Source organism: Saccopteryx leptura, chromosome 2, assembly GCF_036850995.1.
Source record: "Saccopteryx leptura isolate mSacLep1 chromosome 2, mSacLep1_pri_phased_curated, whole genome shotgun sequence".
Lineage (NCBI taxonomy): Eukaryota > Metazoa > Chordata > Mammalia > Chiroptera > Emballonuridae > Saccopteryx > Saccopteryx leptura.
In genome coordinates this window covers 46,449,539-46,593,717 of record NC_089504.1, presented here as the reverse complement: position 1 = coordinate 46,593,717, position 144,179 = coordinate 46,449,539, and the positions used below count along the sequence as shown (strand labels likewise).

The following is a 144,179-nucleotide window of genomic DNA, read 5'->3' as shown; positions in this document are numbered from 1 at the left end:
AATTAGCTGGTTGCATGCTTGCAGGCTCCAAAATATATTATTTGATAAAAGAGAATTCTGTCCCCAAGGACAGTGTCTCAAGGGATGCCCAAGAAGGAAACAGGAAGCAGGATAGCAGCTCAGCCTTGAATCCTACAGGCAGCTCCTGACCCTTCGCCCGAGAATTTTAAATCTGGAAGCGTTCTTAGAAAACACCCATTTTTTTCTTTGAGATAATCTGTTTTCTAGATAATAAAACTGAGGCCCTAGAAGTTTAAAAATATGTACCCAAGATTACCCAGGTAGAGCACGGAGCCATACGTACAAGAGCGCAGAAATTCTCAGGCTCAATTCAGTGCTCTCTATGTAGTTTCCAAAACTTCTTCTTCTTTTTTTTTTAATCCAATACTTTTTCTGTTGAAGCGAGAACCAAATGCAAGAAGGCAGCAGGTTTAAAGAAAACTTCTCAACTCTGGAAAAAGTGAGAGGAGTCTCATTTCACTATTTTGTAATCTGTGCAAATATAGTAATAAGGGTGGGTAGTCACACTGCAGTTCACAAAGGAAGAAAAGCTGGTGTATCAAGACCAATTTTAGGTTTAAATTATGAGTGCATAAATGCATGATGGGCAATGCTCTCTATCATGTATAAATATGGAACAACCATTGGAGTTATTTTTCCCTGGGAGGGGGGAGTTCTTCTTGTCAACATGGCTGATATCTGATCTTATTATAGCAAGGATGATCTGCATCCTACCATCTCGTTTCAGATTTGCTCCCAAGGGCATTGAAAGTGATGGAGAAGGAGGTGGGGATAGGAGCCAGTGTTTAGGATTCAAAGGCAGCGAGAGCGTCTTACTCACTGAGGAGCAGCTGAACTGCTGTGCTCCGTCTCCAGAACTACCCTGTGTAAGTGGGAGCTCAGATCCTTCCAGGTAGAAATGCAGCCCTGTAAATACCACGATAGGATCTTTATATATTTTTTGTAACATAAAGTTAATGATGCTTAAAATATGCACAAGATGTACCCCTGTCGAACACTCAATTATCTTGATGTCGAAACTTCTGGGGATGGTCTATAAAAAAATAATTCAGAGGTGAATAGAAATAGACAGAATTGTAAAACGCAATTAGGGAGGGGGGCGGGGGAAGCCCCGGAAGAATACCGCAGCCGAACAAGGGAGAGACCAAACAATCTCCAATGTGCTCGTCTTTGTTTTTTAATCTCATCTTTGAAAGATTTACTTCCTGGATTTTTGCCTGAGAGATTTGTAGCATTTCCTGGAGATAATTCACTTTATTTTTTTCCCCCATTGATTTGACAGAGAGAGGGGGAGGGAGAGAAACAGAAGCATCAATTCGTTGTTTCACTTAGTTGTTCCATCTAGCTATGTACTCATTGATCACTTCTTCTATGTGTCCTTGACAGGGGGTCGAACCCACAACCTCTGGCACACCAGGGTCAACACTTTATCTACTGAGCCACCCAGCCAGGGCTACTTCTTTTCTTTTTAACTTGAGGAGGGGAAAAACATGCTTTCAAAAATAAGCCAACCAGAACATTCACTCCCTGCAAAGCCATAACACTCAAACTCTCTGCATCTAAAACAAACAAACAAACAAACAAACAAATCTCCTAATATTTAGGCTTTCAAAAGCAGGCTGGCTGCAAGCCTGGCTGGGATAATCATTTGCACCCTCCTTCAGCCACACATAATACAGTCTTTATGCAGCAAATAGCAAAGTCGTTTCCCTGCAAGTCAAAGGTCACTTTTTGCTGTATTAATAGCTGCTCTGGGAGGGTCAGTGTTGTGCTATCCTACATTTTTTCCAGGGCCTGGAGATGCAATTTCCTCCAATCTGCAGGCAATTTCCCACCAATTTTCTTGGGGAGCTAATAGGCTGTGACAGGAGATGGAGCTAGCAAGTAGCAAGCGGCTTCAGAAAAGACAAATTACATCTCTGCCACCTAAATGGGCAATCTAGATCGACAGAGTTTATAGCTTTGTAGTGTTATTGGGCCCCATGCTAACAGCAAATCATTCACGCTGCTCGCTGAATTTCATATTCCCTTCCTTCTGAATTTGTTATTGCCACATATCATTTTGTAGCACTTTCCTTGGAAATTGCAGTAAAAAGGGGGATCACATATATATTAGTGACTTAAATGTCTCCTAAATTGCTTACCAAAAATGATTAGCATTCAGGAATTTCTGTTTACACAGTTACAGCTACGATGGTCCTTTTAAAGTGATGGGGTGGGGAGGTTGGAAAGAAGAGCGGAGAAGGAATGAAGGAGGTGCCGTGCAACAGGTGCAGCCCTTTGGCCAGCACGTGGAGTCTGTTTCTTCTGTCTGGCAGCTCCCTGTACTTGCGGACAGTCCAATGCATTTCAAAAAATAACAAACATTTGCAAAACATGCTCGCAACACTGATTTACGCTTTGCCTAGATTGTGTTTTAAAAGCTAACAGTTTAATAGAACAGTGGAAATGTTTTCATAGAATTAAACAAAACCACCCTTTTTCTCATTTAAATGTTCTTTTCTCATTACATAAGTAATATATGTTCAATTGAAAAGATTTAGTAGGGTAATTAAGAGAGGGGAGGGGAAAAAAACTTTGATTAAAGAAATACCGCAGCATTGTTCAACTCAGGCATTTTTTTAATTGCCTGGATTAAAAATGCACAAAAATGAATCAGATGAATTCCTGCTGCTGGGGATTTCCGTCACGGGGAGGAAACGGACACACAAACAGATAAAGTGTAAGACATTGTGTCCCAGTTGTCTGAAAGCCACTTTTGAAGTAAGGGGGAACGGACTGCCTGCTCAAGTAACTCGAGATGAGCAGCAGGACAGGTTAGATGGGGTTAAACAGTGAGGGTAACTAAACAGCAGAGGTCCAGAGTCAGCTTTGCTTTCCTAAAGTGATTCTAGTTGCGAGGATCAATATGGAAATAGTAACCATTTCCCTCTGTCATTATTTGCATCTAGACCATCACTTGAAAAGCATGTAAACAGTAATGTTTTGGACAACATCCTCTATGCTGTAATGACTATACTACTATTAGAGTAATACTAGGGTATAAGAGTGAGCCTTAGCATTACTGGGGCCCCCCACAGGAAAAGGAGTTCAGCAGAGAGTGTGCTAGAGAGAAATACAGAAGTCCTAGCTAATCTTAAGAGCCTCCTTCCTAGCCTGACCTGTCGTGGTGCAGTGGATAGAGCATCAGCTTGGAATGCTGAGCTCGCTGGTTTGAAACCCCAGACTTGTCTAGTCAAGGCACATAGAAGAAGCAACTACAAGTTTATGCTTCCCACTCCTCCTCCACTTTCTATCTTTCTTCTCCCTAAAAATAAGTAAAAAATAAAATCTTTAAAAAAAAAGAAAAAAGAACCTCATTCCTAAATGAAATCTATCTCCAAGAGCTTATAGAAATCGAGAACAATTTAAAAAAACAAAGTTTTTAATTTAAAAAAAGAAGCCCACAGGAAGGCTAATCACTTCCTAAAGATTAGGGAGCACATGATTGTGACAGATTAGAAAAAACTGAAGCAGAAATACCCCCTATTTATCGGGGCTAGATCAGGCAGTCATGGGAAGGACTGTGTAGTCTCTGCCTTATTTGCTGACAGCTTTGTAAAGAGCAGTGCTATGACGCTTTCTTTCTCAGCTTATTATCGTGCCAGGCATGCCTAATGGTAAGCAGGAAGGATCTCCCCAAAGGGAGAAGGAACAAGGTTTGGTGTGCGTCTTAAACCTTGGAGTTTGCCAGGCTGATTTAAGCAGATCATCCCAGCTTGCTGTTTTTGAGAGCAGGTCCATCCAAGCAAAAGAAAGCTGAAGGTTTGTAGCAAGATGTCTGTTTTAACTGATCCTTTCCACATGCTAGTCGTGAAATCTGAAACTTCATCATCCACATTTGATCCTATCCTGAAGGCCTATTTAGATGACCGTGAGCCTTAAATACAGACTGTTTTGAATCTCATGGTGTTCAGAGGCAGGCCCATAATAATCCTCCATATACATTAATTGACTGAATTCAATAGAATGAAGAGTCCCTTAATAAAAATGCAAATATCCTATAATAGACACCAGTCATTCATTATCCATGTGCCTCACTCAAGCAGGTTTCCATTAAATGGGCCTGAGCAAAGGCCTTGGCATCTGCATGATTCTCCTGCAGAGCTAGTTTTGGAAACCCTTGGCATAGAGGAATGAAATGGACCTGAAATATATACCCATAGGGAATCTCTACAGAGAGGAACGACATGTTGTGGGGAAAGCATGGGAATGGGCCCTCGATTCAAAGCTGCACTTTATATTTTAGGAGCTATAGGAACTTAGCCAAGTGACCTAATCAGAACTTTTTGTTTCCTTATCTGCTACCATGTGGGTGGTTGTGAGGATCATGGGAGGTAAGGCTCGTGAGCCTCGCCGCACTATGGCCAGCCCTGGCAGGGCACCTTGCACAGTGGAGGTTGATAAGAAGGGGCAGCTCTTGCTCCTTCTCTTCCCCCGCCCGCTCCTTCTCCCAGTTTAGCAGTGCATCTTCCCCATTGCCCAAGCCATCGCTGGCTCATGAAGTGCAAAGCTTCTCCCAGGTTTCAAAGTTCCACTGGGATTCAGCTCATGCACTGGGTCTAGTGCTCTCTCCATCCTCCCTCTTCCTCTTCTCTGTCACTGCATTTCTCTCGGGCATAATTTCCAAATGGGTGAGCCATTATAACGTATCACTGCTCTGTGACTGGGCGCCCACAGTTCCTTCTTGTCATTTCTAGACATAATGGTTTTTAATCAGATCTGCACCACTTCCTGCATGCTACATTCACTTCTCTCTTTCCTTATGTGTCAAAAAAGGGAACCCCTAAAGTTAATACCCGTGGAACCATGAGACATAAAATGGCACCTGTGGCCTGGAAGAACCAAAGGGTTTCACTGAGCGTTTCACTTGCTATCTCAAGAACTAGGTAAGGGAAAGAATGTCGCTCACTAAATTCCTTTCACAGATAAAGAGAAGTTAAGGACTTGACCAAAATCACACAGCACTTCATATATTCTTCAATTTCAAAAATAAAATAATAAAATATTATATACAAAATATGATGACCTTCATGAAGTTAGATACAAAGTGTTTAGACCCTGTGACTTTTCTGGAGGCACCCAAGAATTAGGAATGAACTAGGAAAGGTCACTGTTAAGACAAAAAAAATTCCATCTTTCATTTCTCCTTAACCTTTAATTCCAAAAGCATATCAGTCACTGAACCTAAGAATAGTTAGAAATAAATGATGTTGAATAAAATTAGTAAGTCTTGCAATTTTTCATAATATGAATAAATGAGATAGAATTAAATATGTTTCCTACTTAAATTAACATTGTCAGTGGGAAAGAAAATTAGTTTATGCTTAGTAGAAGGATACATAAAATTTTACTATAATTCAGCCCTAAGGAATTTTTTAATTACCTCAGTAATGAAAAATGTAAAATTACTGTGAGTGCATATGCTGAGATCTTTCAACACCCATTCCTCAGCTTTAAACCACTTGCCATTTTAATACCCAATTTCATAAATATTGTATTTCCAAAATGTTTGGCCCTTCAGAAGATGGGAATGAATGCAAGATAACATCTAGCAAGAACTTGCACTCAACAAGAAAGAAAATGGTAATATCCACAGATTGTACAGATCCAACTGAGTATAAATGCCAGCCAGTCATTTCTTAATCAGGAGCAGTGACAAAAATCACAAATTTTATTGCTGCTCTGTCTTCACAATTAGGTCCAAGAAATCAAAAATAATGACCTTTACTAGTTTGTGTGGTCTGGCAAAGAATTCAGCCAAAAAAATAAAATATTTTCCCAATCAGCAAATGTTCCTGTGAATGGATTGGCCAGCAACCCCAGCGCATTTCTTTGAATTATATCTTGCATGCAATCCCATTTTTCCAATGATCCATTAGTTAACCAGAAATACTGTACATATTTTAATGGGTTAGGAGACCTTAAGGGAATTGATGCATCGCAAATGAATGCCCCACGGGACTCTGGTTTATTGCAGAGAAGATAATTCTTTTCTGAAAAGGAGCAAAGCTTCATTTGAAATTAAGATTTGAAGATCATAAACGGAATCAACTGAGCCAAGAAGTCTTTTGTGATGTACAGCACGTGGGAGGGAAATGAGCATCTGCAGATAGCTTGGGGAGTGAGAGAAAGGCCTTGTGGAGTGGCAGAAACCTCTCCTTACCTGTGTCACTTCAGAGCCTAGAAACAGTATGTTTTGTGAAGGCAACTCAAAAGATTTTTTTTCCTGTCAATGTGCCACACTAAGAAGTTTGTCCTTGAGATTAGATAGATAGATAGATGATAGAGAATAAATGTTGGTTGTATTCCAGAATATCCTGATGCAGTTAACCACAAAATAAATTATTAGCTTATTGTAAGTGCAGCCAGTTTTTTCAAGCCATGGAGTAATCCGCTGTGGATTGCAGCAAGGAAGTGGAACAAAGAGTGTGAAATGAACAGATGGATTTGATTTTAAACAAATTAGACCCATGACAAGGGATGTAACAAGTCATTTTTCAGTTTTCCATGCTATGGGTGAACTTCCCTTGTGACCTTTCCAGTCTGCTAGCTCATTTTTCCCCTACCAGGAACACAGACCTTTCTGGGAGAGCAGTTTTGTGCTTTGCAATTGTACACTGCATCTCTTGCTTCTACTAAATTGATCAAACAAGGCACTGCCAGGCCTGACACAACAGAATGCTTGATTAGTTAACCTCCAAACTATTTGTTCTCCTCATCTCGGATTCGTTCCTAAACTCACTCATAAATACAAGAACAAATGTTCAGGAGATGTCACACCTTTGAAACTGTGGATTCTGAGACTATTCCACAATCTCATACTGGCTTACCCACTAGTGTGGCTAATGCCAACACCAGGCTGATTCATGACATAGATCATCATTGTACCTTCCACGATTGTTTTAATCCCACCCCTGCCTCCCTGCCCAGCTTCATGGCTTCAGCCCCTGAAAGCTGCCCGAGTGGCCGCTGTGCACTGAGGCACACCCCTCCCCCAAACCTGAACCCTCTTGCTGTTATCAGTGGCCTCTAAAAGTCCTGCTGCCTTCCCACTTCCTCAGTAAAACTCCCATCTCCTTACTTCTAAAGTCAACTAGGACTTTAGAGGGAAACAATGGGATTACATAAATTCATACTAAGAGGTGAATGACTGGCTCCTTGGACCTAAATTACAAGTCCCCTAACTGACCCTTTCCTCTAGTCCACCATCACAGAGCATCTAGGGTGATCTCTCTAAAACGAAAAGTTGACCAGGTTCTGAGGGTTCCCTATGACCTACAGAAAACATTGAAGCCCCTACCTTTAATCCAACTTCATCCCCATCCTACCCAAACAGCCATGTCTGCCCAAGACTTAAAATTGCTCCTCCTCCTTCTCGTCATTCTCCTAGAACACACTTCCTCTGTCACAAGTGTTTAGCAAAACCTGTGTTCAAAATCTTAGTCCAAGCACCACCACCTCTGGAAACTTTTCTGACTCACAACCACACAACAAAGGTCATGGCTCCGTTCTTGGTGTCAAAATCTTACCTTGTTTAAGACAGTGAGTCGCGAGAACATTCACTTGACTTCTACAAGTTCAAATGTATCCAAATTTGTCCATTAATCAAATTACAAAACATAACTGACATGACATTTTTGTATTAAGTACAGAAAAGCAAAATAATCCAGTGTATAAACAAACGTCAAAAATAAATGTGGTAGCTTGACCTGTGGTGGCATAGTGGATAAAGCGTCAACCTGGAAACACTGAGGTTGCCGGTTCAAAACCCTGGCTTGCCTGGTCAAGGCACATATGGGAGTTGATGCTTCCAGCTCCTCCCCCTTCTCTCTCTCTCTCTCTCTCTCTCTCTCTCTCTCTGCCCCTCCTCTCTAAAAAGAATTAAAAAAAAAATGTGGTAGACAGTAGTCAACACAAGGAGGAGGCTGGCAGCTTGTTCTCAGTCCCAGAATGAGGGCCACCGAGTCTCACCCCAGAGTTAGATGCAAGGGGGAAGGCCCAAAAGGGACTGAGGGGGGCGGAAGGGGTCAAGATTCTAGCAAGGGCAGGTGACAGGCTCTGATGAGTGGGTGAGGATAACCTGTCTTCCACGTCGCCCAAATATGCCCTCCAAAGCCCTCTTCACTACCGAGAAGTCTCTCTTTGCCTGGCTTTCCGTTGTGTGGGGATGCAGCATCCTGAGTACGGGTAGAGGGTATAGCATGTGAGAGGCAACACACTGCCTTGTTTCTTCTCCGGGCCTGGTGTAATGCCGGTGCTGAGTACAGGTAGAGGGTACAGCATGTGAGAGGCAACACGCTGCCTTGTTTCTTCTCCGGGCCTGGTGTAATGCCGGTGCTGAGTACGGGTAGAGGGTACAGCATGTGAGAGGCAACATGCTGCCTTGTTTCTTCTCCGGGCCTGGTGTAATGCTGGTGGCCAAGGTCAGGCAGGTCCACATTGGATTCAGACAAATGGTAGGAAAACTGTGGAGCCAGAAAGGGCTGGGCCATTCCGTTTAATGAAGTCTCACAATGGCCGACAAGCACACAAGCAGGGGAAACCACCTCTGAGGCAAACAAACAACAAAATGGTCCCTCACAGGGACAAGCGAGCAGGCAACCCACCATCCGCAATCCCACATCTCTCTGGAGCACAACCACCCATCGCCTTATATAGACCATACACATGTGGCACATCCACGCACTTGTGTGCTAATCAGGCAAAGTGCTTGCAGCTGGTAACCTGCGAGCAAGCCTCACACAGCTGCCCCACACTGGGCCTGGAGCGGAGAGCAGGCCAGAAGAGAGCTGAACAAGGAGGAGAAGCTGGCAGGTAGGGAGAGTGGTGGGGGCGGGGGTGGGGGAGACTGGAAAGGGACATGGGTTGCTCCAGGAGATTCTTCGGGTTAAGCAAGTGAGAGGCTTTAAGTGCATTCAGGGGAGAGAGAAGTTCCAGCACAGAGACTGCCTGGTAGAGAAGTGTTGCTGTGGATCATGCGAGAACATAAAGACTAATGTCAGTGGTCTTGCTTTGGGGTGTGAGTACAGTCATGCGCCATTTAAAGGAGGGGAAACATTCTGAGAAATGGTCCTTAGGTGATGTTAACTTTGTGCTAACATTGTAGAGCACGTGCTTACACAAACCTAGAAGTTAGGCTACTGCATACCTAGACTTTATGATGTAGCCCAGTGGTTTTCAACCTTTTTACACTTGGGGACCGGCAAAAATAAGTGAATTATGTCGGAGACCACTAAGGTAGAAATCAGCCTGAGCATGAGCAAATTCGACTATAATCTTCATATAACATCAGGGTGGTAAGTAAATCTTTCAAAAACCTGCAAAAAATTCTGGCAGGCCAGTCGGCGGACCAGTCTGCTGACCAGTGGTTGAAACACACTGGCTATTGCTCCTGGGGTTCAGGAGCCTGTATAGCCTGTTACTGTACAAAACGGCATGAGATTAAATCAAAGCATAACAGAAAATGATGTAATGGAGAGACAAGGTAAACACGAGATGTATGAGGCTGCTGCAGGTAACACGGTATACTGATTTAGAGCAAACTATGTTTTTATAAAGAAAACTACACTCTAAAATATTAAAAAATAAAGTATAGTAAATACCTAAACCAGTAACATAGTCATTTGTTATTATTATCTATTACTATGTACTGCACATGATTGTATGTGCTATATTTTTATACCACTGACAGTGTCTAGGTCTGTGTATACCATTTTGCTTACAAACATGGGAGTAATGGGTTGAGCTATGACATTGGCATGGCTACAGTGTTACTAGGCACTAGGTGTTTTTAGTTTCATTATAAACTTATAGGACTACCATGTATAAGTGGTCCTTCCTTGGTCAAACCATTGTTATGCATCACATGACTATACAGACTGAGAAGAGGCACAAAGGAGCCTTCTGGGGTACTGGACACATTCTTGATAGAGTGGTAGGCTTGCCAGATAAAATATAGGATAAACTAATACAAAAAAAAAGTATTTAACTAAAATTCAAATTTAACTAAATCTTGCAAACCTAGGGCAGTGGATGTATGGGTATATAGACCAGTGCTTTGAATTGAGCAATGTCTGTGAAGACATTTCTTGTTGTCATGACTTGAGTGGGCAAGCTATCAGCGCCCAGAGAGTAGAGGCCGGGGATGCTGCTAAACATCTTACATTGCCCAGGACAGTTCCACGGCAAAAAATGATCGAGCCCAAATGTCAAGTATTCATCGATGTAAACCTTCAGCAACAACTTCTTGATATGTTCTTTTTACTGTATGTATATCACAATACGTTTATGACAAAAAAATTCTAAACCAACAAAATTATTCACTCTGTAATATTACTTCGAAATGCATAAAAATCTGAATTGGGATGATGTATCTCAACAAAATCATCAGAAAAAAAAAAAGGAATGAAATCCATTTTTTACCTACTTTTAGAATGGGTTTCCCTAAATTTGAGTCCATGAGAAGAGTAGGCAATATACAGCTCCAGGAATTTGTAAGTTGCTTATTTCTCCAATGTTTACATGAGACTTTATGACCATGGTTCCCTGGGGCACCCCAGCAAATTCACAATGAACATCACGAGACGAGATATTTTACATTTCCACGGAAACACAGAGGGACTGAACAACCACCAGACATTGTACAATCTACTAGCTTGAGCTAGTTTACAGTTTTAGTACTGGCTCATAAAAACCAATATGGAACGGAAATGAGGGAAGGCAGTGTTCCATGTGTTTCCGAATTTTGAGAAGTTGTGAAGTTCCAATCTGGTGATAGATCCATGAGTAAATGTTGTCATTTCAAAAACAAAGTTGTTTTTTTCTTTCAATTTATGTGTATTTGTTTAAATGGCTACTGAGTTTATGGGACATAAATTAAATCATTAAGTAGTTTGAACCTAATTTTTTTTTTTTTTTAGGTGAGAGGAGGGGAGATAGTGATGCAGACTCGCACATGTGCCTCAACTGGGATGACCCAGCAACCCCATCTAGAGCCGATGCTTGAGCACCAAGGTATTTTTAGCACCTGAGGTTGCCTCTTAGACCAACCTGAGCTATCCTCAGCACCTCGGGCCTCGTTCAAACCAATTGAGCCACTGGCTGTTGGAGCAGAAGTGAGAGAAGGGGAAAAGGGAGGGGGAGAGAAGCAGATGGTTGTTTCTCCTGTGTGCCCTGACCAGGGATTGAACCTGGGACATCCATACTCTGGACCAAAGCTCAATCCCCTGAGCTACCAGCCAGGACTGACCTATTTTCTTTCTTTCTTTCTTTCTTTCTTTCTTTCTTTCTTTCTTTCTTTCTTTCTTTCTTTCTTTCTTTCTTTCTTTCTTTCCTTCCTTCCTTCCTTCCTTCCTTCCTTCCTTCCTTCCTTCCTTCTTTCTTTCTTTCTTTCTTTCTTTCTTTCTTTCTTTCTATTGAGAGTTGAGGAGGCAGAGACAGACTCCCTCATGCCACCTGACCAGGATCCACCTGGCAAGCCCCCAAGGCCCCTACCAGGCGATGCTCTGCCCATCTGGGACTGCTGCTCCATTGTTTAGCAAGCTAGCTATTTCAGCCCCTGAGGCTTGGCCATGGAGCCATCCTTAGGACCCAGGGACCAACTTGCTCAAACTGCTTGAGCCATAGCTGCAGGTGGGGAAGAGAGAAAGAGAGAATAGGGAGGGGTGAGGAAGCTTCTCCTGTGTGCCTTGACTGGGAATCAAACCCGGAGCTTCCACATGTGGGGCCAACACTCTATGACCTAACTATTTAATAAGCACAAATGTTTAATATTTCTTTTGGCTTGAGTGCCATGAGCAAAGAAAGTTTGGGAAACTTTGCTTAAGAGAATTGAAAGATTGTAAGTTCAGCAGTATTTATATGATACATATCACACTATTTTACAGTTTGTGAAGAATAAGTGTGTCTTCCTAAGGAAAGGGATTGTCTTATTCATCTTTGCCCAAAGACAAGGAATACTCACTACATGACTTTTGAATGAAGGGTGAAAAATGCCTCTTTTAAAAATTAAGTAAAGCCCTGGCCAGTTGGCTCAGCGGTAGAGCGTCGGCCTAGTGTGCGGAGGACCCGGGTTCGATTCCCGGCCAGGGCACATAGGAGAAGCGCCCATTTGCTTCTCCACCCCTCCGCCGCGCTTTCCTCTCTGTCTCTCTCTTCCCCTCCCGCAGCCAAGGCTCCACTGGAGCAAAGATGGCCCGGGCGCTGGGGATGGCTCTGTGGCCTCTGCCCCAGGCGCTAGAGTGGCTCTGGTCGCAACATGGCGACGCCCAGGATGGGCAGAGCATTGCCCCCTGGTGGGCAGAGCGTCGCCCCATGGTGGGCGTGCTGGGTGGATCCCAGTCGGGCGCATGCGGGAGTCTGTCTGACTGTCTCTCCCTGTTTCCAGCTTCAGAAAAACGCAAAAAAAAAAAAAAAATTAAGTAAAATTTAAAATCATTTTTATTAAGGCATTATTGTCGTACAAAAAGCTGTACATTTTTCATGTACACAGCTTGATGAGTTCAGAGATAAGTATATATCTGTGAAACTATCACCACCACAAAGAAAAATAAAACTTTTAAAAATAGGAGCTTGCTAATCCTAAAAGAATGTAGCTAATAAATGATTTCAGTCAATGGATAAAATATGAAAACTCACCAAAAAAAAAGAGAAGAAAGAAAGAAAAATTTGGGATCAGAAGGTTTGAGGGCCAGGGTTTTCTTTTCCTGAGTCTGAAAATTACAAAGCAGACACAATGCGCCCCTTTGTTATGGGAATGGCGTGGCCTTTGTGAGAGGGACAAAAAGCACAAGATAAAATTCTTTGGGCTGAACATTAGAGCAGCTGATGTCACCACATCTATCTCATAATCACCAGCGGGAAATTACCCGTTCCTCCTCGAGTTAGCATAGAATTCCTCAGTAAGGTTCAAAGCATTGCCACAGACATGCTCATTTTGTCACCTGCTTCTCAACAAACAGCACAGATATCACTTGGCCCCTAAGCCTGGCCCTGGCTCCAATTGCCTGGCTTTCCAGAAGGCATTCCAGGCCTCTCTGCTTTTGCTCAGGGCAGTATCCCCATTGACCTTTTGTAGTTTTCCACGGTTGTGCCATATCTGGTCACTTGCAAGCAAGCACAATTAGTTGTACTGCCTGGTGCCAGGGGAGAAATGCCAAGCTGGTGAGGAAATGAATCAAAATGAATTAAAATTAACCTACAGAGAACTGTTTAGGAACACTCAAGAAGCAGGGAAAAAAATAAAATCAATGAGTGAAAAAATGATCTGCCTAAGAAAAATCAATGACACCAAATGGGCTGACCATAGAGAATTCTCTCATACACACAAGCCATGCCTGACCTCAGATGTGCTCAGCCAATCCAGCACTTGCCAGCTTGCTGAGGAGAGCAGGACTTGTCTTTCCCCTGAAGCAGACCTTCTCAAACTTTACTGTGCATGCTGAGTTACCTGGGTATCTCGTTAACATGAAGATTCTGATTCAGTAGGTATGGGGTGGGACTCGGAAATCGACATTGTGAACAAGCACCCTCGAGGTGGCCGCTGTGGGGGCCACACTTTGAGCAGCAGGCGGCAGAGTGTGTGATCCCCTGACCGACAGTCACAGCACCTTCTGGGAACTTGTTAGAGATGCAAATTCTTGGCCCTGACTCCAGACCACCCGAAGCATATAGGTTAGCCCTGATTCAGAATAGGGGGCTACCTGGGGCCTGAATACCAGGAGGCAAGGGTAACTGAAGGCCATGCAGGTTCCTGGCTATCATAATGTGTATCTTTAGGTTGCTACAGATATTGAGTTTGCTTTCAAAGAGTTCTCGGTGTTAGGGAAGAAGAAAAATAGCAAACAAGTTCACAAACAAGGATTTAAGATAGAAATACGTGCATGACAATAAAATAAAGTAAAATAACAAGGGGTTAAGGTGGGGGGGGGGTTAATTTAGATAATGAGGTCAGGGACTCTCTACGATAATATTTGAACTGAAGGAGGAGAAGGAACCTCCATGTGGGAATCAGGCAGAAGGAACAGTTTGTACAAAGGCACTGGGCAGACTTGAATGAGCTGGGCATGTTTCAGAGACAGAAAGGAAGCAAGGGTGGCTGGAAGGTTCTAAAGAAAGAGGGAGGGCCATGGGGAAAGGCCAGCCTCCACAGAGGCAGGAGGCACTCTGGCAGAGCGGGCATCTCCGAAACAAAGAGGGTGTTTCTAGAATGGAGTCGTCAAGTTTCTTTCTTTCTATTTTTTTTTCTTTAAGTGAGCAAGAGACAGACAGGAACGAAGATGAGAAGCAACAACTCATTGTTGCAGCACCTTAGTTGTTCATCGATTGCTTTCTCACATGTGCAGTGATGTGGGAGGGGGGGGGCTTCAGCTGAGCCAGTGACCCCTTGCTCAAGCCACAACCTTGGGTTCAAGCCAGGAACCTTTGGACTCAAAGACAGAGACCATGGGGTCACATCTATAATACCACGCTCAAGCCAGTGATCCCACACTCAAGTTGGTGAGCCCTCGCTCAAGCCAGCAACCTCGGGGTTTTTAACCTAGGGTCCTCGGTGTCCCAGGTCAACACTCTATCCACTGTGCCGCTGCCTGGTCAGGCAGTAGTCAGCTGTTTTAAAAGCTGCTGAGAGTACAAACAAGAAGAACATAAGGGTGGATTTGGCAAGGAGAGCATTAGAGACCTTGTCAAGAGCAGTGCCATGGTGTGAATGGGATTAAAAACCTGATGACTGTGCTGAATGGGGACAGGAGGTGAAGAAGTGGAGAATGGAATGGTTCTGAAAAGAACTGATGTGATAAGGAGCAGACAAATAGAGGAGTATCTCCAGGGCATGTAGTTAAGGAAACTTTGTTGTTTTGATTTTGGGCTTTGATTTTTGGTTTTAAGATGAGAGATAGGGCAGCCTCCAGGGGCTGAAGTATGCTGAAAGGAATGAGGTAAGATACAGAAGTCTCTGGAACATAGATAGCAATCACTCAATATATGTAGTTCCCATCTTTACCCTTGTGACTGAGCTTTATTTAGATCCAACTAATTCGAGATAGCTAATTCAGCAACTTGAAACTTTTTTGTTCTGGATTTAATTGGGAATTGTAGTTCTTTTATTAGCTTTTCTCATTTAACTCCATGAGTAGATATTTAGACATTAGTGTCTAATTTGTAGAGTTTATGAAAGTAATAAAGCAATGTTGTTGTTTTTCTACCATGTATAATTTTAAACTCCCACTGATTTAGACTTGTTTCTGAGCTTTGTGACTCAAAGGGACCAGGGGCAGAGACTCACAAAGGTACTCCGCCTAGCGTGCTACCAGTGATATCAAGAGGTAATGAACATTTTCCTACAGATTATTGGAATATTCAGCTTTTATTTACTGTAATTACATACATGTGACATAATGGAAAGTGTTTGTGTGCTCCTGAAACAAATAGCCGGAACCTCCCATTGTTGCCCTGAGGGTTTGGGAGAGTCGGTACCAGCAGCCTCAGTGTTCCCCCATTGTCTCTTAGGAATATTTTCCTTTTCTCTGTGTGCCCTGACCTGAAGAAGGTGGAAAATAGTGATGTAAAAACACTGAGCAGGAGTCAAAAGTCTGACCAAGGCTTCTCGTTTAGGTTTATAGTTATGAGTATGCAAAATGCCGAGCTTATTCTTTTCTATTAGTTATTAATTTTATTATTTTCCATATGATCAACTACAAACCTGCTTTTCCCCACCCTGCCCCCTTATCCACAGGGGATACATTCCAAGACTCTCAGCGGACGCCTGAAAGTACAGATAGAACCAAACACTATATGTACTGGTATTTTTCCTATACAAACATATATACATACCTATGATAAAGTTTAATTTATAAATTAGGCGCTATAAGAGATTGACAACCATAACTAATAATAATAAAAAGTAATTATAATATATGAATTAAAAGTTATGTGAATGTGGTCTCTCTCTTAATATATCCTGTGGTCTGCACTCGCCCTTGCAAGGATGTGAGGTGGTGAGACGCCTACGCAGTGGATGAAGGGAAGCGAGTGATGGAGGCATCGTCAGGAGCCTCGAAAGTAGCACAAATTTGTTTTTCCTTCTTCACAATATTACAGATAAAAGGTTCGTTCTTACATAGATCTTAGCAACCTCAGCATATAATATTTTTCTTTCTTTATTAAGCCAAGAACTTGACCTTTTCACTTTATGGCTTCTCAATATCCAAATTGCTAATATTGCTACCCTTGGCCTTTGAGGCCATTATTAAGTAAAATAAGGGTGACTTGAACACAAGCAATGCCCTACCCCAACAGCTGATCTGATAGCCCAGAAGGCTCCTACGTGCCTGATGGACAGGGAGTGTCTGCAGCGTGGACATGCTGGACAGGGATGACTCACGGCCCAGGCCTGAGGGAGCGAAGTTTCACCACGCCACTCAGAATGGCATGCAATTTAGAACTTAAGAATTGTTTATTGCTGGAACTTTCCATGTAATATTTTCAGACCATTGTTGACTGAGGGTAACTAAAACCATGTAAAGTAAAACTTTGGATAAGGAGGAACTACTGTATGTAGGGGTAAGGTTTCTGCCTGAAGAAAGGGAAGAGGAGAGAGACTTCAGTACAACCAGGAATCCACACAACGTGAAGGTTAATGTCGATCTCCCTGGTCACTGTGAGTTAGCACATCTCTAGTCAGGCTTCCCTCCTCCAAGGGCAGTTAATTAGGAAGTAAAGAACCATAACCCAGAGTTCATATTTAAAATTCTGCAAATGCTTCTAATATCATTATCTAAATTAGCATCAAGGATCCCTTAATTAGCATTGAAATGTTAGGTGTGTGTTTTTCATTGGGAAAATAAGTGTTTTCAAGCTATTCAGTTAACTAGAATGGTAATGCACGCACCATCATCCTGCAGGAACAAAGTAATAAGCACCCTGGAGTCCTACAGCCCAACCACTTCAGAGCATTCCCAGTTCCAGAACTCCATGTGGCCCTGGATGACCTGTTGCCTGATCCAACCAGAAGTCTTGCTGACCCTTCCATGTAGGGTGCTGTTCAGAACGCTTGAGGACAGAGAACAGGGGCTACACCAAGCCTAGAGGAAAGGTTGGGTGATATTTTCTTTCAAAAGTTGATACATTCCAAGACTAGTTTCCATTTTTAACAGACCACCTGTGTCAGTTACCTATTGCTGTGTGACCAACCATGCCAAACTTAGTAGCTTGAGCAATGATTTATTATTTTTCACAATTCTGGCTCTGGCTGGTTGGCTCAGTGGTAGGACATCAGACTGGAGTGTGGAAGTCCTGGGTTTGATTCCTGGTCAGGGCACACTGGAGAAGCGCCTGTCTGCTTCTCCACCCTTCCCCTTCTCCTTTCTCTCTCTCTCTTTCTTCCCCTCCCACAGCCAAGGCTCTGTTGGAGCAAAGCTGGCCTGGGTGCTGAAGATGGCTCCATGGCCTCCACTTTAGGTGCTAGAATGGCTCCAGTTGCAATGGAGCAACGCCCTAGATGGGCCAAGCATTGCCCCCTAGTGGGCTTGCCAGGTGGATCCCAGTTGGGCACATGCAGGAGTTTGTCTCTCTGCCTTCCTGCTTCTCACTTCAGAAAAATACACACACACACACACACACACACACACACACACACACAAATTCACAACTCTGTTTGTTGGAAGTTTAGTCATTGTTCTGCTGGCCTTGTGCATGTAAGGTAGTCCAATGGTTTGACTGGGGCTGTCTTGAATCACATGTCTGGCTGTTGCTGCTGGTTTTCAGCCCCCTGCCATCCTCCACATGAGCACTCATCCCCAAAAGACTAGGCTGGATTTCACATATGACCTCAGGTTTCTCAGAGTATGAGAGTGGAAGCTAAAAGACCTCTAGAGAAACTAGCTAAAGTCACTTCCCCTACGGGTGATGGGTCAAAAGGAGTCAACACGCCACCTTCAATTCAAGGAAGAAGAAAAATATGCCCTGACTTTTTATGAGACTAGCAGTAACACCACATTGCAAAGATGGGTGACCAGAGGGAGGAATAATCCAAAGAGGCCGTTCCTTGTCTGGTAGTGAGGTGGTGGAGAGAGACAAAGAACTCTCACCAACCTCTAACCATTTAACAAAAGAATCCAACGCATTAGGTTGAAGTGCATCCTTAACCCCTTTTTTCAAATAGTCATCTTGATAATTTTTAATTTTTCTTCTGGACAAATTTCTTGTTAGATCTAAAGAGAAAACCTCATTTTCTTCTTTAACCTAATAATTTGGCTAATGATGAGTTCCCAGTATTCCAAGTAGAAAGCATCCGCACTGACATTTTTGGATGCTTATGCCTGCATTATTAGTATATATTACTTTCAACCTCCAGCTCCACTGCTGGAAAGTTTTAATACCAAAATCTACTTTACTCACCTGTACACGGAATCTGCAACACATCGTAATTTGCTATTAGGACACCACTGTCAACTCCCCTCCACTGCCCCTGCCATCCCCTGAGGCACCTGTGAACCGAATGGGACATGAGGTCCATGCGTGAAAGATGTTCTACTGGAGGCATGGGAGAAAACAGTAATAGTTTCATTTATATATATGCATGTATATACACATTAATTTGCAAACTAAAATAAGAAAATAAGGCTTACTAATATTTAAAAGCTGGTTTAAAGCAATAACCCCTACATGGTTCATATGTTATAAGGTTGAAATCATACAGTATGCAACCTTTCCTAATTGGCTTCTTTTACTTAGCAATATGCATTTATGGTTCCTCCATGTCTTTTCATGGCTTGAAAGTTCATGTCTTTTTAGTGCTGAATAATATTTCTTTGTCTAGATGTATCACAGCTTATTTATCCACTGTATTAATTTGGACTGTCCAGGGGGGAAAAACAATAGGTTAGATAGATAGTGATAGATAGATAGATAGATAGATAGATAGATAGATAGATAGATGATAGATAGATAGATAGATAGATGATAGATAGATAGATAGATAGGCAGATAATGTAATATATACACAGGATGGGCAAAAGTAGGTATATAGTTATGAGTACAGAAAACACAGTTTATTGTTATATTATTATTTATTAATTATTCTTTTCCATACAGACAACTATAAACCTACTTTTGCCAACCCCTGTATATGTTGGTATTATTCGATATATATTATATATAAATATATACAGAGAGAGAGGGGTAGATATATATTTTAAAAAATTGGACTTTGACTGGTTGGCTCAGTGGATAGAGTGTAGCCAGGCATGTGGACATCCTGGGTTCAATTCCCACTCAGTGCACACGTGAAAATCTACCATCTGCTTCTCTTCCCATCCTTCTCCCCCTTCTCTCTCTCTTCCTCTCCTGCTAACAGGGTTTGCTGGGTGGATCTCCATCGGGGCGCATGCAGGAGTCTGCCTCTCTATTTCTCCTTCTCTCACTTAAAAAAAATTAAAATAAAAAAAGATTTAAAAAAAAGAATTGGCTCATGTGGTTATGATGGCAAAGAAGTACCAAATTCAGTAGTCAGCGAGCTGGAGACCCAGGAGATCCAATGGTGTAATTTCAGTCCAAGTCCAAGTCAGAAGGAAGCAGAAGACTGCCCCAGCTGGAAGACAGGCAGAAAGAATGAATTCTCTATTACTCAGTCTTTTTGTTCTATTAGGCCTCCATGACTGAATGAGGCCCAACCTCAGTGATGGAAGGGGGCTCTGCTCTACTCAGTCTACCTATTCCAATGTTAATCTTATCACGAAACACCCACATAGACATACCCAGAATAGTGTTCAATTCAATATCTGGGGGCCCTGGGCCCCAGTCTAGTAGACACATAAAATTAACCATCATGTCCACTCACCTGCTGAAGGACATCTTGGTTGCTCCCAATTTAACAACTCTGAGTAAAGCAGCTATAAACATCTTTGTGCAGGTTTTTATGTGGACATAACTTTTTGACTCCTTTGTGTAGATACCAAGGAACATGTCTGCTGGATGGAATGGTAAGAGTATATTTTGATTAATTTTGTAAGAAGCTGCCAAGCTGCCTTTTGAAGTGGCCGTGCCATTGTGCAATTACACCAGCAATGAATAAGTTTCTGTTACTCCACGTTGTCATAGACTTTTGGGCATTATTTCAGTATTTTAAAGATTACGGTAAAACAATTACTTATCTTGGTTCCTGAGTTCTTGTCATCACCTTATAAACTTTGAGCCCAGGAGTAGTGCCTCCCTCAATTTACCCTAGTCCTGGCCCTGGACTCAGGTCCCTCAGGGCAGAAAGTGGGTTTTACTATTATTTTTAAATGAAATTTGACAAGTACAGTACTTAGTAAAACACTTACCATACAGTGCTAGTTAGATGTGAACCATAGTAATTACTTAATATACCTCTCAAAGAGAGCACCTACCAGAGTTACCTACACCTAGTAAATGTTTGTTAAGTGAAATAATAGCTTGTTAGACAACTGACGTATCCTTTTACCTCTCACCTATTTCAAAAGCATGTTATTGCTTGTTTTGTCAAACTGAATGAATTTGGTATTTGGGGCCTGCCCTTATCTCTATACTCACCTCTGACATTTCCAAGGTTGCATTTTAAAAAGTCATGTCTCGTGCTTTTGGTGGCAGATGCTCCCAATGAGTCCTGGATGGGAAAAAGATACTCGATTCGGGCTGGCAAAGAGCTGGTCTTTGCCTTGTTTCTGGAGCGTGATAAGGATATGCATGTACTCTGGGATTCTACTGAGGATTACAATAACATGATTCAATAAAAAGTGAACCAGGCAGCATTACTTATACATAACTACATGTCATTGTGGCTATTTTCTGTTTAAAGTTCAGAAAATAAAAATGTAACTTAGTACTGATTTTAGGGTTTGCTCTAATGTTTTTATCAACTCTAGGCTTGTTGTTTTTTAATTGGCATTTATTTTGTGATTTTCCTCACATTCTAAAATCATGGAAATGTTGATCCAAAAGACTCAGAAGATTTCAATGACTGGCAAATTACAGAACCATAATTCCTAAAATTGAAATAGCCCTAAAACAGAGTAACTCAGAGTACCGACAATGATGACCAGAGAATCTCATGAAATAGCCTAGGAAATGCTGGGAGGAAAAATTTCCCATTCTAACCAGGATAGTCACGGATACCGATGCGTTGTGACTGTGCCTGGAAACTATTCCAAAAGTTCTCACAATTACACAAGGCAAGCCATTTAATCACCTGCCTTTGAACAGCTGTCCTTTGCCAACATAAGGAACCACTCACTACCTACAATGAAATTTCTGTTCACAACATATCAAGGTCTTATTTAGGCACATTTCTGTAGCTACCAAATTCACTCAAAGAAATCATACTTATATGGTTTCAGTGAGGGCCAGGTGGAATGTCGGCCTCGCCCATTTCACAGTCAACTTGAGGAAAGATAGAAGGGAGAGAAGAGAAAGAGGTAGGTTCCATGTTTTTTAGCTTATGATAATATTATCTATGTGGGGATTCATCTTCATATGTTCTGCCTCCCTGAGGGGGGATAAGGGCCAGCTCCAAAATCCATTTCAGCACTTTTCTTATTGAGTCATTCAACTAACCAACTCTTTATCACCCCACCCTTAGATCATGTGTTAAGTCGTGGTTAATGGGAAGGCGTCCCTTGGCTGTGAATGCTAAGAGGAATGTGGCTGACAAGGGCAGCGTGGACCTGGGGCTGAGCTCGTCATACATGAGTATTGTTCTACAGATGGGTTTTATCAAAGAGGTAGGTTTGTGCTAATAAACTTAAGAGTCTATATATCTCATACCACCATTCATAGGTAGCAATTGGTACTTACTAGGTGCAACTATTTAATTGAGGTTTAAAACTTAAACAGTAAACACCTAAGTCTATTTAATATAAATAATTTATTGTTAATAGAGGAACCCAGGGTGGATGGCATGCTGAATTATATTTTAACAAGAGCTGACTAGAAAGGCAAAAATTCATAAAATGAGTGACTTAACATCTCTACCCAGCTACAGGGAAGGTTGAAATCCCTTTAAAGCACTCAGCTCCTTTTTAGAGTCCTTTCTGCTACTGATTCTCCCACTTTCATCCCATGTTGAAATGTTCAATTGAATTATGGCTGTGATGAGGCATTTTATAACAGTATCTCACTTACCAGTGGGGCTCTGCTCCGCAGATGCTAGGGACTACCTAGAGCTTTTCAGTTGTTTAGATGCAAATGTTAAGATTTCTAACTATTTCATTCTGAGAGTCCATGCCTTCTTGAAGGCAAAACATCTAAAATGGATATAAATTAGTAGGCACTGTGCCCAACTATTTAGGCACTACTGTAGAGGTTAAAACAATACTAAATTCACACTCTGTATGCTGAGGGTACAAAAATTCTGTGTACTCTGTCAAAACATCTGATATAATAAATAAAATAAACCAGAAGAGGTGGTAATCATATTGCTAAGTATTAGTCCAGAAATTAGAAAGATAAACATGACAAACAGGGAGGTTTGCATATTAACAAAGTGTCTATCGTGGAAAGCAGTAATAATAAACTGGACGACATTCCTGAATGGTTATTTGTTTGATAAAATGTAGGACAGACATCTTAGCTGAGTAGATTCTATTTTATCCACTCTTCAAATAAGAGAGTCTTTCCAGCCCAATGATATGTCATGGGATTGTACAAATTGGCATTTGCAGATATCAAAAGGATGCCTGCCACCTAGAGAGATGGTTAAGTTTACTGTCAGTTGCTGGCTGTCAGCGGCCTTTCTGATCCTGTTTCCATGGAAATTGACATTAGATAGGTGGAGGGAGAAGGGAGTTATGGGTTGCGTTCTTATTTCATTATTTCAAATAAGATGTTTGAACCTTTTACCTTCTTTGCACCCATCTGAAACTGGTTTCCATGGTAACAGAATCAGGGATGTCACCCCCCCCCCCAATTGCAGAGAGCAGGAGCTCTTCCTTTGCTGATGTCAGAACACAGCACTGAAGGGGAGGGTCAGCGAGGCTACTGGTCCTGGGATTAGCTGAAAGGGTATAAGAAGAAAAGAAATTGAAAGTGACCCAAAACTTCATAAGGATTAAAAAATATATATGTTTTTCTTTAATTCAGAATCTTGTCATTCAAGTAAAACAAAATGTACAGGTGGTGATAGTCTGCCACAGACCTTAAACACTGCCATCCCTCAACGACTTAACCCTGCTGGTCTGCACAGCTCCTTCCCCTGCGGCTCAGACCACCTGCACATGCATTTTCTTACACATCACACTGATTTTTCTTAGAGGGTAAAAACAGAAAAAGGAACAAGTTTCCAGACAAGGGTTCTCTGGGTCATCCCCCCCCCCAAAAAAAATCAATGTTTTCTCATCCTAAGTGATTTGCTTTCTAAGAGTCTATCATTTTTTAAAAGGATTTTCACTGCAGAGAGTTTGTTACATAGGGAATGTGGTGGCATTAAAATGGCAGTCTGCTTAAAAATATAATAATTTACAAGAAACCATAGGGGGCAGAAAAGAGTGGCCATTAAACTAAACTATTAAGAATGCTCGCGCTTTACATTCCGAATGTGAAGTTATGTATCGGGGCTGTTACGGTCGCGGAGTCCTGGGCGCTGGATGCAGGAGAATGGCCATGTAAATTGAAAAGCAAACTAATGTCTCTTCAAGCTCTGGAAATCACAGAAGAAATTTGCTCCCAAGAGGAAAATGTTAAGGCAATCAACCAATGAATCACTCACCCGAAGAATGAGAGCTTTGTCTCTCCCATCAACTGTCTTTCATGCAGAAGTAGGATACGGGTCACTTCATACAGTATCAGAAAGAAAACCAGAGAGGCGTAGGTTTCAGCACATAGACCTCACTGGAGTCACTGGAGCTCTGGGGCTTTGTATTACAGAAAGGGAAATAATGGTGTAGTAGTGCCTTTCTTTATTTTTGCTGGATAAAAACACACCCAAGAAATATTATACCCAAAATGCTTGATGAAAATAAAACTCTTGATTGAGATACTGGTGTTGGGTAGAAGTAAAAGATTTTACTCTTATGCACAAAAGAAAGCCAACTACGGAAATGAAAAACAGACTTATAATACATTCACACCCTAAGATCTAGCAATCCCATTCTGGAGGCTATTCTGAGGAAATAGTTCTAAAGAAGAAAAATGTTCTGTATTTGAAGATTCTTAATGCAGTATTAGTTATCGAAGTTAAAATGTAATAAAAGTAACCACATGACATTGCAGAAGGAGTCGAATAAATGGCGGTGTATCATTTGATGGAGCCAATAAAAAGAACATAGGACTGTGCAGAAATATGGGGGAAAGGACTTGTGAGAGCTTAATGTGAAGAGCAGAATGCAAAATGAAATCAGTGCTGCACTCACATATTAATGCATGCAGGAAGGGAAATGCATCAAACAATGAGAAATAGATTAAAAAAATATGTATACTCGGATAAAGTTTGGGTTGTGGTTGTTTTTTTTTTTCTTATGCTTTGTAGCATCTTCCTTTAGTGATACATAATTTGATTTTTTGGACCTTCCTGCCTCACTGTTGCAACTGCCTTTGCACATTGGCTGTCACTTACTACATCAGTTTTGTAACATAAAGCTGGGTCATCACACAGGTTACTTCTGTAACTAGATGTAGAGGGAGAAAATAAATAGGAGCATGCCCTACTCCCAGCAAGGGCAATGGCCACATGCATCAAAAAAAATGCTGACAGCTGACAACTAATGGGACAGGTAGAAATTGTGTAAGCCTTATAGCTCACTGCTTTTGAGTGAAATGCACAGTATAGTCTTTAAAATAGCAAGAGATATATGCCACCCAAACTCTAAGGGATATTGAAACACACATTTCCCTCCTAGAGAGTAGTCTGACTGATCAGTGTTCTAGAAAAATGAAGGGTTCCTTTCCCCACCTAACCTATTAAGTGAAACCTCAATCATTGACACCGCTAGTATCTTCTTCCAGGGTTGAGAGATGCTGTTCAGAGCAGAAAAACACCCATTGTCAGCAGACGGCATCAGGGTGGAAACGAGTCTGCAGCGTTTCTACAGTCTGGGCACGCTGCAAAGTGAGTCCAACTTTCTTTAGAAATGGCCTCTTTGGCCCTCGCCGGTTGGCTCAGCGGTAGAGCGTCGGCCTGGCGTGCAGGAGTCCCGGGTTCGATTCCCGGCCAGGGCACACAGGAGAGGCGCCCATTTGCTTCTCCATCCCTCCCCCTCTCCTTCCTCTCTGTCTCTCTCTCCCCCTCCCGCAGCGAGGCTCCATTGGAGCAAAAGATGGCCCGGGCGCTGGGGATGGCTCCTTGGCCTCTGCCCCAGGCGCTGGAGTGGCTCTGGTTGCAACAGAGCGACGCCCCGGAGGGGCAGAGCATCGCCCCCTGGTGGGCGTGCCGGGTGGATCCCGGTCGGGCGCATGCAGGAGTCTGTCTGACTGCCTCCCCGTTTCCAGCTTTGGAAAAATACCAAAAAAAAGAAATGGCCTCTTTGGAAGGTGACATTTCAGGTTGGTTATTTCTAGGGAAGGATGACAGTTTGGAGGGCCCTGCATGCAAAGGCCCAGCTTCTTAAGATCCGCAAATGAACTCGAACAAACTGAACTGGAGTTGCTGGCAATGCCAGCAACTGCTGTCCGAGCTTTGGTTCAAGTCCACCCTGGACCATCTACTCATTGTCCTAGGCACTCACAAGTTAACAGTGGTCAGCCAAACTGGCCTAAAGGGACAATGAAAAGTGTGACCAGCATGCGGTTAAATTTGCAAAAACGGTTAAAGTCTCAAAAAAATTGATTAATGTTTAAAAGTGTATCAAATTTAATTGTTGAATTCTCAATAAAAAGGTAAAAGTATCTCAGTTAATTCCTTTACCACCCTGTGACGCAGGCATTTGTATTCCAATCTTCCACTCGAAGAGATCCTGAGCCCTAAGGAACTTGCCCAAGGTCATGTACAAGTGCTCACTAAGAATCACACCTGAGGGCCTGACCTGTGGTGGCGCAGTGGATAAAGCATCAACCTGGAAATGCTGAGGTTGCCAGTTCAAAACCCTGGGCTTGCCTGGTCAAGGCACTTATAAGAGTTGATGCTACTGGCTCTTCCCCCCTTCTCTCTTTCTCTCTCCCCTCTCTATAATGGTCTTTTAAAAAAAAAAAAAATCACACCTGAGGTCTGTACCTGACTGCAGTTGATTCCAAATGCACTGTTCTTCCAACACACCACAGCACCCAGTTTGCATTCTCATTACAAGTGGGATATTACTCATGCAAATGCAGAAGAACCTCTCATTTTAAACAAAAAAAAATGATGTAGTTTCCTACTTTTAACTCATTACTAAGGTTTACCATAACTGGGGGTTCTAAATGACCTCCTCAGGCAAGCAAAGGGTAATGATGGAAAAGAACACAATTACTGAACTACAAATACTTAATATTAAAAATAAAATACAAGTTTATACAACAGAAACCTATCTTGAAAACACAAACAAACAAACAAAAAAATCACAAGACATCCAATTTAAGTGCCTAAAAGAAGCTATCAAATTCTGTGAAAGGTTTTCTAGGAACTGTTAACAGGACAGACACCTTAAGTACGGAGATAAAGATGGTCAATGAGCTGACTTCTCTAGGATCCTTTCAAAGAATGAATCTAAGCTAGAGTAAAATTAAATGATACAATAAGATATCACTTATTGCCTATCATTCAGCAATGTTTTCTAGAGTAAGAACCATGTGGTCAATCCATAGCATTGTTGTGCTTTGCTAGGGGTAGTATAAATGGGCCTAGTATTTCTGGACAGCAAACTTGGCAGTGTATAATATCAAAGGTTCAAAATAACATCCTATCGTTTGATGCAGTAATTTCATTTCTCGAGGTTCATTCTAAGGAAAGGAGCGGAAATCAGGAGAATGATATATGCATATTTTCTTTACAAGAATGATAACATCTCTATATTGAAATTGCCTGTATTCCTTACAAATGAGAAATGGGGAAAGTACAGTGCACCCAACATTGTAAGTTGTTCAGAATAAATTTTTTTTATTCATTTTAGGGAGCAGGGAGAGAGAGAATGGGGAGAAGGAGGAAGCATCAACTCCTATATGTGCCTTGACCAGGCAACCTGAGGGTTTGAACCGGTGACCTCAGCATTCCAGGTCAACACTTCATCCACTGTGCCACCACAGGTCAGGCTGAATAAATTCTAATAATAAAGAAAATTAAAGTTAACTCAATAACAAGAAAAAGCCAAATAACACAACTTAAAAATGGGCAAAGGATCTGAATACACATTTTTCCGTAGAACATATAAATGACCAACAGGTACATGAAAAGTGGTGTTCAACATCACTAACCATCAGGTAATACAAATTAAAACCTCGAGGAGATACCACTTCAATACCTGTTAGAATATCTATTACCAAAAACACAAGAGGTAAATACTGGTGAGTATGTGGAGAAAAGGAAACTCTTATACACTGCTGGTAGAAATGTAAATTGCTGCTGCAACTATGAAAAACAGGATGGAGGTTTCTCAAGAAATTCAAAATAGAACCCGTATGTGACCTAGCAACACCATTTCAGGGTAGAAATATCCGCACTCCCATATTGGTTGCAACATTATTCACAATAGCCATGGTATGGAAACAACCCATGTGTCCCTCAACAGATGGATAAAGAAATGTCACACATCTATATACACAAATACAAGATTTTTTTAATAAGTATCAACTCATAGTTGTAGCACTTTAGTTGTTCATTGGTTGCTTCTCATACGTGCCTTGACCAGGGGGCTCCAGCCAAGCCAGTGACCATAAGATCATGTCAATGATCCCCCGCTCAAGCTGGATGAGCCCACACTCAAGCGGGCGACCTCAGGATTTCGAACCTGGATCTTCAGCATCCCAGGTTGATGCTCTATCCACTGTGCCACCACCTGGTCAGACAGGAATATTATTTGGCCTTTAAAAAGAAGGAAATCCTGCTATTTGGGACATGGAAAAAATTGGGAGGGTATTATGCTGTGATATAAGCCAACAGGGAAAGACTACCACACAATATCAGTTATTTGTGGAATTAAAAAAAAAAAATCTAACTCACGAAGTAGAAACAGTAGAATGACGATTGCCTGGGGCTGGGGACATAGGGTGACATTGGAAAAGAGCACAAACGTGCAGTTATAAGATTAATAAGGTCTAAGGATAATAATGTATTATTTAACTGAAATTTGCTAAGAGTAGAACTTTTTCGATGGCAACACCAAAACTGTAAATATGTGAGGGGGTGGGTATATTAATTCTACGGAGGGAATCCTTTCACAACGTGTATCAAATCATCATATTGTATTCACTTCAAATAGCTTAGAATTGTGTCAGTTACACCTCGGGCTGAAGAAAAAGGCAGAAAACATGAGGAACAAGATTCTAAAACCATGTGGACAAGGAGATAGAACAGGAGAATTAAGACAATGGATTTTAGAGTGTGACCACTGGGTTAAACTGGACTCTACCAACAACTAGCTGTGTGGTCTCAGGCTGGTTCCTGAACCTCTGTGTGCCTCAGTTTCTTCATCTGTTAAGTGAGTATAAAACCAGTAACCACCTCATTGGGCTCTTGTGAAGATTCAGTGAGATAATAAAGAGTTCAACTGTCCTTGGCACATGGAATCACCCAACCAATGCTTGCTTTTATTAATCCCTGTGTTATAGTTTACAATTGGCATACAAATTCTATTTTTTCACTAGGTGGTACAATCGTTTTTATTTTTTTCTTTGTAACCTTGCCATATTTTCTAAACTGAGAATCAGAGGTTTATGATACTTTTATGGGAAAAAAAAAATCTATCAGGAGAACATCTGGAAGCTCTTGGCCCAGTGCCTGGCACACAACAGTTCTTTCAGCCACTTGTTGGGATAGCATCACTAGTTGTCCTAGCCAGCTAATGTCAAATTAGTAACTCCCATCCAACACTGCTGGAGCTGCCTGCCCAGCCCTTACTGTTGGTATCCTTAGGGCAGGGCCTCACCCACGTCCTTCCATTGCCATCAGCAGATTCTTCCCCAGTGCTGCCTCACTGGAATCATTTCATCTTAATCACCTGCGCCATGGCCACCTTGCCATGTGCTGAGGTCACATCTTCCATAAATGCTGATCTTGGAGCGGTGAATGAAAACATCCTCTAAGAAGTCATCAGCTTATTGTTCTACACACAGTAAATATTCCAACTTTTCAAAAGACAATTTCTACCTTTTAATTATGCATCTTCACTCCAATTAAACACTGTACATTCTCGAGGCTTCCACTACATGAAGTCATCACGGTAGGTTTTCCAAACTGTAGACTTCGTATAACTCATGTGGAGTTATGGCAAAGTTAAAAAGCAACATTTTTAAGCACTCGATTTTGGTTTAGATTTAATTTTTAGCTTCAAAAGTTAGTTTTGGGAACAAGAACCTATGATTTCACTCGTATTTGGGATATAAAACAAAAATCAATGGACAAAGAAAACAAACTCATAGACACAGACAACAGAATAGTGGTTACTCGAGGGGAAGGGCGTGGGGGAGGGTGAAGAGGGTAAAGGGGTCAAATATATGGTGACAGGAGGCTAGCTATTTGTTGGGTGATAAGCACAAAGTGCAATGTACAGATGATGTGTAATAAAAATTATAGACCTGGAACAGGAATATAAAAAAATTGTATAATGTTAACTAACGGTACCCCCAAAAATAAAAAAATTTTAAAAAGTTAATTTGGGAACAGAGACAAGAATAGCAACTTCAAAACAGTATCCTTGAGTTTTATTGTCATTTTACTTTTAATCCTCAGTCCTCAGGGTTCCAGTCTTAGGAAAGTAAGAATATACTCAAGTACTTTCTGAATGTCCCAATAGCTCTACTGTCCAAGATCAGCCTTCTCACAGATGCCCAGTCCAGCAGCCTCAGGATCCCCTGGGATCTGGTATGACAAATGCAAGTTCTCAGCTCCCACCCTGACCTGCTGAATCAAAGCTCTGAGACTGGAGCCCACAAATCTGAATGCTAACTAGTCCTTCTGGTGATCTGCATGCCGATGAAAAGTTTATGAAAAACTTCTCTAGAAACATGAACCCAATTAAAATCACTGAATTGCTTCAGTGCTAGAAGTCTGGGGAGCAAGAGCCCCAGGCAGAAAATGACCCTTAAATACAAGCTTCATCTTGATGAGGGAAGCCGGAAACTGAGGTGATTGGACGACTTCATCGTTGAGCTAAGAGTGAAGAGAAGATACTTTTGAAAAGCAAACAATCCAGGAACCAACAGCAGAGGGGAGGGTTTGAAATGTCACCACTCAGCTGAAGTTGATGACAGACACAGCAGTCTCTTGATGAAATTAAACAGTATGCTAAAATTAAGTCTGATCCCGAGCTCTGATTTGCAGGACTTTTGGTAAAAGTCACAATCTCGGTGCGCCATTAGCAGAAGTGCAATTTTTAAAATCCCTGTGTGAACGCTCCACAGCTTTGGAGCCAGCTGCTACCTCCCAGTTACAAAATCTTAAAATAACCCATCAAAAATCCCATCCCAGCCATTGTGAGGATTATTATAATTTGTGAAACACTTCTCTATCACCTGATAAATTACAGAAACTTAATAAATGTTAATGGTCACATTGATGAAATATTTTTTCCGTTATTATAAGTGGTAGAAACATCTAGTTATAAAAAAGGCATTACAAAACCTATCACACTAGAACTTGGCAATTTTTACCCAATGAACTTAAATTCCATTGTAGAAACCTACATTCAAGGTAAAAGTAAAGAGTGAGCAACAAAATATATATATGATAAATCTATTACAAAGACTGGAGAAAATAATTATTTGCATAAGTTAAATTATAAATTAATGAACAAAAACCTATCTACACTTATAATATCACATGAGACTGGTACCTAAGGGAATTGTATAAATTGCAATGTTTGAAATGAAGTGAAGAGGAACTTTGGATAGCTAGGGGAAAATCACACCTACTCTGAGATTTAAAAAGAACACAGACAGGACTCACGGCCAACCTGAATTTGGTTCCACCTCCCATGAGGCATAGGAACACAGTTTTCCTTAGCTTTGTTTCCTTAATTAGGGATAATGACAATCATTTCTTCACATTTTTTATGTGAAACTGCCTAGCATGGCTCTTGGCACATATTGGAGATCCATGTCTAGTTGAATCTGAATTTACTGAACACTCATTTGTAATCCGTATTCGAGGCAAGATGTATACAAAAATTTGGCTTAGCTGGGGTTCAATAATCATGAGTCCCAACTTTTGGGGGAGAGGAGTGGTAACTCAGTTACTTCCTAAATTCACAGCTTATGAGGAAATCTTCCACTCTTGCCTCCTCCATTCACAATCCTGTTTCACATACTTCTGATCCTCAAGACCCTGAAAGGCGGGCACAACATTCTGTCATTCTTATTTTGAGTGGGAAAACAATTGTCCAGGCAGTTCTCCAAGAGTCCAAATGCCCTGAGCAGAGGGGCTAGCTCTAGAATGCCTCCTCCAGGACCAAACATCTACAAAAGCAAAGGAAAGTGGCTTCATCAGACTCAAGACAGTCTTTTCGTTGGTAAGGTCCTAGACCCTCAGAAAATTCCATTAGAGAAAGCATATGGGAAGTTCGGGAAACTATGAAGCAGTTTTTCAACCACTGGTCCACGGGCTGGCCAGCCAGAAATTTTGTGCTGGTGCACAAAGTTACGTTGTAGGAAGATTACAAACCCAATAATCTTAGTTAAATTCGCTTATGCTGAGGGTGATTTCTGCCTTAGCCTAACGTCCCCAAAATAATTCTCCTATTTTCACCAGTCCCCAAGTGTAAAAATGTTGAAAACTACTGCTATAAAGCATAAAGGAAGAAAATGTATAACAAAAAACAGGACTATTTCTCTAACTCAGAATGCTTTCAAATGTGTCCTCCCCCTTCTTCATGGACATATGGCTGCCCAGCTAGAGACCACATTTTCCAGTCTGGGAGGCGTCTAAGTCCCTGCCAGTCAACTGGGAATGGGAGGGATGAACAAATCCCAGCTACCTGTCCGAAAGCACATCCGTGCCCCTGGAATTACACTTTTCCCCCACTGTTGGCTGGAAGTGGAGACAATGGAGCAAATTGGGAGCACAGAGCTGCTGCTGGCCCGGGTCTCGGGCTTTACACAGTCAACACAACCACTGTAGTCTCTAAGCCATTGTATAAGTGACTTAACCTCCATCCTGCAATTACAGAAAATAGGGAAGTAAGGCAGGGAAGGAGAGAGAACAGAGAAGGTAAACATTAACTTAATAAGCCATCACAGTCTGTAGTATAGAAACCCGCTTCATGATATAAGGAAAGGATGAGATAAATCAGCTTTAGTAATTAGGGCTTTGCCATTCACTTAATCAGAAAAGAAAATATTTAACAAACTTTGTACATAAACACGAATTATTTTGGCAAAAAGCAAATCAAGTAACGAATGAATAAAAATAAGGTCTAGATAACAAATGAAAAAATATTAAGACAAACTGCCAACAACTCGCTGGATCGTAAGAAAACAAGAACATTAAAAATTCCTTAGATGCTATTTTTAAACAGCCAGGAAAGTTGGCTTAAAATTATTTACTCATCATTTTCTAAAATACAGTGGTAAACAATAGGTATATAAAAAGAATGAGCCATGTCGTTTTTCTGTCTTTCCAGGAGGAAACATGCACGGCAAGTTATTAAAAGCCCAGGGTTAGGTTTCATCTAATCAAATGAGCAAAAGCTTGTCCACAAAGCCCAGAGCAGACTAATGACAGAGAGCAGGGGCTGGCGCTGCAGGGGAAGCCTGAACGAGGGGAATGAGCCTAAGTGCGGGGTGTGGCTGGCGTAAGTACAGTCAGTTAACATAATGGACCAAATAAGTATTAATGAAGACAAGCCAGCTGACAGCCCACCTTTCCTGCACAGGTTAATAAACTGCAGCTTTGTGAACATCGTCAATCTCGACACCAAACCTAAGTCACCTTCATTTCTTAAAACCTGAAGCTTGTGAAGGGAGAGAATATAAATTTGAAAAGGCTGAGCTTTCCTAGAGACAAGAATATTGTTTCCCCATGAATCACCAAGGAAAAGCAAAGCCTTAACCTGTGACCCCGAACTACAAGAGTATCCTAGTGAATGAATTGTGACCAAGTTATTTCAGCTTCCCAAATAAAACTGTTATTCATGTACCCTCAACTTACTCACGATTCCTACTCTTGAGTTTCAGTAACTTGAAAGTGTTAAGTTCCAGTGCAGCGGAAGCCTATGACCAAATATATTTACAAAATCAAAAGTGTATTTTAAAATTTCCTCTACACATGTTTGGACTTGCTTATAAAACCACATCAATGATCCCAAAGCGTTGAGAAAAACAATAAAGAAGAAAAAAAGAAAACCACGTATTGGTACTAAAGCCTTTACTGTAATAAACCAAATATATTTACAATTTATACAAATGCTTAACCTTCAACAAAAATACAAAAAAAAAACATTTCACAAGATGCAAAACCAGGAAACAAGTTCATTGGAGACACCACTGTGCTACCAAGGACGGAACGTGAGGGGAATCGCAAGGAACAGAAACGTGATCCGGGCAGACCACACAGAGAGACAGGAACGGCTCGGCCGGCCAGCAGGCCCTGTTCCTCCAGCCACGGCCGTGGCCCCTCTGTCCACCTGGCCTCGGTGCTCCATTTGGTCTAGGTAGATAGGTGACCTTCTGTTGATGGACTCATCGCCTCCTCTTTGTAGACTCAAAGTAGTTTTGTGTCAAGGTTTAAAAACAGGTTTTCTTGTTTTTAAAGTTACAACTTTTCTATTTCTACAAATTCAAAACATTTTGGCCCAATTCAACTATAAACATTAAACCACATAATGTTTTCAGTAGATGACTTCGTAGACTGTAGCCTTCTTGTCCCCTGAGCCAGTGACTATGTACTTATCATCCACAGAGATGTCACAGCTGAGCACAGATGAGGACTCTTTGGACTGGAAGAGAAAATGTTGGGGGCGTGTTCAGTGTGGAACCGAGATACTCAGGGGCCTGCTCCCTCCAAGGCACCTTCATTTCTTGTGTCCCTGGAATGTTATGGCCAAATGGTCATTCTCCGTAAAAAACACTGACTTACCTGGAATATACTAGCTCCATAGGGGGTCCGCCAAGCATTGAGGAGGTTATCTTTTCCAGTACTCACAAACCATTTACCTAGAATTAGCAAAGGAAGATGTAGCAACAAGATTAATATCCCTACTATACTATTAGCTATGTGGACTTAATCAAACTCACAGCATTTCTAATCATGAACTATCTTGTCCAAGCCTGAGCTATGACATGAGCAGAAAGGGCAGGTTTTAGATCCAGGCCCAGCTATGAACCGTCTGTGGATCTTGGGTTTAATCAAAGCAGCAGCAGGGATCGTGTCAGTGCCCTTAGCCATGACAGGTAGCATCACACCCAGTACACAGTGGGTCCTCAAGCAGGGATCTTGTCCTTTGTTAGTCTCCCCGCGACAAAATGGAACTAGGAGGGATTAAATGACGAACCTAAGTGCAATGCCAGACACAATATATGGTGCATAGCGTGTGGTCAGTAAGTGATAGCTACTCATCCAGCCAGGGGAACAAGCGTTTGGTTCCCTGTGAACGTCTTCCCTCTTTATCCTCACCGCAGAGCGTAACAGTCAGGTCAGCTAAACATTCTGTTCTCTGACTGGGTTCCTCACCCTGGTCAGCCCTGAACCACTTCCTCTGCTCCTTCCTGCCCCAGTCTTCAACAAATCCCCACCCACTCCTCTTGAGAGTTGCAACTATTTGCACCACACCCCCACCCTAGGGTCTCTCCACCAAAAACAAATGTGTCAAAACCTTGTATGAGGCCATCTTTCTCTTCTCTTCTTTCTTTCTTATTCTTCTTTCTTTTTCTCTTTCTCTCTTTCTTTCTTTTTTTTCTTTCTCTCTCCTTTCTCTCTCTTTCTTTTCTATCCTCTCTCTCTCTCTCTCTCTCTTTTCTTTTTTTAAGGTGAGAGGAGGGAACATAATGAGGCAGACCCACAAGCTCTCAGGCCAGAATCGATGCAGCAACCCCATGTGGAGCGGATGCTCAAATACCCTGCTATTTTTAGTGCCTGAAGATGATGTGCTTCAATGGAGCTACCCTCAGTACCTGAGGCCATACTCAAACCAATGAGCCACTGGCTATAGGAAGGGAAGAGAGAGAGAAGGGGGTGAGGGGCAGGGAAGAAGCAGATAGTTGCTTCTCTTGTGTGCCCTGACCAGGAAATGAACCCAGATATCCGTATGCTGGGCCGATGCTCTAGCCACTGAGCCACCAGCCAGGGTAGTATAAGGCAATTTCATTGCCTGCTGACTTTTAACAAATTAGGAAAACAGACCTACACAGACACCACTAAGCTCTGGGGGACATATTTAGACAACAGAATTATTGCATCCAGCTGCTCAGAGAACAACATTTTTTCCAGATATGATCTCTGCTCTATTTTTTTTTAGAAGTCTTTTCCATTTAGGCCCATGGAAGTTCTCGGGTTTCCTCTCGGCGGCACTCACTCACCACAATAAGCGAACTTCAGGGACAGCACACAGCTCTCGTGGAGATGCAGCTGGTACTTGTCAGGCTTGTTCACATGCAGCACCTCCACATTGCTGCTCTCCATGCCCACGGCCAGCCACTCCCCGGTGGGGCAGTACCCCAGGGAGAATATCTACAAGAGGCAGAACAGGCTCCTGATGACTGCGGGTAAACTTGGGGAGGAAAAGGGCAACAAAAAGGGAGGGGGAGGGGTGATTGCAAGAACAGGAGGAGGGAATCCGCAAGCTCCAGACTCTGGTGAGTGACCCAACCCAGATGAGCCAAGTGTTAAAAACCCTTACGAGACAACTAGAAAAACTGGAACAGTTCTGTGTGATGAACTAAGAAATTATTCTTAATAACAACGGTATTTGTGTGTGTTGTTTTAAAGAGATCCTTGTCTTTTACAGATACTAACTGAAATGCTTATGGCTGAAACGGCAGAATGTCTGGGGTTTCCTCTAAGATAACCTAGGGGTTGGGGGCAGGAGGGACCGGTGAGGCAGGACTCGCCGTCTGTTTCTAACTGCTAACGCGGGGTGACGGGCACGTGGGCTTTACTGTCCAATCCTCTCTGCCTTTCATATGTGCCTGAACATCCCCTCGTGTAGTATTTGACAATTTCCATTTTATTCAGGGGAAAAAAAAGGCAGACCAAAAATATTGGGAAAAGAGCTAAAACAAAGAAACCTGTGAAAAACTTGAAATTTTAACAGGGACACAAAATTTACCGGCATGTACTGTTGTTTTTCATTTTTGTCATCCTATTTTTCTGCATGGAATTATTTTTATTACAAAAAAAATAAACAAGTAATGATGAAAAGAACAATTCTACCATCAGAAAGCACTTAAGATGGCAGTCCACAAAGTTGAGATTTTTATATCATTTCAGAACTCCATAAATGTAGTCAACCATGAGTCCATTTTCTCAAGGATGAGTAATAAAACGGGCATCCACTGAGCTGCGGCTGCATTTTTTATGCTCTCTGATGCAAGAAAAATGAATTAGCTTTCAGAGCTGTTGTGATCTCTCTTGACTCCTTGTGATATGCCTGCATGTTTTTCAAGCTGTTCAAATGCGAACCGAATAATCACCTCTCACCCGCGCATCTGACGGGGAGGATAAGCAGAGCAGACGCAAAGCTGCTGCAGGAACACTGGGTACTCTTCAGGGCACAGATTCCTTGAATGGATTAGCATGAGGGTAACCGCCAGCATGGCTTCACTTGCCTGAGTTTAGACACCACCCCAAGTGTGGCAAGGTTATTTTATTTCTCTGTTTGTGGTTTTAAAAAAAATGTCAGTCTCTCAAATATAAGCCTAGTCTGTTTGCACAGAGACAACTGCTGTGGGGTGTGAAGGGAGGGAGCGGTCGCCACCCACACACTCGCACGCACGCATGATCGCACGCACGCACACACATACTACCAGCTCCGCCCCCCCCCTCCCCCCCCCCGAGATTCCAGGTGAAAAGGAGCCACACACCTGCGAGGTGAAGTCGTGCTGCTGCAGCTGCCGGCCTTCGCGCAGGTCCCAGGACCTGACCGTGTTGTCCAGGCCGCCCGTCCACAGCTTGGTGCCGTCGTTAGAAATGTCAATACAGCTGGCCCCGTCTGTGTGGCCCTGGAACTGCCTGATAAAACAAACCAGATTGAATAATGATTTCCTGCCAGAGCTCAAGGTAAATACTGTTGTGTTGTTAGTTTTGGACGCGGGGTGTGTGTCATCTCTTCAGTGTCTGCTGATGTGCAAGATCAAACTGCCTCTCTCCCGAGAAGGAAGACGAGCACCTGCGGATCTCCTTCTCTCTTCATGATCCAAGTGCTAGAGAACGGGAGTGCCATTTGAGGCCACTACACAGGAGAAGTTAAATATGCCCCTATGGCTGTTCTTACAAATCTGTCTGGAAGGCAAAATTTCTCCTGGGTCTGGTAGTGTTTAAGTGTTAAAAAAGAAAAAAAAAAAAAAGAGACAAACACAAAATCCTTACTCCACAACCGTACTCCTTAAGGAGAAATGAAGGCCCGGCCTACAATCCCGCAGGCTTGTATCACCACATGACCAGCTCAGGGTAGAGGCACCTGTGTTCCCATGAGTGAATCAACAAGGGGTGCCCTTCGTGCTAACACAGCATGACCGGTTACTCAACCTCACTTTTTGTGTTGGGAGGAGCCCAGCATTCGAAATCTGGACTCCCAGAGACAGAAGGTTGTGCCCACCACCTGACTCAAAGGTGCTGAGCAGCAACAAAGCAAACTGCTCAGGCCGACCCGGGGCACCTCAGCAAGACCCTGCCTGGAAGCCAAGCCAAGTCTTTCTCTTAACAGGAAACTTCGAGCTTCAGTCACAAAACAATAGTAAGAACAGTCAGCCAACAGAGATCTGTGAGCACAGACGCTTTGCCAGGCTGCTATCCACATGTGGCCAGTCCAAATTGAGAAAAGGATTGTAAAGACTACCCCTCCACCTCGTTATAGCCGACAGTATGCACTCCAGGCTGGCACAGAGCAGGGCTCAGCATGCAGACATAAGAACAGAATGCTACACCCGGTCACAGCTCCAGCATGGCCGGCTGTGCGGCAACAGGCAGGTAAGCAACCTCTCTGGGCTGCGGGCTCCTCTTCTCAAACACTGGAACAGCAGCAGTGCAGACAGTATGAAGATTAAGGAAAATAATTGTTGAAAAATACTGAGAATTGGTATTTTAAAAGTGCTATTTCCTAAGAAAGAAAAAGAAAAGAAGGAAGGGAGGGAGGGAGGGTGGGGAAGGAAGGAAGGGAGGGAGGGAAGGAAAGGAAAGGAAAGGGAAAAGGAAAAGGAAAAGGAAAAGGAAAAGGAAAAGGAAAAGGAAAAGGAAAAGGAAAAGGAAAAGGAAAAGGAATGAACACTTTCTAGGTTAAAAGTTTGAAGCAGCTGTCGGCTCTGTTGATCGCTCCATCTTGCTCCCTCTGGGCTGCCCAGTGAGGGGCAAGAGGAAAATGAGTGCCACAGTGTCACTCACACTCGGGGCGGAGCCTGGCTCAGAGACACGTATTGAAGGGGAGTGAGCTGCGTGCTGACTGCCAGTCTGTCCGTTCCCTCTCTCTGGCACACAAGCCCAAGAGCATTAGGGGGAGACCTGCTAAGCAATCCACGTGCCTAATGTCACACCATAAACAAAGAGTGTTTCCGAGTGAAGATGAACTGTGAAACCAAAGGGTGAAGCCAGGCTAGTTCTGTGCTGGATGTTACCTAGTGCCTCGTTTTCTAAGACTTATCTGCGAGCCCTCTGGGGCGAGCACTGCCGTGGGTGGAGGGAGTGCGCTGCCTGAGCTGTGGAGAGACGCAAAGGTGGCGAACTGCAGCTCTCGCCACGGTCAGGGCAGCTTCCGGGCAGTCGGGCTCGCTCCTGGATGAATGACCCCTGCATGGGGCTAAGTTAGTTAGTTATCGAAGAACACGGATACTTGAAAACCATCATGTAATTCATGGAATCTTCCCTTCTAATGTTCTTTTTGTTGCTTTTTTTTAATCCTGTATTAGCTGACTCCTGTTTGTGCAAACAAAGTTCTAACCAGAACCAGAAACATCTAGTGCTGAGGACCCTTCATACCGCCATGTAATCCACATTATGCTGCCACTTGGCATAAGCCAGGACTGTGTTTTAAAGTCTGGCATCCATCTGTATGTGCCTGAAGAACGGGAGTGAGTTAAATATAAAGTCTGGGGGACACCCAAGCACAGCATCAAGATGGTGAGCCCCCCTCCAAGGGAAGTGACACGACTCTGTCTTTGCACTTCCAGTACCCAGTTCCAAGCCAGGCACACAGCAGGGTCTTAATGTGTGAACTGAATGACTGGGACAGCTGGAGAAGCAGGGGTAACAGGAAGCCTCTGACTGTACCTCCCCCGCAGAAAACCACCTAGACTCACCTCACCAGCGTCTGGTTGTGCAGGTCCCACACGGCGATGTTGCCGTCGCTGCAGCAGGAGAAGCAGACCTTGGAGTCGGGGCTGATGGCCAGGGCGTAGCAGGCAGGGGCCGAGGATGTCAGCTCTGCCTTGATGCGCGGGGTCGGGGCGGCCAGGTCCCAGATGGACAGGGTGCTGGCTTCGCCTCCCACTATCAGAGTGCAGCCATCGGGGAGCAATTTGCAGGAACGGATGTAGTTATCTCTATTCTGTGAAATAAACATAATTCAATTGCTGTAATGCATTACACCAAGCAAGAATAATGCCATGTTCTCCAAATGCTATCGTGGTTTTTGACTCAAAAAGTGGCATTTCACAGATACTAACAAGCAAGAGTGCTGTAGTAAAATTGGGATCCGATTGCAGCTGTCTCCTTCGAAAGAATAAACAAAACAAACTCATAGGCTTGCATGCTTAGATATAACTGTGCCTCATGTCCAGTTCTCCGCTGAGTAGACAAAACTGAAATTATCAGTAGATGTAAGATAGGGATACACATACTTCCCTCTGAAGAAACCACTGTTCAAAGCTGCTTTTCTAAGTCTTTTGATCTCATCACTCTCCATTATGTACTATTTGGAAACTGCAGACCCCCTGCCTATGTTTCGGTTTTCATTACGCTTAACTGTCCCCAAGGCTGGCACTGTGTCTTCATCAGCCAGATGGATCCTTGTCCAAAAATTTAACAGGGCTGCTTTCTCTGCAACATGGATGCTGTTGTTGTTTACGTCTTTCCATCCAAAGGCCAAAGAAATTGATAAAAGAGGGCCTCTCTTCATCAAAATCAACACATTAAAAAGGGAGGTGGGACCTAAAATGACACCTACTCCCTAAAAGAAATAATTGTTATCCTTCAACCCAAATACGTAACACTAGCTGAATTCTTTTACAACGCTTTTACCATGGTCCATCGATCTAAGAGCAAAGAAACTTTAAGCACATAATTTAAAAAAACAAGGGAGATGAATGTTACAAAAGACTCCTGCTACCACAGAATGTTCAGCTGTGTTTAAGTATGTTTAGGTTTCATTAATGGAAATATTTTTTAAGTTATTTCCCTAAAAAAAAAAAAAAGCCAATAATTATCCCCCCAAAACATCTCCAAAACCCTGCCACTGTTCTTGGAAGCACTGTCTTGCCTGGACCCAGGCAGGCATGGGTGAACAGCACCGTCTGCGCTAGCGACGTGCAGGCAGACAGCAGACCAGGGGCGGGGTGGCCTTTCGTCTGCCTCAGGCCAGTGGTATGTGGTCTGTAAATCCTGGGGTTACAGTTCAGAGATCAGGACTTGTCCCAGCATGTTCTACGATCCTGAAGAATGCACAGTGATATTCTTGTCCTCCGGGAGGGGCTGGGTACCTGGAGGAAGCATTCTCACCATGCCTGCTCTGCTGATGGCTGCCCTGATTTCTTGCCGTGTGCTCTATTAACCTTTTCCTGAAGTTAAGGTGGTAAAACCCAGCCAGCCCCCCCCCCCCCCAGGCCTCCCTGAAAACACAGACCCTGTTCAGAACAGTTCTAATGCTACATTATCAAATGTTTACTGTTCAATATTTATCCGATGGCTGCAGGGAAATTAAAAGTGGAGTGGATTGCAGCGCTCAGCGTCCAGGGCTTGCTGAGCTTTCTGTCCATTAAATGGAAAACCCCCTTTTGAATACACACTCAAACAAGGACAGTTTCTGTAAACGACTCTAATTTTTTTTTTTTTTTAAAGAAATCCATCATGGGATTTCAACTACCAAAAGAGCAACAAATGAAACCTTTCCATTTAAGGAAGAAGGGTGGGGGAGCTAAATAGCTAACACAGGAAACAGAATGGGCTTCCATTTCCTCATAATGGGAATAAAAACCCAGGCCTGGACAGCTATTTCCTTATTGAGTCTCCAGGGAGAAATTACCCCGGTGCACCGGTTTCTGTTCACTCACCAGACAGTCGAGCTGAGAGACGGGGCTCTTGTTGCCGGGGTGGCTGATGTCCCAGACCTTGACGCAGCCCTTCCCTCCCGTGTACACGTGTCTCGTGGGGTTGCTGATGGTCACTGCGCACACCACCTCCCCGTGGTTCAGGGTGTTGATCTGGCGAGCGTGTCGGGGGATGCCGGGTCCAATGAGGGCGTCGGGGGGGAAAGGGACGGGCTGCATCTGCCCGTCTGCCGTCACGTGGAAGGAGTACGCACTTTTGGACAGAGGATGATTGGAGAGGAGAGAGATGGACAGGAGAGGAAACAGAAAAACATTTATCGTAAACCAATTAGTCATGACCTCAGCATGCTTTTATGAGAAAGAAAGGAAAAGATTCACTTGTTATAATTTCTTTTTAAAATCAATGTAAGTTGAGGTTGTTTACTGATGGAACAAATTTAAAAGAGTAACAAATCTAAGGTGTACTAAAAGACACATACATTGAACTGCACTTAAAAAATTTTAAATTGTTGTTTATTCATTCCATAAAGCATTGATTCAAATCCCGTTATAAAACACTAAATGTGCCTCCCAATTAATAAAAAATACCTCCATCCATGTATCTTATATAACTATCATTTCTTTATATAATTTAAAATAATTATTTTTATGCTTATGAAGAGTGCTTAAGAACTCATAATTACAAACAAAAAAAGTGTATCTCAACACTGACAAAAACAGCTTTCTAAAGGTTCCAGTTTGAGACTTGAACTTAAATTCTATTTTGCATAACCAAGAGAAAGTAAGAGAGATTCTAAGTCAAATGGCTTTGTGACAGAAATGTCAAGATTCCTCCTCAACAATCTCCCTGTGTACCTTGGCCATGAACTCCAGCAAAGCTCCCAGCTACAAGACTACTCTTCCCAGCTTCCTTCTAGCCAGGTGAGTCCCTGTGCTGACCAAAGAGATGTAGGCAGAGGCTGCTGGGTGGTACTTAGAGGAAGTTCTTAACCTAAAACAAAAGGGACCCTGCAGGGAACTAGCTCTACTTTGCCCTAAATTTTATTGTGAACCTAAAACTGCTCTAAGAAATAAGTTTATTAAAGAAACAAAGAAAAAAAATTTTTTAAAGGGGTAGGGGATGTGTCTGCCCTCTTCCTTCTTCCTGCTGCCTGAAATATGAGCAAAATGGCTGGAGCTCCAGCAGCCTTTTTGGGCTAAAAGGTGACTCTGAAGATGGAAATCAATTGCTGAGGGAGACAGAACAGAAAGATAAGACGCAGAGGCCTTGGTGACATTATGGAAGAAAGAAATAAACATTTATGTTATTTAAGCTTTTGTTTTCTTCTCCTGTTAAATACAAACCTAATCTTAGTTTTAGCACACATTTCTGTTTTCACACAAAAATCTGAACACATATTTTTCTCTAATATCAAAGTATTTAAACTCCCAGCACTCATCTATAGCAGGTGTTATAAAACAAACACAAAGATAAGACACTTTAGAGAATGGAAGTACTAATATTCTCGGCCCGACATCCAAACTGATGGAATACTGATGGAATTAAGCAGATGGCACTGAAGACAACTCCCACTTCCTTCTTGTTGGAAGCATCCCTTGGTGATCTAGAAGTTCAATATTAAACTTTCTCTATGTGTCCACATACATAAACAATAAATGAAGTTTGTAGAGTTCCCTCCCGATAACTCTCTAGGAATAATCTATGCACTCTCTGGAACTTGCTATTGGCACTTTGCAATCTTTTTACAGGTCTAAAGACCACGGGTGTTAATACAGAGTTTAAATTTTCATTTTAATGCTAACTCAAATTTTGTAAAATAACTTAGCAAGCTCAAAATTGAAAACTGATAAGATATCCTGTGTCTACTAGCCTGCACATAAAATCCACACACTTGCTTAGCTTTAAAAGAAAATATATGCTATTGTTTTTCCTTTATAAAAACAAAAGATCAAACACATGACTTTTAAAAGAACTCCCTGGCCCCCAAGAACACAATCTTAGATCTCTGTTATGTCCTAACAAACTAATATTAAATGGCTACTTGGCCCAAATCCTTAATGTTAGTCTTAATGTGAATAATTGAGCACATGAAATGGGAACCACACGGACTGCCCTAGGAAATAAATACACATCTAAAACAACTACAGCTCACAACCCTTAACGCCACCAAACCACTAACTCTCCTATTTTTTAATCCAATTGTATACTTTGATGTCCTTAGTAATGTATCAAATCCACATGGTATTTCAATACATGCACATTATATAGTTAAATTAGACCTATGCCATTTATCATATTTGAAATCAAATAACATTTTTATTGCTATTGAAGAAAACTTACACAAAATAATACTGAATATAAATTGTGATTGTAAAAAATTGAATTCGCCTGACATGTGGTGGCGCAGTGGGTAAAGCATTCGACCTGGAATGCTGAGGCTGCTGGTTCGAAACCCCAGCCTTGTAGGGTCGAGGCACACACAAGAAGCAACTGCTAAAAATTGATGCTTCCCACTCTACCCACCCCCTTTCTGTCTCTCTCCTCTCTCTAAAAATCAACAAATAAAATCTTAGAAAACAAAAGTAAAAAGAATGGAGTTAAACGTAGCTGGGTAGAACAATGGTTGGCATGGGGAGAGAAGAGCCAGCCTCTCATGGTCTGCTGTGCTATGGGCATCATGGCACAAGGGAAGGCTGGCCTCTCTGTCTGCCATAAATCAGCTTCTGTGCAGGCCGTGTTTCCATCAGGAGCCCTTGTGCCAATTCTGATTTCTAGAGGGACTTTCTTCCTGCCTCCACTGGAGCCCTGCTCACTACAGAGTTAAGCGTTCCAGATCAAAGCAGACGCACAAGGTACAGACGCAGCGCTGTCGTGTTATACCGTTGTCCTGGGGAGATACCATCTCGCTCCCAGGTGTCCTCTCTGAACTGCACAGGACGTTGGTGATCTTCACACGGAAGCAATTTCAAATCGATTCACTGTGCACTGAACTGCTGCTAGGACCTGCGAACAGTCGTCCGCCCTCGGGGAGACCCCCATGGATGTTAATATGTCAATCCGGGGGCCTCGGAGGAGGCTGCTGCTGCCCGCGGTGCCGAGAGCCCAATCAAATGAACAAACCAGAACGACGCCAAGGGCGAGAGGGTCTCAAAGAGGGGTGAACTGAAAGCAAAAACCAGGGGAGAAGACGAGACGGTCTGGAGTTAGTTATTAGTTATTCACCTGAGGCAGACCGGGACTGTCTGTGAGAAGAGGTCAGGCAGATGGCGCACCGTGACGATGTCAAAGGCAGCCCGAAGGAAACCTGCCTGCTCTTCTGACTGAGGAACTAGGAAAGGTGAAATCGGCCAGGAAGGGGAGTTTACAGAGAATATTCATGAGTATCTCTCAAGCCCAAATTCAGAAAAGAGGCCAGTCACAAAAGAATGCACATGGTGTGACTGCATTTACGGAAGTTCAATCATAGGCAAAAACCCCAAGTCTGAGGAATGGTTACCCTGGGCAACCAGAAGGTGAGCATCAACAGTGCTGTTGGGGAAAAGTCACTGAGCTATACACATACTATTCATGTATTTTCCTATATGTTGATCTCAACTAAAATCTTTAGATTCAATTGTGTACTCAAGATAAACTTGAGGGGAGGGCCCCTGACAGATGAACATGTTACACTAGGTCCACAGCCAAGTTGAGAGTTCAGACTTTGGTTTAAAAATGAACCTGAGATGCGAAGCTCCAGAGCACTGGCCTCACCACCTATCATGTGACCTATCATGCGTCTGTCTGCTGATCCACAATGTAGAAATAATAGTAAAATGTGAGGGTCGAAGGGGTTGTTGTAAAGATTAAGAGATCATAGCTAAAAGTGCAGAACACTCATGCAGAACTTGACACATGCAGGGGCCTCCCAGCAATGACAGTGTCATGTTAAACATTCCTGACTTTGAGAAGAGAGAGAGAATATGGTGAAACAAGGGCTCTTATCTGGACCAGTGGACAAGTGTGAGGGTCAGGGTCTGAGGAAAGGAAGGGAGGTGCAGGGTGGGAGTCAGGAGGCAGAGGGCAATATACAGGCATGAAAAGTCAGGAAGTTCAAAGACATAGGAGGGTGGGGAGACAGCACTTGGCAAAGAGGAGAATGATTGAGTAGGATTGTGGCAAACTGCGGGAAAGAAAGAACTGTCCCTGGAGTCTCACTAGAGCGACACGCTAAGGCCACCTACCTGTACCCAAGGAAGAAAATGGAGCCTCCACCCAGCATTCTGAACCAAGCACCTGCTGATCAGTATCTTAATGTGAAACCTGGTTTGTAGAACTGAAAAGAATCAAGCTCACTGGACATCACAGACATAAACACGAATGGAAATCACACATGTTCGGAGCAGGAGAATCCTCACTTACTGGGCACACAGCGCAGCGGAAGGAACTCAGAGTCCCCACCGGACTCCTTGCAGCACTGGTGGCAAACTGGAAAACAAGACTGTTCTGGGAAGCAGGGTGGTTTTTTCCTGGCAGGCTGGCTCCTGTTAATAAAACTAAGCTGTGTTCTGTGGCCAAAGGAAAACAGGTGTTTACAGATTTACTAGTTCACTGTAAATAGATAGAAACGGCAGCAGCAGAATCCAGTAAACAGCAATGAAGAACCACAGACCCTGGAGATAGTGGCTGTGGCCAAGGCCCTGCTGCCTGTGGCCTGAGCGCACTTGACATGGGATTTCTTGCTATACTATCAGGTATCAAAAGTTTGATCATGCCTTAAAACCCTTACTCACTGTTCAAGCTCTTTAGGGACCAAGCCCTTCACAATTAGGCCTCATTTCATGCAACCATCCTGTACCCTAAGCTCCCAGACACGTGGAATAGGCCAGTCCCCTAAAATCCTGGGGCTGTTGCCTCACCATGGTGTGCACAAACTGTTCCCTCCTGCCTAGAATAATAGCACCACCCCCTCTGAAGTGCACTCACTTCTTCCTTCCCTCACCTGCCACAACCTCCCCACCAGGCGGCACAATTCTCTTCCAGGATCCAACTTCATCCGCAGCCTCTCAACTATGGCACATCTCACGCTGTGACTATTTATCGCCCGTGCTTACATTTCTGTCTTTCTCAATCCACAGTTTTTCAGGGTCAGGTGGGATGACCACCAGCTAGCACAAAGCTGGCACACAGAAAATGAGTCTGAACACACCGAGTTGTTCACTGCCACCTCATCACTTGTAAACCGAAGCGTGAAAGGTTGGCCTGGCAAGAAAAGTCATCTACAACAAGAACGTGGAGAGTCCTCTGACCCCCTGGTTATGCCAGTCAACTTTCCCCATGACTGGTTGTCACACCCAATACCGCTGAGATGGTGTCAACTCTCGAAGCAGTCCCGAGAGCCGATGTGAACCGAAGGCAATGAAAGCAACTGTATTAATAAAATGAAACCAAAGCCTGAAGAACCCGAGGACGCTGGAACCTCCCAAAGCAAGCCGAGGTGGCGGCAGCTCAGGTCGCAGGCGGCAGGCCCGAGCCTGTGGCCTGTCGCTGGAAAGAATGCCGTCAGCTACAGGAAGTGAGGAGGCACAGGTGAGAGGCTCGGTTTAGTCACTAAGAAGATGTGGGGATCACACAGAACACTCAGGCATTATTTCCCTACTCTCATAATGCGCTGTGACAAAGCCTGCCCTGCAGACCTGGCTGCTGAGGTGGGGAGAAAATGAAGTTATGTGGGGAAGCACCTCCAGAAAAGATATGAAGTACACGGAGACTGGACCTGTGGTTCCCGCGTCCCAGAGGCAGCTCACTGCCCCTGATTATTCAGAGGAGGAGAAGCAGTACTGGAGCCAGTGATAGCCCACCTGGCTAATACGTGGAGGGAGCCAAGATTCAAGCCCAGGGCAGGCCAGTCACAAAAGTGGAGCCCTGACCTTTACCTTAGATTCCACAGGAGTACAGCCTTTGACATTTGGTGGAGACACCAACCCCTGCACAAAGAGAGACCTCAGGCAAATCGACACTATCAGTGCACCTCTGTATAGAGCCCTGGGCGCAGGAGGCTGGGCGGGCTGGGCGGGCCGGGGCATCTGGCTCATCCTAAAATAGAGGAGAAGAACCTCAGTCCTGACTCTGCAGGAGCCTCAGGCACTGGGATAGTGAAGGCAGCGCTGGGGAGTGGGAGGGTGTGCGCTGAGGTCACAAGAAAATCAGAGATATATTATTCCAAAATTTCAGCAAAAAATAGTTCCTCAGGTATTTCACTCACCTACTGCGGTAAAATCTCCCTCTGTGCCAAGATAACACGCTTGCCTTTAAACTTGCTTAAGGTCTGCATGTCTCACTCACAACATCTATAAAATCATTTACTTCTTTCACAAGGCGTTTCCAGTTTGGTGTCCCAACAGGGCAGAGAGGGCTTTAGTAACAATTAAGTGACAAGTTGAGGACTTCAAAGCATTAAGATAGAAAACTGTTTCCTTATGTCGTTCGTTCACTACAAATGACTATACTGCTATTCTCATTTTTTAAAAGGCAAATGCAGAAAAAGTAAATGGATATTAAAAAGTAAACTACTCGACAGAGAAAAGAAGAAATGGCCTAGTTGATAAACCTGTAGGCTCTCTGGCCAGAGTCAGCACTTACAAATCTGAGTTCTAAGTCCTTCTCCCCCATCAATTAAATCTTTCCAAACGTGTGGATGTGCTGAGGCAGCAACAAGGCTCCACTGCAGGACAAAGACACACACTGAGAGACTGCTGGGCCACAAGTGAGACAGATAGCAGTTTAAAATGGAGCCATTTCAAAGCTCAAATTAAAAAATTGTAGCCAAGAGTCCCACCACTACAGGCAAACAGCATTATCTACACAAGAACTGTGCAAACTACACTTGTATCTGATAAGCATCATTTTGAATAAGAGAAGAGGGAGAGAAGGGAGGGACAATTGTCCAGCAGCTAAACATATCTCACATCAAAAGAAGGGGCCTCACAAGTCAACATAATCTCAAGAAATCAGCTCCACATTCCCAGATCATCAAAGGGTAGAAAAACAGAAGTTAAACTAAACCCACATGGTGAGAATAAAGCACAAAACAGGCGTGCTACTTTCGGTATTTAATAGACAAAAACACCCAAATGTCATAACAGGTAAAAAAGAGGGCTAAATTAATTTTCCAATCCACCAAGTAAACCAGCTGTGGAATCTAGACATGGTCAACATAGGACTCAGAAGCAAACTCGGGGGGAGGGGGGTGCTGGCCACTGAAGTGTTGTCTTGGCTAGAAACCAGGGGTGGCCTCTCTTCTCTGCTGCAAAACATGTTTTCCTAAGAGGCAGTTTTACCCCAAACATAGTTAACATTTTCTTTTCACTTTAGGCTCCGAATACTAAAAGGTACTATAAAGATTTATTTAAACACTAAACAAGTGGGTGGAAGATGTCTCAATTACATGTCTAGCATTAAAACACAGGGTGAAGGAACCTGGAACTAAGCTGGAATCTTATGCCAAACTATTATTAGTCTGAGTTATCACTGGCCTCTAGGTGCTACTACGGGAGGCAGGTGGAGCGCAGCCCCGGTACTTATGGAGAAAAGCAGTGCTCCAGGGCTAGACAAAATCTTGGGGGAGTGGGAGGAAGAAGGCCTAAAGTATGACAAAGAGATGTCACCCTGACTAAATTTCCACATTTCTCTCATCAGTGATGCCGGCCAAGTAATACTAAATAAATCTCACATCGAGGGTTTGGAAACAAGTAGTCAGGACTTACTAGTTATAAACCAAGCACCACTTAACTCTAAGATGCAAAACACTCATTTCCTTTGGGAAGGCTGACTACCGGGGTCTCCACAGTCCTGGGCTCATCTCCCACCCGGTCAAGGCAGCAGACATTTGTTCGCTGAGTGTCTATGCTCAAAGGAGACTCTAGTGGGGAAGAAGCAGGCAGAAATGACATATAGACATGAATTTACTGGAGGCCAAAGTGTGACAAAGTGTCACGAGATGTCGCAAGGTGCTACTGGAGAGAAATCACGTATGGGAAGTCATCAGCACGGCCTCCTGAAGAAGGCAGCGACTACAGCGGTCTCTGAACAGAAAACACTGCTCCGGGAAGAGGAGAAGGCTGGGGAGAATGAGCCAGTCGGAGCGAGGGAGGAACCAAGGAGGAAGTGGCTGTTCCGTCAGGCCAGGGCACAAGATACAAACACAGACATGAGCCTAGAAAAGCAGGCTAGAGTGACAGTGCCACAAGGGCCTTGGATACCACAGCAGGGCCGACGTGCAGCTTCTGAAGACCTCCGAGGAAGAAATGGATCAGACCAGATAAAATACTTTAGAAAGGGAAGACTCATCAAGGGTTCTAATGACAAAATGGGCATAAAATAAGCGAGGATTTTAACAAATTAAAAGGCTGGGTAAAATGGGAGTTAAATAAAGAAGAAACAAAGGCTGAAGTTTGGGCTGAGATGTCAAAGAGATTGAGAATTATGCCTTCAACAAAGATGGAGAACTCAGGAAGACTGGTGGGAGAGAGAAAACGACCATGTCAACTGCGAAACCCGACTGGAGATCAGAGATGACTTTAACACCAAAACCAAGTTCAGAATAGTGAAATGATTCATCTTGCTCTAGCCCACTAAGATAAAAAGAATGTAGGCCACAGGGCCTTTTGAATATGCTGGTTCCTCCACCTAGAGTTTTATGTCTTGCTCCTATGGGGTTAATGAGCTCAGAAAACACTTCTGAGAATTCTTCCTTGACCCTCACCCCAACCCCCACCGTGGGACTAGCCTGTCACAAGCTTTCATAGAAGAGTTCCTCTCTGTCACAGCTCTTAAGTCAATTATAATTAGGCATTTTCTGTGTGTGATTATTTGATTAATGTTGTCTCTCCATCACTAGGCTGTAAGCTGCCAATAGGGTCCCCTATGCCTATGCAGCAAGTCCCGATGAAATCTGTGGAAGACAGGACAGGAGGGAGGGGACTATAGACTTTAGTGAGCAGATGGTACAGGAACCTGAAATCACATCCTACAAGATAGGGCTGAAGCATGGACGTAGTCAGCCAGGAGAGACGCCTCGTGGCAGATGGTGGTCTCCAAACATATCTGAAGAGCTGTCGTGGGGATGATGGATGAGCAGCACTCTGTGAGGTCTCAGGGGATAGAGGAAAGAATCAGGATTGATGGGTAAAAGTTCCAGGGAGACAGATCTCAGATCAAGGGCTGGAAGAGTTTTCACACAGCTGGAGAAAATAGACTGCTCCAGGTGGCACTGAGGCCCCGTCCCTAGACCATCCCTAGACACGCCTGGTCAGAGGTGCACAGCCACTTGGTGAGGCTACCCAGAGAAGACTTGAGCCCCCAATGATCACTTACACTGGAGGCATTTCAAGGTACCTCCAGCTCCAACGTTACTTGTCTGGCTGTACCACTTTTAGGAGGCAGTCATCCATTTGCACATGATTCCCCAAGCTCCCTGTGTTGGGAGCGTATCTCATTCTGTTCCCAACAACCTACCCTGTCTGCCCCCTTTCCCTGTGGGCTCATTCCTTCCTGCACAAGCTTCAGTTTTCAGTGTGCCCGTCTCACCACAGGAAGCCCTGCCATTCCTAATTTTGGTCAGTCTTTACCACTGTCTTCACAGCACTTATCACTGATCAAAACCATAACTAAAGTAGTCATTGTTCCTGTAAGGTCTCCACCATTATCCGTGGGCCCCCCAGGCAGGGAGGTGAATGTTCTCTTGCCTGGAGCATGCCCAGCACCCAGCACTAGGCTTGCCACCCAATTCTCACGCAAACATCCTTGAATAGCCATCCAAATATTTTGCTTGGTATTTCTCAGAGAATGACACTTGCAAAGCCTTTCTCACTTTGTTCATCCAACTCAGAACATACTGATTTGTCACCTTTCTCTTAAGTGTCTCAGACCAGTGCTGTTTAAAGTGAGGTCTGCAGACATTTGCCATTATACACTCATGGGAGAAAAGTTTGTACAACCACAGTCAGTTCATGACTCTTGCACTAAAAAACTGGGATAATTTGTACCCCGCACCACCACCTACCCCATTCACCTGTGTTGTATGTAACAAGACTATCAATCTGCAGTACTAGGAAAAAACTGGTCTGTCATCACCACTGCTTGCGAGGCACTGCCTCAGGCAGCATTACTTCACTAACCGGTGAGAACAGTTACTAATTAATGGATTGATGTGGGAGTGAGCCTGGAGAACCCAGATCCTGGCGAAGGGAAGTTCATTTTGCCCTCTGACATTAACTCCATCCTGCTCACATCCTATGCTCACACCTCACACTTGAAAGAGAATCCTAAAATAATACATTTTAATAGTTTTAGCAATGACTGCTCAGAGCCAGAGACCAACAGCCAATAGCCACTTGACTGAGGGGAAGGAGAAAAAAGCACCCTCTCACAACTTTGTCACTGAGCCCACTGTCCTTGTCCTAAGCACCTCATATCCTATTTATGCTGCTGTGAACACAAACCCAAGGTGCTCACAAGCCAAGCACATGAACATTTTGGCTCTAAAACATGACACCAGTAGTTGCTCACCGAAGGTTTAAACTTGTGTCTAATCACATTATTAACACATACAACACTGAATACAAACACTCTCAACACTGTATACAAACACATGCCACACACAAATACAATGATAAGGAACTGGGTCTCTGTTAACCGTCCCCTACACACCAGCTATAAGGACCAACACTATTTCAGAGCTCTGCCCACATTCCCGCTCAAGGACCTCACATATCCCATTCAAAGTAGGGTCTTGGCAGCGGGGCACACCTCCAGCCAAAGACTCTGAAATGGCTTTCTTTCATGGTTGGCTGAATTTAGCTTTATTGGCCCATTCTTTCTCCAAAGAGTCATAGTGACTAATAATTACTGCCTTTTATTATTATTTTATCATTGCCCTTTATCAACTCACCAGGCAGCAGGCCACACCACAGATACTCTGTTAGCAAACACATAAAAGAAAACCCGTAAGTGCCCAAGGACATCCTGGGCTGGCCGCGGGCAGCACACCCAAGAGCACACACAGCAGAACAGCTCATGGGTATCTAATCGGAAGGAACCTACAAGCTAAGTCAGCATTTGCAACACTGTCCAGCTCTGCAACCCTGCTCTTCCCTGGGCCTAGATGTCACCTTCAATCTACTAGTCCCTAGGGTAGAGGAAAGCCTCATATCATCATCATCATCATCATCATCAATCCAACTACTAAGAAGTAGATACTATAATGCACGAAGTTTGCAGTAAGAGAATTTGGCTTTCCTAAGAGCAGGTGATGGGAATAAAGAATTCCATTTTTAGCCCTGGCCGGTTGGCTCAGCGGTAGAGCATCGGCCTAGCGTGCAGAGGACCTGGGTTCGATTCCCGGCCAGGGCACACAGGAGAAGCGCCCATTTGCTTCTCCACCCCTCCGCCGCGCCTTCCTCTCTGTCTCTCTCTTCCCCTCCTGCAGCCAAGGCTCCATTGGAGCAAAGATGGCCCGGGCGCTGGGGATGGCTCTGTGGCCTCTGCCCCAGGCGCTAGAGTGGCTCTGGTCGCAACATGGCGACGCCCAGGAGGGGCAGAGCATCGCCCCCTGGTGGGCAGAGCTTCGCCCCATGGTGGGCGTGCTCGGTGGATCCCGGTCGGGTGCATGCGGGAGTCTGTCTGACTGTCTCTCCCTGTTTCCAGCTTCAGAAAAATGCAAAAAAAAAAAAAAAGAATTCCATTTTTCCTCATGCCCCTGGTTTTGCTGAAACAAGGCTCCAATCAGAATCAAACAAAGATGACCAGGCAGTTGAATGGACCACTTAAAATCATGCAGTAATAATGTTGGCTTTCAACTTTAATTTATGTTTTCCTTATAAACACACAAAGATAAAGGGTAGAACAGAAATAAACTGAAAGCCCACGACATGTATCCCTATTTAGGAAAATCAAACAGTAACAAGCCTTCTGCCATCTTCTATCCCAGGGAAATGCAGAGAACTTGCTGGGAAGTAAGACATATTTCAATTTTGCCTCATACAAAAATTGAGAACTTCAGGAATTCTTTGAAATCACATTTCTAGTGCCTAACATTATAAGAAACAAATGATTTCAACTGACTCTGGAGGAATAACCAACAGGGTTTTTCGAATGCTGAACGCTCTTTTGCCCTTGAATCTATCCTTCATGCCTTCCCACAGAGCTGCTCTGCTTTTCCTAATTCCGGACGCTGCAGAGCAAGGTGCTCAGCAAAACTCTGCTTGGAGGCCAACATATCCTTTGCACAACTCCCTTTTCCACCAAAAGGAAAAGGTAGCACTGAGCTGGGTACAGAGACAACACGTCTCTAATTTCTGAGATGTCGAGAGTTCGTGACAGCTCACTGCCCACAACACAGTCCTGCTGAAAATCCCCTGCAGCGACCCTCTAACCACAGAGCGGGCAGAGCCGCTTTCTGAAGAAGGCTCAAGGGAGGAGGGCCAACCGCACCTGGTTCTTGCAGCCCTCCTCGCCCTGCCTCCCAGTTTCTCGCCAGAAATAACTAAATGCATGAGCTCACCCACAGTGAGAAGACAGAGGCATGACACCTACAAGGTGCTTATTTATAGCAAGTGTTAACACTCCCCAGGAAAAGACACTAGAAATCTCCTTGGAAACGCCCAGGCCTGTGCTCCCTTTGGAATTCTAGTCTGCTAATACCCATGACTAAGTTACCGCCTTGAAAATAAAACCGAGGAGGGAGAGAGAGGTACTTACGGTTTCCCCCCAGGGATTCCTGCCAAGTTGGGAGGGATCGTAGGTACTCGCATGTGAGGGGGAGGATCAAACCCAACCTAGAAACAAAGTAAGGCATCTCAGACTCGGATTATACAGGGGAGGCACTTTGTGAACATTTCTATAGACTCCTCACTGGAAACTCATAGATTCCCAAAGCAACATAAACAGGAACATGTGCTAGCATTTTCCAAAGTAAATATTATAATACAAGAAGGAATACAACCACCTCTAACTACTACAGGGCATACTTCTTTTGGGGGAGGTGGAATGGAGTGTGATCTCTTGTGCACTATGAACCAGCCTCTCATGGTTAATACTTCCTGTGAACTTAGGTTATTCTGCCTTGTCCAAGCAAGCACACAGAGCAGTATGCTGTCTCAGCCAGCATTTCTCAACCCGGCCACTATCGACACTGTGGGCCAGATAGTTCTCTGTTGGCGGCTGTCCTGCAGAAGGAAGGACGTTTAGCAGCATCCTTGGACGCTACCCTCTAAGTTCCAAAGCATCCTCCAGTTGTGACAATCAAAGTATCTTTAGACATTACCGAATGTCCCTAGCAGGCAAAATCTCCCCCACTGGTGTGAGTTAATCCTTAAGGATTCATACATGGTTTTGCACCTTAATGACAGTACCTAGTCCCTCAATTGCCCACTTGGCTTTAAACTATCCTGCCCTCCACTGCAGTGCCTTCCCTCCTAGTGCAACATAAAGGAAGAACCAATAAACTTGACTCTCACTCCAAGTTACTGGCAGTAATGTTATTTTACAAGGGGAGAGGAGAGAAATGCACATGACAGACTTCAAACAACCATGAGAAAATAGTTACAGACTTTTATTTGCTATGGGTTATCATCTATCCCCATTTACTGGTACAGTCAAGGGTCCCACATTCAGTTTTGCCCGTCACATGCAGTCCTGCGTCTTCCTGGTCAAAAACGAGCCGTTCACACAGAGGCACAGGGACAACGCACCCTGGGATTTCAGTCCCTCTTTGTGTTTCCGCCTGCTACACTTAGATCACTTCTTACACCTAAGCCACACTTTGGGGTATAAACTAATACAGGCATGGAAAAATAAAAGTTATGGCTTCTCAAGTATTTTCTCCTAAGAATTAAAGGGGAAAAAAAAACCCTCAAGAAAATGAATGAAAAGGCTTCTGTGAGCTACTTGAGTCATTTCATCGCCTTCCAAAAAAAAAAAAACTACTTTAGTGGGAGAAAACCAGATGTCCTCTGAACCGCTAACGTGGCTCCTAAACACTGCCTTTTTCATCCACAAACACAGGAAAGCAAGGAGCGTTCAGCCATAACTGAATGAAGTGGCAAGTGGATGAACACAAGACGAAGGTGGGCACTGTGAGGACACTGAGTCTTTGTTTCCGAGGCATGGGGGCTGCCGCCCAGGCCCACATCTGGCTCTCTGAGCTCCCACAGTCACTTACCATAGGGGGCCGCCCATAGGCCACCACTGCAGCCGCGGCGGCCGCAGCGCTCATCTGCGGGGACATGTTGTGGAGGCTGGCATAGGCGGCCCCGGGGCTGGTCAGCTCGCCGTTCATGCCCGCGTGGGGCACCATCCCGAATGGGGCTGGGTACGGGCCGGGCACTGCCAGTGGCGTCCTCAGGCCGGCTGCTGCAAGAAAGCACAAGCCACACATGACTCAACTGTCCACTCAGATCCAGCTGGAGGGCCATTCAGTCGGGGAAGGAAAAGGAGAGGAGGCTGGGGGCTGGTTAATCACCTTCAGTTTGTACAAAGGATCCCTTCTTCCCCAGAGCTCAACCTGCCTCTGGGAAAGAACAGACCCCAGGGGACGCGCTGCCCACACATTTCCTCCTTGGTGGCCCTGGGTAGCCAGGGGGAATTTAAGCAGCAGAACTGCACCCAATTCACACAACGCAAACCGAGGCACAGACATTCCCTGATCACCTGACTTAACTCAAAAGGTGTTCTTGATCAAATCCAAGCTTTCTCCTTCAGTCCGAACTTTCCATTCCCTGGGACCAACTCCAAATACAAACCGATCCTGGATTTACGGAACCAGAGCACGGGTTGAGAAGGAATATTCTGGTGCCTCTTTTCCTTCTGGGCCCTGGATGTTACTTTTTCTTTCCCAGGGAGGAAGGTCAAGCTGAAAATCAGGAGTTTATTCACAAGCTGGAGTCCCAGTGAAACTCTCCCAATGTCTGCTGAAGGAGAGGTTTCTGATTCCTGACGGGCCGGCAGAAAACCAGCCAATTAAATAAGCAAGAAACACACTTGGGCCGGCCAGACGGGCTGTTTCAGTCAATATTAGCAAACTCAAAACACACAATGATAGTTTGGGAAGGAGCTTATATTCAGAATAATTATCAGAAATGTTATTGAAGTCCCTTGGATTTGGATTATTTGGAAATGAAAGAAAACCAAATGTAAACAGTTGGAGATTGAACAGGGTGCAGCTGCTGAAACCCAGGGATGAGCGTCTGTTTCTTATCATGGCTTTTCAGAGATTAGGAAGGAGGGAGGCAGGAGGTAAGAACATTTCACGTTCACGGGGAAATTGCGTCACAATGTGAACAGATGACGAATCTAGCTGAGAAGGGAAAAACAAGACAAAGCACCAGAGGCGATGCCCTACCCGCTTGGTTAACGAGGGGGTCCATGGCTGGAGGCTTGCCGAGGCCTGGACGGAGTCCTGGAGTGGTGCTGGTGCCCGGCGTTGGCATGTCGCTCCGAGGCGTCGGTGTGCTGGATTTCAGAACAGGCGTGCTGGCTTTTTCATGCTGGTATCATTAAACAAATTAAATGAGTATTATTTTTAATCCAAGCCATATTACACAATTTATCACAACAGCAGCTGGGACACTGGGCACCTTCTAGCTACTCCCTCAGCCAATTTTCATAAATCCACACAATGTTGACAGCATTAAATTGTGAGCGAGAAATGTTGACCTTTCCTCTTCCTGCCAGAATTAAAACGCTAGCTAAAGACAGAGAACACAATCACACTTCTTCCTCCGCAGATTTTATTTTAAAAAGTATTTTTCCATCAGGCTTGTGGACTTTGGCTGTAGGCCAAGTTAGAAGGATGACCATCCAAAGGAAAGCTTCTGGTCACTCAGAAACAAATGCCTGTTCACCAAGAATGTCAGAGGGAAGACCTCTTTTCCAATCTTGCCTTTAAAGGCAGTAGGAATGAGACTAACGGTGAGAGACAGCAAAGCCGCTGATTTTAAGAAACATAAACCAGCATCCCTCGACTTGTGCCGTCAGTGTGTTTGAGAGATGTGCCTAAAATGAACAGAGAGCCCTTTGGAGTTAAGCATCATTGCCCACTTGCCTGTATCATCAGTGTGGACCCCTAGTACAGAAGACAAGACTATAGCAGGATTATAGAGCATCTCCTTGTGCTTCTCAACCTTTCACTGAGACGTGCTTCGGTGCAGTAGGGAAGAACTCGGGCTAGAGAGACACCCAGCTCTGTCTGGCTTTGAACTGGACGGGCTATATAAACTGGCAAGTTCCTCAGGCTTCCCTCCCCATCAGAGAAATGGCATAATGAGTACAGACACGTGTAAGGATTAGTGGCCGGGTTCTTATAGCTCAGTTAGTGTGAGGTAAAGGATGACATGCTCCACAGTGTCTGCGGAATGACTGAAAGGAAACGGGCTCTGCGGCATGCCCTTCCTCTACCCCAGGGGGCGGGAACCTATGGCTCGCGAGCCAGGTGTGGCTCTTTTGATGGCTGCATCTGGCTCACAGAAAATCTTTAATAAAAAAAATAATAATAATGTTAAAAATATAAAACATTCTCATGTATTACAATCCATTCATTTCCTACCGCTCATGTTCATGGTTGCGGCTGGCTGGAGCCAAGCACAGCTGTCCTCTGGGACAACACCAAATTTTTATTGGATAATGCATAACGTACACGGGTCGTTGTATGGCTCTCACAGAATTATATTTTATTTTAAAATATGTGGCGTTCATGGCTCTCTCAGCCAAAAAGGTTCCCGACCCCTGCTCTACCAGTTCCGGGGTTCCCCCAGTGCTGCCATGTGTATGTACATCACCAAACTGACCAGCAGCCTGATCACAACGTGCCCCTACAGGGTGGTTCAGTCAAAACCAGGCAAAAACAGACAGCTTAAGAAAACGAAGGCTTCTCAGGACCTAAGAGGTTTGAACCATTTGCTAACTGGGAAGTTTCTGAGAGCCTGTGCTAGGAACATATCCCCCAAGTAGGAAGGTAACAGACAGGGAAGCTTCTCTCTAATCATGGCTCAAAAGAGACAAATGAGGGGAAAAGTAACCCTGTATGGGAACAAATAACAGAAGAATGAGTGTCGCTTCTGACCACTTAAACATATTCTCAATCAGTAAAAACCCTACATGTCAAATACATTAGGGTCCACAAAGAAAACTCAACTGATAAATAGGCAAGTGAGAGTTCTTATTACCTACCAAGCTCATTTCTTTGGATTTCAAAGAAGTGGAACTTCCCGAGGAGGCTGTCGACGCGGGGCTGCTGGAAGCATCTTTCTTTAGCAGGCGGGTTTTGTCGATCCCGTTTTCCCTGGGCGAGTGGGCAGGGCTTGCTCTTGGAGAAGAAGGGTCCTCAACAAGCAGAAGCAAAGTTTCCATGATTTTGCTTACAAGGGACAGGTCTTTCCCTTACACACTCCTATTTCCACACTAACTGTTTAAAGTAAAGGAAATGCTGAAAGTCCTTCAGATTTAGGGGACACGAGGGCGTGCGCAGACACTGTTTAAATTAAAAGGATGGTGTTTGCAAATACACTCAGATTAGATACCATAAAGAAAAAAAAATCTAAGAACACTCATATCCCTCTTCATGCTTATTACTTTGCCCAGAGGGCACAGGAAGAAAATGAGCACCAGAAACCCAATTCAGGAATCCAAAATAATGAAGGAAACAGATTTTCTTTTTTAAAGAAAAAAAAAAGTTCAAGTCAGAGCATTATTGTTCCATCCATGAACAATCATTAAGTTCTTAATGTATAAAGGTGCAAGACACCAACATACTGCGGGCTCCACTTTTTTCCTCACAAGTCAATCTGAACATAAGTGATAAAGAGAATGGTTACCTCATTAGACACATCCACAACTAAATTGTCATCGCTTTTGTCACCATCGCTGTCCTGGGGGGAAAAATGTTTTAACACCATTTATTAAAGGGTTGAGGCCCAGTTAAACTTCTATAGTTCTTGGTATCGGGCAGACTATAAAAATACCTGAGATATGCCTACAGGCTCCTTTCCAGATGCCAGCCCCAGTAATTAATCCCCCTTCTCCCCTTCTTATCTGACCCGAGGCTACACAAAGTCCCGGGCAGGAATTCTGTTGCAATAGCATACCAGTTATATAATCAGCCGCAGTGGAGGCTTGGCACATAGTAAGGGCTCAATAAATGTTTGCAAGCCGAATCTCCCTTCTAATATGAAATTCGCATTGTATCAGAGGTCTTTTCCCATTGGATTTCAAATTAAGAACATAATTTCATGTCACTGCTTTTATGTGTATAACCTTGAAGATAGCCAACAAATCTGATGTTCATAGACACTTAATAATTATATAGACAAACTCAAACCATGTTCCCATGGGATGACTGATAACTGCAAAAAATAAAACAAAGCAAACAAAAAACTAAAAACAACAAAGCTAGTTACTGACTGGAATAACATACCAAGATCTGACCTCATGTTAAGAATAAACGTCTTTAGCAATCAGCTTGGAATATTTTTGGAGACAGAAGGAACAGGCAGGATGGCAGGATCTGGAGGGCACCACCAGCCTGCGGCAGGGCTTCTCGCTTTGTCTCTTCATAAAGTCAGACAATTTGGTAATCAGAGGAAACTCCAAGGTTGCACTGAGTTTGAAAAAGCTTCAGAGAACTGTCCAATTTAATGATGTGATCAGTCCTACAAGTTTGAGGCTAGCTGATAAAGAATACTTAACTTTCTTAGCCAAAAGACCTGGTGTTCTTTAGTGCCCTGGTTGGCAAACTGTGGCTCGCGAGGCACATGCGGCTCTTCCACAAAATACCACATGCGGGCGCTACCTCAATAAGGAATGTACCTACCTATATAGTTTAAGTTTAAAAAGTTTGGCTCTGGCTCTCAAAAGAAATTTCAATCATTGTACTGTTGATAATTTGGCTCTGTTGACTAATGAGTTTGCCGACCACTGCTAGTGCAAAGTGATACGATGACCATACGGAAAAAGTAGGTATTGCAATGGGTCCTATTTCTCAAAAAGAAGTAGGCCAGTGATTTATAATCTAACCAGTCCTTTCACTGATGTCATTGTTAATTAATGATATACAAATAATTTTTGAAAAGTATTATTACAGTGCAAATATTAACCACATTGGCCTTCTGTGGGATACAAGTCCAGCCTAGAAAGTTACACTAAAAAAAACGCTTTGCCCTCTGATTGCATTTATTGGCTTGACACTGGTTAACAAAATTATACAGGTTTCAGGTATACAATACTATAAAACGACATCTGTACACTGTATTGTGTGTTCACTACCCCAAGTCAAGTCTCCTTCTACCACCATTTATCCCCTCCAACACATTACCTTGCATTTTAACCCTTTGAGTACGAACATTCATTACGTCCTCGTGCCTCCTCAACATCAGATAACAAAAATTTTTATTTTAAAAATGCGTAAGGTAACATTTAAAAAAAGCAAATGTATGTTCTTCTTGTTTCCATAAATTGGTTATCAAACAAACATGATTTAAGTTAATAAAACTGTAAATAGAACTAATTTTATTTTTTGGAAAAAAAAAAACCTCACTCCCGGGGGTCAGAGAGCATTTAAAAACTCACTATTCAAAGGGGTAAAGTCACATCTTAGGTTGTTTTTTTTTCTTTATTTACACACACACACACACACACACACACACGGGGTCTACCAGAAAGTTCTGTCTGTTTTTGGAATAAAACATTAGGTTGTTTTTTTTTCTTTATTTACACACACACACACACACACACACACACACACACACACACACACACACACACACGGGGTCTACCAGAAAGTTCTGTCTGTTTTTGGAATAAAACAAAATACAAATTTTTCTTACCGTCAATCAACTTTATTAAATAATATATTTCCACACCAATCCTATCTTCCGAATATGGTCCAAAATGGTTTGGTGAGCTGAATTAAGCCTTTCTGTGATCTCCGATGTTGTCAGAAAAGGATCTTGCTCCAACATGGTCTTAACAACATCGTCATTGATAAAAGATGGTCGCCCAGAACGTGGCTTATCAGAAAGGTCGAAATCACCTGTTTTGAATTTTTCGAACCATCTTCTGCATGTCCTATCAAAAACTGTACCTTCAACAAACACTTTCAATAAACTTCTACATGCTTCTGTAGCATTTCTTCCTTGTTGAAATTCATATACAATACAGTGGTGTAAATGAACTTTATCAGTAGCCATGGGTACACTATCGCTTCACACATAAGACTAACGTGAATCAACTTTGTTTTAGTTAATTTGCTACGTCAGTATGTATACATTAAGTGATAAAAATAGAGAGGCACACATGCGCCAAATAAACATGTGCTTACTATGTGTCGAAACTTGTTTTGATAGAAACGGACAGAACTTTCCGGTAGACCATATATATATATATATATATTTTTTTTTTTTTTTTTTTTTTCACAGAGACATCGAGAGAGAGTCAGAAAGAGGGATAGATAGGGACAAACAGACAGGAACGAAGAGAGATGAGAAGCATCAATCATCAGTTTTCCGTTGTGACACCTTAGTTGTTCATTGATTGCTTTCTCATATGTGCCTTGACCATGGGCCTTTAGCAGACTGAGTAACCCCTTGCTCAAGCCAGCGATCTTGGGTCCAAGCTGGTGAGCTTTGCTCAAACCAGATGAGCCCGCACTCAAGCTGGCGACCTCGGGGACCTCTATCCACTGCGCCACTGGTCAGGCTTAGGTGTTTTTTCTAACCATAATTAGGGCATTATATGTGGGAGACTTAATTTACTTTCTCCAATAATATGTAACTTTAGACACTCTTATAAAGGCATCATGCAGTTCACTAGTTAACAACATAAAATTATAACCAATGAGAAAGCCTGGGTAATTCTAAATAGTCCATTTTAAAAAATGTTTTCATGTAATAAAAGAAAATATTAATAGTAAAGAAAATTTGCTTTCTATTAGTAAAATCCACAGAAAACCATGAATGCTTTCAGATGTACAGAACCCAAGGATGGTGTGGTGAAAAATATAAGCTAAAAGTGTTTCCCTTTTAGAAAAAAAAAATGTATTTTAAAAAATAGTTAATGTAAAAAAAAAAAAGTTAATGTAGTATATATATATATATATCAATCAAACTGGCAAAAAGTAGGAAACAACTAATTTATTACAATAGGACATTGAAGTGAATCTGTTAAGTATTCTGTAATTTTAATCTTAACTTTGTACTAAACCCATCTGCAAGCATAAACCTTGATATGCTAGTATATGCCTGTTAAGGGTCTGAGGCCTTTGCCCCAGATTCTTCTACAATCTACATCACCTCAATACATCACCCTCAACCATCTATAAAACTAGACATACATGCCCATTACAAAGCAGTCATGCTGAGCTATGGATTGTAGCTCACCCGTGATTAAATAACTTGCACACACAAGCAGAAACAACTTGGAATTGTATCAGCAAATTTCTTCCTCATATCATGGACCTTCTCTCTAGCATGTTAACTAACAATTGAGGCTGTATATAAAAGTACCCGTATGGGACACTAGCTCTGGGCAAAAGATAAGGGGCAAATATTATGTGCTAAAAGGCTTGGGCTGGGGAGGACCTAAAACCTGTTTCTTAGGATATTATAGCACAAAGTGTAGATGAATTCAAAGGACCTCTGACAAAATATTTCCTCCTAAGTTTCAGTTTGGGAATCCTAGCATAGTGATTAAGAGATGGATTCTGGAGTCAGACTGCCTCCAGGTTCAGCCACTAACTCTAACCTTAAGCAAATCACTTACAAGTTTTGTGCTTCAGTTTCTTTATAAAGTGGAGGCGATGGCACCAAATTCACAGAGTTGTCTTAGAGTTAAATGAAACAATCCATGTAAAAGCACCCAGCAGCTGAAACTAACTTGAGCTATTGCTCAAGAAACGCTACCCACTGTTAGCTACAGGCGTGAGCCAGCCAGTGGGAGGCAGAGATGCCTAGTGGGTAAACTTCACATGGCCTGCACACCAGTCAGCCAGAGGGAGACACTTCTTCCTCCAGAAGCAACAGGAAGTGGCCTGGTTCAGCTTTCTACTCTCATATTATTCCTGAGAATGTGTCCGTCTTGAAACAGACACTTGGGAACACACAAGGAAATTCCAAGTTATCTGTCAGCTGAAATGTTTCTGATGCCAAGAACAGAACCAACAAGCATTTGGCGTGGTATGCTCTCCCCGTGAATGCGGTTTCAGCTAGCTTTGAGTCAACAGTCCTCACCCCATCAACCAGTCACGCGACCTCACCTGCAGGACCTCAGTTATACACCTCTAATACTTCTTCCATTATTACCACTCAACTGCTTGCTATGCAAGAGGGTAAACTCTGCCTGAAGACCAAACAGCCTGAATATACTATCACAAGAGCATCCAAAAGGTACTTCGTGACACTACAAATCTTACCCTGATCATTTTTAGCAGCATACCCCACCAAATTTGCAAGGCCCAGGAAAAAATGAAAATGCAAGACCTTGTTAAAAATTGAGGATGTGAAGAAGGCTGAAAGTGGAGCATTAGATGCAAGAGTGAGACAGGCCCCTTTCCCACACGGGGCCCTGTGCAGCTGCGCCGTCCGCACACCATGACACCATGAGGCCAGCCTGCATTCCTAATCCCCGCTTCAGAGTAATGAAGGCAGGGAGCCCAACACTCAATACTGAGCCTGGCAGAAGCATAATTTACAGTTCTAGAGGGAAATAAAATCCTGTAATGTAAGAATCTATCTTCTTTATAGCATTATTTTAAGGGATGTGTATTATCACTACGATCTTAAGAGCATGTCTGTACCCGCACATAAGAAAATAAGCAAGTAAGCAACAAACACTATTTCAAGTTCTCTATTTACTTACATAGTGGCTGGAGTCCTTATCATCCACCTTTCTTTTTTTGATGTCGTTGGAAAACTCGGGCCCATTTCTGCGTTTATCTGTGCCTCTTAGACTGTCTGGGACCAGGAGGGAATTACTCTGCAAGACAAAAAAATTAATCAAAGATTTCTTCCCGGATCTCTTTGTACACATGAAAACTCAACCTGAATGTGATAGCTGTTTCGGAAAGGTGATGCCTACACTGCCTTTCATTCCATTTAATTCATCTCCTCTGAAGACTTGGATGGCAAGCATTTATAGAACTTCAAGTGCTTTAAAAGGGGAGACCCTGACTATGCAATCAAACTATCCTTCAGGCGCTACTCCATTCCGTTAACTGTTGGAGAAATGGGAGCCTGCTGTTTCTATGTGGATGTATTTTTATTCTTTCCCACTGTGACTTCCTGGTCAAGAATGTGAATGGCCTGAGTAAAACCTGAGGTTACTCTATTAGACTTACTCCGTGACTGCAATACTCAGTGTGGACAGCTCTAAAAAAACCACAAAGAGAATAGGTGGGATTAGCAGCATGGTTTCCTAAAAGACAAATCAACACTTTCCACAGCAACCATGAAGAAACGCCTTTTGAATTCTTGTAATTTATTGTTGAAAATAAGATTTGATGTTCCTCGCCAAAAGCATGGAAATTTAAGACCCAAAGAGGGAATTTCAGCCAGTGAATGTTCAACAGCCAGGCCAGTTCCCACACATAAAAGCAGGAATGAGGACTAATCTTTTCCACAAACCACACAGGATTCATTCGCATGTGCCGAGTACAAGTTGTTGACCCGAAGAAAAGAAGCATTTTAGATATTTGGGGGGGTCACATGGCATGATCTGACAGCCCGTCAGTTCTCATCTCCTCTAGGCTAACGCATCAGAACATGTTACAATGAGTTATTTTAAGTGCCAGATTAGCATATGCAAGGGGGCAATTTGTTCAGTGATGTGTTACTGCCTTGAACAATGCTGAACAAGCTGTGCAAAAGCCTCCTTTCACAAAGCAGACAACCCTGATTTTTGAAAGATGTTGGAGAAGGAAGGAGGGTGCCCAGGGCCAACAGACAATCATGTTACCTTTCTCTGCCACAACTTAGGAAAGTCTGAGGAAAATCTTTGCATTAGACCACTTCTCCTGCCATCGTATGCACCAGCCGCAAATCTTTTCTGCACATTTTTAACCACCACCAGTATTCCTTCCTAACTAGCCTGCAGTAATCAACCTGATGGCTGGTTCCCAAAGCTCCCTGGTGACAACTGCGGACCCCACCATAGGGGCACCCACAGCTCAACCACATGCAGGAGGAAATAAAAGCTGGGAACCAGAAAGCAATCTGAAGCCTCTTTCCCCACATCAGAGGCTGACTGACATGAGCCGAGTTTCTCATTCATGACTGTTCAAGCTACACAAATGCCACGAGGCCTACAGAGAAACAGGGGGAGGGGCCAATGCCAATGCAATAATACAGACACTCAAGGTAATGTCTCTGGCACAGGGTGGGGGACTGAAAGGTGAGCTGCCTGGATCCCTGAACTCATTACCTTGGCAAATGTTTGCTATAAATGAACCCCTCCAACCCAGACCCATGCTGCCTGACAAACTACAGAGACTTAACAAAAGTTTTGCAAGTGCTAAAGGTGCACTTAGAAAAGCTGAGCCAAGGTAAGAAGTAGCCCTTTGTGCTGAAACATAAAATGTGTCCAAATACACCTGTTATAGGTTGTATCAGCCCCAAAGTGTCCTCTTCCAGACTGAGCAGATACATTTAAGGACAGGGCTGTATCAACTTTCTATCTGCCCCCATGCCCAGAACCTAGAGTTGGTGTCCATTGGTAATTTTAAAGTCTCTTGTCATTTCGCCTTTGTTGCCCTTCTGCTGTCCCTAGCACTGGGCATCCAAATAACTTGGCTATTCTTTCTTTTCCCTTAGGTGAGAAGCAGGGAGGCTGAGTGACAGACTCTCACGTGTGCCCTAACAGGGATCTACCCAGCAAGCCCCCTACAGGGAGAATTCTCTGCCCACCTGTGGCCATTGCTCTGTTGTTTGGCAACTGAGCTATTTTAACACCTGAGGCAAGGCCACACTATGAGCCATCCTCAGTGCCTGGGGTCAACTTGCTCCAAATGGGCCATCGCTGTGGGAGAAGAACAGAGAGAGAGAGAAAGAAAGAGAGAGAGAAAAAAGAGAGAGAAAAGAGAGAGAGAGAGAGAGTAGGGAAAAGTAGAGGGATGGAGAAGCAGATGGTCACTTCTGTGTGCCCTGACCAGGAATCGAACCTGGGACATCCATAAGTTAGGCCGATGCTCTACCACTGAGCCAACAGACCAGGACCACGTATGTGGCCATTCAAAGACAGCTTTGAATGATCTTATTTTTTTTTATGATGTTGAGTTGTACTGCAAACATAAAAGTAAACAACACTTCTGTGAGAACAATACAATTTTTGTTAGAAACAACAGCATTCCTAGAGCTGGACTTGTAAGCATGTCAAGTTCTGAGGCCTCCCTGTCTTCAGGTTAAGAGTTATTACTGGGCTCTGGCTGGTTGGCTTAGCAGTAGAGTGCTGGCCCGGCACATGGAAGTCCCGGGTTCGATTCCCAGTCAGGGCACACAGGAGAAGCGCCCATCTGGTTCTCCACCTCTTCCCCTCTCCTTCCTCTCTGTCTCTCTCTTCCCCTCCCACATCCAGGGCTGCATTGGAGCAAAGTTGGACCGGGTGCTGAAGATGGCTCCATGGCCTCTACCTCAGGCGCTAGAATGGCTCTGGTTGCAACAGAGCAACGCCCCAGACAGGCAGAACATCGCCCCCTGGTGGGCATGCCAGGAGGATCCCGGTCAGGCACATGTCGGAGTCTGTCTCACTGCCTCCCCACTTTTAACTTCGGAAAAATAAAATTTTTTTTAAAAGTTATTACTGCAATTCCCGCTTGAGCAGCTTACATGGACCTACACATTGAATGCATTTCTGAAAAAGTTCCAAAGGGTTACTATAAATCTGTACAGGGTTAGTCATTGGCACCCCCTGCTTATGTAAAAATTGGCCCCATTCAAATAGCAGACTCAGACAAGTTATGAAACAAAACATCCTACCACATCTTTGGTCCTGTAAAACTTACTCAAAACAAGGCAGCAAGGAGTGTGGGCTGGAGAGGCCTACCAGTCAAGAGGGAGGGATTCCTGGCTTACATTGCAGCCCCACCAAAAGCGGACCACTTCCTTTTACCTTTGTCCCCATGGATGGTTTTCTGTGTGTAATCACCTCTGACATCCTCCCAGCTCCAATGCTGCCTTCATTACTGTTCTTAATTTAAGCCAATATATAGTTCCAGTCTAATGAACTTCATGTCAGCAACAACAACCTTCTGGATAACTACTGCAGAGGTGACCACAAGGTTCCTTCATTTGCTCCCTAGGAACCCAACCAGAAGTGACTTCTTGGGTACTGCTGGGCATCTCATGATACCACAAGTCTTTTCCTCTCCTGCTGGGTTTTTCCCCATACCATCTAATGGCTCAGGAGGAACACCGTCATTCTGATGATCATTATGAGCCAGTTCATGTATATTTTAAGAATGAAGTGATTATACCTGGGTATTAACTGAGTATCCTCTGGATCCTTCAAAATTTAGGGCTATTTCTTGATTTGTTAGATTTGGAGTAGGATAAGGGAGGAGAATCACATTTCACACGAACACTGAAACAGCATTTAAGAAGAGGGGCCTGGCAAAAGAACAAAACTAGGCTGCTTCGATATGTTATTATTTAAAAAGTTAAGTCATGCATTCTGAAAACACAAAAGATCAAACCTTTGAAGAGGCCAAAGCAACCTTAAAACACATATTGTTCATCCCCCTACCCCCATCCTTTTATCTGGAGGATGCCCAGAGAGGGGACGCAGATCTGCCTCAAGTCAAGCTCTTCTCATTAAGTCGAAGTACCACCTCTCTCAGAAGAATGATTTTTTTTTTTTTTTTTTTTTACAGAGACAGAGAGTCAGAGAGAGGGATAGACAGGGACAGACAGACAGGAACGGAGAGAGATGAGAAGCATCAATCATCAGTTTTTCGTTGTGACGCCTTAATTGTTCATTGATTGCTTTTTCATATGTGCCTTGACCGTGGGCCTTCAGCAGACTGAGTAACCCCTTGCTCAAGCCAGCGATCTTGGGTCCAAGCTGGTGAGCTTTTTTGTTCAAGCCAGATGAGCCCGCGCTCAAGCTGGTGACCTCGGGGTCTCAAACCTGGGTACTCCACATCCCAGTCTGATGCTCTATCCACTGTGCCATCGCCTAGTCAGGCAAAGAATGATTTTTGAACTCAATTTATGTACCTGAATACTTGTACCCAAATATTCAATAGTTACCACTTACAAGTCACACTGTCTCTTTAGCCAATGAAGTTTAACATTCTAAGGACAGAATAATGCCTAATATATGCTGCATGGTTTCTCTATTCACCTCCTGAACACACACACACACACACACACACACACACACACAACCACAGCTCCTTCATTTGGTTGTCCACAATACCAAAAATATGAGCATAAAATTGAAAAATGAATATTTAACAGCCTACTTTAACTGACCTAAAAAGAGTCCCAAATCCTTACATTTGTATTCATGAGTCCTTCCATTTATAACCCAAGATTTACACACGAAAGAACTCAGCAGAGAACAAAGCAGTCCAGGCCCACAGCCCCAGGAAGTTCCATGTGATGGCAACCAGGGCTGAGAGTAATCCCACAGACCTTTCCTCCCAGAGTCCCTATTTTGAAAGCTTTTAATCTACCAAACAGCATTCAAAAAAAATCCATCTTTCCAATACTTGCTTTCCAAATAAATATTTAATTATGAATCAGTTTTATTTTTTTGATCAGCATAAGAACTTATGTTACCACACTGACTGATATACTCTTAATTCTTGCCAAGAAACTCAATGTTTTATTTCACCTTGCAGCTGGTAAAATTTAAATATCTGCCAGAATTTTTCAAACACTATAATTATCGAGCAGACTTCTACGACAAATGTCCTGAGGACTGGGATTTCCAGACTGGATATACATTTTCATTTTAAAATTTTAAGAACAACAACAACAAAAATCTTCTTATTTACCTTATGTCTTCTATAAGAACTCAAAATAAGAGTTTTATGCAGCCCAGGAGGGATATTTAAGTCTGGGCAAATCAAGATCTGAAAATACATTATGATTTCAAAACAAACTAAAACTCTATAACCATGACTATTTTCTGCACCTTTCATGTTGTGCACACGGGTATAGAGCCAAGTAAAATGATAAAGGGAGATACATATCCGACCTGTCTCTCAAGAAAAAGGAACCCCCTGGAATACTTAGTACCAGACAGAAAGGGTCCAGAAGACCCATGTGCCCAACAGGCACAACTTTCTCTCCATTTTACATTGAAACACACATGAAATGACTAGATGAGGTGCAAGAACAGAGAAAGCACATTCCTTAAGAAGAAAAACCTGTAATTCTTTAGAACATAAAATCTCAATGGGTCTTTTCAATGAGAACAGGGAAACTGTTTGCTATGACTAATATATGCTTCTGAGGGTCACTTCCTGCACGAACAGTAATGTGACTTTTAAGAACACTAATTACAATGAGCAAAGGAGCTACTCAGAGAAAGAAAAAAAAACAGCAGATCTTCCAATATTACAATCGGTGTGCACTGCTTCAAATCCAGAGCAGTCTCCTAACTGGATGAACCATGCTTTGTAAAAACACATACCAGGAACATTCTTTGCTATAGTTCAATGGAATCAACTTCACTAGTTGGTATAGAGGTTTGAACCTACTGAGTAGAAGCAGACAATATATTCTCTTAAAATACAGGAAAGGTTAACATCCCAAGTAATTGTTAAACTATATCTTCATGTAAGAACTTACTATGTTAGTAAAAGAAAAAGTCTGTTGAACTTCAGAGCGTGCTCAGTCAAATCAAAAGAAAACGTCAAGATTTGGACTTTGTATTTGTTACCTTTATGTTCTGACCATTCCGGACAAAGTTGTTTCCATTTCACGCTCCGATTACCCACTCAAGACTAAGGTCAAGAAACCCAGCTGCTTCAATATGCATAAAACCAGTCTTTATAGAGTCTTATTCCAAGAATTGTACTTTTATTTTAGCAATTTAACAGTAATAGTTGTTCATGTATGCTGAGCTAGTTTGAAAGGTAAACTCCAGAAAATATGAAAGAAAGCAAGTTTAATGAAACGTTACATTGTCAGTACTATCAGAACACTTGTTACAAAGCCTTCATATATCCCTCATCTATTCTGAGACCTCAAAGCAACTCTTCTGCCAACCAAATCTCAACCTTGCTTGAAGCCACCAGCAGCAAATCTGAAAGGAAAAACCACTCATGGATACAGCAAAAGCTAGACAGGTTTCCCTAATGTGAAAATAATGTACATTATTCAAATGGATTTCTTTAGCTGCCATGCTGATTCCCCTAGGGAACTTTCTCCTCCCCGCAGGAAAAGTGTTTGTGTCAGAGGTACAGATTGGAAACTCATGACACCTCATTTATCCTCCCTTACGCTGAGGCAGTGGGAACCTAATTTGCTAGCACACTCTACACTGACAATTAACTTCTTGGTGAACATTAAAACAATTAGGTAACGATGCACCCCATCACATCTGTGTGCCTTCTCCACCGACACCTGGTACCAATTAAGTCATCAGCCCACGCTGTACTTTTTGCTGCAGTCCAATTGGTCATTCACATATTCTTCCTGACATTTCCACAAATGTGTTTTTCTGCTCATAAAACCAATGAGATCCCAAACCAATGAGATCCCACTTGTCAACTGAGAAAAGTAGAAGTGGACAAGTGTGGATATGTGTCCACTTGGCAACCAGATCACATCTCAGAAGCTCTGGCTGTGAAGTGTATACATCTGTGAAAGGTATACATCAATTTTTCATAGTAAAAATGCAAAATACGGAAAAAACCGGTGTGCTCTTGCACCTTGATCCGTGCTGTGGGTGTAGAAAGGGGACGCAGTCAGGACTCCCGGAAAAGAGCGTGCCATGTAGGAGATATACAAACGCAGTCAATGCTCAGGCTAGTCAAGGCACTGAACCAAGGGCTGCCTTAGGCATCAATCCCCACATCCCAGCCTGCCCTTCCCCCCACCTTCACCAGGTAAAGCAAACAGAAAAAACTTCAGACCTGACAATAAATGTAATCATTTAACAATACTGTTTCAATGAATTCAGAATACCTTCATTCCCCTAATCAGGACCTTGGTTACAGCAAAAAATCAAATCTGTACTTCAAACCTTTTTTAAAAGTATGTTTTTGAAGAGCTACTTAGAGGTTACTGTTCCTCTTCTTTCTCTAGCCCCTGGTCTCATTTCTAATGCAACACAAGGCCCTGAAACTAAAGGCTGGGTCAGGACCTGAGTGAATTATTTGTGTATTGACGGCTCTTCCATCCAACTCCCATTATCTGAAAGACGAGCAATGCAGAGCTGTTGCCTACTGCATTCCAGAGGGAATGACAAATAATTATGGGGCCAAAATGAACATAAAATTTAGGAAAATCTGCTCCAAATGGTGGGCATCACAGTATCTAATTACAGAACGCAAACTAAGTCTAAAAAAAGGTTTTGGGGCCCTGGCCGGTTGGCTCAGTGGTAGAGCGTCAGCCTGGCGTGCAGAAGTCCCGGGTTCGATTCCTGGACAGGGCACATAGGAGAAGCGCCCATTTGCTTCTCCACCCCTCCCCCTGTCCTTCCTCTCTGTCTCTCTCTTCTCCTCCCGCAGCGAGGCTCCATTGGAGCAAAGATGGCCCAGGCGCTGGGGATGGCTCCTTGGCCTCTGCCCCAGGCGCTGGAGTGGCTCTGGTCGCAACAGAGCGACGCCCCGGAGGGGCAGAGCATCGCCCACTGGTGGGCAGAGCGTCACCCCTGGTGGGCGTGCCGGGTGGATCCCGGTCGGGCGCATGCGGGAGTCTGTCTGACTGTCTCTCCCTGTTTCCAGCTTCAGAAAAATACAAAAAATAAAAAAAATAAAAAAAGGTTTTGGAAGAACATAGTCTCTACCTGTTCTGTTTTTTATGTGTGTTATTTTGTGTGTGTGCGCACGCGCGTTTTAAGAGTACAGATGCCCTACATTCACTGTGATCACGGTGTGACAAAACTTGAACATTTCTCCAGTCACACAGAGGCTCCAGCGTCCCCCTGGTGAGACAGGGCATTCACAATAAACAGAGCCCTCCACCTACAGTATTACAGGTACACACCACTGCTAACAGGCTAGAAACAGACAGGCTTTCCTGTCTTCAGGGGTTCATCTGTCTCATGACCGCAACACTGGTGTTCAAGTACATGGTTTGAAATTCTGTCCAAAGGTAAATCTGCTGAGGCAACTGCTTAAGAAAACTTTGGTGTTTTTCCACTGTGCCTGAATATTGAAATTTTACGTGACTCAACTCAGCTTTATCCTTTATTTCCAGGCAACTCCTTGACATAAACCAGGTCAAAATAAAATCATAACATTTAGATGAAAATACCTTCTCCTAGTCCCTATGTCTGATGAATTTCACTTATCATGAGACTGATCAAGTTCATAGGAAGCCTAGATCAGTTTCATGGTCCCAACATACTAAGAACCATGAGTAACTGCCACCCTGTCACATGGGCCCTAATCTCCACAACTTACCCATTGTATTTCTCTATTAAAAATAATAATAAAAGGTGAAGAGGGGGATGAGAAACCACAAGCAACTTTGTTGAGCATGACTAATACTGCATTTATTGTCTTGCTAGAAAGTACTCAGGGGAAGGACATTCCTAAAGGCTTGCTATGTTATGTCTCATGACTTGCTGTTTCTGGTTCCTAAACCCTCCCCCTGCGAGGCAGCCACTAGCAACTCTTTATAGATGAGGCTTGCCTGTGCCATCAGAGTTCCACTGATGCCCGCTTTTGTATGGGACAGGTCTTCTCTCACCCCTCCCTGTATATCACCCTGACCCCCACGCTGCCATAGTCCCTAAAGAGCCACTGGGAGATAATGTGATATTCAAAAATAAAATTTCAGAAAAAGACAAAGTTTTCTCCAAAGAAAGCCTTACGTCTTATTTTCTCCTATGCTCTCCAATGCTGAGGGCCATTTGGGAAAAAAGTGAAGTGATGGGTGGTCCCGAATTAGGCAAGTGAAACAACCAGAGGAAAAAAAAGGACACTGCCTGACTAGTGGTGGCGCAGTGGATAGAGTGTCGATCTGGGACGCTGAGGTCCCAGGTTTGAAACCCCGAGGTCACCAGCTTGAGCACAGGCTTATCCAGATTGAGTGTGGCATCACTGCCATGATCCCATGGTCTCTAGCTTAAGTCCAAAGGTCAATGGCTTGAAGCCCAAGATTGCTGGCTTGAGCCCAAGGTCGCTGGCTTATACAAGAGGTTGCTGGCTCGGCTGAAGCCCCTCGGTCAAGGCACATAGGAGACATAATCAATGAACAATGAGTTGATGCTTCTCACCTTTCTCTCATATCTCTCTCTCTTTCATATGGGAAAAAACCCATACACAAAGACACCACCTTACATTAAATACAGTGACGGTTAGCATAACTACATTTAAATATTTTCTAAACATGAACCCAATAATTTTAAGTCAGTTACAGGAATGATAACACACTCCCAGAGCCATGATCTAATTCCCAATGCCATTACCTATGCAAATATATGACCAGAGGCACCCAACCTCCTTGGGCTTGGTGTCTTATTGATAAAATGATCATTGCACCATTATGATCTCTAATGTCAATTAGTGGTTTTCCACCATTTTACACTTGAGAACTAGTGTGATCTAGAAGGATAGGAATGGAAACACGCAACAAATAAAGTTTTATCTTACTGTGCATAACAGAGTAACAGTACAAACTAGTACTTGATTTCCAAACTCCACGTACAATGCACTGGATACTACATAAATTCATCTGAATGCTTTTTGTCTGTTGCGCATGACTTGTAAATGTGCTGCACCATTCAAAAGGTTGTTCGAGTGAGTCTACAAGTTCCAAAACATCTAAGACAACCTCAATAGTATTTTCATCAAGGACACAGGCTGATAAGTGGCCATCACCAAGTATAAGCAACTGTGACTAAGGTCATTGGGACTGTAATATACATACAACATCTGATGTTTAACTCTTTCATGGATTGGCACAAAGTTTCTAGCAGACTGGTACCAGCCTGCAGACCGGCGGTTGAAAAACACTGAAGTAGATGAATAATACTTAAGACTTTTCTGAACCAGGAACCCCTTTTTAAGATTTTTTTTTTTTTTTTTTTTTTTTTTTGCATTTTTCTGAAGCTGGAAACAGGGAGAGACAGTCAGACAGACTCCCGCATGCGCCCGACCGAGATCCACCCGGCACGCCCACCATGGGGCGACGCTCTGCCCACCAGGGGGGCAATGCTCTGCCCATCCTGGGCGTCACCATGTTGCGACCAGAGCCACTCTAGCGCCTGGGGCAGAGGCCAGGGAGCCATCCCCAGCGCCCAGGCCATCTTTGCTCCAATGGAGCCTTGGCTGCGGAAGGGGAAGAGAGAGACAGAGAGGAAGGCGCGGCGGAGGGGTGGAGAAACAAATGGGCGCTTCTCCTGTGTGCCCTGGCCAGGAATCAAACCCGGGTCCTCCGCACGCTAGGCCGACGCTCTACCGCTGAGCCAACCGGCCAGGGCCCTTTTTAAGAATTTAGTGAAAGTTATTATCTCTCCCCAGAATTAACTAAAAGAGCACTGACCTAGAACACTCTGAATTCAATTTTTAGAGGGTTCAAGAACCTTCTGAGGCCTATCTATGAACCCTGCTTGAGTCCACAGACCTGTGCTCTGGAATCTCTCCCAAATACCACCTTCAACTTTCCCCCCTTTTCTAAATGTTCCAAATAGTATCACATGGGTCAGGAATTTAAGAACTTGCATTCAAAAAGTATTTGACTGTGATATTAAAAGACATCACTGTGAAATGGCAACAAGTATATGCAGTGACCTCAAACAGTGCTTGGCATATAATAAGTGCTCAATAAATATTTGTTAAACTAACGGGTATTTAAACATACTCTCTCCTATTTTCTTGAAAGCCACACAACTCTTAGTTAACTAATTCCAGGTCTTTCAAGCAGACTTATTTAAATATTCCTGTCAGCCAAAATGTAATTCGATTCATCTCTAACTGAAATACCTAAAGTTTTTATTACTACCCAAGAAATAAAGGCTCTTGTTAGGTCATTTCATATTTCTTTGTTCAGTGGTAAGTATCATTCTGATAGTACACTTATGTTGTTAAAAGCAACAACAACCAAGTTTTGCGAATTAGACAAACACTAGTCAAGTCGTAATTTATAAACAACAGCCAAACAGCAAAATAAACTTTTTAAAAATTACTAGCTTTATCATTCATCCCTTTCAGAAACAAGGAACTTAAAAATAGTGTGAATGTTTTCACTCTGTTCTTAGTGCTTTGTTTCCTGGATTTTACATTAAAACAGGTTACATTATGGCTCACTTGTTTTCTTACCCTAAACCCTTAAACTAGCAAACAGAATAATTTTGTCACTAAAAATAAACAAACATGACCTACCAACCAATTTTAGACTGACAGATAGAAATCCATACATACCCAAATTCCCTCTGGAGCTACATAAGTTCCTACTTTTTACACTTAATATAAATAATGTTTGTTCACTATAGAAAGAAGAGCAGAAAAATATAGGACTATAGACCAGTCTGGAATATTTCAGAACTCCTTAGTCTTATGGCACAGAAGTTCTCCGAGTTTGGTCCAAGAACCCGATGTTCTCAGAGACCCTTACATCTCTCTTTGAGGGCAAGCTCTCTTCCTGTACTTCAACCAAAACAATGTTTCACAACAGAAAGAATGCAGAAGGTGATGAGAATCCAGCTATCCTTTTTTAAACCAGACACTAAAGACATCTGCAAACATATAAAACCACTCTTCCTACTACAAATTTTGTATTTTGGAAAACAGTTATTTTTCATTAACAATACTAACACAAATCAAGTAGCTTTTTATCTGCTTAAGTGATATTAAAATTTGTTTTATTTCTAATCCAGAAAAATTTCAAAATATATAACCCACATGATCAAAAGTTCTTTGGGGTCATCAATAATTTTAATTTAAGGGTATAAAGATGCTGAGACCATAAGGTTTGAAAAGTTCTGCCCTGTAGCAACTGCCCTTAACACTTCAACGGGTGAAAAGAAACGAGCGTTCCCGAGCAGTCAACTGACTATCTGCCAAGTAAAATTTGATTTCATAATTCAAACTACTTTATTAAAGAGAGGAGTACTATAATATTTTAGGCACTAATAGTACACATCATCTTATAACCCATTACTTCTCATATTCAATTTTACACAAAGTTTGAAGAGCTACTCAATTTTAATGTAACTGTAGCAAAATGCCACTTACCTGGACAGGGAACATTTAATTCCTCTGTACAGACGCAATTAAATGTTTATGTTACAAACTAGCATAGTTTTCCCATTTTATATCATCCCCTAGAGTTTTCTATAACAATTAGGCAGGAAACACAGTACATGTACTTATTCTGAAAATTATATGAATATTACAAAACATTGTGAAGTTAATATAAGAACTTAAAAAAATTTGATGTGAAAAAATACACAAAGAACATTAACCATTTATTTTATATTGTTTTATAGACTGTTTTATGCGATGTATCCACATTTTGACTTGAACATTCACTGACTGCTAACTCAACATGTGAACTTAAACACAATCCGTGGCTGCCTGAAATTCAAGGTATTTTATCCTTCTTTAAGGATATAACTCACCATCCTTCTTCCATCCCACCCTCACTTCCACAATGAATTAGATTCTTGCTTACATTTTTCAGCCAAAAATACACCCAGGTTATTAGACACGTTCAGCAATATACAGAGGTATGAAAAAAGGCATGCAAACCTCTACTCATTCCTGCTGCTCACTGGCGTTTCAGAGAGGTACATACCATGCATGGTACCCCCTCCATAACTGCCTAGAACCTTTGCTGAAACTTCCGACAGTCCATCTTAAAAGGTATTATGGTCGTTATCCCTTTGGTTCCTTGAGGAAGGCCTTGTGATACGGGTGCCTACATAGCCCAAACTCCAGATGCATTTCCTGTATTAACGTACATGTCGTAAACTCAATCAATATTTAGTGATCTCAGGTGAAACCCCAGTGCTGAAAATAAAAAGTTAAAGTCCCAAACCTACAATGAGTTCAGTGAGTTAAAACACAGAGCAGACTAAAGGACAGTGGTCCGTCTCTCAACATCTTCTGCTGCCTGTGTTCTCTGGTCCAGGATCAGGGCTTTTGATCTGACATGCTACTGAGTGAACAGGGCAGAAAAGACGGACACGGAAACAGCAAAGCCCAAGGTCACCCCCACGAACCAAAGTCAGTTTATACTTAGGTGCGTACATTGCGAGGAGGATGTTTTATTCCCTACCTATATGTTTTCCTCCCCCAAACATGTTCCAGGGACAACTTAAGAGTACCTGGTTTTAAAACTAGCTACTCCATCTTTTCACCATTATCCATTCTCCACAACACAACCTGGCACACAAAGTATTTAAGATCTGCCTCAAAGACAATGTTTAAAGTCACCACTATTCCACACAGAAAAGGGAGGGGGGGGATGCAAATGTTTCAGAATGAAAAGAATTACATATCTTCCTCCCAAACACATTAACAGAAATGTTATCAGAATGATTTAAATTCAGTATCCTATTTTCTTTTTAACCACAGTTAGATTTAAGATAGTCAAAATATTGCCATATTCAGAAAGAAAGAGGGGAAGGAAGGAGGCAAAGACTATAGGGCATTGTAGCTGAAAGGGGGCCAATTTCTAACTCTATGTGATCACAACATTTGAGGAATTCATTAGATACAGGCAGGCCCACAGCTAACTGACGGGTATGTGTACAGATCAAATGTGCATTCTGTAAAATGGGTAAGATTTAGCCTGGTGAAAGGATGAGCTCTCCAAGCACAGAATCCCCCGTCAGAAGAATTTTCTTGTTTTTAAGAACTTAAGACATTCAGTTCTTTGGTCTAAAATAAATTTAGGTTCAGGTTCAGACTCCAAGGACAATTATGAAAAGAAAACCACATATGGAAACCTAGCAACCAAGATGCATTTGCAGAGGAGAATAAATGGTTTGGGTAGAAATAACACACTCTTAACCAATTTCACATATGGATTGTGACCTCTTGCCTATAATACTGATTTAAAACAAAAATGAATCCTCTTACAAACTATAGGCAACCTAGACTTAAAATGCAGTGGAAACATTTTTCAAATGGGTTTGGGTACCTACAAATCACAGCAAACAGCTCTGTCCCCAAATCATGTTGCTCTTATCTCATGAAAGTTTTGTTTAAAAAAAAAGAAGGGGTGGGGGAGATAGTGATATTTTTTTAAACAATAAACACCCTAGTCACTGAGAGAGGCAGGGAAGAATATGCTCAGCTGTGCGTGTGTTTAAAGAAAGGCGGTTTGGGATGCATTGCAGGAAGGGGGTGTGTTCATGTGCAGCAGGCGATAGAGTACTTACTGTGCCTGGTTCTCTGTCTGCTCCCGAGGTTACCAAGAAACGCACAGACATGCCCGTTCAGACACAGAGGCAAGAACAGAAATAAAAAAAAGGGGGGAATAATTAGAACACAAGCCCCAAACAGTTTTAAAAATGGCTTTTATTTATATAAGTCATTGCACATTCCTAATACAGTGATTTCCTGAAAATTACAGTATTTTGTAAACATAAGATTTACAGTTTAACCATACACAAAGTCTATTTTTTTATTTCTTGACAGAATAAATTACTTTTCTTCAAAAAATTAGTCAAGTGCAATTTTGCCCAATATTTAACGCATACTAGAATTAAAGCCTATGAAACTAAGTAGTAACAGATGCAATTATCAAGCCTCTCATTTGAACACATTCACTTTCAAATTTAACTTCTTATTTCGCCCCATTTAACAACATTACTTTCTTTGAAAATTACCCAATTAAGCAGTTAACAGTTTTCCATAATATTGTACAGGCCACTGGCATTAACTAGGCAGTTGCCAAGATGTCAAGATGCCTGCAATCTAAAGAGATGGAGAAATCTACAGATGCCCACATTAGACCCTGAGAACTTCCAGGGTGAACTGTATGTCAGTGGCCAAAGCTTTGCGACAGTTCCTCTTAGCTCATTGTTTGCTCTCTGAATAGGTGGGGGCTCTCTTTAGCGGTGCACACAAGTCTGCAGCACTGTCTGAGTGTGAGGACAAAGTCCTAATCTGGCTTGCCCGGCCTCTCACCTCTGTGGTGCTCTGCATCATGGTGCTTCTTGTCATCTTTTATTGCCAAGTGAGACTGCCCACTCAGAGCACTTGACAGGGCCAGAAGGCTGGCACTGCCGCCCAGGGGCGGGATTCCAGGAGGCTGAAGGCCCGATGGGTGAGGCGTTAGGGGCACTGGGGGTCCGTGGCCATGAGAAAGATGCTGAGCTTGCAACTGCTGCTGCTGTTGGTGGTGAGGGAGGAGGAGGAGGAGGAGGAGGAGGAAGAGGAGGAGGGGGAGAAAGAGGTGGTTGTGGTGGTGGTGACGGTGGCAGTATCCAGGGAAAAGCAGACATGACATGAGAAGGTGGAGGAAAACAGAACAGGAGGGTGACACACACATGAAGGGAACAAAGAGGGATATGGGGGGAAAAAGAGGAAAAAGGTGATTAGCACTTTCAGTTCATCAAAAGCTTTCACCTGATAAGACACAATCTTCCCAAAGTATAATCCTTAGATCTACACTGTCGCTTTCTGGCATAATTCACCCCCTGGGAATGTAGCTGTGTATTATCATCAGCAAGCCTATGTTAGTGAGCAACTTTAGTTCCACCTCTAAGTGCTTCAAGGAATAAAGTCCAGTGTGTCTTTAAGTCTAAGATGCCACAGATTTAAGACTTCACCCTATTTCAGAGAGGTTAAAATTGGGGAAGCACAGACATGCATCCTACAATACAGTAACTGAGTAGTCATCAGTTATTAAGTGATTCCACTTCACCCAGACATTCCTGTATTAACTTATCACAATGGTAAGATGAAACAAAACCAAAATATTATCTTTAATAAACAGAGGAAGAAGAACTAGCTTCTCTTATGCACACCCTACCCCCAAGCACTGTGTGTCCTTATTTCAGTCAGCCCTCACTGTGAGTAGGTAATGACCTCCACATTTCACAGATGGAACCAAGGCTCAAAAGCACTGATAACATTGAAGAGATTCTCCCAGCAGGTGGGAGGGAAATGGAGTCATTATAGGAATAACCCTTCTCACTGAACCAGTCACTGTGCCACGGCAGATAGAAGAGGCCTCAGAGAACCGTGCATGGGACAGTTGGAAGAAACCTTAGTTAAAGGGATAAACCTTTGTCTATCCCTCACTTTCTCTGAGCTCCATGCCCCAGACCCAGTCCAGTCCTTCCATGACCCAGAAAGGCCAACTACCTCGACAGGAAAACACTCTCACCAGTCCTGTGGGACTCCAAGTACAGTGACCCAAGTCCCCATTCCCAAATGCTGTTACTTCCATTGCTGAACCCATTCCAGAGATTATAAATTTCTTCACAGGAGAAAGTGTCATTGCTCTCATATTATAATTAAGAGCATGTTGTAGGAATGAAACAGTATCTAAGAAATGGCCCTCATACCATAAATATGGCCAAATTTCAGCTGTCCAACATCAAACCCATTTTTGATGAGACAGTAAAAACAATTAAAGCTCAATTTCTAAAGTGTAATGTTAGGAAATTCTTAAGATTCTGAATTGTGCTCACTTCCCTGGGACTCAATTACCCGTTTTATCTATTACCCCATCGTATACTGAATACATTAAACCTTCACGCCAGGCCCTCAGTAACTTCCACCACTGTTCTATAATAGAATCCTGAACGTGCCTCCTACCTTCAAGAGCAAGAGGAAACAGCACCTTAAAAGCAGAAATCAAACTGTACAATCATTTTATAGTAAATCGTCAATTACTGTCATTTTTTTAAAAAAAAGTCTTTAGGAGCCAAGGTTCTCTTTAAACTTCCATTCCTTCCAAAGAGAGCACAGTCCTAATTACAGAGAAACCGGAAAAGAGGGTGACATCTGAAAGGACTGCAGTCACAGGATTCTTGGAAAGTATTTATAAACTACTCATTCGCCACCTGAGATCATAATAACAATTTCTTTACACATAAAATCACCTTCCTGTCATCCCAAAGACACTAATTCTTGCTCTGTCACCTTTTAAGAGCGTGGCGATAGCGAGACATAAAACTGAAGAGGCTGGCAGCAGCACCACGGTCCACTAGGCATGCTCATTAGCACTTAATTAGGAACTAGACACCTGCCATAAGAAATGTGCTCGGAGAAGGATGAGGACCAGGTCTGCCCGACCGGCAATTACTATCATTACGTGGAGAGTAAGAGCTCTGTCCGGCTGCTGGGAGGGAAACGCAGTGACGCGTACACAAGCAAGAGCAGCGGGGTAATTAAGCGCGGCACTGATTAAAAGAAGATGAGAGAGGCGATGCAGAGGGGAAGGCAGTTAACGACAGGGTGGAGGACACCAGCCAACCCGCCCCCCGCACACCCCCGCTCACCAAAATATCCAGATTCGAGTCACCATAAGATGACTTCAGAGGCTTGACTGTCAGAGAAAAGGCAGTATTTGGATACTCAAGGGAGAAGTAGAAAAATGAACTAGAAAGTATTCTCTGGTATGTCATTGGAAAGGAAGGTTAGCTTCTATAATAAAGCAGCTTTGCCACAGCTGGGAAGTAGATCCGCGTGGTTAAAGCCAACATTTAGACTAATAACTCAATGGAGATATCCAAGAGCCTAACTAACGGGCCAAGGGCAACTCCGCCTCTCCCCCACCTCTGCTCTAAGCTTTCTTTCCCCTTGAAGAAAGAGTTCACTGTCCGTTCATCATTCGAGGCAACTAGGTTCCTCTGTCCTTTACTTGGCCATCTTGAAAATGTCTGCCTTTTTTTTTTTTAGAAGCAAAATCTCATCAAAATGGAAGGCGTATGAGGTAGCTACAGGATGTAACAGCTATTGAAGATACTGTACACGCAGGAAATGACTATCACTGTCTCACATTTACTTCTTTATCCTGCCATGTAAAGTTCCCCGATATTTTTGTGGCCCCGATATTATCTGGCCTCAGCTCAGAACACACCTGAGGCAGGGAGGGTGGGCCTCCTGGCTCCCCTCTCACAGATGACAGAGTGGCTTGCCTTGGGGCTCAGAGCCAAAATGATGATTGCACAGCTTCTGTTCCCAAGAACAGCATTTCTCCCAGGACCGCAGGGGCCTAATCACGTTCACAAAGGACCTCATGTTTCTCTCCTTTCCCAGGTAATGTGAAGCTCAAAGGCATGCAATACAGCACACTTACCACTGGACATTTACCTGGATATAAACCTACCTGCACCATGCAGACTTAGCAGGAACAGCTGCGAATTTGTTCTTAGGTTTGTGACTCCAGCGTGCCAACTCCCCAGTTCCCACTTTCTAATACCCTGTCCCTACATTTATCTGTAAAAGGAGGATATCATTGCTCTAGCTCTCTTCCAGGGACACTTACAAAGAAGAATACTGTAAAGCGCAAACAGAGAGAGCTCTGGCTTCTTTCAGAAAGATATCCTCTGCCAATTAAGGGAATTGACATGCATCAGTCCTCTGCAGACACAAACCTGAACATATCATCGGGAAACTGTAAATGTTTCTCACCATGACAGCAAAGAGTGGGAAAATTCAACCATCTATCCATATATTAGTTTAGTAAACTTTTATCTTAAATTAATGTTTATAGATTTATACTGCACAGAACACACAAGCAAAACAGTTAATAAAGCTATCGGAAAAGGCATAGTGGTTTTAGAAAAGAGCAATAGTGGTTTTTAGCAATACAGTTGGCTACTCAAGCTATCACCTAGACCAGTGGGTTCTCAGAGCAATTCTACACCTCCCCTTACCCCATGTAGAGCACTGTGGACATTGGCACCATCTAGAGCACTGTGGTTGTCACAACTGCAGGAGAAGGGAGAGAATACTACTGGCATTTTAATGGGAAGAAGCTGAGAATATGGTTAAACATCCTACAATGCACAGGGCAGCCCCCCACCACAGAGAATTATCAAACCCAAAATGTTAACAGAGCTAAGATTAAGAAATTTTGGTCTAGATCTAAACTAGTACTCTGTCCCGTTCTAAGCTGGAATTCTGTCCCATTACATTAGAATTCAGATTCTTGACCGCCCAGTCCCTTGACAGAAGCACTCAGTTTTTCCCTTCCCCTTTATCACCGAGTACTGGAGTCACAAATCCAAAAAAAGAACGTCTACTTCTTAGAGCTGATGCCACTAACAATTTCAAAACAAAAGAAAACTGCCTATTTTACAAAAGTTTTAAATATGTGTGTACGGGTGCTCAAAGGTGATCATGGAAAGGGCTGGGGGTGGGGGTAAGGCGATGAATGCAGTAGCTCTTACCCAAACAATCTGAACAGGCTGAGAGGGAACAAGTCAAACACACACCAAACCCTGAGTTAATGATACCGAAAACCCACAAGAAATACAGTAACCTCATCCATGTCAAACAATGGCCACGCATTTAGAATTTTAATTCACCTTTTACCTAGTGCAGCCTGGGTCAATTACCTTACCATAATGAAACAAACTTTGCTGTTTACATTCAGAATTTTAAGGTCACAGTGCAGTGTTCCAACATTTTGTTTCTTATCCAGTTGGAGCACAGTGCTTCATCACCTCAGAGCTGCCTATACAACTGGAAAGACACTCAGAATGCAAGCGAAGGCCAATGCCCACCTCACCTTCATTAGATGCCAAGTTCCTTATCACCAACCTCTGAATCAACTTGAATTTAATCCTGTTTATAACCTCAGGAAAAACTATGTCACACAGATCACAAAATGAACCCATCCAAAACTAAAACCATGCCCAAAACAGCATGTCTCATGCCAAAAGCGTGACAGTAAGTAGCATTTATAGCACTTGGTATTTAAACACTTTTAAAGTGGAGGTGGGGGGAATGTGAAAAGTAGCATTTGTTGACAGTTCTCTCCAAATCACTCTGACTTGATTTCTGCTATTTCCCTGCTCTTTAAAATACTCAGTTCTTATCTTGGAAAGTACAGCAAAAGAAAATTGGTATGCTACAGTAAACAAGCGGGAAAATGGGGAAGAGCTGCGTGACAACAGAAAACCAAGGACACCACTACAGACGTTATCTGAAAACCTCCCATTATCTGAATGGCCTCTTGCATGAAGAGGGGCAAGGGTGATAAACAGGAAGAAACTGCTTTCTGGGGCCAAGAAGTCTCAAGACATTTAAAGACAATTAAAAAACAAACAAACAAACAGAAAAACCAATCCACTGAAAGGCCTGCCTCAGGGCAGCAGCACACAAAGAACAGCAGGCACAGTGAGGAAAAAATGACGACCTATATGCAGACAGACACCAGGACCAAAGCCTCAGATTCTGAAAAGGATTTGAACTCATACTCTTTCTGCATTTCAGTTAATCCACACAGGCCAACTCAGCCTGCACCATCACTGACGTCCTCGTCCAAAATGCTCTCAGTGACCATTACAGAGGGGACCATGACCAGAATAATCCTGGGACTTCAGGCCTAAATTACAGTAAGTTTTAAAATGTCTTGTTTATTTAGGCAGATTCACTTCTAAAACCACTGAAGGTTTTAATGAAAAAAAAAAAGCTCAACATCATTAGCCACCAGTGACGTGCAAATCAACACCACAAATGAGATTCAGCACTTCACAACCACAAGGGAGACAAGAATAAAAAAGATGGACAGGTGTTGACGAAGATGTAGAAAAATTGGAATTCTCATCCAATACTTTGGAAAACAGTCTGGCCATTGCTCAAAAAGTTAAAACCCAGAGTTATCATATGCCCCAGAAATTCCACTCCTGGGTACAGACCCAAGAGAAAACATGACCACACAAACACATGCACACAAATGCTTGCAGCAGCATTATTCATAATAATCAAAAGGTAGAAATAACCTAAATGTTCATCAACTTATGAGTTGGATCAAAAAATATGGTATACTGATGCAGTGGAATAGTACTTCATCTATTAGAAGGATTGCAGTACATGCTACAAAATGAGTAAACTCTGAAAACATTATGCCATGTGAAAGAAGCCAGACACAAAGGGCATACACTATACAACTGCATTTACATGAAATGTTCAGAACAGACAAACCCAGACAGGAAGACTGGTGGCTGTAGAGGCTGAGTGGAGGCAGGACGAGAGGAGTGACTGCTAACAGGGATAGAGGATTTCTTTCTGTAGTGCTGCAGATGTCCTAGAATTAGGTAATGGTGCTGCTTTAAAAGGATGGGTTTTATAGCATGTGAATTATAAGTAATTTTAAAAAACACAGATATAAAATGGGGTGCTCTATACTTTCTACACTGAAAGAGAAAAAATAGTATGTTTTTTCCCAAGGAATCAACTACAAAGCATACAAAAAAATATGTGGGATATTAAAAAGTAAACAATGTTTCAACAAGTTTTCTAATAACTAAAAATCACTCCAAATACTCAGAAAAACCCAGGCATTAAAGCCAAACACCCTGAATTTGTTGGAGATACTTAGCTGTATTCTCAGTAAAAACCTAACTTTAACCAAAGGAGAAGTAAGGTGCATAAAAGACTTCTTTGCAATACTGCTCATTCCCTTTGGAAAATTAATAAAAGGGCTAGACCACTGGAATTTAAGTGGAGGGTAGTAATACAAGTTAGTAGAGCTCAAAGATCCATGTGTGTTGTAGCCATTTCGTTTTCTCTTCTTGGTAGCAGGCTATGCGTTCTTCTCCTAGGGCGAATTTGTTTTATAAAGAAATTTACAGCTGGGTTACTGATGGGTTTTCTAGGGATTAACTGCATACTCCTAAGAATAAGAGGCTAACCTCATCCTCTTAAACTTCACACACTACAATCCTATAGACAGCTGACAGCTACAGCCAGAGGAGAAAAATAATCCAACATTTTGCTAATCCTTAAACCAATCATCTCATGCAACAATGGGAGCCCTTTAGGTCCATAACTCAATCTCTTAAGGACAGAAAGGCTCCTGCTACAGACTTATCAGGAGTTTGTACTCACAGCCACCCCCTACACAAACAGCTAGAGATCACAAAATATCCTACACTTATTTTATATTATGTTGTTTTAGAGTGAAGAGTATTACAAGTTTACCTCTGAAGTAGGAATATACAAATCTGACCAATAAATGGAGCTCCAAACCTGAGCCCCATAGGCTTTGACAGAAGTTAAATTCATGAAAAATGTCAGACTATGTCTGAATAAATGAGAAAAAAGACAAAGTTACCTACATTAACCTCAAATTTGAGTTCCTAAAGTTCAACAACTGCCATAAGAAACTGCTAAGTTTTCTTATATCCACAGCTGGCACAGAGGCAGCTTTCCGAAGGTTGGCATTTCATGGCTTGGGAAGGACAACCCCCACTGGTCATCTGGACAGCTCTCCTTTCAATTCTATCACAATGACCCTGCCGCCTCCCAGTGCCCACAGAGGCCTTGTTTCTCCCCTCTTTTCGTTGAATGAGGAAGCCAATGACGCCTTGTCCTCCCATTTTTGCTTCTCAATTCTCTCTCCATCTGTTCCTAAAACTTAATTTTATCCCTTTGGTTTTGAACTTTAAGTTTGTTCATCAAAAGTTAAATGGCAGTGCTTTGCACTCCTCTGTCCTTATTAAAAGTCATTCATGCATGACAACATAATGGCAGAAGCGGAGCATCTGGCCTGGTCTAATCTCAAACACTGGCATCCATGTAACCACTAGACAAGACAAAGGAGGAGGAGACCTGCTGTTCCGAACAGCCACGCCTCGCAGGGGGTTGGGCTAACTGGACCCACAGATCTGCTACAGACACAGAAACCAGGCTGACAAACTGCAGTTCCGGGAGTCAGGGCCACGGGCTGGGTGAAGGCTGCCAACCAGGGCCCTATCCCCACCAAAGCCAGACACACTAGATGGTACTATCCATATCCATCTACAGATAGATAGGACACTGATTGAGATGAACTGACCGCATGAGATCACAAAGCTAGAGAGAGTCCTACTGAAGTCCATCTGATCCCAGGCCTATGCCTTATCCCAGGTTGCATTCATGATACAAATATTCCTAGAAAAATGAACACAAAGCACCATAACATTGGGCAGCAGACACTTGGCTTAAAAAAAAGATATATAATCAAGCAACTGGTGTCTTTAAAAAAGAAAACCACAGGCCCCAGCTGGGTAGCTCACAGTTGGTTAGTCATCTCAACATGCCAAGGTTGTGGGTTCAATCCTCGGTCAGGGCATGTACAAAAACAACCAAAGATGGCATGAATAAGTGGACAAGCCAATATTTCTCTCTCTTTCTCCCCCTTCCTTCTTCTCCCTCCAAGAAAAAAAAAAAATCAATTAAAAAAAAAAGAAAACCATGCTCCATTACTTTTTAATCAAAAGCCAACCATCTTTCTTGAGGGGGTGGAGAAATACAGACTGAGAAGGAAGACAAGGGGACTTCCTGGGGTGATGGAAACCGCACCCCGAGAAGTGTGGTTACTGGTGCATGCACCAAAGCAGTCCAACTGTACGTGTGAAATCTGTGCGTTTCACCACATATAAATTACACCTCAAGGAAAAAAAACAGAAGACCCAAAAACCTGTGTGTGTGCAGATTTCTATCTATATGATATCTACTAGTCATGTCACATTCACCAGATTAAAAGATAACACTAGTTATTTGGAATTCCAATTTCAACTAAAATTAATTCTTTAGTATCAGAGTAGGTAGGAGAAAGCTCTTAGTTTCAAACTCCCCAATACAGTGGGGAGTGATCTTGAAGAGTGTGTTCCGGTAGCCATTAACTGTCCCACAAATAGTGTTACATCCTTTTTACTAACCTATTTTGTTTTACGCATTTTTAACAGAATTCCAAATTTAAAAAAATCTTTGAGAGATGCTGCTTAAAATGTGGAGACTATCATATTTAAAAAGAAAAAAACAAAACAAACAAACAAAAAAACAAAACAAGAAAACCCTGACTAGATAGCTTGTTTAGTTAGAGATTTGTCCCTAAGCAGCAGAGATTGCTAGTTCGATTCCTGGTTAGGGCACATACATACAAGCACAGATCTACGTCACTGTCTCTCCCCCTTTCTCTCTAAAATCAATCAATCAATAATAATAATAATAAAAGAAAGAAAAAAATCACGGTCTCAAATGATTAAGTACCCTTTGTACAATGAACTTCTTTCTAAGGAGTTGTATGTCAAAACAAATAAACCCTGTGCCTATTAAGATCTCTAAATTATTAAATACACTTTCTATTGTTATAAGAACATAACATGTTTAATAGTAAAAGAGCTTATGTAAAACAAAATTCAAAAAGTAGAACTGCAGTTATTTTTCTGCCAGTTATCAATTTTGCTATCAGTGAAAGCTATCAAAAATGTCTAACAAAAACATTTAATAATTTCCCCATATATCAACTATCTAAGAAACTTTTTTTCTTACCTACCGGTAGTAATTTAAAGTTGAAGGCAGATGCTGGGGTGGAAAAGATTTAAAATTCAGTTTTTCCATCAGATAGAAAAACAAGTTTTCTATGCCAGTGAGAAATGAGCACCATTAATCCACTCTACAGGGGTGGAAAAAATATACCCTCTCTCTTCCTCTTTGAAAAGCATCTCCAGTCCCAGGACACAAACTGAGTTTGCCTAGAAGCTTGGTGTCCTTGAGAATATTTAACTTTCTCCAGGTTTGCTAAAGAGAAATATCTTTAGCCCTGTCAAGCAAGCAGTGAGCTCCTTGATTGTACCTTCAAGGGAATGAGAATGTTTCGGCTCATTTGCATTTTAAAGGGTACTCTTTCATGATCTTTCACACTTGTAATAGATGTCTAAACCGTTAAATTACTATTTCTTTTCTTAGCCTGAAAGTCGATGCAGACGAAGAGCATGGCCTCTCCCATTGTTCTTTACCCTAAGTCGGTCCCTGAACAATACTGACAGCTGCTATCAAACCAGGCTGCATTTACTCCACGCACAGCTGCTGCTTGTAGGAACAGACAGCCTCCCGGAGCCTCCTCCCCTCTGGGGAGACAGGTTGACACACTGCATGTTCAATGAAGGGGTTCAAAGGTCCACTGAATTGTCAACCCAATTTTATGCTACTTCGATTTTCCAGGACGCACTCAATTCCTTTCAAGCAAAAATCAAGCATATGCCAGAGCATGAAACTTATGGCTCGGGATAATTATTGATCACTACAAACTTTAAAAGAGCCTACTGACATAAATTAATATACTGATTCAAAAATTGCAAGTATAAAACTGCACATGCCAGTATTCCAAAGACATGCAATTGGCGTCAATTCTTGTGTGGAGCCCAATTCACTGATTTGGGTTATTGTTGCTAGCTAGCAGAGCTAATCTGCCTTTCTAATCTCAACAGCATGTTTCCTGGACTAAAGCCATTCATAAAATTAGCGATTCATCTGCCCTTCTAAAATGACCAGCTATTTTTTATTTTCTGATTCCACTCAAAATGAGTATTACCTATAAACATCTGGTTAATACAATTTCCTCCTTTCTCATGTAGTGGACTGGCAGTGCCTTTGAATTTAAAAATACAAGTTTTACCATCAAGAAAGGTATGTAAAAATTTAGAGCCTATCAGAAGACAAACATGTTCCCCCAACTTTAACTGGGTACTTGAGAGCTGCTTTGCATATGTTTTCCTTTAATCAAAACTGGGCTCTTCCATCCTCATTCATTAGGTTTAAAAAATTCTGTGCTCAAGCTACAAGTACAATTTGCTATTAGTCTTTGCTAATCAAACATGGTACATACAAAAGTGCCAGTGAATATTTGATTTGATCTCTAAAATAAAGCAATTCATTACACAAGAAAAGTGTACAGAAGGCAGCAGACAAATGCAGATGTAATTGTGTTTTTTGTTGAATGTGATTAGAGAGCCCACTAAGTAACAATCAAAAATGTGATACTAAAGGGGAAGAAATGCAGAGCGTGGACCTGGGAGGAGAAGGGGAGAATTGTTTATGCAGTGCTAAGCTGTCAAGTGTAATAAAGCAGCTTGAATAAAATTTAAGCTGAAAATCCACTGAAGCTCCCCATTTCAGGGAGGAAAAAGCTATTAAAAGGAAATGAAGGTCACCCTCCCAGTTTATTTCACCTAATTGACTGCCAATAGCTTACCACAGGCTACCCGACTGCAGATCTGCAATTGAGAAACTGATGAAAGGAGAGTTTTCAAGCTGAGGCTCATTCTTTAATCCTCCTTGGCTCTTATGTTTTTTCTCCACCTCCAGTTGGGATGTAATTTTAAACCCTGATGGATTAACTGGTTCCATTGTCTGTGGCCGTCATTGGACTATGGCACTCTTAATCCGTACAGCAGCATGTCTAATTATCATTACAAAGTGTCTGAGGGAACTATAAAGACCAGCAGGGCATCTTCTCACAAGCAATTAACATAAATTGATAAATGAGTGATTTGAAGCTGCTCAAGGCACTCACATATGAATAAAATCAGAAAGGATGGTCCCTTGTTTCAGCTACTTCTTTCACTCTGTCTGGAAGGGCAGAAAACCTGAGAACCATCCTGGATCCTGAAGAGGGGGGAGATGAACTCAAGCAGGGGATGGACAGCAGGGTTCACCTGCTCATTAATGCAGAGCAAATGACTTGTGATTGACAACCAGTCGCCAGCAAGGAGCACTAACTGAGCTCAATGTAGGCGAGCAGCACCCTGGTGAAAGGCTAGAGGGCACCAGGGCAGACAATTATCACTTCTTCAACAGCAAGAGTGTTCCTTTATTGACGTGCCACTTAAAACTTCATAAAAGAGGCACAAGAAAGAGAAGACCAAGCAGTTATATAGGTTCCAATAGCCTAAGAAAGCAAAGGGCAAAAGCAAAGAGAACTAAATGAAATGGTCATTATGAGATGTACTTGGTGATCTAATGTTACAGGATAGAATAAGGAAAAGATTCAAACTCGAACTCAAAGCTTTTTTTTTTAACCTGACTATTGCTGCAAAGGTGATCTAAGTGTCACAAGATAAACAATATTTCTTTTCGCATTAAAAAATAGATTTTTCTCCTCCTAAAACTGTTTCTTTTATCAACTCCCTTATGCTAATCTCCCTTCCCCCAAACACCTCAGCATACCTGAAGCCCCATCCCCATCCCTGTCCCCTCCTTATCAAAGAGGTCAACATTAAGCTACACAATACTTTATATATTGATATATAGACTAGCCATCAAATTAATAAGAAATGAAAGCTGGTTATACACACTGTAGGAGGTAGACCTGGTAGGCCACGTACCCCGATGATGGCATTCAACTCTGCCATGGTCACCTGTTTGGCACGTTCAACAGCCTGCGCCACCTGTTGTTGATGCTTTGAAAACAAGGAGAAGAAAGTGTTAGCAACACATCCAAGAACTTTACTGTACCTTCCAATGATAACAACAAAAAGACAAATACCACTTGCAATGCAGACTAGAGCATAATATGAACCTCTATGCAGTTTCTTGAGCACACATTACTTGACAGAAGACATGTAGAAAAGGAAAACAGAATGGTGCTTTGCTTATTTCTAACCAACTCCAGTGACTGCTTAACTTCAATAGAAAAATTGGGCTTGGAATGGTAGAGTCAAAAAGAACATCAAAAAAGCAGTGACCTGAGGCTTCAGAAAATAACTATTTTAGGATCTGGCAGATCACCCTGGTTTGCAGAAGAGGTTCTGATAAGTTTGAGCAGGTGAAGTTTACAGCCCTTTTATAAATGCTTAAAATGTAAACATTAAATCTTCTATCACTTCTCTGATCAACAAACCTCAACCCACAAGTAGTTTTTGTAAACTCTGGGAATTCCTCTTCTTCTTTAACTTTTAGATATTTCACCCTCCACAAGGGGAAGAAAACCCCCGGGGCTCCCAACTCTCAGTTTGTAAGCTAGACATACCTCTGCCCACCTCCTAACTTTAATCACAAATAAAAACAAAGACACACCTATGCTCTGGGAGGCAAGAGATGACTACAGTAGAGGCCAGGATTACGAAAGTCTAACAAACAACATGATTCAAAAGGCCAACAAATCTAAACTGTAACATCAAGTAAATGTCATGCTACATAGCAGAGATGGCATTATGCGGCATGGAGCAGTAGATGCCAACTAGAACAGACACCCTGTATTATAGCTCCAGTTCAATCAGCTTTTTACTGTCAAGATATATGCATCCTGTACACACTGAAAAGTGTTTAGCATGTATAAACTTGTGTCCAAAAGTATGGTAAACTCTGAGGCCAAACTAAAATGTACCTACCGGTTTCGAGTCAATCTCATAGGTAACTCATATAAAGAGCTTTTCCCTCTCAAAATATTCCAGTTAAATGTCAGTGGCTTTGTAACTTAATAAAATGGCTTATATATGTATATTACCCCGTAAGCTAAGGAAACATGAACACTCATTTCATTCTTAAGAGGATTAGCATCACTCCCCTCCACAGACAGCATTTTAAAACTTCAGTATAAGAAAAGCTCTTTAGATAAAGAACACTTGGATATAGTGATGGAAAATGATTTAACTTTGAGTGATGGGCACACAACACAATCAACAGTTTAAATGCCATAGAAATGTTTGCCTGAAACCTATGTCCTCTTATTGATCAATGTCACCCCATTAAATTTAATTTTATAAATAAATTTTTGAAAAATTTAAATAAAAAACCACTTGAACTCATCAGTAGCTATTAAGCTTACACTCCTCCTCAAAGAAAAGCTTTATGTTTGATAATCATCTTGCAGTTTTCCAAGAAAAATGTTAATTTGAGGTTGAACTATTGCTACCACTACTACAGTGTGCCCTCAGATCTGTCAGATGGAATAGCAGGGGGTTTACACACCACAGCTGTAACAGATGTTCTTCACACTTGTTCCTTGTGATAAAATTAACATCTTAAAGCTAGCTAATTTGCAAACAGAGAAGCAACATAATTGCACTTTAACAGCTGAACAGTTTTACTTACTTCCTGAGACAGAAATGGGATGACTTGTGCACAAATCGTATTCAATCTCTTGGCGATTTCAGTCTATAAAGACAAAGCCATATAAATGTTTAGTACACTTCATAATCAGTCAAGAAAGATAAAGCTTCAGACCTAACACTTTAGCCCTTCACTACCTCACTCCTGAGGGCATAAAACTGCTTTCCCAGCTACCTTACCAATATTTATCTTGAGATAAACAGTAGATATTAATCCCACTTACAAAAGAAGACATAACTGCATGCTTTATTGGTCACTTAAATACGAGATAATGAGCAGTTTAATTGAACTGGAAAATCTACATGGTTTAAGGCTATATAGTCATTTAACCTGGTGATGGCAAATCCCTTCGTATACTTATTCAATCATGGCGTACCATGACACATTTATATGTAGTTAGAGCAAGTTCATTCGAATTGGTGTCAGAAACCGGGAGAACAGAAGCACCGCTAAAGCAGCCTACTTTTCCAGATAAGTTCTAGAGTAACAGCAGAAGAAGGCCACTGACCTCTTCTGTCCACTTGTTCCAATTCTTTTTTGCACAATTGAAATAGTATTTTAATATAAGTAGCTTTCACTAAGTCTCAAATTTTCAAATAAGCCAAGAAAAGAAGGCTGAAACAGAATTCAAGTTCAGAGGGGCAGTCGAGATGCTCTATCTGTCAAGTTTCACCACAATTCAGCATCACATGAAGACCTCAGCTGAATATAACAAAATGTGTCTGTACTGAGTGTCTGCAGCTCGGGCTGTTCTAAAGAAAGTAGAAAAGTCTCTGCTCAGCTCCAAATCCACATGCTCCTTCTGCTACAAGGGACAGACTGGCAAGGGAGGTAACAAACGGTGCTCTGCTTCTAGCAAAGGGTAGCGTCCACCTGCCTGCCTTATCCTCCAACACTCTTCAGCAAGGCAAAGCAGCTCCACCTTCCTAATTCTGAAGAACCAGTTCCGCCTTATAATAGAAAAAAAATCATCTAAAAAGAGCCCCAGTGTAGACCTTGTCATCATTTTTAATGCCGCATCTGTTAGTGAATTAGGTAATAAAAAGGATCACATCACATGCAGAAGAAAATTATGAAGCACAAAGCCATGCCCTTGAGAAACAGAGAATGGAATAAATAAGATAAAGTAGAAACCTCAGAAACCATATAATCAAGAATATAAAAAAAGAGCTGCCTTTTGTCCTCTAAGATTCCAGTTAACTGAGCAGCAGGTCTTTGGGTTGATGGGATTGGATTTGGGCCAACCCAACTCAGTTTTCCCTGACCACCAATGAGAGAGGATTCTAGCCCAAGCCTTGAAAGAAATGTAGTTTCAGAAGAGGAAATGACAGCTGTAGAGAGCAAGCCCATAACCTTGCTTTCCCCAGCAGCGCAAACAGATACAAGGAGAAAGGGTGCAGCTGTATCAGGTGCAGAAGCAGAACTGGGCAGCTCCACCCAATTCATCCAAACAGCCACTCGCTCAAGCTAACTCAAGGTCACAGCTCTCCTCGAAAGCACCAGAAGGCTTCCCTTTCTCTTTCAACAGGGTTGTGCACTGTGTACCTGGGTATGTGTAAAGGAGTAGGGATGCCCTTCATGGACCCTTAGGTCCTTGCCCCACCTCCTCCCCGCCCCTCCCTCCCTACCATACAGTGTCCTGCACTTTCCCTTTTTCCAAAATTCTCAATTAAGGTTTCCCAATCTTAAAAATGATCAATGCTCACTTTAAACACATACAGATGTGTATGTATAAATGTAAAAGAAAATTAAAATAACGCTAGGTCTACCACTGGTGATTCTGGGAAGCATCATTTGAAGCACTACATGCCCAGAGTGGAGAGATACTTTTACACCAAGGGGCCCCAGCATATATACTGCCTTTCTACCATTGCTGTTATGGTTGTACTTTCTTGACCTTGATGAAGTTTCTTTTGGTTTAAGAAAAGATGATCTCTTTAATTAATAATAATATGTGTTATTACACAGAGTAGCTTTAGTGTAGAACTAATTTTAATTGTCAGGGGACACTGAAGACCTGGTCTGAATAAAATGAACTTTAACAATGTTAGTTGTTAAAACCAAAACAAAAGAAGTACCAATTAAAGCATAAATGATATAAACTGGGTTAGAGTAGGTAAGACAGAAACAGGAGGAAGAAGGTTAAAGATCAAAGCGCAAACTGATGAAGAAACATCAAAAGCCATCCCATGTGTCCTGGGAATTCTAAGGAACCGGTCTGGAGGAGAAATGGAAATGAGAACACAGAGGAGGACCTTTCTCTCAGCGGCACCCTGCCCCTACTAGGTCTGTAAATCCTAATCTTAAACTATCCTCTCACAGGAGAGCTTGATTTCAAAAGCAAGGAAGCCTAAATTCAAGTGTCACCTTTGGTTTACCCAGAAATTCTCTGAGCTGCCCTGGCTTCTCCGTAGAACAGTCTCTACCTCTGGGCAGAGTGAGAATGACACCTGTTTCCCTGGCAGTGAGTTCTAAAACCACCCCAGGAGGGTTTCATAAGTATTTTTCCCAGCCCTTATAAAAATCTAAAAAGCAGCATAAAAACCGACAGTACTTCTTAAGTATTATCTCTTGCTTCAATGCAAGACCTTTAACTGAACACAAATTAACAAGTAGGATTTTCCACCCCTGCTTCTATTCTATCCCTGACCACAGAGTTTGCAAGCAGGTTAAACTGGATATTTGACCCTGCTTAAGCAGGTATTATGAAAGTTCTGTAAGCTTTTCAGACTACCTTATACCTCTTCCAAATAAAATCCTATGAAAAAAAACTTCAGGCTAACTGTATTTCCCACCTGGAAATCATTTTCCTGATGAAAGCTGAAGATGTATTCAGAAACTGCTAACAGTCATAAATGCTTATTAATAAACTTTGCCTATGCCTATATTTCTGGCATCATGGAAGGCAACAACATTAAGTCAGAGTTCAAGAACTATGCCCAAACCAGATTTGCATGGAACTACTGTGTCCAGAAACATAACCAGCTGGTAAAGGCCCCACTATCAAGCCTTACTATCATGAATAGCCTCCAACCACTGAGGTAACAGGAAGCAGGTGTCCAAATTATCTGTTCAGAACCATCTTTTCTTCTCCTTGACAATGCCAAATCCCCTCACTGATTTGTTTATGAAAATAAGAGTTGGTCCTCATAATCCAAAAACTTGGGTTTGTATATCTGCAAACCAATACTAGGTACCCTTAAGTCACTTCAAACGCTTGGCCCCAGGTTTCTTATTACCAGTCTACTTACTTCAGTGTTTCATCAGAATCAAGTAAACTAATATATAAACTACAACTGGACTATTTTAAAGAGCCATTGTCTTAACCCAATCCTTCAAGGCCCACCTCATATCCGCTTGGAAGCTGCCTTTCCCCTCATAACACCAGAAAACAAGCTCTCCTCTTCACCCTTCAAGATCCTCCACAGCCAAAGTACACTAAGTCAAAAGGTTTAAAATCACATCTTATATGAGAGAGAGAGAGAGAGAGAGAGAGAGCCATCACCTCGCTGTTCCACTTAGTTGTGTACTCACTGATTACTTCTCATATGTGCCCTGACCAAAAATCAAACCAGTGACCTCGGCACTCCAGGATGACACTCTATCCACTGAGCAACCAGGCCAAGCCCTCCATGCAGATTCTTAACAATTTCCAGCATACAAGTCGTCTCCACACAGACGAGAAGCATGAGAACAAGACTCCTACCAAACACTTTGATACAGCTCCTCACTGCACCCTCTGCTACCAACACTGCCTACGGGGCACACTGTCAACATGCTTTTAAGGAATGGTTCACTGACTAAAACTGAATTCCGATGCACCTTGGGGCAACCAGGTAAACTATTATTAAACAGAGTTAGAATAAGGCTGTGGTTACAGTAACACATCATATCTTATATTAAAAAACAAAATTCAACTGAATAAATCTAAAGAGCTAATTGGCTTTATTCAATGAGTCACAAATCAGACAGCATCCAATCTAGCAAATAGAAAGGCACTACAAAGAGCTGTCTAAAAGGAAAGATGTTTAAAGGCAGAAAGGGGGTGGAAAAAGAAATTATTTGTGAAAAACTGTTTTAGGTAAGCTTGACCACCTAAGGGGAATGGAAGGGGTCAGTTGGATTACCTCACTACTGCTGCTGACCAGGTTAAATGGTTAAAGGTTACATTCTTGCGAAAGGCTAAAAACTGCAATTCAATTAGGTATTAAGTCTTGGTTTGCCAATATGGAGCTTAGCACAAGCAACTCCATTTTGGACCTGTTGTTTTTTTTTTAACAGAAGGTGTAAGACTCACATATATATTTTTTAAGATTGTTTACCAATTTTAGAGAGAGAGGAAGGAGGAGAAAGACGGAGTGAGATCATAGTTGCCTCACTCTAGCTGTTCACTGATTGCTTCTCATATGTGCCCCGACTGGGCAAGTCCGGGGGTTTCGAGCATGAATTCCGCGTTTCAGGTGGTCGCTCTACCCACTTCGCCACCACAGATCAGGCAACATTCACATATTTTAACTACATTAAATACGGTCAAATACCTCAAAGGCCAGCTTTTGAACCAAACCCTGGTGTATTTTGCAGGGCACTTAAACTGAAGACATGTTCTGGGTATCTGAACTTAAGTTTTAGGATTTTATGATTCCTAAAAGCTCGACTCTCCACCTTTTTCTACTCCTTACATCTAGTCTAATTACAAGACTGAAGAGGCCGCTCCCCAGTGTCTGCTCACTTCTCCACAACAGAGTAATGTATAATGAACATTGTTTAAAGTTCAAAACGGGGTGAGGACTGCTTAAGCGTAATTGCCCATGGTCTCAAAGCAATCTAATGGCACTTTGACCAAAGTTAGCTTAAGGAGGGGAAACTCCATCACCATTAAATTTCAAATTGATAGATCATAAAAAATGTTGCATATGTATGCTGAGGGCTGACAAACTGATTTTTTGGTTTCGATGAACCAAAGAAAATAACATGAAAACAAAACACATAAAAGAAAATAAATAGCCCTGGCCAAACAGCTCAGTTGGTTAGAGCATCGTTCCGAAGCACAGAGGTTGCTGGTTCGGTCCCCAGTCAGGACACATATAGGAACAGATCAATGTTCCTGTCTCTCTTGCTCTCTCTCTTCCTCTCCTAAAATCAATAAAATAAACATAAAGAAAATAAAATAAATAGATGACATCTAAATCCCTTCTGACTAGAAGTTCCTGAGTTTGTGAAAAGAGATTAAATACAGAACAATACAAAATGCAAATTTGGTTGTAAGGTGGATCATTCTGTACCAGTTAGTTTACTTAAAGTAATTAATAAAATTCAACAACGATGCATCCTCTGGGAAACTGAAATAATCGAAACATTACTGATGACGGAGCGCATGGTGGTCGTCTTGGAAAGCAACTGGCAGTGTGTTTTAAGAGCATGAAATTATTCAAACTCTTTGGTAAGGCTTCCCACAGCTAAGAATTTATCCTAAGGAAAATAGTTCAAATGAAAAGCATTCCATGCATGAAGCTGTTCACTGCGGCAATAGTTTCAAAGCAAAAGAGAGAGTGGGGGAAAAAACAAAAACAAAAATAGGTAACAGTGGTTCAACACATCACAACTATCTGAAGAGTTTCTGAAAAACTTAACATTTATCACCCTGAGAAATCAGTTGTCTAACACTGGGAGAACAGTTAAATACACTGCATCAGCCCAAAGGCAAGGCAAGGAACCATTCAAGTCATACTTGTGATAATGATGCTTAAATGGCCAACACATTTACTAGATGAAGCAGGAGAACAAAGATATGATGGCTAGTGGGCCTGTGTTTTTTAACAACATATGCATGTGGCCAAGTACTGTTATACCCAAAATAAAACCGGTGATTATGCTGGGGGGTAGGGTTACTAGTAATTTTTTTTTTTATTCCAGTGACCTTGTGAGTACCACCCTTGATTTACTGTCTAAACGTATTATTAAACTGTAAAAGGGGATAAACGGGTGGCCAGGCCTACCACACCTGTGACTGACAGTGGCACTGAGTCACAACACTGCTGGCAAACCCTGAAACCACCTGGGAGCTCGGCCCTCTTACAATTCTCCAATCACACACAGCAAAAACGAGGCCTAAAGGAAATGATTTGCCCAGGATCATAAAGCAAGATTAGAAGCCACACTCTTTGCCCAGTCATTCCTTGAGGAAGTGGGAAACTGGGGCATTCGATCAGAAGTAAAGGTGGTAACTTTAGCCTTGTTTTGCAAAGCAACACAGCCTGAACAGTACTGCAATAGCACAAGGCCCAGGCCATGTCATCTCTCAGCCAACACAGGTACAACAAGAAGCAGCGCCATTCTGGCAATGACGGGGCACTTTACCCTTGCTGCCCTGGCATAAATGCTTTGCAAAGCAGAGTAGGCATTTTACAAAGGATCTCAGTTATAACTGTGAACCTTAGATAAGCAAGTCACAGCCAAACTTCACTTTAGTCCTCTCCTCAGGCAGAGTTAGTGTATGTGCCCTGATATCAACTGGCCCATCAGTAGGGCAAAATCTACAAAAACACATCTACAACTACATGTTGAGTTTGTGAAGATGATATCTGATATACCTAGAGAAAATTCAAGATGCCTGAATAAAAAACACATGCCCCAAATAACGTATGCAAAACACTGCAAATACTCTTCTAACACACTGCTCCCCCGTGGGGGTGGGGGTGGGCGTGGCCTAGAGACCTCCCTTCAGAACATCTAACATTCACCAGATTTACTATCTCTCACCATAGCGCCTCATTTACCTTAAATTCTAATGCATCAGAGTAGCTTTCTGTTTAATGTATAATTAAGTCAATAAAATGACTAATCTTATTTTGGAGAAATCCAAATGAAAAGAACTCGGGGTATCATTAAATCAAGGTTGTAATGCCCTTGTGAGTGATCCTAAATATAAGAGTGCTCTGGAGTCACCTAAAGAATTGCTGACACATGGTGGTGATGTCCCATTCCCAGAGGTTCTGCGACAGGAAGTCTGGGGCCTCAGCACCTGCATTTTCATCAAGTTCCCAGGTGATCTGCAATTATTGGACCAAGAACCACAGCCTGAGAGGTAGAGTCATCCCATAACCACCATAGAGGTAGAGTCTACTGCTTAGCACCAGCAGGCAGGTCCTCTTACATCTCCTCTTTAACCTTCAATCTGAGCAGGTACCCTGTAAGTAGGGCCAGAAACAAGTAGGCGGGGAGGTCTGGCCTGTCTCCCTCCAGAGCCTTGCCACAGTGCCATGGCCACCTTCTCCACACATTTTCACAGAACAAGGCCAAGGCAGAAACACAGACCAGGGGTGTCGGAACACGTCTGCTGACTGTGGGAAACGACCTCACACAATATATATACATTTAAATTATTCCGCCCGTGGCAACATCATCTCGGCCCTTCTTAAACTCCGTGATTAAAACAAAACAAAGAGTACCAGATGACAGAAACCCTTTAGTGCCTCAATTAATCAGAACATAAGTCACCAATTACTGGCAGATAATAACTTTTGTGTTCCAGCTCCCCTTCACTTGGCAGCTCCTACAGCATTCTAACTCTGAGTCCTTTCCAACTGGGCTCAGGCTCGATCCTTTCTCTGCTCATCGTGCGCTCCAGCTTCCCTGGAAACGAGGAGTTAAAAGAAAGGAGGGGGACCTGCTGAAGGCTGCCGGGGCTGAGATAGCAGCACTAATTGCTCCCATTCTCTGGCTCCTCGCGAGACAGATTGCAGGGGCCCGCATCTCCGGAGAAAGCGCTGGCTCTCTTACTCCTCCTGGCCGCTCACAGCAGAGCAACTCAAGTGCCCTTAATTGTTTATGTTCTTAATGCAGTCTCTTGAATGCATTCATTTTTAATAGCAGGCTTGAGTATGGGGCCCATCAAAGAATGACAAAGCAACTCTATTCATGGTTCTCCTTCCTGCAATGATGGTCTCTTGATTTATTTGCAAATGACAAGCTTGGCAGGCCCCACTTGAGGGGCTGCTCTCATTTTTTTTTTTTTTTTAAGAATTCAGTTGCATTTCCAAGATGTAGTTGAGTCTGCAACACTGCGTATTTGTGTAAATTCCCCCCCCCCTCAGTTCCTTCTAATTAATGACTTAAATGTTTTGACCCAACTGTTGCCAAGCAGAGCATTTGGGTTTTAATTTGTCATTTTGGTAAAGATGCATCCTTGACAAAAGCATGACAGCTGTTTCAGTGCCTAAATAGCACATTTCCATTATGCAGAAGCCCTTGTTATGGGGTTCAGAAAGCGCTGTTCACATGAAATCGTACTGACTTGTCCCACGATGGAAAAACACAGCTTTTGGCGGCCATAAAGGAAAATGCACTCTTACGCCACAGAAGGTTTTTAAGATAAACTCTGTAGGATGAATCACAGAACACTACTGTGAAGTCATCATCTATTGTTCTCACAACGGAGAGAGAACACGCCTCCACTGAAACACACCCCAGCAAATGTACACCTTTCACCCTCTTCACAGTCTTAGTCAAGAGGGAGCGCTTCAGAAATTAGATAATATCATACAATAGGTAGAACTCGTGGGAGGAAAAGCCAACTACGTCATCTCTGGAAGGCTAAAATTACAATTACAAAAATAAAATATGCCTATGTAAAGAGAAAGACTGCCCAGGAATACGCAAAAATCAGGCTACCTCTGAAAACCGAGTTTCTGAGAAGGTTCTTTCCAAAATCTGTAATGTTATTTTCTTTGCAATAAAATTTAAAATACTTCTTCTTTACAGCACCTTTTTTAGGCCTGCGTTCCCTGCCTTTGGTTGGTAATGACTTCCAACAGTCTGCGATCACTATCTCCACGCCTTCCATCGTGACAAAGCAAACCACCATGCACACCTCTACCAATCAATCACTACTGATCCCTGGCTTGAGTGTTTCCCGTCACCCAGCTCCCCACATCTTGTTAGGAGATCACTGGATCAGCAGTTCGGTGTCAGTATTTCCCTAACAGGTTGGAATCTTTAGCCAATCCATTGGGAGAGGAATTTCCTGCCCAAAGTGTTCACGGGACAATGCTCCCTAATTTCAAAAGCGTGCTGCACATGAACGCCGCCACTCTTCTTCCCGAGCAACTTCCTGAGGAAAGCAACTATTCCACCAGGAGCCTGTGCCATCGATGCCATGTGGCAGAGCAGCGGGATGGCCACAGATTATGTATGTGTCCATGTGATGGTAAGGCCCCAGGGCAAAGCCACTGAGCTCCCAACTCAGTCTCAGTCTGGAAGCCCCATCCCTGGGCCTTCCTCTCGCGGGTTTGAATTTTGAGTTACTGGAGAGGGGGCGCCTTGGGAAGGAAGGCAAGATTCTAGGCCTTCTCAGTTGGAGGCTGAGATTCTTTCTTTTTTAACTTTTTTTTTTTTTAGATTTTATGTATTCATTTTTATAGAGAGAAGAGAGAGAAAAGGAGGGAGGAGCAGGAAGCATCAACTCCCATATGTGCCCTGACCAGGCAAGCCCAGGGTTTCAAACTGGCGACCTCAGGGTTCTAAATCGATGTTTATCCACTGCGCCCCCACAGGTCAGGCAGGATTCTCTTTTCAATCAACATCATGTGCCAAGAAACCTGCAAAGCTCCAGAATGCAATTTACTCTCCAAGTGGCTAGAAGAGAGATTTTAAGGGAGGGGGCTCAACTACCAAGTGGGAGTCTGGCTCTCTTTGCCTTGGGAGCACTGCATGACTCTACCCAGCCCGTGGGGGCATCACAGGGTGGGAGACACCGAGATAGGAAAGCAAACTTGTGCAGTGAAGTCAATAGTCAAGAAAATATTATTTTCTCAAAAGCATCTAAGCTCATGATTAAAATGAAATCTGGGATGCTGGTGAAATTTTTCAAAGCCTAACCTTTTGGAAAAGCTTTTAAGTATTTAAGAAGATGCTAAGTACAGGGATCCTAGATGACAGACTTCACTAGTGTATTAAAGATTCACAGAATATTAACTCAGCTATGCTGGTGGAGGCAAACAGGAATATCATTTTAAATACAAACTAAATTATTCTTTTTTAAAAATGTTGATCTTATCACAGCGAAATCTAAGCAAGAGAAAAATAATTGTTATTTCTCCAAGATAACAATCAAGCTACTTTTCAGGGAGAAAAAAGTATGCTGTATAAGAAAGAATTTATTCAGGATTACATGGATTGACCAAAAATATATATAATTAAAAGTATGCTAAAGAAAGAGGGAGGGGGGACCTACTGAAGGCTGCAGGGTCACGTTAATTTGTACCTTTAAAATGATACAGTTGTTACAATGTGCTGTCTAAGATATACTGGGGAAGTATTAAATAAGAGAGAAAAACTAAATCATGAAAGTGAGAACAATTTATAAACAAGGGGCCACCAGAAGCTAACACTGCTATAATTCACCACTTATTTTACAAGTAGACAAATCAATTTCTGTGCTTGTGTGTTTTTAGAGAGCATCCCAGATATTCTTCCATTAATTATGTGGGTTCAGGACATGTCAATTCTCGTTTCCCAGAGCACCAGAAACCAAATTTAACCCACATATTCTGTTACACTAGTCTGCCCTCACAGGGTTCCCACAGGGCTGGGCTGGTTCAATAATGCTGAGCTCCTTCTAGAAGAACAGCATAGACTTCCTGCCATTTGGACTGTGAAACACAGTAATCCACCAGGGAATAAAGGTCAAGGTTGCACTTTTGGTCATTACTGAATCATTTGAGATGATCTGTGGTGAGGATGAGAGGAAAATCGAAGGCTGTGAGAATGCAGCAAATGGCTTGACCTCGGACCAATTTTCATCTCCATCTGTCTAATAGACATGTGGATAAAAAGCCCTCCCTCCTTCTGGGCCACGCGGCTGTTTTTAAATCTGTGGCGTAAGCCAGGAACCAGTTAAACAATACGTTAATAGGGAGAAATAACCTTCTAAGCTCCAGAGTGATGCTCACTCAGGTTTTGGGTCATTGGCTAAAGTTTGGAAGGTGATTTTTCCAGTCTGCACGCAGTCCTGCAGCTAAATCAAAATTTTAATGAATACAGAGAATCATCTGCAGTGCAGGGGCATGTGCCAAAATCTCCTTATTCATATATGCAAATATATGCATACTTACACCTCCACCCCCCCATCAAAAGACGTCCACACGGTTTCTATTACATCTGTTAACACACACACACACACACACACACACACACACGGAGCAGCAGTTTCCAAAAACTGCATGCTGCTGAGAAATCAATTTTTTTAAGTGTCAAATTAATGCTGCTTAACCATTATTAAGGCATTTCAATCCTTAAATACAAAATATACCTGGAAACTCAAAGCCTAGTTATCACTGAAGCCACGAATCAGTGTTAATATCCCAATTTTATACCAATATTCCCCTTTACTGGTTTGGCTGAGCTACTTTTTTAAGGGAATGTTGTGCCATATATAAGTTTAGGCCCCACAGTATATCAATGTCAAACAACATCGTGTCAAGCTAAGATTCAATTCAGGTAAGTGCCACTGCCAAATTTTCTTGTTCCCAGACGGGCTTTAAGATTATTTTATTGCTTAAAATTTAATTTGTTCCAACTCGTGTCTCCATGACAACGTTGGCTAACCCTGCAAATCATTTGGGTAATTGGATATCTTATCTTTCTATTGCTCTCAAATCGAATGATTCTGCTAGAATTGTAACAGCCAATCAAATTTACAGTCCTCCTGAGTAATAGACTTGGAAAAGTAGCCACATTCATCTCCTCTTTACAGCCATATTAACCAGTATGCGACAAACAGTAGAACCTGGTCTTCAAAGTATACTCCAAATTATAAATGGTGTCAATATCAATATGCTCACAGTGCAAAGTCTACTCAGAAGCCCCTTCCCTTTTATACTGGTCGGAGAAGCCACAATTGGTACCCATTTCCTATAAACCTTGAGAAATTTTAATACTTTGAGGGAAACTGACAAGAGTAATTCCAGTAGCTAATCACACAAACAAACACACACACACACACACACACTCTGAAATAAAAAAGAAATCACAGCTTTTGGGGGGTATTTTACTTTGTGATATTAAAATAATGACCAAAACAATGGCTGTACAAGATTATAGTGTACACTGCCATTGATATAATCTGGGGCTCATTAAGTGGGTAAGCCATATTTGATCCATTAGTCAAGAAATAAAAATTTTACCAATCCCTGTATCCTTACAGAAATCCAATTGTGACACCTCTTTAGGCTTAGTTTAACTCACTAATATTACAACATCCACAGTAAATTATGGATCACAGATTTCCTATAAGATTCAAAAATCGGCAGTTCCCCTCCTCAGTTGCTGGTATGAGTTTGGTCTTTGGTCAGCTAAAAAACTACAGACGTTAGATACATTTTAATGGTCCAAGCTCAATCTTCTTGGTAGCTGTGCAAGGAGATTGGCTCAGTGGGCGTTCACAAATCGACTTTGTAAAAGAGCCAGCTAGCTTACAGATGAAAAAGGCTCCGGAGCCCAGGCCAACTGGTCGGTGAAGGGGGCTGTCAAGAACCTCCTGTTTCCCCTGCATATACTCAGGACTTCGGGACCTCCGCAAGCTAAGCATGAAGAGAAACATGGTGGAGCTTCTCAGCATGCAGATGTCAAAAGGCAAGTGTGTGAGAATAGGTACAGACAAGCACAATTTGTCTCAGCTATGCTCTCCTTTATCCCCAAATCATTACAAAAACACACAAGAGGTTTCTACTGCATCTTGCTTGGCAGTAAGAGACAACAGCCTAAACTTCCAGTATGTCCAATCTCAATAGCCCTGATTTCCTCCCTTGTGCGTCTTTTTTTCTTGCTCTCCCAAATATTAACACATAGCAGAAGCTGTGACTGTGATAGTTCACAAAAATCTCAAGCCCATGATGTACATGAAAAACATAATAACACCGTTACCTACTCAAACTTTTGCACAGCACCCTATGAGTTTCCACAGCCAAAAGATGTACCTCACCAAAATATACACCTCATCAAGGCTAGACTTCTTGTTCCTCAAGCAACAGCTTGGCCCTGTAATTCATACCCTCTCACTTTTTTTCTCAGGATGATAAAGTCTCTTCAAATGAAAAGTTGGATTTTCTAGACTACTTTAAAATGAAGAAAAAAAAATCAGAAATGCACCGCCCATCCTTTATTCTGCTAAAACTCACTTCAGTAAAATGAACCAAATCCTCTTTGTTGTTCATCCATCCCCTTAAATGAAAAAAATTCAGCACAACTCTACTGGAAGTTGTATTAACTACTTAAGGCTGCTGCCTTCCAAGGGCACATTCTACTGTTTGGCCTAAATGAGGCATTTTAATTCCTCTAGACTCTTTAGACAACAGGCTGCCAAATAGGGGCTTCACTTAAAAAAGTTTTCTTTTGAGTCTTAAGATAAATGCTTCTGATCTTATAAGAAAACAACTAAAAAACTTAAGTCACTGAGGGAAAAGAAGGAAAAGTGAACAATTCAGATAGAGGGAGGAAGGAAACTGGGCTTGGAAAAACAGGACTGGAGTATGGCCTAGAATTCAGACAGGGTGCAATTTTAAAGGAATCAGTAACAGATTTCGAGAATGGCTGTTCTCAAGAGTGCCCAGGAACCAGGCACCCCTGTAACTGCTCCTGTACTATAAAGAAACTCACTCAAATCCTGATGACTACCATTTGGGGTAGGTGTTGTCTTCATCCCCTCTCCTACTTGCTGTTAGCTCTTTTGTAAAGAGGAACACACAAATAGAGGACAGGGACTGGAAGGATTTACAGAGAGCTCCTACAGCACAATTCCCAGGGTGTGTGGAAGCTCAATGGATGGGGACCATGACTACTCACCCTAATGCACCAAAAAAGCTTCCTTGCCAATACTAACCCCACGGAGCTGACTTTTGGAAAGCCTGAGAACCAAGCGGCACTGTAGCTGCAGGCCGCGTGGGACTGGCTGCCCTTCCTCCGTCCCGGTGGCCCAGCTTTTATTCTCCATACCAGACCAAGATGCAGTCAACGTTAGACCCTCTTGCCTAAACCCAAAGCGTCCTTTTTATTTTCACTCACTAATCCGTAGAAACCTTTCAAATGGCACAAATAAAGGCGGCTGCATTCTGTTCTCTAAATCAATTTTCTCCCCAGCCATCAAGTAGATGTTCCCGCACAGAGAAAGAACAGCCCTTCCCTTCTAATTCAAAAATCCATACTGTCATTGCCCTTGCAAACTGCTAAACAAGCAGTATCGGCAAGTCACTTGTGTTCTGTAATATATTTACTGCAAATCCCAATGGCTTGCCTCTTAATGCAGTTTTCTATTGTGTCTGTGTGTGTCAATACACTGGCTGGTCACCTTAACTTGTAAGAGGCTCTGACCGGCTGTTTGCTCAAGGCATCAAGAGGGGACGAGGGCTGCACTCTCGGGAGGCACCCTGCCTTGGAGAGCCTCCTCCACATACAGGGGGGTACTCAGAAAGGTTTTGTTTTCTGCTCTTTCACACCCCTCTACCACCCAAGGCCTCTGAGGCCAACTTAACTTTTCTCCATTAGAACAGTTCTAGCCACACAAAGTCCAAGGTCAGAGTCCGTTGGCACAATTATTTCCCGATTTCCTACCTATCAGCACTAAAGCTATTTCCCCCAGCAAATACACAGATTCCATCTTAAAGGTGCATTACACAGGTGCAAAAGGCTGGCGGGCTTAGGAATGAAAATTGGCTTTCCTGTCTAAACACAAATCTCCCATTCAGGGGACAGCTGAAAAAGTACCCTAACACCATATAATGGTGGATCACCTAATAAAGGACAAGTCTAGGAGGAAAATGTTATAAAATATTGTAAGCACCTGTTGAGATGGAATTCTTAAAATGTACTTGGAGAAAATTTCTCCGCCACTTTTCCAGTCTAAAACAGGGTTGGTAGCTAAAGAAAGGAACAGCTCTCTAACAAACCCTTTAAGTTTTCCAAAGTTAAACTTTTCCAGAATTATTCATTTATTCACTAATGGGGGTAGGGGGTGGGGGGTAGGGGGTGCAAAAGTTCCATGTAGGTTATTTGACAAGCCGATATTACGAAATGTTTATTTATAGACTCCTTGTATCACATAAGTGGGTTCAATATGAATATTCGCTGTATATTTCGTTCTCCTTTTCTATGTACAGTGTGTCCGTAAAGTCATGGTGCACTTTTGACCGGTCACAGGAAAGCAACAAAAGACAGAAATGTGAAATCTGCACCAAATAAAAGGAAAACTCTCCCAGTTTCATACCTATTCAGTGCAGTTCGATGTGGGCTCACGCATAGATTTTTTAGGGCTCCTTAGGTAGCTATCCCGTATAGCAGGGGTCCCCAAACTTTTTACACAGGGGGCCAGTTCAGTGTCCCTCAGACCGTTGGAGGGCCAGACTATAAAAAAAACTATGAACAAATCCCTATGCACACTGCACATATCTTATTTTAAAGTAAAAAAACAAAACAGGAATACAATATTTAAAATAAAGAACAAGTAAATTTAAATCAACAAACTGACCAGTATTTCAATGGGAACTATGGGCCTGCTTTTGGCTAATGAGATGGTCAATGTCCGGTTCCATATTTGTCACTGCTAGCCATAACAAGTGATATGACGCGCTTCCAGAGCTGTGATGTGTGCGTCCTGCATCACCGGAAGTAGTGCTCTATGTGAGCGGCGCCGCCACATACAGTACAACAAGAGCATAGGATACGGATGGTCCTCTCACTGACCACCAATGAAAGAGGTGCCCCTTCCGGAAGTGCAGTGGGGCCGGATAAATGGCCTCAGGGGGGCCCTGGCCGGTCGGCTCAGTGGTAGAGCGTCGGCCTGGCGTGCAGAAGTTCCGGGTTCGATTCCCGGCCAGGGCACACAGGAGAAGTGCCCATCTGCTTCTCCACCCCTCCCCCTCTCCTTCCTCTCTGTCTCTCTCTTCCCCTCCCGCAGCCGAGGCTCCACTGGAGCAAAGATGGCCCGGGCACTGGGGATGGCCCCTTGGCCTCTGCCCCAGGCGCTAGAGTGGCTCTGGTCGCAACAGAGCAACGCCCCAGAGGGGCAGAGCATCGTCCCCTGGTGGGCGTGTCGGGTGGATCCTGGTCGGGCGCATGTGGGAGTCTGACTGTCTCTCCGTTTCCAGCTTCAGAAAAATACAAAAAAAAAAAAAAAAAAAAAAAGGCCTCAGGGGGGACCGTAGTTTGGGGACCCCTGCCATATAGCCTCTACAGCAGGGGTCCCCAAACTTTTTACACAGAGGGCCAGTTCACTGTCCCTCAGACCATTTGAGAGCCAGACTATAAAAAAAAACTATGAACAAATCCCTATGCACACTGCACATATCTTATTTTAAAGTAAAAAAACAAAACAGGAACAAATACAATATTTAAAATAAAGAACAAGTAAATTTAAATCAACAAACTGACCAGTATTTCAATGGGAACTAGGCTCCTCTCACTGACCACCAATGAAAGAGGTGCCCCTTCTGGAAGTGCGGCAGGGGCCGGATAAATGGCCTCAGGGGGCCGCAGTTTGGGGACCCCTGCTCTACAGACTCATCACTAGCTGATGGCCTACCAGAACGGGGTTTCTCCACCAAACTGCCGGTTTCCTTCAACTGCTTATCCCACCGAGTAATGTTATTCCTACGTGGTGGTGCTTCGTTATAAACGTGCCGATATTCACGTTGCACTTTGGTCACGGATTTGAATTTAGCAAGCCACAGAACACACTGAACTTTCCTCTGTACCGTCCACATCTCGACTGGCATGGCCGTGGGCTGCTCCGCTGTATACATGGTGTTACGTCATCATCTGCGCATGCGCACATGCTGCCACATCATCTTATAGAAACTGGGAGGGTTTTCCTTTTATTTGGTGCAGATTTCCCATTTCTATCGTCTTTTGTTGCTTTCCTGTGACCGGTCAAAAGTGCACCATGACTTTACGGACACACTATATTTGAAATTCTTTTGTATTTTTCTGAAGCTAGAAACGGGGAGAGAGAGACAGACTCCCGCATGCGCCCGATCGGGATCCACCCAGCACGCCCACCAGGGGGCGATGCTCTGCCCCTCCGGGGCGTCGCTCTGTTGTGACCAGAGCCACTCTAGCGCCTGGGGCAGAGGCCAAGGAGCCATCCCCAGCGCCCAGGCCATCTTTGCTCCAGTGGAGCCTCACTGCGGGAGGGGAAGAGAGAGACAGAGAGGAAGGAGAGGGAGAGGCATATGGGTGCCTCTCCTGTGTGCCCTGGCCGGGAATCGAACCCGGGACTTCTGCAAGCCAGGCCGACGCTCTACCACTGATCCAACCGGCCAGGGTCTATATTTGAAATTCTTAATAAGAAAATGTTTGCAGGGCAAAGGGCATAATTATGTCAAGATCGTAAGTAAATAATCAATGGATATAATCATCATTATTAAGAAACCTGGTAACAAGTCCAGTTTAATGCCTTGGGCAAAGCTTACAATTCAACTTATCCACAACTTTATCAGGGCTAAGGTCACCTTAGGAGATAAGAAGTGGTTCCGGGAAGTAACTGCACATACTGCACACTCAATTCACAGGGAAGCCCAGCCTTAGCAACAGGCAACTGTCTTCACTCTCTTTTGTACAAATGCAAATCTATTACTCTGTTTAAACTCTCCATTAAGAAGCCTCAGTGAATATTCTGACTATAAATATCTTTTCCAAAATAAAAATCATGAGCAAACATAGATGAGATTATTAGAACTAAAGTCCTCTAAGACATCCAGTGAAATCAAGAGTTTATTCTGAATTTTAGCATAAGGGACCCACATTCTCAATTCAAGTTTTTAATTTGGGTTCCATGGAGTTGCTAAAGAATCTTAACATGTTCACAGAGAGCCAAAATTGCTGAGCAAACCTATTACGTATGATTTTTTTGCCAAGTAGCTTTCACCTGATTTTCATACAGGTTCAGGATCCAACCAACGCTCTACATAAGGAGCATATTAAATGCTACTTAACAAGTGCCTACTCTGCCTGACTCATTGGGAAGGTAGATGGAAGTCTCAATCTCAAGCTTCAAGCAAATTGCCACCTAGCTGGTGTAACAAAAGAGGCATATGAAAAAACATTTCAGAAAGAGAACACAAATAAGTGAGGTGACAGCACCCTGTTGGAGCAGTCATGGAAGGCCTTGAAGCAAACAGGCAGAGCTGTGATTGGAACTGGACCTTGAAGGATACTGAGGAAGGCCATGTGAAGTTTGACAAAGAGTCCTGGGCTTTTTATACAGAAAGCAGAAAAACACAATACACGTTTTAGGCATGAAGAAGAGACCCATTTGGCTGGATTCAAGGACCCGGAGGGAAGAGGAAGGAGGTGGCCAAGTAAGACTGGCAAGGACACTAATCAAGGGCAGACAAAGAGGCTCTGAATAATGGGCAAAGGCAGTTACTGAAGTACAAAATCAAAATGAGAAAGAACAGACATTCAGAGAAGGTCAAAAGACCCAAGCCCCTGAAAGTGTTCTGCATACATTTTCTTAAGGATGCTTCCCCTTCCAAGGCTAGAGTCCAAGAGTGTTTGAAATGTAGGGCTAGTGGGCTGTGGAGTGGGCATCTCCTAGGACCAAACAGGACAAGCCAATGTGGTACACTGAGAACACGAAAACTTATTTTAACTCCTCCATTTAAAGTTTCCATCTATAATGAATGCAATACAGTATATTAACATATTTATATAATTTATAAATATATATGTAAACAAGTCTGGTGATAGGTTTTCAAACTTTTTGCTGACAGGTTGCACAAAATATTAGACATAATGTGGTTAGATCAGTAACTGCTAAAATCAAACCCAGCCTAGTACCACATGCATGTATTTCACTGGTTTAACCAATTGCATGATTCAGGTACACAAGTTTAAATATACCTACATTCCCAGAAACAACTGATTCCAGTTCATCAAGTGAATAATGAATATCTACTAGTACACTGAAAACAGTTGTGTATACAACTCTACCCCTCCAGTGTGCACAGTGACAAACACCCATCACACTTAACTCAATGCACAGAATTCTCACTGTTTTTATTTTCTATTCAAAATTAACCTTAGCCCTAGTCAAGTAGCTCAATTGATTAGACCACCGTCCCGATACACCATAGTTTTGGGTTCAATACCCACTCAGGGCACATGCAAAAATCAACCAATGAATGCACATACAAGTAGAACAACAAATCAATCTTTCTAAGTAATCAATTATTTAAAAATTTTGTAAAAATGAACTTGACCCTATCCCTTTTCAGCTAACATAGTTTGTGGTCAAATAATGACTCAGAAGCAAATATTACAACAATAAAAAAACTTTTTTCAGGTGAGAGGAGGGGAGATAGTGAGGCAGACTCGTGCATGTACCTGGACTGGGATCCACCCGGAACCCTATCTAGGGCCATTGCTCAACTACTGAGCTATTTTTAAGACCTGAGGCTGACAAGCTCAGACCAACTGAGCTATCTTCAGTGCACAGGGCTACACTTGAACCAATTGAGTCACTAGATACAGGATGGGAAAAAGGAAGGAAGCTAATGGTCGCTTCTTCTGTGTGCCCTGACCATGAATCGAACCTGGAACATCTAGGCCAACGCTCTATCCACTAAACCACCAGCCAGGGCCCAATAAAATATTTTAAAAATATGTCTATTATACCCAGTATGAGACAGAATATGCAGGGAAAGGAGGTAAACAATGTGCTCACAGCTATAACTTTCTGCTGTTTTAAGGTGGGCAATTTGAATCAAACTAAAAAAAGATTAAAAAAAATAAAATGAGTTATAAAATAATAAAATATAGATTTGTGCAAAATCACAATTTGATAAAACTTTGTGTTAACATCTCAGAGTGTCAGAATAAGTATAACGGTGACTGGGTAGTCTACAAACCGAGCAATTTTGTGATCATCATAGTTTTGCAAACAATTTTAGAAACTTTGTTCTTTAACCAAATAATTGGCAATATATTTAATTTATATTAAATTATATTTAATATTTTAATTTATATTAAAATTCAGTGTAAATTATTTTCACTGTTCAGATCAAACCTTATACCTCAGAAAAATTAGAAAATCTCTCTCTCACATCTGAGTGACTACACTTACTCTCTCCACATAAAACAACCAAACTAGATACATACATGGGATAATCCTACGGCACATTTCTTACTGTAGAATTCACCAATCCTATTAGTGAGGACTATTTTCAAAGTATGAATGCCTAATCTTGTCAAATAAGCTGACAGACCGAAACAGGTGTTTAGCATTAAATTAAAAATCATTATCTCCAGCCCTGGCCAGCTGGGTCAGTGGTAGAGCGCTGCCCCAGCATGTGGAAGTTCCAGATTCAATTCCCGGTCAGGGCACACAGGAGAAGTGCCTATCTGCTTCTCCACCCTTCCTCTTCTCCTTTCTTTTTATCTATCTCTTCTCCTCCCCCAGCCAAAGTTCCATTGGAGCCAAGTTGGCCTGGGCGCTGAGGATGGCTCCATGGCCTCTGTAGGCACTAGAATGGCTCCGGTTGCAACAGAGCAACGCCCCAGATGGGCAGAGCCCCTAGTGGGCATCCCGGGTGGATCCCGGTCAGGTGCATGTGGGAGTCTATCTATCTCTCTGCCTCCTCCCCACTTCTTAATTCAGAAAAATACAAAAAAAAAACAAAACAAAAAAAACATATCTCCAACATTCCATATTAAAAGTACTAGTTCTGAGAATTTCAATTTTAAAATAATCTGAAGCAATAGTAAGCAATAGGGACTAGAGGGGTTGGGGTGACTGAGTGAATCAAAAAGCCTTAATAATGAGACCCAGTCCGTTTCTTAGTTTCCTCCAATTTAATCTACTTCTGGAAACCACAAAAGTTTAATAACTAAAGAGCAAAGACTCAGATTTATGGAAACTTAAAAATGGTTCCATGAGCCTGACCAGGCGGTGGCGCAGCGGATGGAGCATCGGACTGGGATGCAGAGGACCCAGGTTCGAGACCCCGAGGTTGCCAGCTTGAGCGCGGGCTCATCCGGTTTGAGTAAAAGCTCACCAGCTTGAACCCAAGGTCACTGGCTCCAGCAAGGGGTTACTCGGTCTGCTGAAGGCCCCCGGTCAAGGCACATATGAGAGAGCAATCAATGAACAACTAAGGTGTTGCAACGCGCAATGAAAAACTAATGATTGATGCTTCTCATCTCTCTCCGTTCCTGTCTGTCTGTCCCTGTCTATCCCTCTCTCTGACTCTCTCTGTCTCTGTAAAAAATAAATAAATAAATAAATAAAATTAAAAAAAAAAAAATGGTTCCATGAGCCAGTAACTGAATATATCTTTAAGTTTAACCACCACATGCCTGACCTACGGTGGCGTAGTGGATAAAGCATGGACCTGGAATGCTGAGGTTGCTGGTTCAAAACCCTGGGCTTACCTGGTCAAGGCACATATGGGAGTTGATTCTTCCTGCTCCTCCCCCTTTCTCTCTTTCTCTCCCCTCTCTAAAATTAATAAATAAAGTCTTAAAAAAAAGTTTAACTACCACACAAGATGATTTATTTATTTAAATATTTGCTAAGGGAACAGATATTTTTTTCTTCTTCTGTGTTTCTTAATAAACACTGTTTGAAGGTACATCTTAAACTATCTGGCCAAAGACTCTACTCAATTTATATGTACAAGGTGCTGGGTTCCAGTGGAGGTACAGTGACTCTCCCCTATTGTGATATGAGCCAAACTAGAACCTGCCCAGTCTAAACCCTTATTTTTCAGTGAGGAAAACGGAGGCCCAGGCAACTTGTTAATGACTTCAATCAAAGTCCCTAATTAGGGAACTCAATGAAGTATTTTGCATGAAGGTACACCCTACAGATCACAGCAGCTCCCAATTCATTCCACCTCTTCTCTGTTCTGTCCCTGAACTTGCCTCCCTCCCTCACCTCACCCTATTACCAGCCCTGTTGGGTTCTGTCTTTACATAATATTTTGTTCCTCTTGGAGTTTTCACTATCAATTTTGAATTTTAAAAATAGTATCATCTATCTTGAGTACTAAGTTTTTTGATACTTTCCTTAAATTCTGTGCCCAAGGCAAGTGCGCCTCACTTCTCACCCAGCTCAGCCCCGGACAGAAACTGGAACCAGCCGGTTTGGTAGGTGCAGGTTAATTAGTAAGAACTCAGCCCTGCTTGCTGATTAAAAAAAAAAAGACTATTCTTGTACCTCCAAATCTGGGCTCTCAATACACAAGGAGCTTTATCTCTTTTTAACTTATGCTGGTAAAGGACAGTCCTGGCTAATGCAAATGAAGTTGGGGACCACTCTAATACTGATGACAGCTACCCTCTTGGTATTACAACATTAACACCTGGTAGAACTTAACTCTAAGTGCCTGCTCTTCAGCTAGTCATTTTCCATTCAGAGACACCGACTTAGGGAAAAAAACAACTTCAAAGTAAGAAACTGTATAAAGAGAACACAACTGGTTAAAAAACAAGGAGAAAGGTCAAACTTGCAAATAGTAAGAGTCACATCCATGGAATTTACCTCCTAGGAGTTCCACCTAAAAACTTAAAACAAAACAAAAACTACTAAAGAACAACTTTTTTTTTAAGTGACTTTAAAGCACCCATCAAAATTGTGAGAGCAGTTCTACTCCAAAATTTACATGGTCTGAGACACTGTGCTTGCTGAAATACCGCATGCAGCCTGGAAACACATTAAGCTCTCATCCGGTTTTTCCTTTCCCTTCTCCTTCCCCAACCCATGACCAGGAACGTAGAATATATCTTTCCTTCCACAGCTTGTCCTTTCATCTAAATTCTTCACCACCCTGCAGAGTCCCACAGGCTCGCTGCCTGCTCTTCAGAAGAACAGAGGCACAGGGAGACAAGTGACTGATCAAGCTCACTGCATCACTAGGTCTCAACCAGGAGTCCTGGCCAGCCACGTTTCAAACGTTCTTTTATTCTTAGGTGTTACTTTAACCTGCAGACAGTGTGCCAGGTTGATTACAACTTTCTACAGACCTGTGGCTGTGGCCCCCACAGATGAATCAGTACTGTTAATTCTCATAACTTTTAGAACACACTCCCAGCCTCAGCATGTCCTGTATATCGCGAAGCTGATCAGCACAAAGAGAGAACAGGATAGACATGCCGGTAGATACACTTAGTTTACTACAAAGAGGCCCCAAGCATGATTCTACAGCTGGGAATCCTCAGGAAGAACCACTGAGTTGAGGACCAGGTGACCCGAACTCAAACTTCGATAGGTGCTCAGCCTTGACAACGCCCAGACTCTGAACACGTGCCCACAGCTGCAGGCACAGCAAAACACCTACCACCCCTAATCTACTTCACAGGATGAGGCAAATCACTTTTGAAAACTGGTGCCTGGCCTATGGTGGTGCAGTGGATAGAGCATCGACCTGGAACCCTGAGGTCGCCAGTTCAAAACCCTGGGCTTGCTCAGTCAAGGCACATACAACAAGCAACAAAGTAAGCAATATGAAGTCACCATGAATTGATACTTCTCTCCCACCCACCTCCCGTAAAATCAATAACTAAAACTTAAAAAGAAAACTGTACTGTAGAAATTCAAGGCATCAATGACAATTTATGGTATGGCTTCACCAGCCTGCTGAAAAGACACACAGTGGAATACATAGGCTTATATACATATTTACAGCGCACATGGTTCCCCAAAATATCAAATGACGTAATACCATGCCACAGGACAGGGAAAAAAGCCTCTCAAGTCTGCACTGCTAAACACATTAGGCACACACCTCAAAACAACTAGACTCACATTAACCTGCTGGTTTTTACTGTACCCTAACCCTTTGGTGGCATCAGAGTTGCCTCAATTTCTCATGAGAAATCTCCACCTCTCTCTTATAGAGATAGCTAGAGTTTTTAAGATCTATCCAGAGACAAATGGACAGGCAGAGATCTATGAAAGACTCAAAAGAAAAAAACATTTGTCTTTAACTCTATAATAAAAGACTTAAGTATCCATTACCACCCCTCTGCCGCTGACTTCTCAGTAGCCAGCCACAAATGGGAGCTGAGAAAGTAAGGGGAAGGCTTATCAGGAAGTGTTGACACAACATAAACACGGACTGCGGGCACCAAACCAAGTAGGGAAACCACAATTATACCACTCTTGATTTGGATGCACTTCCACTTTTTTTTTCCCAGACAGAAAAGTCTGGTGAGACTTGACACTGAAATCTCTAAAACTCACTGCCCTCCAACAAACCCTCTGAAAGGGGGGAAGGGAGAGCAGTAGTCACACTGGATGGAGATAAATCTTAACATTAAACCTCTCTCTACAGAAGTTTCCCCATCACTGCATTTTTTCAGTAACAAAGATGTTGTCAGAAATGACAATTTTTTGTGTCCCCTGATGATGCCTTTCTAGCATTTGGTTATAAGCCATAAAGCAGGACTAATTTCAGCCTGTCAGGAGTCTCGCTAATGCCCAGTTTCCCCCTAGAGAGAATTCCTGTCAAATCTAATGAGAGCTCCAAAGGCCCTCTCTACAATATAATGAGCACTTAGGCCATGCTGGTGATCAGGCGGCAAAAAGCATCAATTTGAGCCTGGCTACACCCTGGGGGCCAGACGTCACCAGTTTTAATAAGAATTATGATTACTAGCTGCACCAAATGTCTCCTCAGAACTTATTATTAATGTGTGACATTCAGAAGGATGTTTTTCAAATGTAAGGCCACTTTAAACTGAATTATGGCACTGCTTTGCATAGCACTCTAGTTAAGGTTCTGTCAGCATTTACAATATAAACTAAATTTCAGGGGGCTGAATACCCTACTACGAAGAATATGGCATCTCTCAGCTTTTCATGTTTTTCAAATTACTGAGCCAATTATATATAACATATTATTAACTCAGAATGGCTGGTGGACAGACAAACTGACGGAGTACAGTAACTCAGAAAACTATTTTCACACCATGGGGGTTCTTGACCCTCTTCTCCCCTCCTTCCTATGCAATAAAGAGGTCATCCGCCAGGTAACCTACAGAAACCCAGAAGAATCACATACCTCTTAGCTCCCCAATAAATCCAGCACCAGCACACATCACACAAAGGTGGCTTTCCCTTATAAAAGAGTCAGTGAGGTTACTAAATCCTTTGAGTTGAGTTTAAGAAAAAGCTTCATCTCCTCTTATTCTTCCAGGATTTTTGTTAGCAAAAAAAAAAAAAGTGGGGGTTCCTTTAGGGTTGACTTATTTATAAAAAGTCATATTAAAAGTTCTTGACCAAGATGATTTACATAATTTATTTAAATAACCACAGGTCTTCTAACTTGATTACTATCCACAAGTTGCAAGTACCTGAATCAGCTACTAGCCATTTAAACACATACAAAGACACAAAAACAAAAGCACAAACTCAACATAAACTAAGCTACCAACTCTGCAAATCTGAATAAATCAGCATTTTTAAAAGCCTAATTATATTATTAATGAAAGACCCTGAACTTCACTATCTCTTTCCAAACACATATCTAAGAACAGATCTAATGTACAGGATGATAACATTATGAAACCTATGATGAATTAAAAATCAAACAGTGCAGAGTTACAAAAGCAGAATTCAACTCTGAAATACACTTGCTTAATGAAAGTCTTTGACTATAAGGAAGATCTGAAGGCTGAACTAATCAATTTCTCCACTGTGCCCCAGCCAGTCAGCCATGCTCTTTAATTTAATGAAACAAGGGTTTGAGATGAAATAGCACATATACATCAAGTAAGAATTGTATTGTTGCACTTTGAAATGTGTCCAACTGTGCAACTTCATCTGATGATAATTTTTTAAGAGGCAATCGATTTCTAAAAGACTTATTGTACTAGTGTCTTGATGAAAAAGTGAATGTCAGCATATCTACAGAATACTTACACCCTGCCATTAATGCTTTCTTTGGCAGACAATGACTACTCAATCGAGGGTCCTTTGGGCTGAGCAATCATTTAGCTTTTCTTCTCTTATGAGGTCCTTAGTGCCTTGTTCCAGCTCAATACTCTTTTTATACACCATTATAGTAGCCATAAGTGTGAATTTTATGGGAACTTGCAAACTCATAGTCATAGCTAGGAGCTTTCCAGTCACTAATCTTTTCATGCTTTTAAAACCACTAGGACTGAAGCAACTCCCAACATATGCTGTGGCCAAAAAGGAATGCTTTTTTCACCTCCAAACCTGTACCAACTAAGAAATTTTTCAGAAAGATGTATATCAATAAGCCACTAATCCTGAGTATCACTTTATGCAGCCCCAAAGCATGACGAAAATTCCAGTCATATAACTTGTTTAATGTGATTTAAAGATGAGAGTATCTCACAGGTCCACACTTCTTTCCAAACCAGAACAAAAACTTGAGCCATTCTCAACCTCAGCAACTCAACAGAATAACCCAGATCTTTCAAGGAGAATATATCTATCCAGGTGGAAAAGGAAACTCAGAGATTCAATTCCTATCTGCCCATAAACAAACCAGTTTACATTTCCAAACCACTTCTCATCCAATCATTTAAACTTTCTGTACTGTTACTGTCAGGAAGCAACCTTGCTGCAGAATACTAGCACCAATCTACAGGAAGGGAAACCAAGGCAGAAAAACAGCATACAAACCCCCCACTAGAGGACAAAGCCAGCATTAAAAAATCATGACTCATTTGTCTTTTCAGCTTGAGATTTAACAAAAGCTTACCTGTTTATGCATTTCTATGTTTAATCCATATGACATTTCATAATACTGTAAAAAAAATCAAGCATTTCATTAACTCACGTTTTATAATGCTAAGAACACATATTTGCTCATATTACATGAAAAGGAAAACAGTCTAATTTTGGATACCTACCATCACATAGTGCCTCTGCATTTCTGTCTTCTCACTTGCCAGTTTCTCACATTCCAATTTAAGGCTAGGAAAACAAAACAGGCAACTTAATGTAAACATTATGTCACTTGTTTTAACATCTGTCTCACATATTTGCACTTCAAGTAAAAACAGAGACCAATTTGGAAAAGCCATAAACTATCTAGGTAAATATACAAAAACTCTGTCCTTGCATTGAACAGGAGAAAGAAATCAAGCGAGCCTTATACAGTATCCAATCAGCTACTATCATTTTTCTTCTTGGTGCATACCTGGTTAGATGACAAGAAGGAAAAATCTGCTAAAAATCTGTGATCTACCCTAAAAACTTATTCTTCCTGGTGGTTATCTGTTCATTCCTATTTTCCTGCATCGAAGTTTGCTTCTCTGGACTCCACCAAAATCCAGCCTTTGCACAATCTTCAGTCTCAGGCAGAGGCTGTACTGTCTTTGCCAACTCAAACAGTCTCTAGGTTTGAAAAGTGTAACTGTAAAGTTACTTCTGCAATTGTTGGTTCCTTTTAAAATCTTTGGTTTTTAAATCCCTGCCAAAATATATCAAGCAGCTACTGCAATAAAGTGGGTTGAAGTCCTCCCTGCTGGGTAAACACTGTGGGCAGGTAGGTATGCCTCAAGCTCTAGAGATTATTATCTTCAAGTAGACAAAAGGTCAATAATCAGAAAGCCTCCTACAAAATAAGAAAATCCACACTCAAGCATCTGTGTGCTTTTTCTCAAGCATGAAAAAAATAAAAACTGTCATTACACAGTTATTTCTTCCCTCCAATCAGTTAAGACTTCATAGAAATAAAGAGGAAACTAACATTTCCAGAAGTTCACTATGAATGGGACTGCTTTACAAAGTTTTCACTTACAAATCTTTTGAAGTCTCAATAGATGAAAAGACTAAAGCTGAGATGGATATAAATGGAACTCCAATCTCTTGTCCTACCCAAGCCAACCCAGAATGACACCAAAGTAGGTGAGCTTTCCTTTATACACATCCACCCCCCTCAACACCACCGATGCTGGGCACAGCTAAAAGCATCTAGCTTTCCATAATGGATTCTGCCTCAGACCACCCAATTCTCTAGCTTGGCAAACAGTGATTTCAACACTGGCTTTGCCTCCCTGAACCCGCACTCCAGGGCTGCGACATCGACTGAACCAAGGTTTTAGCTCAGCCTGTTGCAAAATAAACAAATGAAGTGCAAATATTGATGGTTCTCATGCAATACACGAAAACAGACTCCCTGGAACAGCAGCAAAGGGCAAAAGGGAAACAATGGGAAGAGGAGGAGACAAGAGAAGGGGCTGCCCTGGAAGAGCCAGGAAAGGGGGTAATGTGAATGACAGGTCTTTACTGCGACTCCACACGCCACCGCCTGGACGCCTGTACTAAGTACAGCCATCACCACCGCTTCCACGGGCTGGGCGACGAGGGGCACCAGGCTGACCCCGCGACCACTCGCCTTGCACGGCCCGACACGCACCTGTGATACTGAGCCTGCAAGAACTGGAATTCCTCTTTAATGCGGTCCAGGGATTCCGGAATAGTGAACTTGAAGGGCTGGCCTGCAGCCTGGTGCGGCGTCTGGGGGCGACCAGCGAGGGGACCGAGAATCGGGGATGCAGGCGGATGGATAAAGCAGTAAGTCAGTCAAAAGACAGAAAAGTGGGTGGGACATAAACAAAAAAATAAAGTTAGAAGTGGAGGAAAACTGAGTCCCAAACTGTAGTTTGCATTTTACTTTGGGGAGGGAGAAAATGGACCTTCCTCCAACCCCCAGCTTCTAAAGAAGCTCGCAGCCTCTTCTAGCCTCCAGGGTGGGTCGTAGTAAGTGCGCTCGGGTCACACGGCTGGAGGGAAAGGGGCTCCCCGGCGGCTGCTGAGAACTCCGCCAGATTGTGGAGATCGCCACCCCATCCCCCCACGGGGGCGATAATGACCCAGGGGACCAGAGGAGAAAAACAACTCCCAAACGCTCCCAGTTCCCAGAGTAGCAAGGGCCACCTCCAGGCACGCCGGAACGGGGGCCTCATTGACATGCAAATAAGCGAAACCAAAAACAAAGGGGGGGCACCCCACCCGCCCCGGGGAAGGGGGAGGATGTGGCTGCGGGAACGAAACCCCAGCCTCTCAGGGTGCCCCCGCCCTCCTTGTCTAGACGTCAAGTAGGAGGGGGCCCAAAGGAAAAGGGGGAAATTGGGAGTTTCGACCCACAACCCACCCCAAAAGGCCAGGGCCCGGGACCTCCCAGCCTTGCGCTCGCAGACTAAGGAGTCCGCCAGAACGTAGCAGCCACCCGCCTCCCCACCGCAAGGCAGAGTGCCTCCACCCCGCCACAACCGTGCCCCCCTGGCCAGCCGCGCCTCACCGGGTGCCGGCTCTGCGGGAACATCGCTCTGGCGGCGGCCGCGGCTCTGTTCCCGGGCAACTCAATTCTCCGCTCAATTTCCAACTTTAATCTCGCCGAGAAAAATTAAGCTGGGAAGCCAGGCAGAAGCAGGACGCACTGGAGGCCCGCTGGCTACGCACGCAGGCGCGCTTCGAGGGGCGCACGGGCCACTCGGCGCCCGGCTGCTCCTGCTCCCGCCCGGGCGGGCTCCCGCGTTCAGGGCCACATCGCGGCGCACCGCGGACCCAGCTGCACCAAGAATCTCCGCGGCGACGCGCTGTACTCCAGCCCGCGGGCCTCGGCCCCCGGGGCGGGGAGGTGGGGACGCGGCTGACTCCGGCCCGCTCCCGTAGGCGATCCGCGTACGCGACAACCGTCCCGGGCAAACAGATCCAGACGGGCTGCTTTGCTTTGCTCTCTCCCAGTCGCCTTTCACTCCGGGTTTTCCCCGCGGCGCCCGCGGCAGGCGAGGTGCAGGTGGTACGGCGCCCCCGACTAAACCCGCACAAACAAACCTGGTGAGGTTCGGGGCCGGCCCCCGCTGGCCCGGGAAGCACCTTCAGTCGGGCAGTCGCAGGCCCCCGACAGACTAAAGAGAGCGAGGTAGGGGCGGCGGTGGAGGCTCTGCGCCCGACGCTCCACAGCCTCAGCCCCGGCCGAAGCGCGCTGGCTGACGGCGAGGCGGGGAAAGTGCGGAGGGCGCGCCGGCAGGCTGCTCGGCACGCCCCGTGCGACCTGCACTCGATGTTCTCCGCGGTCGCACAAACCTTCCAGGCCCGACGGGGCTACTCCGCGAAGGGCAGTCCCGCAGCCGTCTGCCGCTCCTCGAGGCGGGGGCGCATCCGTGCGCGGCGCCGGGTGAGCACTCGCGCCGCACCTCCGGCCCAGCCGCTTCGGACCCTTCCTTCGAGCCTCTTCCTCGATCTTTGCTTTCCTTTCCTTCGTCTTCCTTTACGTAAAAAGCGCTCCAGCCCGTTGTAAAGTTCTCTTACGACCCGGGGTACGACATCCACGAGATGGTGGCGAGAAGAACAGGAGTGAGCTCCGCCGCTCGGCCTCCCTCCCGGCCGGCAAACTCCGCGGACGAGTCCGGAATAGTAGCGACAGCGGCAGCCGGTGGAGGTTAAGTCTCCGCCGGCCGGCGTTGGTCCGGGCTGTGGCACGGGTCTGGCCCGGCCGTGAAGAGGTGGGGGTGGTGCAGTCGGCTTCCTAGGGAACGCGGGACATAGGGAACCTGCCGACGCTACTGCTTTTCCTACAGCCTCCGCTCCCGTCGCTGCCGCCGCCGCCCGCGTCTCTCGCGCCGGTTACATTAACACGCGGTTTCACACTCCGGAGCTAACCAGCGCCGGCCCCGCCCAGCCCCGCGCAGGCCCCGCCCAGTCCGGTGCAGGAGGGGTGCGCCAGCAACGAGCTGGCAGGCGGCGCGGGTCTGGGAGGTTGGGAGGGGGAGTAGAAGGCCAGCGTCAGCCAATCGCCTGCATCGGGCCCAACGTGGGGTGCATACGTGAGGCCTCCCTGGAGCCTATGGCGGCACAGCACTGGACGGGCCGTCCCCCCTCCCACTCCCCCTCCTCTTCTACCCAACTCGCTTCCATCTCCGCCGTCTCCTCCGTCTCCCCTCCCATCCCTCCCAACCCTCCTCAGCCAGCCGCGTCCTCCCGGGCTCGGTGAGGAACTGTTCCTGGGGAACGGCGGGACGCCGAAGCCAGCCAATGGGAAGCGACGAGACGCGGAGATTGGCACTTTGGATGGGAAGGTCGGTGGGAAGGAGAGCGGCGGAGCCGAGCTGTCAATCAAAGTAACGTGGGGCCTGTGAGGGAGCGCGCGGGTGCGCGGGTGCGCGCGAGCGGGAGGGACCGGCAAGCTGCAGCAACGGAGGCTGGGGGTTCGAGTTTGCAAAAATCCTGCCACTTGATCACTTTTGCCTTTAATGAAAAGTCTGAGGTTTCAGTGAGAAGGACTCTGAGACTAGCCACGTAGTTTCTTGGGGGGAGTGGCGTAGGCTTTTTGGCAGTTAGAGCCAAAGGCACCTTTGGGGTGCTGGCCCCTTGTTTGATGCTAGTCTTCTGAAAGTAAGGTCACATTAAAATTTTCTCTGAGGTTTGGTTTTCCTTGAACCGTCGTTTCGCGGTAGCACAAGAAAGAGTGGACTGTGCACTTGATGGAAAATACATAAATGGGCAAAGCGTTGGCCATCCTATGTACGCCAGCCGTTTAAGACTTGACTTTTACTGCCCACGCCCCTTCTGCACCTAAAGTGATAGGATTTGGTTTTTATCGGAGGATTTCAAACAACTTTGCAAAAAGGTCTGTCTGCCTTCGTTGAGCGGCAAGTATATCCAAGGTGCTGCTAATGTTAGGCACGCGTGTCCCAGTCGCAAATGCAAAGTTTTTCACTGAGGCTCGAAATCTAGGGTCCGTGTTTTAAATAGTCCCAGCATCGCTGTGTTGTGGGAATAAGAGACTGCTGAGAGTTTTAGGGGCCTCAGCAACACGACTGCGAGTCTGTCTCCAATTCCTGGAAACAAAGGGAAACAGTGGAATAAACTACCATTGAGACCTGAAAAACCAGTCCTGCCCATCCCCTACCCATAGATTGGGTGGTACGGTACCCCAGGGCTGAGCCAAGTTAGGAGCTCAGGGGGAAGCGTTGAGTAAATAACGTGGCTAAAACTATTATGAAGTGGAACTTAAAAGGGATTTGGGGATTTTTCAATAAATGGGCATACTGTATGAGTTTCCAGTTTTTTGTCTGTTTCTTTTAACTATATCACACAGCAGAAAACCTTCAATATTGCTGCATTTATACTTTTGTTTAAAGAACAGTTCAGTGGAGCTCTCTCCACATGATTAGTGAGTAAATAATGCTGTTTTAGCCAAATGGTGGTGAATTCTTCCATGAGAAAGACACATCTTTGACAAGTATTCTTCTTACATTGGAATGTACTTACCAAGCTTTTAGTACTAATAATAGCGCAGTCCTATTATTTTATTTTCAAGAGACTTATGGAAGGCATTTATTTAAACAGAAATGCATTTTATTTGAAGATTTGCTTTTATAGAAATCTTTTTCTTGAAATATTAAAAGCAACCTGTAGATAATACATTTCACTATTGGAGTTGTTTTTAAATATGTATGGCATTGATTTGTCTATGGTTGCATCAATCCCAAATATCAATTATAAATGAAAAATTAAAGGGGCGATTTTAGCCAGTCTTTACAGACCATGGAAAATTCTTAAACAAGTTTGGCATTGTTGCTTTGCTGTGTTCTTATTATATAGGATTAGGAAGGGGTCATATCATTTATTTTGCTAAAATAGAGAATGGAAAGGAAGGAAACATTGTCCCCCTTTTCTTGGTTAAATTTGGTGATGACCAGAACAGGCATGCTTCACATATCGGACTTCTTGAAATCATGTGATCCATGGGCAACTAAGTTTGTCCTTTGGCAACCTGTGTACCTTGAAATCTTCATCTAGTGATTGATTGGGTCACGTATGCCAGTCTGTGGTCAGTGCATCCCATGATCAGTTCCAGGACATTGTAGGAAAGTCCCTGGATATCACAGATATGCCTGTGTATGCTGGAACACCTGGAGCCACCCAAGTTTTACTTTAATTTACTGGCATAGGCTTGTAATTAAGTTTAAACAGATAAATTAAAACTCTGTATTTTGAGACAGGAACAAAAGTGTTGCTACGTTTCTACTCACCCCTTTCCATCCCCTTCAAAATCATTACTAACACAGTGTGTTTAAAATGTTCCCTAATCTAGCTAGTCAAAGCAAACATGTCTATTCACTGTATTCCCCAGTTTGCCATGAGTGAAACTTGGAAATTCTCTTTTAATCAGTGCTTTCTAACCAGTAGAATTTGAAACACCAGGCCTTCTGATTTTCTTATAATGTAGTAACTGGAAAAAAGAAAAGAGTAATGATTGTAAAATTGGAAGGCCTTTAATTGTGTGTATAGAGATGGTAGTTTTCCGTGGCTTCTTTCTGGGACAGTGCATCCTCCTTGAGAAAAGGAGAAGGCTGGGCCCCTTTTCAAGGTCATATTTTCTCTGGGATTGTCATGCTGTAATAATTATACTACAAAACTCATCCAACTGTATTACAAATGATGTTTAAACAATCAAGTAGCTTTAATCTTATGTTTTAAATAAATAATATATGTGCACATTGCCTACAGCCTGCTTAAAAGAAAATGGTCCTACTCATGAAATCTGTAATTTTGATCTTCTGCTTAAAGTCTGTTAAACATAATCTTCTTCACCTTTAACATAGTCATATGTGGATGATGTTTCTACATGAAATAATATTAAATATTCTGCGTACATAAGAAAAAATGTCTCTGAAAAAAGTTTTCTTTTTATTCTCCGCAAAGAAATAAACAAAAAGAAACAAAAAGATTGTCAGATTGTTTATTATATCACTGATGTATATATGGGTATATTTACATTAACTTGTTGCTGATTATCAAATGTTCAACTCACCAATCGCGTTAGTAGTTAATTACAAAAGCTAGATGCTATGTGTAGTAGCAATAGGAAAATGATGGCAGCTGGTCATAGAAATGATGCATCTTCTTTTAAATTTTTTACTTTTTCATTTGAAACAAAGAATAATTATGTTAATTTTTGAAAGATCAGTTTTGTCATTTTTCTCTTCCTTTTAACTGTGAATTATTTTGACTTTTTTTTTTTTAAACTGGGAGCTTCTCAAACCTAAGAATATAGAGTCCAGGAAAAATGTTCCTAGAATTGCTTTATAACCTTTCCTTCCCACCCCTTTACCAAAGAAAAGCACAGGATGGGCAAGGGGGATGAAGGGAGAAAGAGAAAAAGAAAAAAATCAGTAGCAAATCCATGCAGCAGTAAAACCTCAAATAAAATCACATCCAGAGAATCTCTCGTGGTTTCACACAATCTGGTAAAATTAGAGATTGCAGGAAACCAACTAAATTAAACTGGGAGCATTTGAAGAGAAACGAGCAGACTTTATGAAAATGACACATTGACTGACCAGTATGCTTTTTTATCAACAATTTTTTTGTTAAGACGCAGATCAAAGGAACCTGCATATGTTTTCATTTTGTTCTAACTAGAAAATTACATCCAGATGTTTAATAGGCATTCGGTTGGTTTTTCAGCATTGATTAGATATGTTGGTTCTGTTTGCTTACAAGTGTAGCCGGATCATTAGCTAATGCAAAGAAATGTTTGCTGTGAGTTGCTAATTAGGGCTTTTGGAAACCCTCCATGCTCAAGAACAATTTGTACAGTGGCCAGAAGAACTTGTGGGACTGGGGGAAGTTGTTTTCCCTTTTCTGTCAGGGTGGAGAGAAGTAGACAACCCTGTTCCCTGATCTCCCTTTGCCTACGGGGATTGCGATGCTCTCCCTGAGGCCTGGAGTGCAAATAAATTAGGAAGAGACCACACAGGCACTCCCAAACAGAGAGATAAATGGGCTCTTTCTGGAACAGTCACCATGCTGTCTTTGGGGATGGGGGGAGCAAATATCTAAAACGCTTCATATTAACATGTGGAAGATGCGTGGTGTTAATGTTATCAAATACACAGCCTTTTTAAGTATACTTTAGAGACAGATGGGAAAGCCCTTTATGATAAACGAGTGTACTTGAATTCATTACTGTAGTACTTATAATTAAAAATGTCTCCTTTGCAATTTCAGTACTTTAACAGGGTACAAGAGACCAAGCTTGCGAAGGGAAAGCCTGGGGCTTGTGAAAGGAGTGAGGGAGTGGAATTTTGGAGCCCGGATAAGCCTGGGAGGAAATGCAGTGTTTACTTTCACAGCCTACCCATTTGTTTACCTTGTTAAACCCCAAAACTTGTAGGAGATTACCCATTCACACGGCATTCAAGTAAACTGTTTGAGAATTTGAGGCACCAGGCAGATAAACATCGCGGCTGGCCAGTCACCTTTTTAAAAAACACTTGGCCTACAGAAGAACACCACCTCTGCTGGGGTCAACTTTTGTTTATTTAAGTCTGTATTTCTAGAGAGCTATGGGGCCAAAATAGTCTGTGTTTATAAGCCATCATGGAGGTACGGATACAGATGCCATCGTAGCATGTCCTTCCGTGGATGTATGCCCCTACTCAGCCTGTTTATATCTTGTGCACATGTATGGCACACTCCTGTGTGTTAAATGTAAATTGATTAATTAGGGATTTTCACACCAATAGAATAGATTCATTAGTTTTTCTTGAAACAGTTCAGAGAGCCTTTCTGTCAGAGCTTTCAAAGTCCACTTAGGGAGGTGTCCCTGAAAAGCAAGGACAGTATTTGGGGGCAAAATCAGATACTGCCTGGAGCTTAGGCCATTGTCATGAGTTTAGTGAAGTTAGCTACCCACTGTCCCTCCCCCCACCCCTTTTAAATCATTCTAATGTCTGATAAAAGTTGGGATAATATACCTTTTTATTCTTTTATTTTAGCATTTAGCTCAAAAGAAGCTGTAGGGCATTTGGTAGACAAAAGAAAAAAGCAGTTAAAGGAAGTCCCTTTGATGCTCCTTCCTACCTGTTCGCATAACAAGAGCAGACCTGAGCCCCTCACGGCTCTTTGCTATAGGCCCTGGACTTGCTAGGGAATCAACATTAAACCGAGACTTCTTTCCTGTTATCTTAAAAGGTTTTGTTTTGGCAGTGTCATTTAAATTACCTTCCTAAAGCTAGCAATTTCTTTGAAGGGTTCAAGTTGGAGAGTTCAGCTAATCAGTGTTCCTGGTCGAAGGCAGGTGAGCTCTAGTAAAAAGTCCAGATACCTCCATGGATTCTAGAATGGCAAGTCTAGGCCTAGACAAACAAGTCAAATGACATAAAAACAGAATGGTGGGCTAGAAGGCAAGTAAATATTCCAGATGCCTTCACGGATTGTAGAGTGGCAAGTCTAGGCCTAGACAAACAAGTTAAATGACATAAATACAGAATGTTGGGACATTCCACAAGATAACTGTCTTGGGCTCTTTAAAAAGTTAATGTCAGGAAGGGGTTGGAGGAGAAAGTGAGAGGACTATTCCCTGAAAACAAAGACATGATGATAATGTAATAAGTAAATCTTTATTGGCTCCTTATTTTTGGGGGGTTTTTGTTTGTTTGTTTGTTTGTTTGTTTGTTTTGTATTTTTCTGAAGCTAGAAACGGGGAGAGACAGTCAGACAGACTCCCGCATGCGCCCGACCGGGATCCACCCGGCACGCCCACCAGGGGGCGATGCTCTGCCCCTCCGGGGCGTAGCTCTATTGCGACCAGAGCCACTCTAGCGCCTGGGGCAGAGGCCAAGGAGCCATCCCCAGCACCTGCCCGGGCCATCTTTGCTCCAATGGAGCCTCGGCTGCCGAGGGAAGAGAGAGACAGAGAGGAAGGAGAGGGGGAGGGGTGGAGAAGCAGATGGACACTTCTACTGTGTGCCCTGGCCCGGAATCCAACCGGGGACTTATGCACGCCAGGCCAACGCTCTACCACTGAGCCAACCGGCCAGGGCCTCCTTGTTTAAACAAACAAAAAACACCCACAACAATTATGAAAAACTTTCTTGGACAATTTCATTGTAGACTGGATCTCAGGTAATAGGAAATTATGACTCTTTTTTTTAATATATGAAAATATTGTGGATGTGTAGGAGGATGTTATTTTGAGAAGATGCATGGTGAAACAACTTCAAATGATGCTGGCAACTACAAATAAAGTGTGGAGCAAAGAGCAAGTTTAGCAAAAACTCTGCAGTTATAGAATTTAGGGATAAAGTCTGCAGTTAGTTATTTTACTATTCCTTCAACATTTCTGTTTTCTTGAATTTGAATTTTTTCATGACAAAAAGTTTTGGGAAGTAATTTTAGATTTATTGTGTACATCTTTTTCTTCATATGTTAAATGGAAATCCCTTTTGAAGTTAAAAGATTGGCTTAATTTTGTTTTAAAAAGTACAAAAAAAGTTGTGATCTATATTTTTTTAATTCTGATCATGGAAAAGCTGTCATATGATAACCAAAATATTACCCAGTGATTTTTGCGTTGGAGCTTTGCGTTATTTTATTTTATTATTTATGCTATTTTATTTTTGCTTGTTTCCTGCAATCTCAAATATCCATTAGTTATCAAATAATATAAAATGGAAATCTTTAAATAAGGAAACTACATTAACAATCCTTTAATGCATTGTTTTGTGAGTCATCAAGCTCAGAATCACCAGAAATTCTACATAAAACAAACTGTTTACATGTTAAAAATAAGGTAGTAGCAAATAAATTTTATTTTAGTTTCCTAATTCTCATTATAAATAGTTGTTCTGCTGGCCTTTTCATCACTTGAGCCTAGCAGTGAAATTTATAAATTTGATTTGGAAGATTTCTTAATATTTTGAAATATAATGCTGAAACAGATTATTGCTGTGTACTAAACTTTAAATATTAATCTTGCAAAGAAATGAAAATAGCACTAAATCTTGGATTGATGACATTATACTCATCTAGAATCACACAGACATATGTTTATTATAAGCTAATAAATAGTTTTCTAGAAAAGTCCTGAAAAGTGACAAGGCATAATCTGAGAGGTGACAGTTGGAGAGCAGCATTCATTATTTTTTCTTTTAATAGTAACTATTTAGCATGCTTTTTCCCCCTATTACCATTATGTTCATTGAAAGGGAAAATTTCTGTGAGAATGGTAAACAGATTCTAGTTTGCATGCAAACAGATTAAATCCACAACTTCCGATGCAAAACTTGCCTTAAAGAGAGACAAATATGAAACTACAGGGAAACCAAGACTTTTCGAACACAGTGACTAATCAGTCTGTCTGATATTTCTAGCCACCATCCATGTAAGCAAAGATTATGTAAAATGAAAACATTAAAAATAACTCTTCACCCTGGCCGAGTAGCTTGGTTGGTTAGAGCATTGTTCCTGGACTGCAGAGATCGATGGTTCAAGCCCCAGTCAGGGCACATGCAGCAACGGATTGATGTTCCTGTGTGCGCCCCCCACCCCTGCCAATGAATTAAATTTTTAAAAATTGTTTTTAAATAACTGCTTCACCGTGGCAGAGAAAGCTCCATAGAGACAGTCATCATTCTGCCCCCCCCCCCCAACCCCTCACCCCCACAGCCTCCATACTTGGAAAGAACAGGCAAAATACAATTGACACTTGAAAAACTGTTACAAAACACTGACAAGTATTAGATTGTAAATGTTGATTAATGTAAACAGCCTGTCTCAAGGAAAAGTACCTTCCTTAAGAACACTGGTTTTCAATTAGCATTTCTATGGAGACTGGTATCTTTCTTCAGGTAACTCCAGAGAGTGAGTGGTTCAAGAAGTTAATTTGCCTTTGCTGGACAGAGTGAGTGTGACCAGATCTACGTGTTTGATTTCTGAAAAAAAGTTGATAGGTTAAAAAGTCAATGGGCCTTAAAAAGAAAGGAAATCCTTGCCCCTGCTACAATATAGATAAACCTGGAGGATATTATACTAAGTGAAAGATGCCAGAAACAATAAGGCAAATAGAGTGTAATTCCACTTAAATGAGATAGCTAGAGTAGTCAAGTTCAAAGATAGAAGGTAGAGCCTGACCAGGCGGTGGTGCAGTGGATAGAGCGTCGGACTGGGATGCGAAAAGATAGAAGGTAGAAAGAATAGAGGTTGCCGGGGGTGTGGAGAAAGAGGAATGGTGATTACTGCTCAACAGGTGCGCAGTTTCAGTCATGCAAGATGGAAAGACTTCTGTGGGTGGGTTGTGGTGGTGGTACCACAACAGTGAGAATGTACTTAATGCCACTGAACTGTGCGGTTAAAAATAGTTAAGATGATCAGTTTTATATTATGTGTATGTTACCAAGTTTTTAAGTCAATAGGATTCTCTCTCTCTCTCTCTCTCTTTTTTTTTTTTTTTTGTCTTGCACCAGGTATACTGTGAATTCTCCACCTCTTTATTTCCTGAATTTGTGCATACTTGTGTTTGTTTATTGAGCACCTACTGTGTCAGAGACTGTTCTAAGTGTTTTACTTGTTTGTATTACCTCATTTGACCCTCATATCATTCCTATTAGGCAAGTACTGTCATCATTCTTGTTTTACTGACAAGAAACTTGAAGCCTCATACCTTCCCAGAGTAACATGTGCCAGCCGGGTCTTGAACCCTGGCACTTAAGAGAGCTCACTGGCAGCCACTATCCAGAGCTGAGTACTTAGTTACCCTTCAGAGTAGCGTTTCTCACTCTCCTCTCACTAGATCACATCCCTCATTGATCTACTGATAGGAAAACATTTAGATGTGTTTTGCCCACAAGCTTGGGTAGGATGGATTTCTCTGGGTACTTCTGAGGTGAGGTTGATACTTTAAGAATTTATATTCCTGTGCACAGAGCTAACAGCTGCCTCGGGACTCCAGAATCATGTCTGCCAGCAGAGAACTGCAGGCTCCTTCAGTTCTGTGCTTCCTGGCAGCACCCAGCCCGTACCCAAATTGCAGTTTAGCAAAAAAAAAAAAAAAGGTGGGAGCCTTTTTAGCGCACTCAGGAGCCCGCTAAAGCAGAGGAGTGAGGGAGAGTGTAAGTCTTAATTTCATCTAGGACAGCAAAGCCACTGTCTTCATTTTTACCTTCACCAATGATATTATTAAAAAATATAAAAATTTAAAAACGGGGATGGGGGGGCATATATAGTCCCATGGTTAAGAGTGGTTCAGGATGTCTTGGTAATAGTGGGCATGTACTCTGAGTTCTGATAACATGTTTGGAAGCATTTTTTGACTTGTTGAATGTAATTGGATTTGTTTCTATCCTCCAAAGCCCTCTTAAAATCAATGGCTTTCAAATATCTTTGACTACAAACCATACTAAGAAACACAGTTTTATTTTTTATTTATTTATTTTTTTCTGTATTTTTCTGAAGCCGGAAACAGGGAGAGACAGTCAGACAGACTCCCGCATGCGCCCGACCGGGATCCACCTGGCACGCCCACCAGGGGGCGACGCTCTGCCCCCCGGGGTGATGCTCTGCCCCTCCAGGGCGTTGCTCTGTTGCGACCAGAGCCACTCTAGCGCCTGGGGCAGAGGCCAAGGAGCCATCCCCAGCGCCCGGGCCATCTTTGCTCCAGTGGAGCCTCGGCTGCGGGAGGGGGAGAGAGAGACAGAGAGGAAGGAGAGGGGGAGGGGTGGAGAAGCAGATGGGCACTTCTGTGTGCCCTGGCCGGGAATTGAACTCAGGACTTCTGCATGCCAGGCCGACGCTCTACCACTGAGCCAACCGGCCAGGGCCAAGAAACACAGTTTTAAAATCCTAGTCCAGCTCTCTCCCTCCAGGAAGCACACCTGAACCTTTTCTCCCTCTCTTCCCCCTTCCCTAATTCCCCATTCCCTCTCCCACCATGCCACAGGCATGTATCTCCTAAACTTAAAGGGTCCTCACGAGAATTGCAACCAGGGGAGCAGTGGGCAGTGGCACCTCATTCCAGGCTAACCCCCTGGACCTGTCTCTGAGACCCCCTTACCCCGACTTCCCAGTGTTGGGTCATTTCCCTTCAATAAGTTTTCTTCTACTCTAAACTTTCAAAATCACACACACACAGTCCTAGTTCAATTCTCTTTCTTTTACATACATACACAGGTCACATCCACAGGTTGCAACACATAATTTTTTTAAAATTCTGTTTATTGATTTTAGAGAGAGGAGAGAGAGAGAGAGAGAGAGAGAAGGGGGGTGAGAGGAGCTGCTTCTTGTATGTGCCTTGACCAAGCAAGCCCTGGGTTTTGAACCGGCAACCTCAGCATTCCAAGTTGATGTTTACCCACTGTGCCACCACAGGTCAGGCACAACACATAATTTAAAAACACTGCTTTAAATTATGTTGTATTAGTTAGGATTCTCCAGAGAAACAGGACCAATAGGAGCTATATGTAGAGAGAGAGAGAGAGAGAGAGAGAAAATAAGATTTATTACAGAAATTGGCTCACATGGCTCTGGAGGCCATGAAGTTCCACCATCTGCCATCTGCAAGCTGGAAAACCAGCAAAGCAAATGGTATAATTCAGTCCAAGTCCAAGGGGCCGCTGTCTAAGTGCCAGAGTCGTGTGAAGTCAAGAGAACCAAGAGTTTCACTCCCCCCCTAAATCAAGAAAAGAATGTGGGAGTCTGTCTGACTGTCTCTCCCTGTTTCCAGCTTCAGAAAAATACAGAAAAAAATAAAAATAAAAAATAAAAAAAGAAAAGAGAATTTGTCCTTTCTCTTCCTTTTTGTTCTATTAGCAGGGCCCCCAATGGATTGGATGACTCCCACCCACGTTGGTGAGGGCGATCTTTACTCAATCTACTGAATCAAATGCTGATCTCTGGAAACACCCTCACAGACGCACCCAGAAGTGTTTTACCAGTTCTCTGGGCATCCCTGAGTCCAGTCTGGTTGACATATAAAACGAACCTTTACTGCCATAGAATTTTTCAATTTAAATATTAACACCTCCAGGTAATGGAAAGTCATTAACCCCAAAACCGTATTCATGAAAAATGGCAACATCAGTTGTTGGTCAAATAAGTTTGTAAAGATGATATATGTTTGCTCGCTTATAGTTTGCATTGGGTGTGGGGGACAGGCTGTAAGCAGGCAGGGTCCTTATAGCTTAAGGCTTAGTTTTAAGCCTAAGCTTTCCCCTACACCCTTGACTGTTGCATGATAGGGCATGGTGCACTCTTATGAGGAATCCCATTTATGCCTCAGATAAGTGACTTTGTATCAGAGACTTCCTTGTTTGTGTATTGGATTGAAGGTTTTGATTTCTACACTATAAAGTGGGGCAGAGGAGACCATGCTGGAGGAAAGCAGAGAAAGGCCACGTGGAGGAGAGGAGAAGTAGCCAAGATGGTGGAGTGCTGAAGGAGAAGCCAGTTTGTGCAGAGAGAAGAAGATGGGGAACAGAGGTGAATAAGGCTGGTGAAGTAGGAACCTTTGATTCTAGGAAACTCAGATAAGTCAGTAGCTTTGTGAGCACTGAATGAGTGGGTTTTGGAGCCCAGTGTGTGTTTTTACTTGCCCGCTGGGTGCAAGATAGGATAAAGATGATGGCCCACCAGTTCTCGGCTCCATTGTTTCATTACCGTCTGTCCGAATCAAATGCGAACCTGCATGGTTCAGACGGCTGTGATGGTGGCCGTGGCTACTGGCTTTACATCAGTCTACTCAATAATGTTTGGACAGATTGTTCTTTCCTTTATATATTTTTTGCAATGATAAATCATAATCTTTGCCTTAAATGAAGTTACCTTCTAAATTCCAAATCAGTAGGATTCAGAGCTCGTCAGAGAATATTATGAATGATTATTTTGTCACTCCTTCCTCTGATGCCCCTTTCCTGTCTTTCCCCCTCCCTTCTCAGCATCCCCATCCCATCTCCCCCCCCCCCCCCCATCCCATGTCATCCCTTATCCATCTCCAGGGCCCACCTCAGGCCTAGAGTGATATAACAAAAAGAGCACCAGTCTCAGAAACAAAGGGTCCTGGATAGAATTCCTATCTGCCTCTTACTTTATGACCTTGAGCAAACCACTTCTCTCTGGGCTCAGATTCCTCACCTATAAAATCAGGATAAGAGCACAGGTCTCTCAAGGTGTTTGCCTGACCTGAAAGAGATTAGTTGAGATTACATAGTATAGTACTTATCACAATGATTGGACCTGACAGCCTTGTTCTCTTTACCTTTCTTTGCCTGGAGCTTGATGAAGGCCCTGCCTTAGGTCACCAGGAGCAGGAAAAGCACCACCCCTGCTACTGAGCATCTTGAAAAATCATACTGCAGCAGGATTCCAAGTGTGTCCTGTTATGGCCCAATACTCAGGCCTAAGAACTACTGTACGGCATGATGGTGTTTCTCCATGGCAGGATAAATGGATCAGGGAAAGGCCAATCTACCGACCTTAAATGCCCTACCCCCCCATGCCCATTCACAGGCTGTTTGATAACCAAGAAAAAAAAGACTAGTACACATATGTTTTGGGAAGTAAGAATGCAATTTGAGGAGGAAAGGCTATGAAACAAATAATGAATAACATACATCAGTTATTTTTGGTGGCTAACTGCCCTGAGTTGCCCATTTAGATAATATAATAATAATAATAATAATAAAATGTGACTAACCAGCAAGAGGTTAATGGAATTAGGTCTCAAATATGCTCCTCTTGAATGTCATGCCATCTCACCCATGGAATATAAAATACGTTGGAAAGACCTTGAGAAACACATACAGACATTAGGAAGTCAATTAGATATGAACTGAACTCTTTTTAGGATTGCGATCTGGTCTAGAATCGTTTTTGAACTGGAACTTCCACTTTCCTCCCAGAGAAGTTTTTTTTCACATCATCTATTTTATTAGCAATGGTCAAGGTCTCAAATATGTGAGTAAGGTTTAGTGAGAATTGATGAGGCCTGGCTAAATAAGAACCCTAATGGCCATGGGTTGCTGTTATGTGAAAGAAGTCAAAGTCAATTAGCTTTAAATCCAACAATTCTCTGTCTGCTGAGAGACTTTTTTTAAAAAAAAAGATTTATTTATTTTAGAGAGGAGGGAGAGAAGGGGGGAGGATCAGGAGGCATCAACTCCCATATGTGCCTTGACCAGGCAAGCCCAGGGTTTTAAACCGGCGACCTCAGCATTCTAGGTGAATGCTTTTTCCACTGCACCACCACAGGTCAGGCCTGCTGAGAAACTGTTTAGGACCTCTTCCATGTGTCTTCCTTCATTTGAAATCAGGTCTACTTTTTTTTTTTTTTTTTTTTACAGAGACAGAGAGAGAGAGCCAGAGAGAGGGATAGACAGGGACAGACAGACAGGAACGGAGAGATGAGAAGCATCAATCATTAGTTTTTCCTTGCGACACCTTAGTTGTTCATTGATTGCTTTCTCATATGTGCCTTGACCGCGGGCCTTCAGCAGACCGAGTAACCCCTTGCTCGAGCCAGCGACCTTGGGTCCAAGCTGGTGAGCTTTTGCTCAAACCAGATGAGCCCGCGCTCAAGCTGGCGACCTCGGGGTCTCGAACCTGGGTCTTCCTCATCCTAGTCCGATGCTCTATCCACTGCGCCACCACCTGGTCAGGCTCAGGTCTACTTTAGAAAAACAAAAATAAATAAAAATACAAAACTTTCATTTATGAGAGAGTGAGAAAAAAAAGAGATTGTTTTTCCTCCCTAGATTTGGCTTTTTCCAGTAAGGAGAAATGAGACTATCAGGTAAATAAACTCGGCTACTCAGATCAGGCTTAAAACAAAAACTCCTGATTGTAAAGTAGAGTATGCTTAGCTGCAGTATACACTGACCAGTTCTACCAGCTTTTACATCATGATTGCTTCCCTCCCCCACTGCAGCCTTAAGGGAAAGTTCTATTGGAGAGGATGGAACAAAGCCTATTTTGTGCTGTGAATAGTGCAGTGAGCTCCCAGGGTTGAAGGAGGAGAGAAGAAGGAATAATGAACAGGGAGGGGAAGGTGGTACTTCTTATTCTTAAATTTCACTCTCAATAAGAATCCCTTCGATGTCAAATGGGAAAGCATCTCTAGAATTTGCAGTCTGTCAGCTGTTCTGTGATGTCTTCAAACAGATCCTCAGAAACACACCTCACCTTTTCAATAAGTGTGTTCACATAATAATACACTAGCAGACGTTAGAACCAGCATGGACTGGGGAGCCGACAATGGCACTGAGCTCAACTTAGGAAATTCTTTCCCAGGGGTGAGTGTTCTCATTTTTGTCATCCTTTTGGGTTGAGTACAGATGCCAAAATGGTTTGGGAGAGAGGTGGTTGTGTGTGTTTCGGTGCTGAGGGGTGGGGCGTTGTTGGTTGTGTGTGGAAGATGTTAATGTTGGGAATTTTTATTTCCAGTGCAAAAAGAGCCTAAAATGTTCCTTCTGTGAATCTTGGCATTCACACTTTGAAAATACCTAGGCTCAGTTTTGACACCTGGGATGTTCCTGAAAAACAGGTGGCAGCCTCCCTAGCAGTCCTAATGTCAGTTCTTGGCCTGAGGCAGGGTCTAGTAGCTGGTTATTTTTTATTATTTTTATTATTATTATTCTGTTGCTTTTCAAATGTTTCCTGGCCTGACCAGGCAGTGGCTCAGTGGATAGAGCGTTGGACTGGGATGCGGAAGACCCAGGTTCGAGACCCTGAGGTTGCCAGCTTGAGCGCGGGCTCATCTGGTTTGAGCAAAGCTCACCAGCTTGGACCCAAGGTCACTGGCTCGAGCAAGGGGTTACTCGGTCTGCTGAAGGCCCGCGGTCAAGGCACATATGAGAAAGCAATCGATGAACAACTAAGGTGTCTCAATGAAAAACTGATGATTTGATGCTTCTCATCTCTCCCCGTTTCTGTCTGTCTGTCCCTGTCTATCCCTCTCTCTGACTCTCTCTCTGTCTCTGTAAAAAAAAAAAAAAAAATAAAAAAAATACTTCCTGGCTTTTGGCAACCTTGTGCTCATCATCATTGTCAAGCAGTTTATGGATATGTGAGCCAGTCAGAGTACACATTCTAAGCTTTGAAAAGTTTTGTTTCTTCATAGTTATAGATATACACTTTAATAAAGAGAATGATATTAATACAGAATATTGGCTCATGACCTGGCAGCTTTATTAGCTTAAATAGCGTGAATCTATGCGCTATGTACTTCAGTAGTTCATCTTATAAGAACAGCTGGGAAGCCCTGGCCAGATAACTCGGTTGGTTGAAGCATTGTTCTGGAGTGCAAAGGTTGCTGGTTTGATTCCCCCATCAAGGCGCATACAGGAGCAGCTCCATGTTCCTGTCTCTATCTCTCCCTTCCTCTCTCTATCTCAAAAAAAAAAAAAAAAAAAAAAAAAAAAAAAAGAAAAGAAAAAAAAGGAAAGAAAGAAAGAAAAGAAAAGAAAAAACAAAAACAAAAACAAAGTAGAGTTGTGAAGAAGTTGCTGTTCACACAGGTACATGGGCCATCTTAAACATAGATAAGTGGCTTTTTTCCCCTGAGCTTGAGAACAGCAGAGTATTCTCACTTTGGAAGTCAGGCCAACAAATCTAGAGAATGCAAACAGAGTTAGAAACCTTTGAAAGCTTTTATTCCCTTCACAGACTTATATTGCAAAGTGAATTGCTTTGCAAATGTAAAGGGGAAAAAAAGAATAGGGAAGAAAAGAATGTGTTGGCTTTGTCTGCCAGTGATGTGAGTATAGGGTGATTTTTTTAAAATCTTTTTTTGGATTACAAGTGGGATTTTAATGGGCGCTCACTGTCGGTTTAGGCAGCCTCTGAAAGCTCTTGTCAGACTACACCCTTGATAGAAGGACCCATTGTTTTCTAAATCTAAAGTTATCACTCTTTCCTTCATCCTTTCTTTTGGACCTTTTAAGTGTTTGCTTTATCAGAGCATTTTAATCCCTGATGTGGTGACTTGGTGTAATTCATCTCATTAAGCCTCTCCTATTTTCCTCTGTTTACATGACTAATATTATTGTATTTTATAGAGCTTATACCAACAAGCCACTCCTTTGTTCCATTGTTTCATCTCCAGGCCAAGAATCAACAAATGAAGTTTTTATCTTTTCAGTCGTGGACCTCACCTACTTGTCATTCAGTTTGTATAGATTGCATGAAGAACATGTTCCTTTGAAAACAAAGCAAGGATTCCTTTTATGACCTAAAAACAAACAATTACCTTTCTCAAAAGGTCCTGGTCATCTCTTTAATGAGTATAGTCTGGCAAAGACTCACCGTGGTGGGGAGGAGCATATATATACTTCCTTGTAGGTTAAAAGCCCAAAGTCACCTAGCAATAATGCCCCACTCCCTAACTTGTATTTCTTTCATAATGTGTAGACCATCCCAGAAGCAGGTAACTTGAGCACTGGAAGGCACCTAGTGTGGTTATTTTGTCCAAATCCCTGCTGTTCGGCAAGACCACGCCTAAACCAGACAGAGGAAAATCAGTCTTGTTTTCCAAGTTCTCTGTACCAGTCATATATTTGCAATGTCATGTCAGAAGATTCATCTTCTAAAGATTCAGCCTAATGAAAGCTTTGTTATTTCCTCAATTCCTCTTTTTCTTCTCCAGATGGAAAACAACCAAGTACCATCCTCAGGGAATGAACACTTTAACAACGAATAAAATCCTATAAGGCAGTAGTTCTCAAACTTGAGTGCACATCAGAATTGCCTGGTGGCTTATTAAAAACACATTGCTGGCCTGACCAGATGATGGCGCAGTGGATAGAGTGTCAGACTGGGATGCAGAGGACCCAGGTTTGAAACGCTGAGGTAGCCGGCTTGAGCATAGTCTCATTTGGCTTGAGCAAGGGCTCACCAGCTTGAGCAAGGGGTTGCTGGCTTGAGTGTGGGATCAAAGACATGACCCCATGGTCGCTGGCTTGAACCCAAAGGTTGCTGGCTTGAGCAAGGGGTCACTCACTCACTCTGCTGTGGCCCCCCGGTCAAGGCACGTATGAGAAAGCAATCAATGAACAACTAAGGTGCTGCAACAGATGATGAGAATTGATGCTTCTCATCTCACTCCCTTCCTGTCTGTCTGTCCCTATCTGTCCCTTTGTCCCCCCCCTCTCTTACAAAAAAATAAAAAGAAAGAAAGAAAATAGAAACACATTGCTGAACCCCAGTCCCCAGGGTTTCTGATTGCAGAGGTGGAGGAAAGTTGGAGAATTTGCATTTCTTGCAAATTCCAGGTGATGTTGATGCTGTTGGACCAGGAACCCCACTTTGGGAACTGCTGATTCTAGGAACTCTGAAGAAGAAATATGGGGACAATTAAGATGCAAAAACAAGAAGATTAACAAGAAGTCCAACAAGTTAACCTCCATATGGAACACGGAGTTAAGAACATGCACCTCTACATAGAAAATGCTAATTGCTGCCTGACCTGTGGTGGTGCAGTGGATCAAGCATCGACCTGGAATGCTGAGGTTGCCGGTTCAAAACCCTGGGCTTGCCTGGTCAAGGCACATATGGGAGTTGATGCTTCCTGCTCCTCCCTCCTTCTCTTTCTCTCTCTCTCTCTCTCTCTCTCTCTCTCTCTTATCTAAAATGAATAAATAAATAAAAATAATTTTTTTTTGTATTTTTCTGAAGCTGAAAATGGGGAGAGAGATCCACCCGGCACGCCCACCAGGGGCGACACTCTGCCCACCAGGGGGCGATGCTCTGCCCACCAGGGGCGACGCTCTGCCCACCAGGGGGCGATGCTCTGCCCCTCTGGGGCGTTGCTCTGCCGCGACCAGAGCCACTCTAGCGCCTGGGGCAGAGGCCAAGGAGCCATCCCCAGCACCCAGGCCATCCTTGCTCCAATGGAGCCTCGGCTGCGGGAGGGGAAGAGAGAGACAGAGAGGAGGGAGGGGGCGGGGGTGGAGAAGCAAATGGGCACTTCTCCTATGTGCCCTGGCCAGGAATCGAACCCGGGTCCCCCACACACCAGGCCGACGCTCTACCGCTGAGCCAACCGGACAGGGCCTAAATAAAAATAATTTTTAAAAAAGAAAGAAAACACTAATTGCCTATCACGTAAAGTTCGTTGCTGTCACTGAGCTCACAAGCTCCAAGTGCAGTGGGGAGAGTCTGGCCTCAGTGATTTAGGAAATCAGCCTGTTAGCTCAGAGAACTGTGTGATACAGATGAGAAAGGCAGTGTTCCGGTAGGTGGGGAAGAGGCCTGGAAAGCTTCCTGTAGAACTGGGAGCCTGAGAAGCAATTCCCGAGTTGATTTTTTTTGAAATCTTTTTTTAGCAAGAGAGACAGAGAGAGGGACAGATAGGGACAGACAGACAGGAAGGGAGAGAGATAAGAAGCATCAGTTCTCTGTTGCAGCACCTTAGTTGTTCATTGATTCCTTTCTCATATGTTGTTCATTTGATGTGCATTGACGGGGGGTGCTGCAGCTGAGCCAGTGACCCCTTGCTCAGTCCAGTGACCTTGGGCTGCAAGCCAGCAACCTTTGGGCTCATGCCAGTGACCATGGGGTCATGTCTATGATCCCATGCTCAAGCCAGTGAGCCTGCGCTCAAGCTAGCAACCCTGGGTCCTCTGCATCCCAGGCTGACCCTCTGTCCATTGCGCCACCGCCTGGTCATGCCTGAGTTGATTCTTAAAGAGGGAAGGTGTCCAGACAAAGGGTGAGGGCTAGGCCTTGATATTTTACTTCTAAGGACTATATGGACTTAAAGAGGAGATGTGGTTTTCATGGGAAGGGGAGGGTGGCAAATGAAGGGGTGATAATAGAGCTAGAAGGGTAGGTAGGGGACTGTCAGAGCAGGTATAAGGGGTTTGGCAATCATCTGAAGACTATTAATTGACATAGAGTATAAAGAACAATTAACATTATTATATTTTGCGTCTGAAAGAGAGGGATATTTATTTTTTGCTTTTCTGTTATATAAAGAACAACTGAGCCTGACCTGTGGTGGCGCGGTGGATAAAGCATCGACCTGGAAATGCTGAGGTTGCTGGTTCAAAACCCTGGGCTTGCCTGGTCAAGGCACATATGGGAGTTGAAGCTTCCTGCTCCTCCCCCCCTTCTCTCTCTCTCTCTCTCTCCCCCCCCCCCCTCTAAAAAAAATGAATAAATAAAGAACAACTGAATAAGGTTCCATAAAATGGGACATCAGAGATGGGAAGAGAATTGGGTACAGTTCTCCCCACTGCTTGTACTTTCTTCTCTCTAACCATGGCTCCCCTAATGGGTTCACTTTGGTTTTCAGCAGCTGTCAGGACTTTGTTAGCCGTGGATCCTAGGTGTAAACAACGTTACCTTTTAATTTACTTGAGAGATTTTGGAATTCTGTAAAGAGGAATTTGTAAAGACACCAGGCAAACACAAGACCAGAGTGAACAAAGAACACAGAAGTTGGGTCTGGAAGGAAAGGGGCTCGGTTTCTAGCTCCCTCTTTTCCTCACTGTGCAGCCTGCAGCATGTTACCGAGTTATTTGTACTAAGGTTTCTATCTGTCAATAGAGACTCAATTCCCTAACGAGATTCACATGATCTTACTTACATGGTCTGGCCCCGACCAGTTTTTTTTTTTTCTTTACCCCTCATATTTCATCATATTTCTTTAAAGAATAAGGACAATCTTCTATTAGCCATAATCCTCTTACCACATCTAAAAAATTAATACTGGTTGTTTTATAAAGTAATATTTT

General features: G+C 42.9%; 1 protein-coding gene and 1 non-coding gene across 4 annotated transcripts; one reads left to right on the top strand and one right to left on the bottom strand.

Moving 5' to 3' along the window:
• Positions 1–12,078: 12,078 nt before the first annotated feature.
• Positions 12,079–12,154, top strand: TRNAT-AGU (transfer RNA threonine (anticodon AGU)). Its single transcript has one exon. It is a non-coding gene; the product is annotated as a tRNA-Thr (tRNA).
• Positions 12,155–33,488: 21,334 nt separating this feature from the next.
• Positions 33,489–123,104, bottom strand: TLE1 (TLE family member 1, transcriptional corepressor). 3 transcript variants are annotated; one of them, XM_066367929.1, is made up of 20 exons: positions 122,963–123,104; positions 122,078–122,178; positions 120,567–120,630; positions 120,416–120,460; positions 93,675–93,737; positions 91,937–92,041; positions 79,821–80,025; positions 79,070–79,086; positions 64,424–64,540; positions 59,389–59,442; positions 58,745–58,897; positions 56,919–57,063; positions 55,740–55,930; positions 54,278–54,354; positions 41,545–41,794; positions 39,577–39,824; positions 37,150–37,297; positions 35,647–35,797; positions 34,208–34,284; positions 33,489–34,067 (listed from the first exon to the last, which is right to left on the bottom strand). In XM_066367929.1, exons 1-20 carry the CDS (start codon positions 122,984–122,986, stop codon positions 33,960–33,962), a joined length of 2,343 nt encoding a protein of 780 aa, XP_066224026.1. In that variant the 5' UTR covers positions 122,987–123,104; the 3' UTR covers positions 33,489–33,959. The 3 variants fall into 3 exon arrangements, with proteins under 3 accessions (XP_066224026.1, XP_066224027.1, XP_066224028.1); XM_066367930.1 differs by having other exon boundaries at positions 91,967–92,041; XM_066367931.1 differs by lacking the exon at positions 79,070–79,086 and having other exon boundaries at positions 55,740–55,927; positions 64,424–64,538; positions 79,805–80,025; positions 91,967–92,041.
• Positions 123,105–144,179: the final 21,075 nt, after the last annotated feature.

Coding starts and splice junctions, on each gene's coding strand:
- TLE1 (XM_066367929.1), bottom strand. CDS start 122,986: ATGTTCCCGCAGAGCCGGCACCCG. Junction 57,064..58,744: donor AATCCAAAGAAATGAGCTTG/GTAGGTAATAAG, acceptor TAATGATACCAG/CATGAAAAAGCCAGCACGCC. Junction 35,798..37,149: donor AGCACGACTTCACCTCGCAG/GTGTGTGGCTCC, acceptor TGCCTCTTGTAG/ATATTCTCCCTGGGGTACTG.